The sequence below is a fragment of the Hippopotamus amphibius genome, chromosome 2 (genome assembly GCF_030028045.1).
Source record: "Hippopotamus amphibius kiboko isolate mHipAmp2 chromosome 2, mHipAmp2.hap2, whole genome shotgun sequence".
NCBI lineage: Eukaryota > Metazoa > Chordata > Mammalia > Artiodactyla > Hippopotamidae > Hippopotamus > Hippopotamus amphibius.
Genome location: NC_080187.1, coordinates 222,123,638 through 222,259,596, shown reverse-complemented (window position 1 = coordinate 222,259,596; position 135,959 = coordinate 222,123,638). Strand labels below are relative to the sequence as shown.

Below are 135,959 nucleotides of genomic sequence, written 5' to 3'. Positions count from 1 at the left end.
CTACAGCAAGTTATTTTGTAGATATTAGCGAACTGATTTTAAAGAGGAAGGACAAAAGAACTAGAGTTAACTGAAGAAGAACAAATTTGTAGGACTCACACTACCTTATTTTAAGGCTCTTACTATAAGTCTACCATAATCAAGACAGCATGGTATTGGCAAATAAATAGACATAGACCAATAGTATATAATAGGGAATCCAGAGGTAGATACACACACTTATAATTACCTTATATTTCACAGGAGTTCAAAGGCAATTTAATGCATAAAAAATAGTCTTTCCAACAAATGCTGCTAGTACAGGGGATGTTCATATGCAAAAAGGAGACCTAAACAGAGACCTTACATGTTACGTAAAAATTAACTCAAAAGAAACCATAGAACTAAATGTGAAATGTAAAACTATAAACCTTCTAAAAATAAACATAGGAGAAAATTGATGTGACCTTAGATATTGATGTGAATTTTTAGATACAACACCCAAAGCACAAAATCATGAAGAAAAAAATAAGTTGAGCTTTATTAAAATTAAAAGCTCTGCTCTGGCAAAAGACACTTGAGTTAATGAAAAGACAGAAAAGATTGGAAGAAAATATTTTCAAAACACATATCTGATAAAGGTCTACAATTCAAATTATAAAGAACTCTTAAAATTCAGCAAAAAGTAAACAAACAACCGATTTTAAATGGGCAAAAGATCTGAATAGACATCTCACTGCAGAAACATACGGATGACAAATGAACATATGTAAAAATGCCCTACATTATCTATCATTAGGGAGATGCAAATTAAACAAAAAGATACAACTACACACCTAACAAAATGGCTAAAATCCAAACAACAACTGGCAATGCCAATTATTTGTGAAAATGCAAGCAACAGAAACTGTCATTCATTGGTGGTTAGAATGAAAAATGGTACAGCAATGTTGGAAGACAGTGTGGTAGTTTTTTGCAAAGCTAAATGTTCTACATTTAGCCACTGTGCACCTAGTTATTTACCCAAATGAGCTGAAAACTTAGGTCCACACAAAAACTAGCACATGAATATTTATAACAGCATTATTCATAAGTGCCAAAAATGGGCAGTAAGTAAGATATTCTCCAATAGGTTAATGATTAAAAACACTGTGGTACATCCACATTTACAAAAAAAGACACAGATGAATCTTAAATGCATTTTGCTAAGTGAAAGAAGCCAGTCGAAAAGAATACATACAGTGTGTTCCCATTTATATGACATTCTGGAAAAGGCAAAACTAAAGATATAGTAAACACATGTGGTTGTCACTGGGAGGACAAGGGCTGAATAGATAAAGCACAGTGAATCTATCCTGTATCATACTGTAATGGCATATACATGACATTATGCATTTGTCAAAACCCATAGAACTTTACAGTACAAAGAGTAAACCTTAATATATATGAATTTTTAAAAACTATTTAATAGTTGGGGGATCACAGGGTGGAATATAAAATGTGTGAAAAAAAGAATCTACTATATTACAAATGTATGAAACAACCTCACTGATGGGATTGGAAGGAAAAGGTGCTAACTTAAATAACTAGGGGAGTTAGTGCCATCTGTAAGACTAAAGGCAAAGCAATTGTACATAGCCCTGTACTCACCTTGATAAAGTTGTTTCCCTTAGATGTATGGATTAACAACTCTGAAGCACTACGTGTGTAGTAGAATTAAACAATTAAGTAGATGGTTGGCAGATGGTGTAAGATTTCTTGCTGTTGGAGTAGAAAGTTACAGACGAACAAAAAGGTTAGAATAATCCATGTAATAATGGATTCAAGTTGGAAACATCACTATAAACTTATGTTCTATACATTGGTTGGCCAAAAAGTTCTTTTGGGTTTTAAACCTGAATGAACTTTTTGGACAGTCCGATTATATATGTATATACATATGTAGTTACACATATAAATATTTATAAATATACATATATACACAGTTACTGTGCACGTACATGTTTCCTTAACCTATCAGTTGAGAAAGCCTAGAAGCAATGATAATCTAGTAACAAAAGTCACACCTAGAACCAATATCTTGATTTCTAATACTCTTCTCCAATAAAACAAACCAGGGGTCCTTTCAAAAATGGCTGATTCTATAAAGGGGCAGGAAATAAAAAAGATGAACCTGGAGCATCTTAGAGGGCCAGAAAGTGAGGGAGTGCTAATCTCTCTCTCTCTCTCTCTCTCTCTCTCTCTCTCTCTCTCTCTCTCTCTCTCTCACACACACACACACACACATACACACACACACACACTCACATTGATGGAAGCATGTCAAAGTGACAGGAATCAACCAAAAAAGATTCCAGTAGTCAAAGCTGGGGCAACTTGAACAAATAAATACCATATTATTGAATTATAAACCAAACTGTACTATAATTATTCATGAATCCACACTAATATAAAAACGTGAATACATACATTGGGAGAATAGACAAATTTCTTATGCAGAATAATTAAAAATATACTTTGACTTCACTGAGATGCAATTTAACTCCTCACTCCTCAAGTGTGGTCTGTGCATAGTGACTTCCTTGCAAAGAAGCAATATGAAAATGGCAGGTGGGAGGAAAAATAACTTTACAATGGAGAAACCTGACAGACACTATGTCAGCTAGGTAATCAAAGCTAATATAAATTGTCTTGTCATATTGATAGAATGCACCCTTGATATGATAGGATGAGAATGCTATTTTATATCTATGGTCTTCCTCTCCAAAACCCATAACCCCAGCATAATCATGAGATAATAATTAGACAAATTGCACTTGAGACACACTTGACTAATTGTCCTCAAAAATGGAAAGACAACCAAAACAGGGAAAATGTGAGAAAATTTCATGGTCAAGAGGATCCTAAGTAGATGTGACATTAAAATGTAGCATCCCATATGGGATCATGACCTACAGTAGTAGGTCATTAGGCAAAAACCATGGAAATCTGAAAATAGTGTAGACTCAGTAACAATGTACCAACATTGATTAGTTGTGTGACAAATATACCATACTAATAGATGATGGTAATAATAGGTGAAATGGAGTATGGGATATTTGGTAACTTTCTGTGCTATTTTCACAACTTTTCAAAACAAGTCTAAAACTATTCTAAATTAAGTTTAATTTTAAGTAATTAAAAATCATTCAATGTAATTCATTGTTATAACACAACAGAGGGGAAAAATCATATGATCATCTCAAAAATAAAAAGCATTTGATAAAATACAAAACCTATTCCTCATAAATCTCATGGGAACTGAAAACCTAACAAAATTCTTTAATGAGATGAAGCATATTTACAAAATAAATCAATTGCAAAATCATTGATAATGGAGCTATTGAAAGCTTGAAATTGAAAATAAATTTTCTATCACCATTTCTATCCAACACTATACTGGATATTTTCAGTGCAGTAAGTCATGGAAAAGAAATAAAAGGTGTATAAGGATTAGAAATGGAAAGACATATGTAAATTTCATTATTTACAAGCAACAAAGTGTGTTTATACTTATATGTATGTATTAGTATATATCTCTATCTATATATCTATATCCCCAAATGATATGAAGTAAACAAAATTAGGAAGTTAATTTAACAAAATTGCTATATTAATAAGCAAATAAGTGCAATGAAATGTGTTTATTCAAAACAACAAACATAAAACATAAATATTTTTAAATATAACATTTTCAGGAACATCACAAATATCAATTACATAAGAAAAGACCAACATATATCATTGCAAAACATTATTGAAAGTAAAGTAATGCCTTGCAAGTGAAGAGATATAACATGTTCAGATTGGCAGATTTGATTATATGTAGATGTTAATTCTCCCCCAAATTCATTTTAAATATTCAATGCAATAATATTCCAAATTCAAATCCCATTAGGTGTTTTGTAAATGGTCAGTCTGATTTCAAGGATTATATATAATGCAAAAGAGCCAAGAAGAGCCAAGGTTGTGTTGACCAAAATGAACAAAATTTCATAAATTACATGACAAGATTTCAAAGCATCTCATAAGGTTACAGTAGGTAAGACTGTGTGTACTGACAAAAGATAGAAAAATAGCCTAATGGGAAAAAATAGAGATGTCACAAACAGATCAAGAGTTATATGGTTACTCGATTTATAATAAAGGTGCCATTGTTACATAATGAGGAAAGGATGAAAAAAATTGAGTCCATTTTCCAACCATGCAGAGAAATAATTTCTAGACGTGATGTAAACACATATGAAAAGCAAAACAATAAAGATTCTTGAACATAACATAGGAGAGTAGTATGATTTTGGTGAATGCAAAAAATTAAAGTTGAATAACAATGGCACTAACCATAAAGGAAAAATTGATAAGTTGATTTGCATCAATATGAAAAATTCTGTTTGTCAAACAAAACTTTTGCTTATCAAAATTTATATTCAATAAAAGACCATCATGCATAAGACATGGTAAACTTGTACATGTCAAAAAGTGAGAAGACATTTAAACAGGTCCATCACGAAAGAGGATATCAAAATGGCTAATAAGTGTGTGGAAAGGTACTCAAGGTCATTAGCCATAAGAGAAAGGAATATTCAAACAATAAACACTCACCAAGATGTATAAAAATTAAAAAATCTAGCTATATGTCTATTTAGAATACTCTTTGTGTATAAGACACAGGTACAATAAAACATTAGACAAGGTACAAGAAAAAATCACATATGTATGCCCTAAAAAAATACATGTAAATGCTTATAGTCACACCATTTCTAACAGCAACAACACTGAAAACAAAGTGCCCATCAAGAGTTGAAAGGATAAGTAAATCTCAGAATATGCGCACCGTGAAACAACAGATAGATCATGGGGAAATAAAAATGGAGAGGCTAACATAGTAGAGGAGGGAGAGCCTCAACAGAGGCTCTCTCACATGTAGAATGACCACATTTGTTGGAGCTGGACCAGTAAGCACAATGATGCTTTACCAAAATTTGGGCTGCATAGGGCTAGATAATACCTACACAGTGTGTAATAACAAGAGCTAAGCTAAAAAATTCTTTAGCACAGGAATAACTTATCCACAATTTTCAGAGATGGGTTGAAAAAAGAATCTGCAATAGCAATAGGTATGAAGTACAGGAAGAATGAGAATTACCAGAAATGAAAATTAATCTGGACCCTCCCCCTCTTCAGTGATTACAGAGAGCTATAACTCCAAATAGATCGGTGGACTAATGGAGACTAGCATCTAAGATGCTTAGGCTAGTTCTTTAAGGAAACATGGATATTTTTATGGCTAATTCTTCTCCGTAAGTGACTCATATTGATGATATGATTCTCATGAGAAAAATTTGTACCTGAGCTTTGCTTTGATAATTTAATCAAAGCAAAGTCTTGTCATTCACTGGTATTATTTCTATGGTGCATTATTTGGTTAGATTGAAATTAATATATAGAAAATTTATTTGTTATATTATTTTGAGTTTGCTAAGGTGTTGTGATATTTGTGGATCATAAACAAACTACTCACAATTGAAGGACCATTGCAACTGCAGCCAGAGGTCTGAGATTCAGCTACATGCTTTGCCCATGATAAGTGAGATAGAATAAAATTATAAGCAGCCTGATACTGATATTTAGCTTCTGATTGTCATGTGGCTTCATTAGATTTATTTTAATTGGAAAATCCATGCTATGAGTGATACCATTTTTTTCTGCTCTGTCTTCCTGGAAGATACAGCTAAGAGTTGATTAATAGTAAGATTTTATTTCTGCATAAAGTTTCCTGATAGGTTCTTGAGTCCAAGCTATCTTATTTGCTTCAATTTGACTGTTAGGTGAATCACTGGTCTATATACAAAGGAATGTGTCCCTCCCCCCTTCTTTTTAGTAATACCCTTCCTGTACAAATCACAGAGAAACACATGAGCAATACAAACATGAGATATATAGTTTTCTCCTTTGACCACTGCCCTGATCCTGTTCTTATAGACAAAGACACATGGGGAAGAAAATCCTTTAGCTCAATTCCCCTGTGGCATCATTAACTACCCAGTTGTCCTGTACCAAATCTCTCAGATCTCCAGTCCACTTGGGACCCAGAATTTAAGGATGGCATTAGTAAGAAATTATAGGACAAAGAAATTGTAGGTGTGGGTGGTGCCGTGGTTTGAGTGAATGAGGACATCTTGTCTTGAAGAGATGTGACTGCATAAAAATCGTGCTTAATAAAATTACTCTGGGGCCCAGAAGAGGTGGCAATCCTGGATTATGAAGTGGGAGTGAGGGTTCTTAGCTTCACTGTAGTAGAAACTCTAATCATGGGCTTCAGATAATAAAGCCTCTTGGGAAACTTGTTTCATCCACCTCTTTCTGTCTCCTTCAGATGAGCAACAGTTTCTTTTATATTACTCAGATTTAGGTAGTTTTTTTCTCATCTTTTTGAAATTATACCTAAACTCTCTCTTTTTTTACATTGTGTGTACATTACATAAATTAGGCTGCCTTTGATAACTGTGAAGTGTGAAATAGACTTCTAAACTAGTAAAGACTTCTAGCACATTTAGGTTTATTCTTTCTGACAATATAAATATCATTATGGGTTCTTTTCCTCCATATATATATATATATATATGTATATATGGTGGTATCTTCATCAGAAGAATTTCACTTTTCATTTGAGTGTGCTTTACTGGAAGTTGAAAAAGAATTGTGATTCAACAATACCACTTCTATGGTGCAGTATTTGCTTAGTTCTAAATGCCCAAGTAGACAAATTCAACCTGTTATATTATTTCAGATTTTTAATGTATTACACTTGTGGGTCTTTTTTGGACTATGATTATTCAAGGATCCTGGAAATTGTGAATCCTTGCCATCCACATATTTTTTTCCTTGTGGATGTAAAAATCAATAAAATTAGAAGTTCCTGGTATCCTATCTACTCTTTTAGGAATAGTACCCATGAAGAACAGTTTTCATTTCTGACTACTGTCCTACTACTGTCCTCTTAGACAAAGACTACCGAGAAAGATGACTGTCTGTCCTACTACACCAGGGACACATGAAAGCTACACAGACTAACTTCACTGAATCTACCCAAACCCCAATCTCCTTTGGCACAGGTTTTTAAGAATGCCAACCCTGGTTAGACTTTTCAGGATCAAATGAATGTATAAGTGCAGTGACATGGCCTGTGTCATTACGCAAATCCCCAGCATAGTTTCCATTCTTGGGAAGGGATGTAGGAGTGTTCTAGGCTGTGTAAAACAGAACTATGGAAGCAGATATGATTAAGAGAAAAGAGCAAGTAGTCATTGAAAATTTGTATACGACAACGTGTCATAGAATGAAAGCATCAGGTTGGACAGTGGTTGCTTAGTGACCTGGAAGAAAGGGAATAAAAACAGTCATGCTACTAAGTGGCAAAATGGGAACTGAAACTACATTCTCATAGAAAACCCTTTATTTTTCATTTCAACATGATACAGCCCTATCCTTTTGTATCTCCAGCAACTCAAATATCTGGCAGAATGAATTAAGTGCTGTTGGAAGGACTGGAAATGGTAAGAATCCACATGCCCTTTTCCCTAGTCCTCTGGAGAGATCCACAAAAATTTCCTGAAGTGTTCTGATCTGTGTTTTCAGTCTACAGCCCTATGCATGGGGATGCATACTGGCTGCTACACAAATTGTTGCCTCCAGTTGACTTTCTTTGACTAATGGAACAGGCCCAATGAAAGCAAAATGGTAAACCCTATATTAGGGAGTTCCAAGTCCTAAGGAATCCAACTGTACACTTCCTCCAACAACTCAGGCTATTCTATTCTTTGAACCTTGGAAACCTAACATGAGAGACTACTGACAACATTCCTTGAAACCTTTCTGCAGAAAGTAAACCGGGAGAAGCTAAATGCTGTACTCAGAAACTGAGTCCTTCATTGGTTTTCATCACAGTTCGCTGGGGCATTTTCTAAGTTTACATATATAAATCCATGTGAAGATCAGCATAGACGTTGAATCTCTCCGTTTTTACGGCACTTTTGTTGCCAGGAATTCAAATATACATAGGATAAAAAGTAGGTTGATGGCAAGAACAGGTAGTTTCTCAGACACTGGTGGCTACAATCCACCTTTGAGAAAATATGTAGAAAGAAAAACCAGAAAGAAACTTAAGACTGCAGTTTAGCTGCCTAGTTATAATTACTTACAAGGGGACACAATATTATCTGGGGACCCCAACAAATAAGTAGGCATAACCTGATGGAAAGTCAGCAATTCACTATTGAAAAGTCAAGACATTGGCAAAAGTAATGCTGGAAGAGACTGGGGAAGATGCAAGGGATACAACCTATCTCTGAAGCTTTACCATCTCCTCAAGAGGATCTTCCCCACCCCAGGAAATTAGTCAGAAAATAATTGGAAAATGGTGCAAATTAATGGACAAAATTGACATAATGAAAGAAACTTAGACCAGGAAATGAAATGAACTTATGTGTCTATTTTGTTTCCCCATCTTAAACTTTTCCAGTCCTTTTTTGTGGATACAGAAGCCATGAATTCTGCGGTTACTACTACTTTTCTTGTTTTCTCCTAACCCAGAAAAACATCTAAGATACGGGTGTTTCTGTGACCTTCTGTCTGGTCTTTCTCCTCTGAAGTTCCTATGCAAACAGCTATTTCCATAGAAGAATATGCCTTGTCTCCTGAGGTGCTTGATAATGTCAAAAAGGGACCTGCTGTGTAACCAAGGGATATGATATTCTATATTATGGATGGAGTGTTTTTGGAGTACCTGGGATGCAAAGCATCTAGGTTGGTAAATATGTGCTTTCAAAAACAAAAGGGGGCTATGAGAGAACAGCAGTCTCACCCAGTGCTGAAAAAGTACACCCAAATTACAGGAAATCTATATTTATGGGCAGAAAAAATCATAGCAGTTTAATAAAAGGGATGAATCTCATTGTTATAGTTTACAATAAAGAAAAAACCTGGCCATGTATAAAACATTCTTCATTTCTAGCTCAAATACAATGTATAGACCCGTAATTAGAAAAATATGAAAACGGGGCATAATAAAGTATATTTACCTTATAATTCTCCCATATTACCTGTAAGAAAGAAAGGACAATTTGACAAGGAGGTCAGTCTGTTTACAGATTTGTCCATGATATGAGAGCAATAAATGTCATAATTGTTCTGAAACCTGTAGTACATAGTCTTGCTACTATCTTAATTTCTGTGTCTGAGTCAGCTAATTATTTTTATGTAATAGCTTTCTTTTCTTTACCTTTAGCTAAGGTGTCAAGGTTCCTATTTGAGTTTACCTATGTAGGCTTTCAATATTTGTGGCAATTAATCCTCCAGGAATTCAGATATTTATTTACTGTATTCTCTAGGTATTTACAAGAAAACTTAAAGAATTGTCTCTGTCTTGAGGCTCCAAACAAATTCAAAACTGGTTGATTTATTGATAGCTGTTAATACCTTACATGCTAGTAAAGAAGATACTTTAGCTTTACTAAATTTCCTAGTCTCCCAATACATAATATCTTCCTGAATATGTCACAATATTATCAAATTAAAGTCAAATATTTGAGATGTGCTTTATTGGGCAACACACAGAAGCTGATTGCATTCTGAACTCAGCCCAACATACAAATGAAACAATGTCTCTCTCTCTCTCTCTCACACACACACACACACATACACACACCCATACACACACCCCTCCACTAATTTTGAAAGTTGGTTATGGATCCTTGTCTTTTATGAAAAGGCTAAGCCTCTCCTTGTATGTTACATGAAATATCAAAATTGTAGTGCAAATAAAATGTAGAAGACTTTCACATTCTTAGAATAGCTGTTGTTTCTCCATCTGTATTAGTTTTTAACTTTGATAAAACCTTCTACATTTTCTGTCATAAGGTTTAGGGTGCTTCTAATAGTGAGCTTATTCAAAAATTAGGCATATTGCTTACTTTTCTGTGTTACTGGATTTTGTTGTTTGGGGAATGCAAAGGTGTTTATGAGGTATAATAGGGTAAACTCTCCTGATTGAAAGACTCAGGCTTTAACCTTGGAACACTTAATTTACTTATAGATACCTCACGATGTTACAATTTTGTAAGTTTTTAAGATTCCTTTCTCAGCCTGCTGCCAGTCTCTCTCTGAATAAATCTTATGGTAATCCTAATACAATCTGGGCAAGTGTAGCCTCTTGAACCCAGCTACTATGTTGCCTTATTCTGACAAAACAGCTTGAATATGACTGTCTCACAGCCATTGATATAGATACTAGAACTTGGTCTGATTCACCTAATATCCCTATTCTCAAAGCTGAGTTAATATTGTTCACTCACCCACAGGGGACTGTAATAGTGTGTTATGCAGTAGTCAACCCTCATGAGGTTTTAAAGGCTTCTGTTCCTTCAAATGTAAAGTTAGTCCAAGTGGTAATGTCTCTTCTTTCATTTATAATTTTATTTGTGTTTCATTTTTCCTTAGGTAGTCTAACTAAAGATTTGTCAATGGTGTTTATTTTTTCAAAAAAAAAAACTTTAAAATATTTATATTGTTTTGTCTAGTCTCTATTTCATTTATTCTGCTTTGATCTTTATCATTTCCTCCCTTCAGCTAATTTGGAGCTTAGTTTGTTCTTTTTCTAGCTTTTTGAATTGTAAAGTTAGGTTATTTGAGATCTTCCTTTATTTCTTAATATAGGCATTTATTGCTATAAAATTCCCTCTTAGGACTTCTTTTGCTTCATCTCATAAGTTTAGGTATATTTTGTTTCCATTTTCGTCTCAAGATTTTTTAATTTTATTTTTTTCTTTTATGACTTTTTATTTCTTTTTGACTCATTAGTCATTCAGGAGTGTGTTGTTTAATTTCCACATATTTGTGAATTTTCCAAAATTCCTTCTGCTATTGATTTCTAGTTTCATACCACTGTGGTTGGAAAAGACACATGATAATCTCAATAATCTTGATTTTCTTAAAACATGCTTTGTATGTATATCCTGACGTATATCCTGGAGAATATTTCATGTGTGCTTAAAAGAATGTGTATTCTGAAACTGCTGGAGAGAATGTCCTGTATATATTTATTAGGTCCCTCTTGTTATAGTGTTAAGTCTGATGTTTTCTTATTGACTTTTTGTCTGGATCATCTATCTATTATTGAAAGTGGGTTATTAAAATCGGCTATTATTATTCCATTGTTGCTATTTCACCCTTCACTTCTGTTGAATCTCTTTAGTCAGCTAGGTGCTTTGATGTTGGCTATTGGGTGCATATATAGTTGTAATTGTTATATCTTCTTGTTGAACTGGCCCTTTTTTCATTGTGTGATGACTTATTTGACTCAGTTTTTTTTTTTTTGTCTTAAAGTCTATTTTGTCTGATATAAATATTGCCATTCCTGCTCTCTTTTGTTGTCATTTGCATGAAATGCCTTTTTCCTTCTCTTCACCTTCAGCCTATAAACATGCATAAATCTAAGACGAGTCTCTTGTAAACAGAATATGATTGGGCCTTGTTATTTTAAAGGACATTCAGTCACTCTATGTCTTTTGAATCGTGAGTTTAACTTATTTTCATTGAAAGTAATCATTTACAGGTAAGGGCTTACTATTGTCATTTTATTAATTGCTTTCAGTGTGATTTGTAGTTCCCTGTCCACCTGTCCTCTTGTGATTTAATAATTCTTTTTGCAGTTCTATTGGGTTTTTTTTTTCCAGATCTTTATTGGAGTATAATTGCTTTACACTGTTGTGCTAGTTTCTGCTGTACAACAAAATGAATTAGCTGTGTTTATATATATATCCCCATATACCCTCCCTCATGAACCTCCCTCCCACCCTCCCTATCCCACCCCTCTAGGTCATCACCAACACGATCAAATGTAAAATATATGGCTAGTGGGAAGCAACTGCATAACACAAGGAGATCAACTCGATGTTTATTTATTTTCTCTTCAACTTTGGTGGATCTACCATGGGTTATTTCTTTTGTGGTTACCATGAGACTTGTTTTGAACTACTTATAGTTATAATGGTCTAATGTAAACTGATAACAACTTAACTTCAAATGCATAAAAAGTTCTACACTTTTATTTGGCCCCAGTATGCACATTTTATATTATTGATGTCAGATTTTATTTCTGGTTTTAAATTGTGAATCTATTAAAATGTTCTTGTGGTTATAGTTATTCTTAATAGTTTTGTCTTTTAATTTTTATACTATGTAGCAGGGTTAAACTAATTTATGTGCCACCATACACTATTAACAGTATTCTGTGCTTGTCTATATATTTACAAGTGAGATTTGTACTTTCATATACATTTGTGTTTCTGTTTAACGTTTATCCATTTGAACTTCAAGAGCACCCTTAAACATTTCTTGTAAGGTAGGTCTAGTAGTGACAAACTCCCTCAAATTTTTTTACTTAACTTGGAAAATCTTAATCTCATCTCTATCTTTAAAGGGCAGTTTTACCAGTTTAATATTCTTGATTGGCAAGATTTTTCTTCTGTTTCAGTATTTTGAATATATCATTGCTTTCTCTCCTGGCCTACAAGATTCCTGCTGATAAATCCACTTATAGTTGTATGTGAATTCCCTTGTGTGTGATGAGTCACCTATCTCTTTGCCTTTGCCAATTTAATTATTATGTGCCTTGATGTAGACCTCTTTGGGTTCAACCTATCTCATTACTCTTGAGCTTCATGAATTCTATTTCTCTCTGCAAATTTGGGAATTTGTCAGTCTTTTTTTTTTTTTTTAATAGAATTTTTGTCTCTCTTTCTCTTTTCCTTCTGGAATTCCCATAATGCAAATATTGTTCCGTGTGATGGTGTTCCATACTCCTGTAGGCTTTCTTCTTTTTAAAATTCTTTTCTCTTTTTGTCACTCTGACTGAATAATTTTAAAAGACTTGTCTTCAAGTTCACTAATTCTTTCTTTTGTTTGATTGATTGCACTGCTGAAGCTCTCTATTGAAATTTTTAGTACAATGATTGTATTCTTTAGCTCTGGAATTTTTGTTTGACTTTTTATTTCTATTTCTTTGTTGAACTTCACTTTTTTATATATTATTTTTCTGATTTTATTCAGTTGCTTATGTGTGTTCTCCTTTAGGTCCCTGAGCTTCTTTAAAACAATTATTTTGAGTTCTTTATCAGGCTGTTGGTAGATCACCATTTCATTAGGGTTAGTTATTGTGGCTTTATTAGTTTCCTTTGGTAGTGTTATATGTCTCTGATTATTTGTGACCCTCATATCTTTGTGTTGGTGTCTCCCCGTTTGCAGCAATAGTCACTTCAACTCATCAGAGCTTGGCTTGGGAAGAAAAAGTCATTCACCAGTCAGCTCAGTCTGGGATTATGAGAAGGCCAGTTCTTGGCATCCGTAGACAGGGGGTGGATGCCAATACTCTGAGGTTGGGTGAGGACACTTGCTGGGCTCCATAGTAGGGGGAAGTGTGTGTTGAGCCTTATAGTTGGGCACCACTGCAGACTGGGATAGCCAGACATGTTTCCATAGGCTAAAACTGATGCTCAAACAGTGAAAGACACCTTTCTAAAGTATATCAACTCAACTTTTGGAATTCCTAAACATCTGGAATTTGATAGAGAAAGTAATTCTATATTTGTGGTAATTTAGGAGCTTTTTAACATCCTACAAATACTCAAATTTGCCTACTTTTTATTGTTTCCATTTCCTGGACAGGTAGAATGAATAAGCCATACCCTAAAATTTCTTTGGCCAATTTACATGAAACCACTCACTTAGGGTGGCCCAAAGCCTTACCATTGGTTTCATTAAAAGTAGGCTAACTCCTTCTAGTAAGCATGGTATTTCTCAAATTTCATTTAGAAAATATTTGAATTTAGAGTTTAAGCTTAACCCATTATCTGAGGCAATAAAAAGTAGTCATGATCAAATATAATACTTAAAGAGTTTGTGGGCTTCCCTGGACTTATTTTGCCTTCATGTGGACAGACACTGGAAAACTTCCCCTGAGGAGGTGTGTCATCAATATTGAACAGGAGACCTGGTATATATCAAATTGTTCCAATATCAGACTGATGGTCATCACACCTGACAGAATCCTACCAAGTTTGTTGATAATTCAAACTACCATCAAGGTGAAAAAGAAACCCAAGTAGATGAACACCTATAATTGAGTGGGTCACAATTCCCATTAAGAACCTTAAGGTTAAATCCTCTAGATAGTAATTTAAAATAATATGCAAGCTGAATAGAAAGTTTCTCTAGTGGACAGACAGCAGGAGAGATATATTGTTGTGTTACTTCTTAATTATCTTTACCGTTATTATTTTGATACCTATTCTATTTCATATCAGTTGAACATGAAGCTTATAGTATTAGTCCTTCTCCCTTTAAAAGTGATCATATTAACGTGAAGAAATTTTTAATCGATTACAAATGTTCTGAATATGGAGTGAGGACTCAAGAAAAACATATTTTGTCATAATACTTCAGATCCTTCTATTGGGTAGTTTAAATTTAGAAGAATGGAAAATGTCAAGTCCCACAGACTATCTATTGATCTATTTACCCAAAGAAACAATCTTAAAATCATCCTTTGTGTTACTGAATATACTAATGGGAAGAAATTTTTAACAAATCAAACTAAATACAAGTATATTCAAATTGAAAGCCCCTGAACAATAACACAAAACTCCAACTGCTCTCTACCTTATATAGCCATTGGAGTCCAGTTTAACAAAAGCGAAATGAACGTACAATGAGGAAGAAATGTTCCAGCCCAAATTATAAAGAGTAGTTCCTTTAAAAGTCCAAAAATATATAGTCTCATTAAAAATAAGCCTACTCTGTTTGGAACTTGGCAATCTCCAGTCCCCATATTTAAGATTTATAGGATCATTAAATTGACTATTGCTTTTAATACTACTACTTCTAATTTAAGTCAATTCAACACAATTCTACTCATAAGTAATAGGCTTTATCATTATGAAAAGTTTTTACCTGAAGATTAAAATGGTGTCATGATCAAACTAAAAGATATTACTAAATACTGTATTTATAGATAAATAGAAGCTGGGACCACAATTGCAAACTCTATTGGTACAGAAATATGGACTAACATACTTAATGCCTTGGAACAATTGCAGACAGATGTAATTCAGATACTAACAGGGTGAAATCAAAACCCAACACAGAATACAGCAATAGAGAAGAGTGAAAATGGAATTGAGAAATAGTTTGGAATTGGACACCTGGGAATGAAACTCTGCTGCAAAAAAATGTAGCTATTTTTTCACAAGCCTTCACTCATATAACTGAACAACAATTAGTTATTCAACAATTGCAGTATACACGTACTAGTACTGAAATACAAGATTGCACATACATAGGGCAACAGTTAGATTTGGGCATGTTATTATATATGGAGAGATTAAATAACATTGTAAAAAGATTAATCATAGATAGAAAAGCTGAAATTTGGCAACTGCAGATTGCAACTTCTGAAAGCAAAACTACTATAACTTCACTAATGGACATAAGTGTTCTCCTATACATATGTGAAACTAATATGCCTGTCCTTCAAGGAGATAGATCTGGTTTTGTTTTTGTTTTTGCTTGTTTTTGTTTTGTTTTTGTTTTTTGCATGCAAACATCATATTTGTTTTATTATATTTTTGACAAGTAAAGTTACATGGTATTAACTTCTAATAGCATCTAATAGTTCTGACTCTATATAGGGAGTATGAAGATATGTAAAACAAAACAAAAAAACCAAGCAGGAAATTAAATATAAAGGATGTTACATAGGGTAGTAAATATTTTATACCTGGGTTCAAAATTGGGTCAAATACCCTAAAATAGCTTAGCCCCCACATCCTAAAAAGATGTGTCAATAGTTTATATAGTATTTTGATTGACTTGGCCAATGAACAGTTAGATAAAATTTGACTCAATCATTTAAAGTGCTTTCTAAAAAAGTAAAGAATTAGAAGCTTGAGGATTTATTTTATTTTTGGAAGGTTGTTAACAGTAATTAAACCTGTATTTTAAAATAATTAGATTATTTATGTACGGATGTAATTCTTCACATTCCCCATGAAGGAGAATTGGGATTGACTGCAATAGCTAAACCAAAATACTTAACCCTCTAATTTTCATTTGTTCTATCTCCATCTTTTGATTCTACTTTGATTGTCCAGAGGAGATAGATTTGAATTGAGACAATGGAACCTTAAGAAAAACATGTGTCTAAACCAATCTATGTGCTTATAAGTGAAAAAAAAAAGTCCATCCATTAAGCTTTGTTTAATGATTTATAATTCCTAATAGTGTTGAACGTTTGGGTTCTATCCTTGGCTCTTTTTCTCTCTTTACGTATTATAGTAAGATATACTGCTAAATGTCACACCTTTGCATTTAAGTGGCAAGTGGCAGCCTTAATCATAAATTCATTCCAAATAAACCACTGGACTAGATAAGATTCACCCCAAAGCAGTTAGACTTATTTATTTAGTCAGCCTGAATATTGATATGAGATGTTCTTATTGATTGACTGGTCTACTTGATATAATCTAATGACAAAATCTTTACTTGTTATTTGAATTTTGCATGATTAACAGTTAAGAAAAATTTTCTTAACTGGCATATATACCAATGTTCAATACTCATCTAGGTCTCTATATATGACTATACTAATATTTATATAATATTGAATGAGATCCTAACAGTGTCATGCTGCTTCAGGGTCATTGAATAACTTTTAATAAATGAAAGATTCTGCCAAAATAGATTAAAATGTGAGGTTCAGTAATTTTCTATCCTTATTAAACCTAAAGTTGATTGTGTTAATGAGGAAACCCATATATAAATTTCAGTGCCTGAATATCATGTTGATGGAATATTTTCAGTAAAATGATGTATGTGCTATGAATGATGGAAGCTGCCTAGAAATGAATACTATTTCCAGTAGCCTGATACTTGATTTGTAAATTCCAAGTTTCCTGTGGCTTCATGTTTGTCATTTTAGGAGAGCTCATATGCAATAGAAAATGCCAAATGTTACTGGTCTAGCATCTTTTGATATATAGATAAAGGATGATAATTGGGATGCTCTTGTGTTTTCTTGACATGTTCTGAGTGATTCTCCAAAGAAACCTGTATTCTGTATGATTCTTGTGTAGGGTTTTCAATAGTCTACAACCTCTGTACTAGGTCATTTTCTGAGTATTGACCATACTGCTCCATTAAGGAAAAGCATTCAAGAGCCATGTTCCAAGAGACTTTAGTTCTATATTTTGATACCTGTCCTACTCCTGTACATTTAAGTGATGAGTACAGAGGAATAGAATGGTTTAGCCTGCAGCCTTGGAGAATTAATATGAGTCAGGTGGCTAACACTGAATATGCCAAAATGCCAGTCCAAATTGGTACCATAATTGGCTGGTGCATATATTCAGGTCCAAACATATGTATGTGTGTGGAGTGCCAGGGCTTGGGTCAATGATGAGAATTTATAGTCTTGAAGTGAGATGATGACCTGGAAATCATGATCAATAGAATTAAAAATGAAGATAAACCTATGTGACAATACAGGGAAATATATACGGAATCATTATTTCCTTTATAGGCATTTTATTTCAGGCTTGAAATAATGAAACCTGAAAAGAAACTTATGTAAACAAATCCTGTGTATCTGCTAAAAAGTAAAAAACAAACACTGGTCCTATAAACTTTGTTTCAGAGGTTTATAATTTTTAACAGTAAGGTAAATTCAGGGCTTAGTCTACTGCTTTTCTCTCAATGTGTCTTTGAGTAAGACATTCAACCAAGGGATGCAACACTGTATTGATGATAGGTATTTAGATTCCTTTGGTCATAGTTATCTTCCAAATAGAAAATTGACTGGAGAAGATGCACTCCTAAGCATAATATGTTTAAGCAGAATGTAAACTGAATAAGGATATGGAATTTCCTTTGATATAAGTTCATGTTTCATTTGAATATGAAATTAATAATTTTGAAGTTGAGAGATTTTTATTCACTAGTCCCCAGTACAGCAGATATGATGAGAACAACATTTTTATAATTTTATAGGATTCTAAAAGTAGCTTTGGGCTACTTTGAAGTAGTAAAGAATCTCCCATAACTGAAGGATAATGCCATTAAAGAGAAGATTTGAGATAGTAGTTGGACTGTTGTAGAACTAAAATTTTAAGCTTAAAATTTAGTATATACACTGAAACACACAAAATTACAGATCCTAAGAAGGAATGATTGTATATAATATAATAAAAGTATGCTATAAATGATGCCAGAAGATTCTCATTTACAATTTAATATGCTAGTGTCACCAAATGAGAAATATTTCTTTTCTCAATGAGTGACCAACTAACTTTAAGCAATTATAAAGGACAAATCCAATATTTTGGAGGACACTGTACTGAAATAGTATAAGACATTTTCAGAGCTGTCGTTGCCACATTATGGTGTGTTTTTTTATACCTAATTATATAAGAAGACACATTTACATTAATTATGACATTTATTTATTCTGTAGATGTCAAGTAGGTTAGATATTGAAGAAAATACACAATATAACAATGGCTTATTAACCATGTTCAAAAAAAGCTAAAATTCATTTTCAAGTATTCACTAAAAAGTCAAAATCGCAACTGCACTGGTATTTGATTTGTTATCCAAAGACCTATGTGACTTCAAGAACATACTTTAAAATTTCTTAGGCAATGAAAAAATAGAGAGATATTAATATAAATCAGTGATTTAAAAAATACACATCATCACTGAAATTATCGCATGCTTCCTAAACACTAAAGGTGGAAAAAAGGAGAGCAAAACTGTATAAAAAGTCTAAAATAAATTTAAGAAAAGGTAAACAAAACAATAGTCATCACTTTTGAAAGAACATATAATGATCACTAAAAAAATAACATATTAAAGATCATTTAAATGAATATATACAATTACAACAATCCTAAAACTGAGAAAATAAAAAAGGAAAGAACAAAAAATATTGATTTAGTGCAAATAACACAGAAAATATTTCTGCTCAATGTCCAAAAATATTACGGAATGAATATTCAACATGATGTATAAATTTTAAAATGTTTTGTGATAAGCGTCTTGAAGAAAGAGGAAAATAATACATGAAAATAAGCAGAAATGGATGAAAATTAAAAATCATATTAATTTGAGAGAAGATGACCTAAAAATCAAGCTAATTAGGATACTTCTGTGGCCCAGTGGGGGTGGCCATTCAGGGGCAGAAGACAGGGATCCTTCCGTCCCTTCTGGAGCCCTATGGTATGGATATGGAAGCACCCTAACACTCAAGGAAAGCCCTTCAGTCCCTACAATGTCTAGGGGCTTCCACGCAGCCAAGATGTGGTCCTGTATTTGGCTTTCTTTCCTGATCTCTAGTTAGATTGCCTGCACACCCGGAGGCCAAGTTGGGGGCCTTTCCTTAGACCTATCTCTTCAAATTTTGTCTTTTAGTTAGAAGTTCTGGCAAGGGTCTCGCCACAGCCTGAATGATTCAAAGTGAGAGGGTCTCATTAATCCTAGATGCAAGACCCAGAGGACTTTTGAATATGACCGAGGACCATAACAAAGTAGAAAAGGGGGGGGGTCCTTATGGGGACGTCAGTCCTCTTAAAGAGGGAAATTCGGCTGTGGTGTCACATCTACCGGCTCAGACCTTGGGCCCTGAAAATCATTTTGTTCTACCTTAATTCTAGTAAGATTGCACATGGAGGCAACATTTCCTTCCCTGGTGCACTGGGGAGCATCAATACAGATCTATGCACACCTCAAGGCAGAGGACCCTGATCTATGTAGGGGACGGTCCCTTGTGGTGTGTGCTTTGCCATCTCCTAAGAATCATTGGTTGGGAAGGATCATGCCCCAGGCCTGGAGATGGTGAGGTGCAGGCAAGAACCTGTCCTTGGGGACTTGGCAGGTAGACGCTACTGGCTATTTCGAGAGCTGAAGGGTGGGCCCCAAGCTTGAATGGGGTCTTGCCAGGTCACCGTCAGGGATCATGGCACCTCGTTGGAGCCATTTGATCTGGTTGGGCCCTTTGATGGGATCTGCCTGCCCACACAGACCCATTGCTTTTCTTGGAGGAGTCTTCCTCTCTGGGAACCATGGCCTTCCAAGAGAGCACCTTCCAGAGGAGAAACACCTTCTGAGTGTACATTCCTACATTAAGGCTGTGGAGAGTCCTTGGGGGCCCTGGTATCATGTCCATCGTGAGGCTCTGTTTACCGGAAGGGGAGGGGTGGCTCCATGGTGTAGGCTGAGGAGGGAGTAGTTGCATTGCTGTTGTTTGGGGGCCTTGGGCTGGCTATGGGAGGATATGCTGCACCAGGAGAACATGGCTCTTGTCTTCAGCCTGAAGGTTCCCATGCAGGGCTTTTCAAGGTTGACTGATGCTGAGTCCATGGGCCTGTCTCCAGATACCTGCTTCCTCTAGCATCCATTCTGTGTGACCTCATGGCCATGTTTTCTGTGTGTTGGTGGTCAAGTGGCCAAGCCCAGAGTGCCACCATCCACCCTACGTTTGCACAGACTAGGATTGAGCCCAGAGGAACAACTCTGTTCCTTGAGACACATCTGTAGACTTTTGCCAGCCAAGCAGCCCTGGTGACAGATCTTCTGCCAGATGGAGGATCAATGATGCTCTTCCTTCCCTGGAGAGTCCTCTAGGGATTCATCATTTCATTCTCCCTTGGCCCATTATTCATGTATGCATTCAGGCACTGATCCACTTGTCCACTCATTCCTTCTTGTTTAAGTATGTATGTATGGAGGGAGTGAGAACAGGAAGGAGGTAAAGAGGTAGGGAGCTAGAGAGGTAAGTAGGTAGGTAGTGTTGACTTAAAAAACATATATGTGCAATGTGAGAATTGCGAGTTAAGTTTTATTTGGGGAAAAATGATGACTGAAGCCCAGGAGACGGCACTTCAGATAGCTCTTAGAAAGTTCTTTGAGGAGGTGGGGAAAAGATCCAGGATATAGAGGAGTTTTGCAACCAAGGACAGGTACTCGGGAATGTCAAGAGATTATTTTTAGTTAAAGGAAACCAGATATCTCAAGTTAAGGAATTTAGTGTTATTCTATGCATGGGAAGATGCAAGAGTCTGAGCTCACTGAAATCCTTTCTTTGATATGTACCTGAGCTATCTGGGCCAGTATCCTGACACAAGAGTTTCCCCAGGGCTCACCACAAGGAGTAGGTGCAGTCTGATGGCCACTAGATGGCAAGCATACTTTTCAGACCTGATATACCTTGCCTCATGTTGGAGTGCTACAATAGTAGAGGACTGTGACATTTTTTGTTTATTGATATGGCAGGAAATATACCATTTCTCAGATATTCCATTCCATTTATAAATATTCCATTATCAGTAGGTAGGTAGGTGAGAAGGAAGGTAGGTAGATAGGTGTTAGGTATGCGTTTCAGCTAGGTGTTTCTGTCTCTGTGTGGAGGTGCATTTAGCCTCTCTTTCTGTTCCTGGATGTATTGCTGCAGGTATGTCTTGTAGCATTATTTGATGCACGAAGGTGTGGCACACGTGACCCCTAATGTCTCAAGGATGGACTAGGAGTTCTCAAAGCTGTCCTACTGGTCTTTAGCCAGACATCATCCACAGGGGAAGGAAGATCTGTGTTTGGCCTGCTGCTCCAGGGGCAATCAATGTCAGATTTTAACCAACAACTGGATTAGGCCAAAACACATCATTCTGGGCATCCTCATTTCCAGAAAGTATCTGAGGTAATAATACTCAGGTGCCAGATAACAGGTGAGTGGGGAGTGCCTTGGTTGGGTTGATGAAGAGAACTTCCATGATCCAGAAGGGAGAAGATGACCTAAAAATCATGCTCAATAGGGTTATGTTGAGGCTTAATGGAGGTATCCAGGGGCAGGATGGCATTGATTTTTCAGTCCATTCCAGAGCCCTGGGTGTGGGTGTGGAGGCACCCTATTCCTTGAGGAAAGCCCTTTAGACCCTACCATGTCTGGGGGGCTTCCATGTAGCCAAGATGTGGTGTCATCTTTGGCTTTCTAGCCTGATCTGTAGTTCCAGTGGCAATGCACTCTAAGGCCATAGGCAGAGCCTTTCCTTAGTTCTTTTCTCTTCAAACTTGTGTTTCAGTCAGAACTTCTGGCAACAGTCTCACCACAGCCTGAATGATTCGAGGTGAGTGGCTCTCTTTGCTGCAACACAAAGGCCCCAGAAAACTTTGGACGATGGAGTGGTGTGTCCCAAAGCACTCTCTATGGGGTAGTCTGTTTGGAAGCTCAGTCCTCACAAAGGAAGAATGTCTGCTGTGGCATCACGTCTGCAGGCTAGGATCTTGGGCCCTGAAAATTGTTTTGTTCAACCTGAATTCTAGTAACATTCAATGTGGAGGCAACATTTCCTTCCCTGGAAACTGGGGAACATTGACACATATCTCTGTGCACAAGGAGGCAGAGCATGACGATCTACTGATGGGATGGTCACTTGTGGTGTGTGCTTTTCCAAATCCCAAGAACCATCAGTAGGGAAGGATCATGCCCCAGGCCTAGAGATTGTGAGAGGTAGGCAAGAATCCTTCCTCTAGGACTTGGTAGGTGGATGTTACTGGCTATTTTCAGAGCTGAAAGGCAGGCTCTCCCTGAGCTTTAGTGGGGTTTGGTCAGTAACTGTCAGGGATCTTGGGGTCTTGGTGAGGCCAGTTGTTCCCGATGAACCCTTTGATGTGTTCTGCCCACCCACTCGGGCCCAACGTGTCTCCTGGGGAGTTCTTCCTCTCCAGGAGCATCTGACTTCTAAGGGAGCACCCTCCAGAGGAGAAACGTCTTCTGATTGTACATTCCTACAGTAAGGCTGTGGAGATCCCTTCAGTGCCCTGGTGTCATTTCCATCATGAGGCCCTGTTTACCCAAAGTGGAGGGGTAGCTCTGTGATGTGGGCCAAGGTGGGAGTAGTTGCATTTCTGTTGTTTGGGGGCATTAGGTGGGGAATGGGAAATTATGCTACACAAGGAGAAAGTGCCTCTTGTCCCTGGTCTGAAAGTTCCCATGCAGGGCTTTGCCAGTTTGGCTGGTGCTGAGCCCATGGGCCCATCTAGAGATACCTGCTTCCTCAAGTATCCATTTCTTGGGCCTCATGGCCTCATTTTCTGTGTGTTGGTGGGCAAGTGGCCAAGCCCAATGTCATATCAACCACTTCAGGCTTGCACAGACCAAGATTAGGCCCAGAGGAATGTCTCTGTTCCCCAAGACATATCCATAGACTTTGCCAACCAAGCAGTGCTGGCAACAGGCCTTCTACCAGGTGGTGGTCAATGATGTTTTCCTTCCCTTGGGAGTCCTCAAGAGATTCGTCATTTCCTCCTCCCTTGACACATTATTCATGTACACATTCAGGCAGTGAGCCACTCATCAATTCATTCCTTTTTGTTTGTAAGTATGTATGTATGGAGGCACTGAGAAAAGGAAGTAGTTAAAGAGGTTGGGACATAGAAAAGAACAGAGGTAGGTAGGTAGGGAGGGTGGAAGATAGGTAGTCAGGGGTTAGTTATGTCTTTCAGCTAGGTGTTTCTGTCTCTGTATGGAGATGCACATGGCCATTCATTCTGTTCCTGGATGTATCACTGCAGGTACATCTTGTAGCATTATTTGATGCCTGAAGGTGTGGCACATGTAACCCCCAGTGCCTCAGGGATGGACTAGGAATTCTCACAGCTACCCTGCTCATCTCTAGCCAGATATTAACCAAAGGGGAAGGAAGATCTGTGTCTGGCCTTCTCCCCCTGGGGCAACCAATGTCAGCCTTGGTCCAGCACCTGGATAGGACAGAAACTCAAGTCCTTTTGGGCAACCTTATTTTCAGAAAGCATCTGAGGTAAGCCTATTTAGGTGCCAGAGAATGGTTAAGTGGGGAGTTCCTTGGTTAGGTTAATGATGAGAATTCATATGGTTCTGAGTGATGAGAACTCATATGGTCCTGAAGAGAAATGGTGACCTAAAAATCATGCTCAATAGAATTACACTGAGGCCTAATGGAGGTATCCAGGGGCAGGATGCCATAGATTTTTCTGTCCATTCCTGAGTCATGGGTGTGGGTGTGGAGGCACCCTATCCCTCGAGGAAAGCCCTTGAGACTCTGCCAAGTCTAGGCAGCTTCCTTGTAGCCAAGACCTGGTCCAATCTTAGGCTTCCTATCCTGATCACTAGTTCCAGTGTCGATGAGCTCCAAAGCCATAGGCAAAGCCTTTACTTAGCTCTTTTCTCTTTGAATATTGTGTTGCAGTCTGAACTTCTGGCAGTGGTCTCGTCACAACTTGAATGAGTTGAGGTGAGTGGCTCTCTTTGGTACTACACACGGGGAATAGGAAAAGTAGGACTATGTGGTAGTCCCCCTCAAAGCAGTCAGTACAGGGTAGTTTTTTTGAGAACCTCAGTCCTCACAAAGGAGGAATGTCTGCTGTGGTGACACATCTATGAGCTAAGATTGAGGGCCCTGAAAATCCTTTCATTCCACCTGAATTCTAGTAAGATTCAACAAGGAGGTAACTTTTCCATCCCTGGTCCCCTGGAGAGCATTGACACAGATCTCTGGGCACTTCAAAGCAGAGCACAATGATTTACCAAGGCAATGGTCACTTGTGGTGTGTGCTTTTCTGACTCCCAAGAACCGTCAGTAGGGATGGATTATGCCCCAGGCCTGGGAATGATGAAACGCAGGCAAGAACCCATCCTCTGGGACTGGGCAGGTAGATGCTACTGGCTATTGTGAGAGCTAAAGTGTGGGCCCCAAGCTTAAATGGGGCTTGGCCAGGTGACTGACAGTGATCGTGGGGTCTCAGTGAGGCCAGTTGTGCCTGATGGGCCATTTGATGAGAACTGCCCACCCTCATGGGACTTCCCCTGGGGAGTTCTACCTCTCCGGGAGCCACTGACTTCTCAAAGACCCCCCTCCAAAGGAGAAATGCCCCTTAATGGACATTCCTACACTAAGGCTGTAGAAAACCCTTCAGTGCCCTGTTATCATCTCCATTGTGAGACTTTGTTTGCCTGAAGTGCAGGGGCAGTTCCATGATGTGGGCCAAGGAGGGAGTAGCTGCATTGCTGTTATTTGGGGGCCTTGGGCAGGCCAAGGGAGGGGACTCTGCACTAAGAGAAAATGCCCCTTGTCCCTATCCTCAAGGTTCCCATGCAGGTATTTTCCAAGTTGTCAGGTGTTGAGGCCATGGGCCCATGACCAGATTTCTGCTTCCTTGAGCAACCATTCTGTGGGAACTCATGGCCTTGTTTTCTGCATGTTGTTGGGCAAGTCGCCAAGCCCAGTGACCCATAAACCACCCCATGCTCGCAGACCAAGATCAACCCTGGAGGCATGACTCCAGTGACCGAGACACATGTAGAGTGTTGGAGGCCGAGCAACCCTGGTACCATGACTTGTGCTGGATGGAGTGTAAGTGATGCTCTTCCTTACCTCAGGAGTCAGCAAGGGATTGGTCATTTCATCCTCCCTTCAGAGATTATTCATGAATGCTTTCAGGCACTGATCCACTCGTCCACTCATTCCTTCTTCTTTGAAAGTATTTGTGTGGCTGGATGGAGGGAGAAAAAGAAGGAGGTAAAAGGCAGGGAGCTAGAGAGTTAGGGAGAAAGAGAGGCAGGAAGGAAGCTATGTAGGTAGGTGTTTGTATACACTTCAGCTATGTGTTTCTGTCTCTGCATGGAGCTTCACTTGGGCACTCTTTGTGTCCCTGCATGTACTGCTGCAGGTATGTCTTGTAGTATCATTTGGGGCATGAAGTTGTGGCATACGTGTACCCCATGCCTCAAGGATGAATTTGGAGTTCTCACAGCTCTCCTAGTCATCTCTACGCAGATATCATCTCAAGGAAAAAGGACACCTGTGTATGGAACTGTGCCACTGGGGCAATCAATGTCAGCCTTGGTCTGGGAAATGGATAAGACTGAAACTAATTTCCATTAGGGTAACCATGTTTCCAGACAGCAGCTAAGGTAATCCTACACAGGTGCCAGGGCACAGGTGAGTGGGGAGTGCCTCGATTGGGTCAATGATAACTCATATGGTCCTGAAGTGAGTTGATGACTTAAAAATCATGCTCAATAGGATTACACTGAGGCCTAATGGAGGTATCCAGGGGCAGGATGGCGTGGATTTTTTGGTCCATTTCAGAGCCCGCAGTGTGGGTGTGGAGGCACCCTATTCCTAGAGGAAAGCCCTTGAGACTCTAATATGTCTAGGCAACTTCCACATAGCCAAGACATGGTGTTTTCTTTGGCTTATTATCTTGATCCAAAGCTTCAGTGCCCACATGATTGGAGTCTATAGGCACAGCCTTTCCTTAGCTCTATTCTCTTCAAATCTTGTGTTTCAGTCAGAATTCCTGGCAAAGGTCTCGGCATACCCTGCATGATTCAAGGTGAATGGCTCTCTTTACTGCTAGTTACAGGTCCTGGAAAAGATTGGACAATGCGGTGGATGGTATCAAATTGCTAACTATGGGGTAGTCTGTTTGGCAAACTTAGTCATAACTAAGGACCAATGTCTGCTGTGTCACCACATCTACTGGTCGAATCTTGGGCCTGGAAATCATTACTTTGACCTGAAATCTACTAAGATTGGAAATGGAGGCATAATTTCCTTACTTTGAGCCCTGGGGAACATTGACACAGATCTTTGGACAATTGGAGGCAGAGCATAATGATCTACTGAGGGTATGCTCACTTGAGGTGTCTGCTTTAGTGACTCCCAAGAAGCATCAGTAGGGAGAATCTTGCCCCAGGACTGGAGATGGTGAGGGGTTGCAAGAACACATCCTCTGGGACAAGGCAGGTAAGACAGTACTGAGTATTAAAAGAGCACAAGGGTAGGTCCCGGGCTTCAATGGGGTATTTCGGGTCACTGTCAGGGATTGGGGGTCTCAGTGTGGCCAGTTGCTATTGATGGGCACATTCATAGGTTCTGCACCCACACATGGGCTCATTGCATCCTCTGGGGACACCATCCTCTGCGGAAGCCAAAGCCAACCAAAAGAGCACCCTCCAGATTCCTCAATCATCTATTGTGTGAGGCACGAAGGCCTCAGGGTCTGTGCATTGCTAGACAAGCAGCCAAGTCGAATGTGCCATCAGCCACCCCATGCTTGCCCAGGCCAGGATGGAACCCAGGGAATGTCTTGGATCCCCGAGTCATGTCCACAGTGTTTTGCCCACCAAGCAACACTTTTACCAGGCCAGTGCAAGTGGGAGAGTCCATGAAGCTTTTCCTTCCTTGGGGAGGCATTTAGGGATTGGTCATTTCATCTGCACTTGACTCATTATAAAGGTACACATTAAGGAACTAATTCAATCATCCACTCAACCCTTTTTCTTTGTAAGTATGGATGGATGGAGAGAGTGAGCAAAGGACAGGGGTCAAAAGGAAGGGAGCTAGAGAGGGTGGAAGGGAGGCAGGAAGGAAGCAATGTAGATAGGTGTTTGTATGTGTTTCAGCTATGTGTTTCTCTCGGTGTATGGAGGTGTATTTGGGCACTCTTTGTGTTCCTGGATGTATTGCTGCAGGTATTTCTTGTAGCATCATTCGATGCATGAAGGTGTGACACACGTGTGCCACAATGTGTCCAGCATGCACTTGGATTACCCACAGCTGTCCTACTCGCCTCTTGGCAGACATCGCTCCCAGGGGAATGAAGATCTGTGTTTGGCCCGTGTCCCCTGGGGCCATGGATATGCGCCTTGGCACAGCGCTTGGATTAGACAGAAAGTCACATCCCTTAGGGCATCCTTCTTTCCAGGAAGCTTTTGAGGTAAGCGTTCACAGGAGGCAGGGCACAGGTGAGTGGAGGAGTGCCTCAGTTGGGTTGATGATGAGAACTCACATGGTCCTGTAGAGAGTTGATGACCTAAATATCATGATCAATAGGATTAGGTTGAGATTTAATGGAGGTATCCAGGGGCAGGGTGGCATGGATTTTTCAGTCCATTTCAGAGCCCTGGGTGAGAGTGTGGATCTGGGTATGGGTGTGGAAGCACCATATCCATTGAGGAAATCCCTTGAGACTCCTCTGAGTCTAGGAGGCTTCCACATAGCCAAGACTTGTTGCTGCCTTCAGTTTTGTATTCTGCTCCCTAGTTCCAGGGCCCACATGTTCTGAGGCAATGGGGGGAGCCTTTCCTTAAGCCTTTCTTCATTGAATTTTGAGTTTCAGGCCAAAGCTCTGGAAATGGACTCACCACAGCCAGGATGTTTCAAGGTGAGTGGCTCTCTTTGCTGCTACCTATGGTCACCAGAAAACGTTGAATTATGGGCTGGCCCCCCTCATGTCAGCCAATAGAGGGTAGTCTTTTGTCAACCTCCTTCCTACCAAGTAGCAATGTCTACTGTGGTCCCAAATTTATGGGCCCATCTCTTGTGCACGCAAACGCCTTCCTTAGAACTGTATCCTAGTCAGATTGTTCATGGAGGCAGTGTTTTCTTCCTTGGACCCTTGCAGAACATCTGTAGAGATCCATGTGCAACTTGGGGCAGAGTATAATGATCTCCTGAGGGGATGGTCCCTTGTCGTGTGTGCTTTCTGGCCTCCCAAGAACTGTCAGTAGGGAAGGCTTATGCTCAGGCCTGGAGATGGTGAGAGGCAGCCATAAGCCCATCCTCAGGTGCTTGGCAGAGGGACACTGATGGTTATTTTGAGAGGTGAAGAACAGGCCCTGGTCTTCAATGGGGTTGTGCCAGCACCCTGTCAGGGATCATAGTGCCTCATTGGAGCCACTTGATCCTGATGGCCCTCTGAAGTGATCTGCCTGCCCACACAGGCCCATTGCTTCTCCTGGGGATGTCTTCCTCTCCGGGAGCCAATGCATTGTAAGACAGTCCACTCCAGAGGAGAAATGGCTTCTGAGTGTCCATACCTCCATGAAGGCTGTGGAGAGCACTTGGGTGCCCTGGTATCATGTCCATCATGAGGTCCTGTTTACCCTAAGGGGAGCGGTGGCTCCATGATGTGGGCCAAGGAGGGAGTAGCTACGTGACTGTTGTTTGGTGGCCTTGCGTGGGCCACAGGAGGGCTGGCTGCAGCAGAAGAAAATCGCCCTGTTTGGGAAACTCAGTTCTCCCCAAGGAGGAATGTCTGATGTGGCACCCCATGAACCAGCTCAGATAGTGGGCCCTAAAAATCATTCATTCAACCTGAATTCTAGTCACACTGAACATGGAGGCACCATTTCCGTACGTGGTGCCCTGGGGAACATTGACACAGATCTCTGTACACTTTGAGGCAGAGTGCAATGATCTACTGAGGGTCTGGTCACTTGTGGGGTCTGCTTTAGTGACTCCCAAGAAGCATTGGTGGGGAGGATCTGGCCACAGGCCTGGAGATGGTGAGAGGCATCAAGGACCCTTCAACAGGGACTTCGCAGGCAAATGATATTGGCTACTGTGAGAGCTAAAGGGAAGGTCCTGTGCTGGAATGGGGTTTCCGATGTCTCAGCCAAGGATTGTGGGGCCTCAGGGAGGCCATTTGTTTTTGATGGGCCCTTTCATGGGTTTCACAAACACACATGTGTCAGTGGCATTTCCTGGGGAAGCCTTCCTCTGAGGGAGCCACTGCATACCAAGAGTGCTCCCTACAGCTTCCCCAAACATCCACTGTGCGGGACATCAAGGCCTCATTGTCTGGCTTTTGCAGGGCAAGCAGACAATCTGAGGATGTCATCGGCCACCCCATGCTAGCCCAAACTGTGATGGGGACCAGAGGAATATCTCTGTTATCCCAGAAACTTCCCAAGCATTGTGCCCACCAAGGTGTCTGGTGCCTGGCCTAGTGCAATGAGGAGAAATCATGAGGCTCATCCTTCCCTGGTTAGCCCTCTAGGGATTGGTAATTTCATCTGCCCCGACACAGTTTTAAGGTACAAAATGAGGTACTGCTCCACTTGTCCACTCATCCCTTCAACTTTGTAAGTAAGGTTGGATGGAAGGAGTAAGCAAACATCGGGGGTGAAAAGGGAGGGAGCTAGAGAGTTAGGGTGGAAGGGGGCAACAAAGGAAGATATGTAGGTAGCTGTTTGAATGTGTTTCAGCTATGAGTCCCTGTAACTGCCTGGAGGTGCTTTTGGGGTTTCCTTGTGTTCCTGGAGGCATTGCTGCAGGTATTTATTGTAGCATCATTCGATGCATGAACGTGTGTCACATGTGTCTCCCAATGCGTTCAGCATGGAGTTGGAGTACTCAAAGCAGTCTTTCTCACTCCTTGGCAGACATTGCCCCCAGGGAAATGAAGATTTGTGCTTGACCTATGTTCCCTAGGGCAATCAATAAAAGCTTTGGCCCAGCAGCTGCATTAGACAGAATGTCACATGCCATCAGGCATCCTTCTTTCCAGGAAGCATCTGAGGTAAGCCTTCGCAGGTGGCAGGGCATGGGAGAGTGGGGAGTGCTTTGGTTGCATTGATATAGAGAACTAATATGGAATTGAGGAGAGTTGTTGACCTAAAAATTATGCTAAATAGGATTACACTGAGGCCTAATGGAGGGATCGAGGGGCAGGATGGTGAAGATTTTTGGCCCAATCCAGAGCCCTGGGTATGGGTGTGGGTGTGGGTGTTGGAGCAGCCTCTCCCTCGAGGAAATCCCTTGAGAATAATCCGAGTGTAGGAGGCTTCCACATACCCAAGACGTGTTGCCGCCTTTGGTTTTCTATCCTGCTCCCTAGTGCCAGGGCCCACATGTTCTGAGGCCATGGGTGGAGTCTTTCCTTAAGCCTTTCTGCTTGGAATTTTGTGTTTCAGGCCAAGCCTTGGAATGGACTCACCACAGTCAGAATGTTTCACAGTGAGTGGCTCTTTTGGTTGCTACCGATAGGCCCCAGAGAATGTTGAACTATGGGCTGGCCGCCCTCGCAGCAGCCAGTACAGGGTAGTCTTTTGGCAACCTCCTGCCTACCAAGGAGGAATGTCTGCTGCTGCCCCAAATTTATGAGCTCACATCTGGTGCACTCACATGCCTTCATTAGAGCTGTATTCTAGTCAGAGAGCACATCGAGGCAGTGTTTTCTTCCTTGGCCCCAGGCGGAACATCCCTAGAGACCTCTGTGCACCTAGAGGCAGAGTATGATCACCAACTGAGGGAATGGTCCCTTGTGGTGTGTGCTTTATGGCTTCCCAAAACCTGTCAGTAGGGAAGGCTCATGCCCCCTGCCTAGAGATGGTGAGAGGCAGGCAGGAGCCCATCCTCAGGTGCTTGGAGGCAGGATGCTGCTGGTTATTTCAAGGGCTGGAAGACATGCCCTGGTCTTCAATGGGGTTGTGCCAGGACTCTGTGAGGGAACGTGGTGCTTTGTTGGAGCCACTTGATCCGAATGGGGCCTCTGATGCAGTCTGCATGCACACACAGGACCATAGCTTCTCCTGGGTTGGTTGTCCTCTGCGGAAGCCACTGCTTTGTCAGAGAGCCCCCTCCAGAGGAGAAAAGGCTTCTGCATGTCCATTCCTCCATGAAGGCTTTGCAGAGCCCCTGGGCATCCCATTATCATGTCCATCGTGAGGCCCTGTTGACCTGAAGGGGAGGGGTGGTACTGCGATGTGGGCTGAGGAGGGTGTAGCTGCATGGCTGCTGTTTGGTGGCCTTGCACAGGCCACAGTAGGGAATGTTGCCACAGATGAAATTAGCCCTGTTTGGGAATCTCTGTGCTCCCCGAGGAGGAATGCTTGACGTGGCTCCCCATCCACCAGATTGGATGGCGGGTCTTGAAATTCAACTCGATTGACCTGATGTGTAGTAAGACTGACCATGGAGGCACCATTTCATTACGTGGTGCCCTGGGGAGCAACCACGCAGATAACTGTGCATGTCGAGGCAGAGCACGAGGATGTACTGAGCATATGGTCAGTTGTGGGGTGTGCTTGAGTGACTTCCAAGAAGCGTTGGTTGGGAGGGTGTGGGGCCAGGCCTGGAGGTGGTGAGAGGCAACAAGGACCCTCCATCAGGGACTTGGCAGCTAGATGCTCTTGGCTCTTGTGAGAGCTGAAGGGCAGGTCCCTTGCTGGAATGGTGTTTCCCAGGTCTCTGTGAGGGATCATGGGCCCTCAGATAGGCCAGTTGTGTCGGACAGGCCCTTTCATGGGTTCTGCATACAGATACAGGCCTGTGGCATCTCTTGGGGTGGCCTTCCTCTACGGGAGCCACTGCCTACCAAGAGAGCTCCCTACAGCTCCTGTGAATGTCCACTGTGTGGGACATAAAGGCCTCATTGTCTGGGTGTTGTGCACATGGACAAGCCGAGTGTCACATCGGCCAGCACACGCTTGCCCAGACCAGGGTGGGGCCCAGAGGAATGTCTCCATTCCCCCAGACACATCCCCAGTGTTGTCCCCGCCAAGCAGACCTGGTGCCAGGCCTTGTGCTGCCTGGAGGATCCATGAGGCTAGTCCTTCCCTGGGGAGACATATAGGTACTGGTTCTTTCATCTGCCCCTGACACAGTATTAAGGTACATAAGATGGCATTGATCCACCTGTCCACTCATGCCTTCATCTTTGTAAATATGGATGGATGGAGGGAGTGAGCCAAGGACGAGGGTCAAAAGGGAGGGAGCTAGAGCATTCTGGAGGAAGGGAGGCAGGAAGGAAGCTATGTAGGGAGCTGTTTGTATGCGTTTCAGCTAAGTGTTCCTGTCTCTGCGTGGAGGTACCTTTTGGCCCTATGTTCCTGGATGTATTGCTGCAGGTATTTCTTGTAGCATCATTCGATGCATGAGCATGTGGCACACACGTCCCCCAATGCATCTAGCATGGATTTGGAGTTCTCACAGCTGTCCTTCTCACCTCTTGGCAGACATCATCCACAGAGAAATGAAGATCTGTGTTTAGCCTATGTTCCCTAGGGCAATCACCATGAGCCTTGGCCCAGCACGTGGATTCGACACAATGGCACATCCCTTCAGGCATCCTTCTTTCCAGGAAGCATCTGAGGTAAGCCTTCACATGTGGCAGGGCGCAGGTGAGTGAGGAGGGCCTCAGTTGGGTCGATGATGAGAACTCATATGGTCCTGAAGAGAGCTGATGACCAAAAAATCATGCTCAATAGGATTATGCTGAGGCCTAATGGAGGGATGCAGGGGCAGGATGGCCTGGATTTTTGGTCCATTGCAGAGCCCTGGGTGTGGGTGTGGGTGTGGGTGTGGGTGTGGGTGTGGGTGTGGGTGTGGGTGTGGGTGTGTGTGTTGGAGCAGCCTCTCCATCGAGGAAATCCCTTGTGACTCCTCCGAGTGTAGGAGGCTTCCACGTATCCAAGACGTGTTGCCGCCTTTGGTTTTCTATCCTGCTCCCTAGTGCCAGGGCCCACATGTTCTGAGGCCATGGGTGGAGTCTTTCCTTAAGCTTTTCTTCTTTGAATTTTGTGTTTCAGGCCAAGCCTTGGAATGGACTCACCACAGCCAGAATGTTTTGCAGTGAGTGGCTCTTTTGGTTGCTACCGATAGGCCCCAGAGAATGTTGAACTATGGGCTGGCCGCCCTCGCAGCAGCCAGTACAGGGTAGTCTTTTGGCAACCTCCTGCCTACCAAGGAGGAATGTCTGCTGCTGCCCCAAATTTATGAGCTCACATCTGGTGCACTCACATGCCTTCATTAGAGCTGTATTCTAGTCAGAGAGCACGTAGAGGCAGTGTTTTCTTCCTTGGCCCCAGGCGGAACATCCCTAGAGACCTCTGTGCACCTAGAGGCAGAGTATGATCACCAACTGAGGGAATGGTCCCTTGTGGTGTGTGCTTTATGGCTTCCCAAAACCTGTCAGTAGGGAAGGCTCATGCCCCCTGCCTAGAGATGGTGAGAGGCAGGCAGGAGCCCATCCTCAGGTGCTTGGAGGCAGGATGCTGCTGGTTATTTCAAGGGCTGGAAGACATGCCCTGGTCTTCAATGGGGTTGTGCCAGGACTCTGTGAGGGAACGTTGTGCTTTGTTGGAGCCACATGTTCCGAATGGGGCCTCTGATGCAGTCTGCATGCACACACGGGACCATAGCATCTCCTGGGTTGGTTGTCCTCTGCGAAAGCCACTGCTTTGTCAGAGAGCCCCCTCCAGAGGAAAAAAGGCTTCTGGGTGTCCATTCCTCCATGAAGGCTTTGCAGAGCCCTTAGGCATCCCATTATCATGTCCATCGTGAGGCCCTGTTGACCTGAAGGGGAGGGGTGGTCCTGGGATGGGGGCTGAGGAGGGTGTAGCTGCATGGCTGTTGTTTGGTGGCCTAGCACGGGCCACAGTAGGGAATGCTGCCACAGAAGAAATTGGCCCTGTTTGGGAATCTCTGTGCTCCCCGAGGAGGAATGCTTGACGTGGCTCCCCATCCACTGGGTCTGTTGGCGGGTCTTGAAATTCAACTCGATTGACCTGATGTGTAGTAAGACTGACCATGGAGGCACCATTTCATTACGTGGTGCCCTGGGGAGCCACCACGCAGATCTCTGTGCATGTCGAGGCAGAGCACGAGGATGTACTGAGCATATGGTCAGTTGTGGGGTGTGCTTGAGTGACTTCCAAGAAGCGTTGGTTGGAGGGTGTGGGGCCAGACCTGGAGGTGGTGAGAGGCAACAAGGACCCTTCATCAGGGACTTGGCAGCTAGATGCTCTTGGCTCTTGTGAGAGCTGAAGGGCAGGTCCCTTGCTGGAATGGGGTTTGCCAGGTCTCTGTGAGGGATCATGGGCCCTCAGATAGGCCAGTTGTGTCGGACAGGCCCTTTCATGGGTTCTGCATACATATACAGGCCTGTGGCATCTCTTGCGGTGGCCTTCCTCTACGGGAGCCACTGCCTACCAAGAGAGCTCCCTACAGCTCCTGTGAATGTCCACTGTGTGGAACATAAAGGCCTCATTGTCTGGGCGTTGTGCACATGGACAAGCCGAGTGTCACATCGGCCAGCACACGCTTGCCCAGACCAGGGTGGGGCCCAGAGGAATTTCTCCATTCCCCCAGACACATCCCCAGTGTTGTCCCCGCCAAGCAGACCTGGTGCCATGCCTTGTGCTGCCTGGAGGATCCATGAGGCTAGTCCTTCCCTGGGGAGACATATAGGTACTGGTTCTTTCATCTGCCCCTGACACAGTATTAAGGTACATAAGATGGCATTGATCCACCTGTGCACTCATGCCTTCATCTTTGTAAATATGGATGGATGGAGGGAGGGAGCCAAGGACGAGGGTCAAAAGGGAGGGAGCTAGAGCATTCTGGAGGAAGGGAGGCAGGAAGGAAGCTATGTAGGGAGCTGTTTGTATGCGTTTCAGCTAAGTGTTCCTGTCTCTGTGTGGAGGTACCTTTTGGCCCTATGTTCCTGGATGTATTGCTGCAGGTATTTCTTGTAGCATCATTCGATGCATGAGCGTGTGGCACACATGTCCCCCAATGCATCTAGCATGGAGTTGGAGTTCTCACAGCTGTCCTTCTCACCTCTTGGCAGACATCGTCCCTAGAGAAATGAAGATCTGTGTTTAGCCTATGTTCCCTAGGGCAATCACCATGAGCCTTGGCCCAGCACGTGGATTCGACAGAATGGCACATCCCTTCAGGCATCCTTCTTTCCAGGAAGCATCTGAGGTAAGCCTTCACATGTGGCAGGGCGCAGGTGAGTGAGGAGGGCCTCAGTTGGGTCGATGATGAGAACTCATATGGTCCTGAAGAGAGCTGATGACCAAAAAATCATGCTCAATAGGATTACGCTGAGGCCTAATGGAGGGATGCAGAGGCAGGATGGCCTGGATTTTTGGTCCATTGCAGAGCCCTGGGTGTGGGTGTGGGTGTGGGTGTGGTTGTGGGTGTGGGTGTTGGAGCAGCCTCTCCCTCGAGGAAATCCCTTGTGACTCCTCCGAGTGTAGGAGGCTTCCACGTATCCAAGACATGTTGCCGCCTTTGGTTTTCTATCCTGCTCCCTAGTGCCAGGGCCCACATGTTCTGAGGCCATGGGTGGAGTCTTTCCTTAAGCTTTTCTTCTTTGAATTTTGTGTTTCAGGCCAAGCCTTGGAATGGACTCACCACAGCCAGAATGTTTTGCAGTGAGTGGCTCTTTTGGTTGCTACCGATAGGCCCCAGAGAATGTTGAACTATGGGCTGGCCGCCCTCGCAGCAGCCAGTACAGGGTAGTCTTTTGGCAACCTCCTGCCTACCAAGGAGGAATGTCTGCTGCTGCCCCAAATTTATGAGCTCACATCTGGTGCACTCACATGCCTTCATTAGAGCTGTATTCTAGTCAGAGAGCACGTAGAGGCAGTGTTTTCTTCCTTGGCCCCAGGCGGAACATCCCTAGAGACCTCTGTGCACCTAGAGGCAGAGTATGATCACCAACTGAGGGAATGGTCCCTTGTGGTGTGTGCTTTATGGCTTCCCAAAACCTGTCAGTAGGGAAGGCTCATGCCCCCTGCCTAGAGATGGTGAGAGGCAGGCAGGAGCCCATCCTCAGGTGCTTGGAGGCAGGATGCTGCTGGTTATTTCAAGGGCTGGAAGACATGCCCTGGTCTTCAATGGGGTTGTGCCAGGACTCTGTGAGGGAACGTTGTGCTTTGTTGGAGCCACATGTTCCCAATGGGGCCTCTGATGCAGTCTGCATGCACACACGGGACCATAGCATCTCCTGGGTTGGTTGTCCTCTGCGGAAGCCACTGCTTTGTCAGAGAGCCCCCTCCAGAGGAGAAAAGGCTTCTGGGTGTCCTTTCCTCCATGGAGGCTTTGCAGAGCCCTTAGGCATCCCATTATCATGTCCGTCGTGAGGCCCTGTTGACCTGAAGGGGAGGGGTGGTCCCGGGATGGGGGCTGAGGAGGGTGTAGCTGCATGGCTGTTGTTTGGTGGCCTTGCACGGGCCACAGTAGGGAATGCTGCCACAGAAGAAATTGGCCCTGTTTGGGAATCTCTGTGCTCCCCAAGGAGGAATGCTTGACGTGGCTCCCCATCCACCGGGTCTGATGGCGGGTCTTGAAATTCAACTCGATTGACCTGATGTGTAGTAAGACTGACCATGGAGGCACCATTTCATTACGTGGTGCCCTGGGGAGCCACCACGCAGATCTCTGTGCATGTCGAGGCAGAGCATGAGGATGTACTGAGCATATGGTCAGTTGTGGGGTGTGCTTGAGTGACTTCCAAGAAGCGTTGGTTGGAGGGTGTGGGGCCAGGCCTGGAGGTGGTGAGAGGCAACAAGGACTCTTCATCAGGGACTTGGCAGCTAGATGCTCTTGGCTCTTGTGAGAGCTGAAGGGCAGGTCCCTTGCTGGAATGGGGTTTGCCAGGTCTCTGTGAGGGATCATGGGCCCTCAGATAGGCCAGTTGTGTCGGACAGGCCCTTTCATGGGTTCTGCATACATATACAGGCCTGTGGCATCTCTTGCGGTGGCCTTCCTCTACGGGAGCCACTGCCTACCAAGAGAGCTCCCTACAGCTCCTGTGAATGTCCACTGTGTGGAACATAAAGGCCTCATTGTCTGGGCGTTGTGCACATGGACAAGCCGAGTGTCACATCGGCCAGCACACGCTTGCCCAGACCAGGGTGGGGCCCAGAGGAATTTCTCCATTCCCCCAGACACATCCCCAGTGTTGTCCCCGCCAAGCAGACCTGGTGCCATGCCTTGTGCTGCCTGGAGGATCCATGAGGCTAGTCCTTCCCTGGGGAGACATATAGGTACTGGTTCTTTCATCTGCCCCTGACACAGTATTAAGGTACATAAGATGGCATTGATCCACCTGTGCACTCATGCCTTCATCTTTGTAAATATGGATGGATGGAGGGAGGGAGCCAAGGACGAGGGTCAAAAGGGAGGGAGCTAGAGCATTCTGGAGGAAGGGAGGCAGGAAGGAAGCTATGTAGGGAGCTGTTTGTATGCGTTTCAGCTAAGTGTTCCTGTCTCTGTGTGGAGGTACCTTTGGGCCCTATGTTCCTGGATGTATTGCTGCAGGTATTTCTTGTAGCATCATTCGATGCATGAGCGTGTGGCACACATGTCCCCCAATGCATCTAGCATGGAGTTGGAGTTCTCACAGCTGTCCTTCTCACCTCTTGGCAGACATCGTCCCTAGAGAAATGAAGATCTGTGTTTAGCCTATGTTCCCTAGGGCAATCACCATGAGCCTTGGCCCAGCACGTGGATTCGACAGAATGGCACATCCCTTCAGGCATCCTTCTTTCCAGGAAGCATCTGAGGTAAGCCTTCACATGTGGCAGGGCGCAGGTGAGTGAGGAGGGCCTCAGTTGGGTCGATGATGAGAACTCATATGGTCCTGAAGAGAGCTGATGACCAAAAAATCATGCTCAATAGGATTACGCTGAGGCCTAATGGAGGGATGCAGAGGCAGGATGGCCTGGATTTTTGGTCCATTGCAGAGCCCTGGGTGTGGGTGTGGGTGTGGGTGTGGGTGTTGGAGCAGCCTCTCCCTCGAGGAAATCCCTTGTGACTCCTCCGAGTGTAGGAGGCTTCCATGTATCCAAGACATGTTGCCGCCTTTGGTTTTCTATCCTGCTCCCTAGTGCCAGGGCCCACATGTTCTGAGGCCATGGGTGGAGTCTTTCCTTAAGCTTTTCTTCTTTGAATTTTGTGTTTCAGGCCAAGCCTTGGAATGGACTCACCACAGCCAGAATGTTTTGCAGTGAGCGGCTCTTTTGGTTGCTACCGATAGGCCCCATAGAATGTTGAACTATGGGCTGGCCGCCCTCGCAGCAGCCAGTACAGGGTAGTCTTTTGGCAACCTCCTGCCTACCAAGGAGGAATGTCTGCTGCTGCCCCAAATTTATGAGCTCACATCTGGTGCACTCACATGCCTTCATTAGAGCTGTATTCTAGTCAGAGAGCACGTAGAGGCAGTGTTTTCTTCCTTGGCCCCAGGCGGAACATCCCTAGAGACCTCTGTGCACCTAGAGGCAGAGTATGATCACCAACTGAGGGAATGGTCCCTTGTGGTGTGTGCTTTATGGCTTCCCAAAACCTGTCAGTAGGGAAGGCTCATGCCCCCTGCCTAGAGATGGTGAGAGGCAGGCAGGAGCCCATCCTCAGGTGCTTGGAGGCAGGATGCTGCTGGTTATTTCAAGGGCTGGAAGACATGCCCTGGTCTTCAATGGGGTTGTGCCAGGACTCTGTGAGGGAACGTTGTGCTTTGTTGGAGCCACATGTTCCGAATGGGGCCTCTGATGCAGTCTGCATGCACACACGGGACCATAGCATCTCCTGGGTTGGTTGTCCTCTGCGGAAGCCACTGCTTTGTCAGAGAGCCCCCTCCAGAGGAGAAAAGGCTTCTGGGTGTCCTTTCCTCCATGGAGGCTTTGCAGAGCCCTTAGGCATCCCATTATCATGTCCGTCGTGAGGCCCTGTTGACCTGAAGGGGAGGGGTGGTCCCGGGATGGGGGCTGAGGAGGGTGTAGCTGCATGGCTGTTGTTTGGTGGCCTTGCACGGGCCACAGTAGGGAATGCTGCCACAGAAGAAATTGGCCCTGTTTGGGAATCTCTGTGCTCCCCAAGGAGGAATGCTTGACGTGGCTCCCCATCCACCGGGTCTGATGGCGGGTCTTGAAATTCAACTCGATTGACCTGATGTGTAGTAAGACTGACCATGGAGGCACCATTTCATTACGTGGTGCCCTGGGGAGCCACCACGCAGATCTCTGTGCATGTCGAGGCAGAGCATGAGGATGTACTGAGCATATGGTCAGTTGTGGGGTGTGCTTGAGTGACTTCCAAGAAGCGTTGGTTGGAGGGTGTGGGGCCAGGCCTGGAGGTGGTGAGAGGCAACAAGGACTCTTCATCAGGGACTTGGCAGCTAGATGCTCTTGGCTCTTGTTAGAGCTGAAGGGCAGGTCCCTTGCTGGAATGGGGTTTGCCAGGTCTCTGTGAGGGATCATGGGCCCTCAGATAGGCCAGTTGTGTCGGACAGGCCCTTTCATGGGTTCTGCATACATATACAGGCCTGTGGCATCTCTTGCGGTGGCCTTCCTCTACGGGAGCCACTGCCTACCAAGAGAGCTCCCTACAGCTCCTGTGAATGTCCACTGTGTGGAACATAAAGGCCTCATTGTCTGGGCGTTGTGCACATGGACAAGCCGAGTGTCACATCGGCCAGCACACGCTTGCCCAGACCAGGGTGGGGCCCAGAGGAATTTCTCCATTCCCCCAGACACATCCCCAGTGTTGTCCCCGCCAAGCAGACCTGGTGCCATGCCTTGTGCTGCCTGGAGGATCCATGAGGCTAGTCCTTCCCTGGGGAGACATATAGGTACTGGTTCTTTCATCTGCCCCTGACACAGTATTAAGGTACATAAGATGGCATTGATCCACCTGTGCACTCATGCCTTCATCTTTGTAAATATGGATGGATGGAGGGAGGGAGCCAAGGACGAGGGTCAAAAGGGAGGGAGCTAGAGCATTCTGGAGGAAGGGAGGCAGGAAGGAAGCTATGTAGGGAGCTGTTTGTATGCGTTTCAGCTAAGTGTTCCTGTCTCTGTGTGGAGGTACCTTTGGGCCCTATGTTCCTGGATGTATTGCTGCAGGTATTTCTTGTAGCATCATTCGATGCATGAGCGTGTGGCACACATGTCCCCCAATGCATCTAGCATGGAGTTGGAGTTCTCACAGCTGTCCTTCTCACCTCTTGGCAGACATCGTCCCTAGAGAAATGAAGATCTGTGTTTAGCCTATGTTCCCTAGGGCAATCACCATGAGCCTTGGCCCAGCACGTGGATTCGACAGAATGGCACATCCCTTCAGGCATCCTTCTTTCCAGGAAGCATCTGAGGTAAGCCTTCACATGTGGCAGGGCGCAGGTGAGTGAGGAGGGCCTCAGTTGGGTCGATGATGAGAACTCATATGGTCCTGAAGAGAGCTGATGACCAAAAAATCATGCTCAATAGGATTACGCTGAGGCCTAATGGAGGGATGCAGAGGCAGGATGGCCTGGATTTTTGGTCCATTGCAGAGCCCTGGGTGTGGGTGTGGGTGTGGGTGTGGGTGTGGGTGTGGGTGTTGGAGCAGCCTCTCCCTCGAGGAAATCCCTTGTGACTCCTCCGAGTGTAGGAGGCTTCCACGTATCCAAGACATGTTGCCGCCTTTGGTTTTCTATCCTGCTCCCTAGTGCCAGGGCCCACATGTTCTGAGGCCATGGGTGGAGTCTTTCCTTAAGCTTTTCTTCTTTGAATTTTGTGTTTCAGGCCAAGCCTTGGAATGGACTCACCACAGCCAGAATGTTTTGCAGTGAGTGGCTCTTTTGGTTGCTACCGATAGGCCCCAGAGAATGTTGAACTATGGGCTGGCCGCCCTCGCAGCAGCCAGTACAGGGTAGTCTTTTGGCAACCTCCTGCCTACCAAGGAGGAATGTCTGCTGCTGCCCCAAATTTATGAGCTCACATCTGGTGCACTCACATGCCTTCATTAGAGCTGTATTCTAGTCAGAGAGCACGTAGAGGCAGTGTTTTCTTCCTTGGCCCCAGGCGGAACATCCCTAGAGACCTCTGTGCACCTAGAGGCAGAGTATGATCACCAACTGAGGGAATGGTCCCTTGTGGTGTGTGCTTTATGGCTTCCCAAAACCTGTCAGTAGGGAAGGCTCATGCCCCCTGCCTAGAGATGGTGAGAGGCAGGCAGGAGCCCATCCTCAGGTGCTTGGAGGCAGGATGCTGCTGGTTATTTCAAGGGCTGGAAGACATGCCCTGGTCTTCAATGGGGTTGTGCCAGGACTCTGTGAGGGAACGTTGTGCTTTGTTGGAGCCACATGTTCCGAATGGGGCCTCTGATGCAGTCTGCATGCACACACGGGACCATAGCATCTCCTGGGTTGGTTGTCCTCTGCGGAAGCCACTGCTTTGTCAGAGAGCCCCCTCCAGAGGAGAAAAGGCTTCTGGGTGTCCTTTCCTCCATGGAGGCTTTGCAGAGCCCTTAGGCATCCCATTATCATGTCCGTCGTGAGGCCCTGTTGACCTGAAGGGGAGGGGTGGTCCCGGGATGGGGGCTGAGGAGGGTGTAGCTGCATGGCTGTTGTTTGGTGGCCTTGCACGGGCCACAGTAGGGAATGCTGCCACAGAAGAAATTGGCCCTGTTTGGGAATCTCTGTGCTCCCCAAGGAGGAATGCTTGACGTGGCTCCCCATCCACCGGGTCTGATGGCGGGTCTTGAAATTCAACTCGATTGACCTGATGTGTAGTAAGACTGACCATGGAGGCACCATTTCATTATGTGGTGCCCTGGGGAGCCACCACGCAGATCTCTGTGCATGTCGAGGCAGAGCATGAGGATGTACTGAGCATATGGTCAGTTGTGGGGTGTGCTTGAGTGACTTCCAAGAAGCGTTGGTTGGAGGGTGTGGGGCCAGGCCTGGAGGTGGTGAGAGGCAACAAGGACTCTTCATCAGGGACTTGGCAGCTAGATGCTCTTGGCTCTTGTTAGAGCTGAAGGGCAGGTCCCTTGCTGGAATGGGGTTTGCCAGGTCTCTGTGAGGGATCATGGGCCCTCAGATAGGCCAGTTGTGTCGGACAGGCCCTTTCATGGGTTCTGCATACATATACAGGCCTGTGGCATCTCTTGCGGTGGCCTTCCTCTACGGGAGCCACTGCCTACCAAGAGAGCTCCCTACAGCTCCTGTGAATGTCCACTGTGTGGAACATAAAGGCCTCATTGTCTGGGCGTTGTGCACATGGACAAGCCGAGTGTCACATCGGCCAGCACACGCTTGCCCAGACCAGGGTGGGGCCCAGAGGAATTTCTCCATTCCCCCAGACACATCCCCAGTGTTGTCCCCGCCAAGCAGACCTGGTGCCATGCCTTGTGCTGCCTGGAGGATCCATGAGGCTAGTCCTTCCCTGGGGAGACATATAGGTACTGGTTCTTTCATCTGCCCCTGACACAGTATTAAGGTACATAAGATGGCATTGATCCACCTGTGCACTCATGCCTTCATCTTTGTAAATATGGATGGATGGAGGGAGGGAGCCAAGGACGAGGGTCAAAAGGGAGGGAGCTAGAGCATTCTGGAGGAAGGGAGGCAGGAAGGAAGCTATGTAGGGAGCTGTTTGTATGCGTTTCAGCTAAGTGTTCCTGTCTCTGTGTGGAGGTACCTTTGGGCCCTATGTTCCTGGATGTATTGCTGCAGGTATTTCTTGTAGCATCATTCGATGCATGAGCGTGTGGCACACATGTCCCCCAATGCATCTAGCATGGAGTTGGAGTTCTCACAGCTGTCCTTCTCACCTCTTGGCAGACATCGTCCCTAGAGAAATGAAGATCTGTGTTTAGCCTATGTTCCCTAGGGCAATCACCATGAGCCTTGGCCCAGCACGTGGATTCGACAGAATGGCACATCCCTTCAGGCATCCTTCTTTCCAGGAAGCATCTGAGGTAAGCCTTCACATGTGGCAGGGCGCAGGTGAGTGAGGAGGGCCTCAGTTGGGTCGATGATGAGAACTCATATGGTCCTGAAGAGAGCTGATGACCAAAAAATCATGCTCAATAGGATTACGCTGAGGCCTAATGGAGGGATGCAGAGGCAGGATGGCCTGGATTTTTGGTCCATTGCAGAGCCCTGGGTGTGGGTGTGGGTGTGGGTGTGGGTGTTGGAGCAGCCTCTCCCTCGAGGAAATCCCTTGTGACTCCTCCGAGTGTAGGAGGCTTCCACGTATCCAAGACATGTTGCCGCCTTTGGTTTTCTATCCTGCTCCCTAGTGCCAGGGCCCACATGTTCTGAGGCCATGGGTGGAGTCTTTCCTTAAGCTTTTCTTCTTTGAATTTTGTGTTTCAGGCCAAGCCTTGGAATGGACTCACCACAGCCAGAATGTTTTGCAGTGAGTGGCTCTTTTGGTTGCTACCGATAGGCCCCAGAGAATGTTGAACTATGGGCTGGCCGCCCTCGCAGCAGCCAGTACAGGGTAGTCTTTTGGCAACCTCCTGCCTACCAAGGAGGAATGTCTGCTGCTGCCCCAAATTTATGAGCTCACATCTGGTGCACTCACATGCCTTCATTAGAGCTGTATTCTAGTCAGAGAGCACGTAGAGGCAGTGTTTTCTTCCTTGGCCCCAGGCGGAACATCCCTAGAGACCTCTGTGCACCTAGAGGCAGAGTATGATCACCAACTGAGGGAATGGTCCCTTGTGGTGTGTGCTTTATGGCTTCCCAAAACCTGTCAGTAGGGAAGGCTCATGCCCCCTGCCTAGAGATGGTGAGAGGCAGGCAGGAGCCCATCCTCAGGTGCTTGGAGGCAGGATGCTGCTGGTTATTTCAAGGGCTGGAAGACATGCCCTGGTCTTCAATGGGGTTGTGCCAGGACTCTGTGAGGGAACGTGGTGCTTTGTTGGAGCCACATGTTCCCAATGGGGCCTCTGATGCAGTCTGCATGCACACGCGGGACCATAGCTTCTCCTGGGTTGGTTGTCCTCTGCGGAAGCCACTGCTTTGTCAGAGAGCCCCCTCCAGAGGAAAAAAGGCTTCTGGGTGTCCATTCCTCCATGAAGGCTTTGCAGAGCCCTTAGGCATCCCATTATCATGTCCATCGTGAGGCCCTGTTGACCTGAAGGGGAGGGGTGGTCCCGGGATGGGGGCTGAGGAGGGTGTAGCTGCGTGGCTGTTGTTTGGTGGCCTTGCACGGGCCACAGTAGGGAATGCTGCCACAGAAGAAATTGGCCCTGTTTGGGAATCTCTGTGCTCCCCAAGGAGGAATGCTTGACGTGGCTCCCCATCCACCGGGTCTGATGGCGGGTCTTGAAATTCAACTCGATTGACCTGATGTGTAGTAAGACTGACCATGGAGGCACCATTTCATTACGTGGTGCCCTGGGGAGCCACCACGCAGATCTCTGTGCATGTCGAGGCAGAGCACGAGGATGTACTGAGCATATGGTCAGTTGTGGGGTGTGCTTGAGTGACTTCCAAGAAGCGTTGGTTGGAGGGTGTGGGGCCAGGCCTGGAGGTGGTGAGAGGCAACAAGGACCCTTCATCAGGGACTTGGCAGCTAGATGCTCTTGGCTCTTGTGAGAGCTGAAGGGCAGGTCCCTTGCTGGAATGGGGTTTGCCAGGTCTCTGTGAGGGATCATGGGCCCTCAGATAGGCCAGTTGTGTCGGACAGGCCCTTTCATGGGTTCTGCATACAGATACAGGCCTGTGGCATCTCTTGGGGTGGCCTTCCTCTACGGGAGCCACTGCCTACCAAGAGAGCTCCCTACAGCTCCTGTGAATGTCCACTGTGTGGGACATAAAGGCCTCATTGTCTGGGTGTTGTGCACATGGACAAGCCGAGTGTGACATCGGCCAGCACACGCTTGCCCAGACCAGGGTGGGGCCCAGAGGAATGTCTCCATTCCCCCAGACACATCCCCAGTGTTGTCCCCGCCAAGCAGACCTGGTGCCATGCCTTGTGCTGCCTGGAGGATCCATGAGGCTAGTCCTTCCCTGGGGAGACATATAGGTACTGGTTCTTTCGTCTGCCCCTGACACAGTATTAAGGTACATAAGATGGCATTGATCCACCTGTGCACTCATGCCTTCATCTTTGTAAATATGGATGGATGGAGGGAGTGAGCCAAGGACGAGGGTCAAAAGGGAGGGAGCTAGAGCATTCTGGAGGAAGGGAGGCAGGAAGGAAGCTATGTAGGGAGCTGTTTGTATGCGTTTCAGCTAAGTGTTCCTGTCTCTGTGTGGAGGTACCTTTGGGCCCTATGTTCCTGGATGTATTGCTGCAGGTATTTCTTGTAGCATCATTCGATGCATGAGCGTGTGGCACACATGTCCCCCAATGCATCTAGCATGGAGTTGGAGTTCTCACAGCTGTCCTTCTCACCTCTTGGCAGACATCGTCCCTAGAGAAATGAAGATCTGTGTTTAGCCTATGTTCCCTAGGGCAATCACCATGAGCCTTGGCCCAGCACGTGGATTCGACAGAATGGCACATCCCTTCAGGCATCCTTCTTTCCAGGAAGCATATGAGGTAAGCCTTCACACGTGGCAGGGCGCAGGTGAGTGAGGAGGGCCTCAGTTGGGTCGATGATGAGAACTCATATGGTCCTGAAGAGAGCTGATGACCAAAAAATCATGCTCAATAGGATTACGCTGAGGCCTAATGGAGGGATGCAGAGGCAGGATGGCCTGGATTTTTGGTCCATTGCAGAGCCCTGGGTGTGGGTGTGGGTGTGGGTGTGGGTGTGGGTGTGGGTGTTGGAGCAGCCTCTCCCTCGAGGAAATCCCTTGTGACTCCTCCGAGTGTAGGAGGCTTCCACGTATCCAAGACATGTTGCCGCCTTTGGTTTTCTATCCTGCTCCCTAGTGCCAGGGCCCACATGTTCTGAGGCCATGGGTGGAGTCTTTCCTTAAGCTTTTCTTCTTTGAATTTTGTGTTTCAGGCCAAGCCTTGGAATGGACTCACCACAGCCAGAATGTTTTGCAGTGAGTGGCTCTTTTGGTTGCTACCGATAGGCCCCAGAGAATGTTGAACTATGGGCTGGCCGCCCTCGCAGCAGCCAGTACAGGGTAGTCTTTTGGCAACCTCCTGCCTACCAAGGAGGAATGTCTGCTGCTGCCCCAAATTTATGAGCTCACATCTGGTGCACTCACATGCCTTCATTAGAGCTGTATTCTAGTCAGAGAGCACGTAGAGGCAGTGTTTTCTTCCTTGGCCCCAGGCGGAACATCCCTAGAGACCTCTGTGCACCTAGAGGCAGAGTATGATCACCAACTGAGGGAATGGTCCCTTGTGGTGTGTGCTTTATGGCTTCCCAAAACCTGTCAGTAGGGAAGGCTCATGCCCCCTGCCTAGAGATGGTGAGAGGCAGGCAGGAGCCCATCCTCAGGTGCTTGGAGGCAGGATGCTGCTGGTTATTTCAAGGGCTGGAAGACATGCCCTGGTCTTCAATGGGGTTGTGCCAGGACTCTGTGAGGGAACGTGGTGCTTTGTTGGAGCCACATGTTCCCAATGGGGCCTCTGATGCAGTCTGCATGCACACACGGGACCATAGCATCTCCTGGGTTGGTTGTCCTCTGCGGAAGCCACTGCTTTGTCAGAGAGCCCCCTCCAGAGGAGAAAAGGCTTCTGGGTGTCCTTTCCTCCATGGAGGCTTTGCAGAGCCCTTAGGCATCCCATTATCATGTCCATCGTGAGGCCCTGTTGACCTGAAGGGGAGGGGTGGTCCCGGGATGGGGGCTGAGGAGGGTGTAGCTGCATGGCTGTTGTTTGGTGGCCTTGCACGGGCCACAGTAGGGAATGCTGCCACAGAAGAAATTGGCCCTGTTTGGGAATCTCTGTGCTCCCCAAGGAGGAATGCTTGACGTGGCTCCCCATCCACCGGGTCTGATGGCGGGTCTTGAAATTCAACTCGATTGACCTGATGTGTAGTAAGACTAACCATGGAGGCACCATTTCATTACGTGGTGCCCTGGGGAGCCACCACGCAGATCTCTGTGCATGTCGAGGCAGAGCATGAGGATGTACTGAGCATATGGTCAGTTGTGGGGTGTGCTTGAGTGACTTCCAAGAAGCGTTGGTTGGAGGGTGTGGGGCCAGGCCTGGAGGTGGTGAGAGGCAACAAGGACTCTTCATCAGGGACTTGGCAGCTAGATGCTCTTGGCTCTTGTTAGAGCTGAAGGGCAGGTCCCTTGCTGGAATGGGGTTTGCCAGGTCTCTGTGAGGGATCATGGGCCCTCAGATAGGCCAGTTGTGTCGGACAGGCCCTTTCATGGGTTCTGCATACATATACAGGCCTGTGGCATCTCTTGCGGTGGCCTTCCTCTACGGGAGCCACTGCCTACCAAGAGAGCTCCCTACAGCTCCTGTGAATGTCCACTGTGTGGAACATAAAGGCCTCATTGTCTGGGCGTTGTGCACATGGACAAGCCGAGTGTCACATCGGCCAGCACACGCTTGCCCAGACCAGGGTGGGGCCCAGAGGAATTTCTCCATTCCCCCAGACACATCCCCAGTGTTGTCCCCGCCAAGCAGACCTGGTGCCATGCTTTGTGCTGCCTGGAGGATCCATGAGGCTAGTCCTTCCCTGGGGAGACATATAGGTACTGGTTCTTTCATCTGCCCCTGACACAGTATTAAGGTACATAAGATGGCATTGATCCACCTGTGCACTCATGCCTTCATCTTTGTAAATATGGATGGATGGAGGGAGTGAGCCAAGGACGAGGGTCGAAAGGGAGGGAGCTAGAGCATTCTGGAGGAAGGGAGGCAGGAAGGAAGCTATGTAGGGAGCTGTTTGTATGCGTTTCAGCTAAGTGTTCCTGTCTCTGTGTGGAGGTACCTTTGGGCCCTATGTTCCTGGATGTATTGCTGCAGGTATTTCTTGTAGCATCATTCGATGCATGAGCGTGTGGCACACACGTCCCCCAATGCATCTAGCATGGAGTTGGAGTTCTCACAGCTGTCCTTCTCACCTCTTGGCAGACATCGTCCCCAGAGAAATGAAGATCTGTGTTTAGCCTATGTTCCCTAGGGCAATCACCATGAGCCTTGGCCCAGCACCTGGATTCGACAGAATGGCACATCGTTCAGGCATCCTTCTTTCCAGGAAGAATCTGAGGTAAGCATTCACATGTGGCAGAGCGCAGGTGAGTGAGGAGGGCCTCAGTTGGGTCGATGATGAGAACTCATATGGTCCTGAAGAGAGCTGATGACCAAAAAATCATGCTCAATAGGATTACGCTGAGGCCTAACGGAGGGATGCAGAGGCAGGATGGCCTGGATTTTTGGTCCATTGCTGAGCCCTAGGTGTGGGTGTGGGTGTGGGTGTGGGTGTGGGTGTTGGAGCAGCCTCTCCCTCGAGGAAATCCCTTGTGACTCCTCCGAGTGTAGGAGGCTTCCACGTATCCAAGACATGTTGCCGCCTTTGGTTTTCTATCCTGCTCCCTAGTGGCAGGGCCCACATGTTCTGAGGCCATGGGTGGAGTCTTTCCTTAAGCTTTTCTTCTTTGAATTTTGTGTTTCAGGCCAAGCCTTGGAATGGACTCACCACAGCCAGAATGTTTTGCAGTGAGTGGCTCTTTTGGTTGCTACCGATAGGCCCCAGAGAATGTTGAACTATCGGCTGGCCCCCCTCGCAGGAGCCAGTACAGGGTAGTCTTTTGGCAACGTCCTGCCTACCAAGGAGGAATGTCTGCTGCTGCCCCAAATTTATGAGCTCACATCTGGTGCACTCACATGCCTTCATTAGAGCTGTATTCTAGTCAGAGAGCACGTAGAGGCAGTGTTTTCTTCCTTGGCCCCAGGCGGAACATCCCTAGAGACCTCTGTGCACCTAGAGGCAGAGTATGATCACCAACTGAGGGAATGGTCCCTTGTGGTGTGTGCTTTATGGCTTCCCAAAACCTGTCAGTAGGGAAGGCTCATGCCCCCTGCCTAGAGATGGTGAGAGGCAGGCAGGAGCCCATCCTCAGGTGCTTGGAGGCAGGATGCTGCTGGTTATTTCAAGGGCTGGAAGCCATGCCCTGGTCTTCAATGGGGTTGTGCCAGGACTCTGTGAGGGAACGTGGTGCTTTGTTGGAGCCACATGTTCCCAATGGGGCCTCTGATGCAGTCTGCATGCACACGCGGGACCTTAGCATCTCCTGGGTTGGTTGTCCTCTGCGGAAGCCACTGCTTTGTCAGAGAGCCCCCTCCAGAGGAAAAAAGGCTTCTGGGTGTCCATTCCTCCATGAAGGCTTTGCAGAGCCCTTAGGCATCCCATTATCATGTCCATCGTGAGGCCCTGTTGACCTGAAGGGGAGGGGTGGTCCCGGGATGGGGGCTGAGGAGGGTGTAGCTGCGTGGCTGTTGTTTGGTGGCCTTGCACGGGCCACAGTAGGGAATGCTGCCACAGAAGAAATTGGCCCTGTTTGGGAATCTCTGTGCTCCCCAAGGAGGAATGCTTGACGTGGCTCCCCATCCACCGGGTCTGATGGCGGGTCTTGAAATTCAACTCGATTGACCTGATGTGTAGTAAGACTGACCATGGAGGCACCATTTCATTACGTGGTGCCCTGGGGAGCCACCACGCAGATCTCTGTGCATGTCGAGGCAGAGCACGAGGATGTACTGAGCATATGGTCAGTTGTGGGGTGTGCTTGAGTGACTTCCAAGAAGCGTTGGTTGGAGGGTGTGGGGCCAGGCCTGGAGGTGGTGAGAGGCAACAAGGACCCTTCATCAGGGACTTGGCAGCTAGATGCTCTTGGCTCTTGTGAGAGCTGAAGGGCAGGTCCCTTGCTGGAATGGGGTTTGCCAGGTCTCTGTGAGGGATCATGGGCCCTCAGATAGGCCAGTTGTGTCGGACAGGCCCTTTCATGGGTTCTGCATACAGATACAGGCCTGTGGCATCTCTTGGGGTGGCCTTCCTCTACGGGAGCCACTGCCTACCAAGAGAGCTCCCTACAGCTCCTGTGAATGTCCACTGTGTGGGACATAAAGGCCTCATTGTCTGGGTGTTGTGCACATGGACAAGCCGAGTGTCACATCGGCCAGCACACGCTTGCCCAGACCAGGGTGGGGCCCAGAGGAATGTCTCCATTCCCCCAGACACATCCCCAGTGTTGTCCCCGCCAAGCAGACCTGGTGCCAGGCCTTGTGCTGCCTGGAGGATCCATGAGGCTAGTCCTTCCCTGGGGAGACATATAGGTACTGGTTCTTTCATCTGCCCCTGACACAGTATTAAGGTACATAAGATGGCATTGATCCACCTGTGCACTCATGCCTTCATCTTTGTAAATATGGATGGATGGAGGGAGTGAGCCAAGGACGAGGGTCAAAAGGGAGGGAGCTAGAGCATTCTGGAGGAAGGGAGGCAGGAAGGAAGCTCTGTAGGGAGCTGTTTGTATGCGTTTCAGCTATGTGTTCCTGTCTCTGCGTGGAGGTACTTTTGGGCCCTATGTTCCTGGATGTACTGCTGCAGGTATTTCTTGTAGCATCATTCGATGCATGAGCGTGTGGCACACACGTGCCCCAATGCATCTAGCATGGAGTTGGAATTCTCACAGCTGTCCTCACCTCTTGGCAGACTTCGTCCCCAGAGAAATGAAGATCTGTGTTTAGCCTATGTTCCCTAGGGCAATCACCATGAGCCTTGGTCCAGCACGTGGATTCGACAGAATGGCACATCCCTTCAGGCATCCTTCTTTGCAGGAAGCATCTGAGGTAAGCCTTCACATGTGACAGGGCGCAGGTGAGTGAGGAGGGCCTCAGTTGGGTCGATGATGAGAACTCATATGGTCCTGAAGAGAGCTGATGACCAAAAAATCATGCTCAATAGGATTACGCTGAGGCCTAACGGAGGGATGCAGAGGCAGGATGGCCTGGATTTTTGGTCCATTGCAGAGCCCTAGGTGTGGGTGTGGGTGTGGGTGTGGGTGTGGGTGTTGGAGCAGCCTCTCCCTCGAGGAAATCCCTTGTGACTCCTGCGAGTGTAGGAGGCTTCCACGTATCCAAGACATGTTGCCGCCTTTGGTTTTCTATCCTGCTCCCTAGTGCCAGGGCCCACATGTTCTGAGGCCATGGGTGGAGTCTTTCCTTAAGCTTTTCTTCTTTGAATTTTGTGTTTCAGGCCAAGCCTTGGAATGGACTCACCACAGCCAGAATGTTTTGCAGTGAGTGGCTCTTTTGGTTGCTACCGATAGGCCCCAGAGAATGTTGAACTATGGGCTGGCCGCCCTCGCAGCAGCCAGTACAGGGTAGTCTTTTGGCAACCTCCTGCCTACCAAGGAGGAATGTCTGCTGCTGCCCCAAATTTATGAGCTCACATCTGGTGCACTCACATGCCTTCATTAGAGCTGTATTCTAGTCAGAGAGCACGTAGAGGCCGTGTTTTCTTCCTTGGCCCCAGGCGGAACATCTCTAGAGACCTCTGTGCACCTAGAGGCAGAGTATGATCACCAACTGAGGGAATGGTCCCTTGTGGTGTGTGCTTTATGGCTTCCCAAAACCTGTCAGTAGGGAAGGCTCATGCCCCCTGCCTAGAGATGGTGAGAGGCAGGCAGGAGCCCATCCTCAGGTGCTTGGAGGCAGGATGCTGCTGGTTATTTCAAGGGCTGGAAGACATGCCCTGGTCTTCAATGGGGTTGTGCCAGGACTCTGTGAGGGAACGTGGTGCTTTGTTGGAGCCACATGTTCCGAATGGGGCCTCTGATGCAGTCTGCATGCACACACGGGACCATTGCATCTCCTGGGTTGGTTGTCCTCTGCGGAAGCCACTGCTTTGTCAGAGAGACCCCTCCAGAGGAGAAAAGGCTTCTGGTTGTCCATTCCTCCATGGAGGCTTTGCAGAGCCCTTAGGCATCCCATTATCATGTCCATCGTGAGGCCCTGTTGACCTGAAGGGGAGGGGTGGTCCCGGGATGGGGGCTGAGGAGGGTGTAGCTGCATGGCTGTTGTTTGGTGGCCTTGCACGGGCCACAGTAGGGAATGCTGCCACAGAAGAAATTGGCCCTGTTTGGGAATCTCTGTGCTCCCCAAGGAGGAATGCTTGACGTGGCTCCCCATCCACCGGGTCTGATGGCGGGTCTTGAAATTCAACTCGATTGACCTGATGTGTAGTAAGACTGACCATGGAGGCACCATTTCATTACGTGGTGCCCTGGGGAACCACCACGCAGATCTCTGTGCATGACGAGGCAGAGCACGAGGATGTACTGAGCATATGGTCAGTTGTGGGGTGTGCTTGAGTGACTTCCAAGAAGCGTTGGTTGGAGGGTGTGGGGCCAGGCCTGGAGGTGGTGAGAGGCAACAAGGACCCTTCATCAGGGACTTGGCAGCTAGATGCTCTTGGCTCTTGTGAGAGCTGAAGGGCAGGTCCCTTGCTGGAATGGGGTTTGCCAGGTCTCTGTGAGGGATCATGGGCCCTCAGATAGGCCAGTTGTGTCGGACAGGCCCTTTCATGGGTTCTGCATACAGATACAGGCCTGTGGCATCTCTTGGGGTGGCCTTCCTCTACGGGAGCCACTGCCTACCACAGAGAGCTCCCTACAGCTCCTGTGAATGTCCACTGTGTGGGACATAAAGGCCTCATTGTCTGGATGTTGTGCACATGGACAAGTCGAGTGTCACATCGGCCAGCACACGCTTGCCCAGACCAGGGTGGGGCCCAGAGGAATGTCTCCATTCCCCCAGACACATCCCCAGTGTTGTCCCCGCCAAGCAGACCTGGTGCCAGGCCTTGTGCTGCCTGGAGGATCCATGAAGATAGTCCTTCCCTGGGGAGACATATAGGTACTTGTTCTTTCATCTGCCCTGACACAGTATTAAGGTACATAAGATGGCATTGATCCACCTGTGCACTCATGCCTTCATCTTTGTAAATATGGATGGATGGAGGGAGTGAGCCAAGGACGAGGGTCAAAAGGGAGGGAGCTAGAGCATTCTGGAGGAAGGGAGGCAGGAAGGAAGCTATGTAGGGAGCTGTTTGTATGCGTTTCAGCTAAGTGTTCCTGTCTCTGTGTGGAGGTACCTTTGGGCCCTATGTTCCTGGATGTATTGCTGCAGGTATTTCTTGTAGCATCATTCGATGCATGAGCGTGTGGCACACACGTCCCCCAATGCATCTAGCATGGAGTTGGAATTCTCACAGCTGTCCTCACCTCTTGGCAGACTTCGTCCCCAGAGAAATGAAGATCTGTGTTTAGCCTATGTTCCCTAGGGCAATCACCATGAGCCTTGGTCCAGCACGTGGATTCGACAGAATGGCACATCCCTTCAGGCATCCTTCTTTGCAGGAAGCATCTGAGGTAAGCCTTCACATGTGACAGGGCGCAGGTGAGTGAGGAGGGCCTCAGTTGGGTCGATGATGAGAACTCATATGGTCCTGAAGAGAGCTGATGACCAAAAAATCATGCTCAATAGGATTACGCTGAGGCCTAACGGAGGGATGCAGAGGCAGGATGGCCTGGATTTTTGGTCCATTGCAGAGCCCTAGGTGTGGGTGTGGGTGTGGGTGTGGGTGTGGGTGTTGGAGCAGCCTCTCCCTCGAGGAAATCCCTTGTGACTCCTGCGAGTGTAGGAGGCTTCCACGTATCCAAGACATGTTGCCGCCTTTGGTTTTCTATGCTGCTCCCTAGTGCCAGGGCCCACATGTTCTGAGGCCATGGGTGGAGTCTTTCCTTAAGCTTTTCTTCTTTGAATTTTGTGTTTCAGGCCAAGCCTTGGAATGGACTCACCACAGCCAGAATGTTTTGCAGTGAGTGGCTCTTTTGGTTGCTACCGATAGGCCCCAGAGAATGTTGAACTATGGGCTGGCCGCCCTCGCAGCAGCCAGTACAGGGTAGTCTTTTGGCAACCTCCTGCCTACCAAGGAGGAATGTCTGCTGCTGCCCCAAATTTATGAGCTCACATCTGGTGCACTCACATGCCTTCATTAGAGCTGTATTCTACTCGGAGAGCACGTAGAGGCAGTGTTTTCTTCCTTGGCCCCAGGCGGAACATCCCTAGAGACCTCTGTGCACCTAGAGGCAGAGTATGATCACCAACTGAGGGAATGGTCCCTTGTGGTGTGTGCTTTATGGCTTCCCAAAACCTGTCAGTAGGGAAGGCTCATGCCCCCTGCCTAGAGATGGTGAGAGGCAGGCAGGAGCCCATCCTCAGGTGCTTGGAGGCAGGATGCTGCTGGTTATTTCAAGGGCTGGAAGACATGCCCTGGTCTTCAATGGGGTTGTGCCAGGACTCTGTGAGGGAACGTGGTGCTTTGTTGGAGCCACATGTTCCCAATGGGGCCTCTGATGCAGTCTGCATGCACACGCGGGACCTTAGCATCTCCTGGGTTGGTTGTCCTCTGCGGAAGCCACTGCTTTGTCAGAGAGCCCCCTCCAGAGGAAAAAAGGCTTCTGGGTGTCCATTCCTCCATGAAGGCTTTGCAGAGCCCTTAGGCATCCCATTATCATGTCCATCGTGAGGCCCTGTTGACCTGAAGGGGAGGGGTGGTCCCGGGATGGGGGCTGAGGAGGGTGTAGCTGCATGGCTGTTGTTTGGTGGCCTTGCACGGGCCACAGTAGGGAATGCTGCCACAGAAGAAATTGGCCCTGTTTGGGAATCTCTGTGCTCCCCAAGGAGGAATGCTTGACGTGGCTCCCCATCCACCGGGTCTGATGGCGGGTCTTGAAATTCAACTCGATTGACCTGATGTGTAGTAAGACTGACCATGGAGGCACCATTTCATTACGTGGTGCCCTGGGGAGCCACCACGCAGATCTCTGTGCATGTCGAGGCAGAGAACGAGGATGTACTGAGCATATGGTCAGTTGTGGGGTGTGCTTGAGTGACTTCCAAGAAGCGTTGGTTGGAGGGTGTGGGGCCAGGCCTGGAGGTGGTGAGAGGCAACAAGGACCCTTCATCAGGGACTTGGCAGCTAGATGCTCTTGGCTCTTGTGAGAGCTGAAGGGCAGGTCCCTTGCTGGAATGGGGTTTGCCAGGTCTCTGTGAGGGATCATGGGCCCTCAGATAGGCCAGTTGTGTCGGACAGGCCCTTTCATGGGTTCTGCATACAGATACAGGCCTGTGGCATCTCTTGGGGTGGCCTTCCTCTACGGGAGCCACTGCCTACCAAGAGAGCTCCCTACAGCTCCTGTGAATGTCCACTGTGTGGGACATAAAGGCCTCATTGTCTGGGTGTTGTGCACATGGACAAGCCGAGTGTCACATCGGCCAGCACACGCTTGCCCAGACCAGGGTGGGGCCCAGAGGAATGTCTCCATTCCCCCAGACACATCCCCAGTGTGGTCCCCGCCAAGCAGACCTGGTGCCAGGCCTTGTGCTGCCTGGAGGATCCATGAGGCTAGTCCTTCCCTGGGGAGACATATAGGTACTGGTTCTTTCATCTGCCCCTGACACAGTATTAAGGTACATAAGATGGCATTGATCCACCTGTGCACTCATGCCTTCATCTTTGTAAATATGGATGGATGGAGGGAGTGAGCCAAGGACGAGGGTCGAAAGGGAGGGAGCTAGAGCATTCTGGAGGAAGGGAGGCAGGAAGGAAGCTAGGTAGGGAGCTGTTTGTATGCGTTTCAGCTAAGTGTTCCTGTCTCTGCATGGATGTACCTTTGGGCCCTATGATCCTGGATGTATTGCTGCAGGTATTTCTTGTAGCATCATTCGATGCATGAGCGTGTGGCACACACGTCCCCCATTGCATCTAGCATGGAGTTGGAGTTCTCACAGCTGTCCTTCTCACCTCTTGGCAGACATCGTCCCCAGAGAAATGAAGATCTGTGTTTAGCCTATGTTCCCTAGGGCAATCACCATGAGCCTTGGTCCAGCACGTGGATTCGACAGAATGGCACATCCCTTCAGGCATCCTTCTTTGCAGGAAACATCTGAGGTAAGCCTTCACATGTGGCAGGGCGCAGGTGAGTGAGGAGGGCCTCAGTTGGGTCGATGATGAGAACTCATATGGTCCTGAAGAGAGCTGATGACCAAAAAATCATGCTCAATAGGATTACGCTGAGGCCTAACGGAGGGATGCAGAGGCAGGATGGCCTGGATATTTGGTCCATTGCAGAGCCCTAGGTGTGTGTGTGGGTGTGGGTGTGGGTGTGGGTGTGGTTGTGGGTGTGGGTGTTGGAGCAGCCTCTCCCTCGAGGAAATCCCTTGTGACTCCTGCGAGTGTAGGAGGCTTCCACGTATCCAAGACATGTTGCCGCCTTTGGTTTTCTATGCTGCTCCCTAGTGCCAGGGCCCACATGTTCTGAGGCCATGGGTGGAGTCTTTCCTTAAGCTTTTCTTCTTTGAATTTTGTGTTTCAGGCCAAGCCTTGGAATGGACTCACCACAGCCAGAATGTTTTGCAGTGAGTGGCTCTTTTGGTTGCTACCGATAGGCCCCAGAGAATGTTGAACTATGGGCTGGCCGCCCTCGCAGCAGCCAGTACAGGGTAGTCTTTTGGCAACCTCCTGCCTACCAAGGAGGAATGTCTGCTGCTGCCCCAAATTTATGAGCTCACATCTGGTGCACTCACATGCCTTCATTAGAGCTGTATTCTAGTCAGAGAGCACGTAGAGGCAGTGTTTTCTTCCTTGGCCCCAGGCGGAACATCCCTAGAGACCTCTGTGCACCTAGAGGCAGAGTATGATCACCAACTGAGAGAATGGTCCCTTGTGGTGTGTGCTTTATGGCTTCCCAAAACCTGTCAGTAGGGAAGGCTCATGCCCCCTGCCTAGAGATGGTGAGAGGCAGGCAGGAGCCCATCCTCAGGTGCTTGGAGGCAGGATGCTGCTGGTTATTTCAAGGGCTGGAAGACATGCCCTGGTCTTCAATGGGGTTGTGCCAGGACTCTGTGAGGGAACGTGGTGCTTTGTTGGAGCCACATGTTCCGAATGGGGCCTCTGATGCAGTCTGCATGCACACACGGGACCATAGCTTCTCCTGGGTTGGTTGTCCTCTGCGGAAGCCACTGCTTTGTCAGAGAGCCCCCTCCAGAGGAAAAAAGGCTTCTGGGTGTCCATTCCCCCATGAAGGCTTTGCAGAGCCCTTAGGCATCCCATTATCATGTCCATCGTGAGGCCCTGTTGACCTGAAGGGGAGGGGTGGTCCCGGGATGGGGGCTGAGGAGGGTGTAGCTGCATGGCTGTTGTTTGGTGGCCTTGCACGGGCCACAGTAGGGAATGCTGCCACAGAAGAAATTGGCCCTGTTTGGGAATCTCTGTGCTCCCCAAGGAGGAATGCTTGACGTGGCTCCCCATCCACCGGGTCTGATGGCAGGTCTTGAAATTCAACTCGATTGACCTGATGTGTAGTAAGACTGACCATGGAGGCACCATTTCATTATGTGGTGCCCTGGGGAGCCACCACGCAGATCTCTGTGCATGTCGAGGCAGAGAACGAGGATGTACTGAGCATATGGTCAGTTGTGGGGTGTGCTTGAGTGACTTCCAAGAAGCGTTGGTTGGAGGGTGTGGGGCCAGGCCTGGAGGTGGTGAGAGGCAACAAGGACCCTTCATCAGGGACTTGGCAGCTAGATGCTCTTGGCTCTTGTGAGAGCTGAAGGGCAGGTCCCTTGCTGGAATGGGGTTTGCCAGGTCTCTGTGAGGGATCATGGGCCCTCAGATAGGCCAGTTGTGTCGGACAGGCCCTTTCATGGGTTCTGCATACAGATACAGGCCTGTGGCATCTCTTGGGGTGGCCTTCCTCTACGGGAGCCACTGCCTACCAAGAGAGCTCCCTACAGCTCCTGTGAATGTCCACTGTGTGGGACATAAAGGCCTTATTGTCTGGGTGTTGTGCACATGGACAAGCCGAGTGTCACATCGGCCAGCACACGCTTGCCCAGACCAGGGTGGGGCCCAGAGGAATGTCTCCATTCCCCCAGACACATCCCCAGTGTTGTCCCCGCCAAGCAGACCTGGTGCCAGGCCTTGTGCTGCCTGGAGGATCCATGAGGCTAGTCCTTCCCTGGGGAGACATATAGGTACTGGTTCTTTCATCTGCCCCTGACACAGTATTAAGGTACATAAGATGGCATTGATCCACCTGTGCACTCATGCCTTCATCTTTGTAAATATGGATGGATGGAGGGAGTGAGCCAAGGACGAGGGTCAAAAGGGAGGGAGCTAGAGCATTCTGGAGGAAGGGAGGCAGGAAGGAAGCTATGTAGGGAGCTGTTTGTATGCGTTTCAGCTAAGTGTTCCTGTCTCTGTGTGGAGGTACCTTTGGGCCCTATGTTCCTGGATGTATTGCTGCAGGTATTTCTTGTAGCATCATTCGATGCATGAGCGTGTGGCACACACGTCCCCCAATGCATCTAGCATGGAGTTGGAATTTTCACAGCTGTCCTCACCTCTTGGCAGACTTCGTCCCCAGAGAAATGAAGATCTGTGTTTAGCCTATGTTCCCTAGGGCAATCACCATGAGCCTTGGCCCAGCACGTGGATTCGACAGAATGGCACATCCCTTCAGGCATCCTTCTTTGCAGGAAGCATCTGAGGTAAGCCTTCACATGTGGCAGGGCGCAGGTGAGTGAGGAGGGCCTCAGTTGGGTCGATGATGAGAACTCATATGGTCCTGAAGAGAGCTGATGACCAAAAAATCATGCTCAATAGGATTACGCTGAGGCCTAACAGAGGGATGCAGAGGCAGGATGGCCTGGATTTTTGGTGCATTGCAGAGCCCTAGGTGTGGGTGTGGGTGTGGTTGTGGGTGTGGGTGTTGGAGCAGCCTCTCCCTCGAGGAAATCCCTTGTGACTCCTGCGAGTGTAGGAGGCTTCCACGTATCCAAGACATGTTGCCGCCTTTGGTTTTCTATCCTGCTCCCTAGTGCCAGGGCCCACATGTTCTGAGGCCATGGGTGGAGTCTTTCCTTAAGCTTTTCTTCTTTGAATTTTGTGTTTCAGGCCAAGCCTTGGAATGGACTCACCACAGCCAGAATGTTTTGCAGTGAGTGGCTCTTTTGGTTGCTACCGATAGGCCCCAGAGAATGTTGAACTATGGGCTGGCCGCCCTCGCAGCAGCCAGTACAGGGTAGTCTTTTGGCAACCTCCTGCCTACCAAGGAGGAATGTCTGCTGCTGCCCCAAATTTATGAGCTCACATCTGGTGCACTCACATGCCTTCATTAGAGCTGTATTCTATTCAGAGAGCACGTAGAGGCAGTGTTTTCTTCCTTGGCCCCAGGCGGAACATCTCTAGAGACCTCTGTGCACCTAGAGGCAGAGTATGATCACCAACTGAGGGAATGGTCCCTTGTGGTGTGTGCTTTATGGCTTCCCAAAACCTGTCAGTAGGGAAGGCTCATGCCCCCTGCCTAGAGATGGTGAGAGGCAGGCAGGAGCCCATCCTCAGGTGCTTGGAGGCAGGATGCTGCTGGTTATTTCAAGGGCTGGAAGACATGCCCTGGTCTTCAATGGGGTTGTGCCAGGACTCTGTGAGGGAACGTGGTGCTTTGTTGGAGCCACATGTTCCCAATGGGGCCTCTGATGCAGTCTGCATGCACACGCGGGACCTTAGCATCTCCTGGGTTGGTTGTCCTCTGCGGAAGCCACTGCTTTGTCAGAGAGCCCCCTCCAGAGGAAAAAAGGCTTCTGGGTGTCCATTCCTCCATGAAGGCTTTGCAGAGCCCTTAGGCATCCCATTATCATGTCCATCGTGAGGCCCTGTTGACCTGAAGGGGAGGGGTGGTCCCGGGATGGGGGCTGAGGAGGGTGTAGCTGCATGGCTGTTGTTTGGTGGCCTTGCACGGGCCACAGTAGGGAATGCTGCCACAGAAGAAATTGGCCCTGTTTGGGAATCTCTGTGCTCCCCAAGGAGGAATGCTTGACGTGGCTCCCCATCCACCGGGTCTGATGGCGGGTCTTGAAATTCAACTCGATTGACCTGATGTGTAGTAAGACTAACCATGGAGGCACCATTTCATTACGTGGTGCCCTGGGGAGCCACCACGCAGATCTCTGTGCATGTCGAGGCAGAGCACGAGGATGTACTGAGCATATGGTCAGTTGTGGGGTGTGCTTGAGTGACTTCCAAGAAGCGTTGGTTGGAGGGTGTGGGGCCAGGCCTGGAGGTGGTGAGAGGCAACAAGGACCCTTCATCAGGGACTTGACAGCTAGATGCTCTTGGCTCTTGTGAGAGCTGAAGGGCAGGTCCCTTGCTGGAATGGGGTTTGCCAGGTCTCTGTGAGGGATCATGGGCCCTCAGATAGGCCAGTTGTGTCGGACAGGCCCTTTCATGGGTTCTGCATACAGATACAGGCCTGTGGCATCTCTTGGGGTGGCCTTCCTCTACGGGAGCCACTGCCTACCAAGAGAGCTCCCTACAGCTCCTGTGAATGTCCACTGTGTGGGACATAAAGGCCTCATTGTCTGGGTGTTGTGCACATGGACAAGCCGAGTGTCACATCGGCCAGCACACGCTTGCCCAGACCAGGGTGGGGCCCAGAGGAATGTCTCCATTCCCCCAGACACATCCCCAGTGTTGTCCCCGCCAAGCAGACCTGGTGCCAGGCCTTGTGCTGCCTGGAGGATCCATGAGGCTAGTCCTTCCCTGGGGAGACATATAGGTACTGGTTCTTTCATCTGCCCCTGACACAGTATTAAGGTACATAAGATGGCATTGATCCACCTGTCCACTCATGCCTTCATCTTTGTAAATATGGATGGATGGAGGGAGTGAGCCAAGGACGAGGGTCAAAAGGGAGGGAGCTAGAGCATTCTGGAGGAAGGGAGGCAGGAAGGAAGCTATGTAGGGAGCTGTTTGTATGCGTTTCAGCTATGTGTTCCTGTCTCTGCGTGGAGGTACTTTTGGGCCCTATGTTCCTGGATGTATTGCTGCAGGTATTTCTTGTAGCATCATTCGATGCATGAGCATGTGGCACACACGTCCCCCAATGCATATAGCATGGAGTTGGAGTTCTCACAGCTGTCCTTCTCACCTCTTGGCAGACATCGTCCCCAGAGAAATGAAGATCTGTGTTTAGCCTATGTTCCCTAGGGCAATCACCATGAGCCTTGGCCCAGCACGTGGATTCGACAGAATGGCACATCCCTTCAGGCATCCTTCTTTGCAGGAAGCATCTGAGGTAAGCCTTCACATGTGGCAGGGCGCAGGTGAGTGAGGAGGGCCTCAGTTGGGTCGATGATGAGAACTCATATGGTCCTGAAGAGAGCTGATGACCAAAAAATCATGCTCAATGGGATTACGCTGAGGCCTAACGGAGGGATGCAGAGGCAGGATGGCCTTTATTTTTGGTCCATTGCAGAGCCCTGGGTGTGGGTGTGGGTGTGGGTGTGGGTGTGGTTGTGGGTGTGGGTGTTGGAGCAGCCTCTCCCTCGAGGAAATCCCTTGTGACTCCTGCGAGTGTAGGAGGCTTCCACGTATCCAAGACATGTTGCCGCCTTTGGTTTTCTATGCTGCTCCCTAGTGCCAGGGCCCACATGTTCTGAGGCCATGGGTGGAGTCTTTCCTTAAGCTTTTCTTCTTTGAATTTTGTGTTTCAGGCCAAGCCTTGGAATGGACTCACCACAGCCAGAATGTTTTGCAGTGAGTGGCTCTTTTGGTTGCTACCGATAGGCCCCAGAGAATGTTGAACTATGGGCTGGCCGCCCTCGCAGCAGCCAGTACAGGGTAGTCTTTTGGCAACCTCCTGCCTACCAAGGAGGAATGTCTGCTGCTGCCCCAAATTTATGAGCTCACATCTGGTGCACTCACATGCCTTCATTAGAGCTGTATTCTACTCGGAGAGCACGTAGAGGCAGTGTTTTCTTCCTTGGCCCCAGGCGGAACATCCCTAGAGACCTCTGTGCACCTAGAGGCAGAGTATGATCACCAACTGAGGGAATGGTCCCTTGTGGTGTGTGCTTTATGGCTTCCCAAAACCTGTCAGTAGGGAAGGCTCATGCCCCCTGCCTAGAGATGGTGAGAGGCAGGCAGGAGCCCATCCTCAGGTGCTTGGAGGCAGGATGCTGCTGGTTATTTCAAGGGCTGGAAGACATGCCCTGGTCTTCAATGGGGTTGTGCCAGGACTCTGTGAGGGAACGTGGTGCTTTGTTGGAGCCACATGTTCCCAATGGGGCCTCTGATGCAGTCTGCATGCACACGCGGGACCTTAGCATCTCCTGGGTTGGTTGTCCTCTGCGGAAGCCACTGCTTTGTCAGAGAGCCCCCTCCAGAGGAAAAAAGGCTTCTGGGTGTCCATTCCTCCATGAAGGCTTTGCAGAGCCCTTAGGCATCCCATTATCATGTCCATCGTGAGGCCCTGTTGACCTGAAGGGGAGGGGTGGTCCCGGGATGGGGGCTGAGGAGGGTGTAGCTGCATGGCTGTTGTTTGGTGGCCTTGCACGGGCCACAGTAGGGAATGCTGCCACAGAAGAAATTGGCCCTGTTTGGGAATCTCTGTGCTCCCCAAGGAGGAATGCTTGACGTGGCTCCCCATCCACCGGGTCTGATGGCGGGTCTTGAAATTCAACTCGATTGACCTGATGTGTAGTAAGACTGACCATGGAGGCACCATTTCATTACGTGGTGCCCTGGGGAGCCACCACGCAGATCTCTGTGCATGTCGAGGCAGAGAACGAGGATGTACTGAGCATATGGTCAGTTGTGGGGTGTGCTTGAGTGACTTCCAAGAAGCGTTGGTTGGAGGGTGTGGGGCCAGGCCTGGAGGTGGTGAGAGGCAACAAGGACCCTTCATCAGGGACTTGGCAGCTAGATGCTCTTGGCTCTTGTGAGAGCTGAAGGGCAGGTCCCTTGCTGGAATGGGGTTTGCCAGGTCTCTGTGAGGGATCATGGGCCCTCAGATAGGCCAGTTGTGTCGGACAGGCCCTTTCATGGGTTCTGCATACAGATACAGGCCTGTGGCATCTCTTGGGGTGGCCTTCCTCTACGGGAGCCACTGCCTACCAAGAGAGCTCCCTACAGCTCCTGTGAATGTCCACTGTGTGGGACATAAAGGCCTCATTGTCTGGGTGTTGTGCACATGGACAAGCCGAGTGTCACATCGGCCAGCACACGCTTGCCCAGACCAGGGTGGGGCCCAGAGGAATGTCTCCATTCCCCCAGACACATCCCCAGTGTGGTCCCCGCCAAGCAGACCTGGTGCCAGGCCTTGTGCTGCCTGGAGGATCCATGAGGCTAGTCCTTCCCTGGGGAGACATATAGGTACTGGTTCTTTCATCTGCCCCTGACACAGTATTAAGGTACATAAGATGGCATTGATCCACCTGTGCACTCATGCCTTCATCTTTGTAAATATGGATGGATGGAGGGAGTGAGCCAAGGACGAGGGTCGAAAGGGAGGGAGCTAGAGCATTCTGGAGGAAGGGAGGCAGGAAGGAAGCTAGGTAGGGAGCTGTTTGTATGCGTTTCAGCTAAGTGTTCCTGTCTCTGCATGGATGTACCTTTGGGCCCTATGATCCTGGATGTATTGCTGCAGGTATTTCTTGTAGCATCATTCGATGCATGAGCGTGTGGCACACACGTCCCCCATTGCATCTAGCATGGAGTTGGAGTTCTCACAGCTGTCCTTCTCACCTCTTGGCAGACATCGTCCCCAGAGAAATGAAGATCTGTGTTTAGCCTATGTTCCCTAGGGCAATCACCATGAGCCTTGGTCCAGCACGTGGATTCGACAGAATGGCACATCCCTTCAGGCATCCTTCTTTGCAGGAAACATCTGAGGTAAGCCTTCACATGTGGCAGGGCGCAGGTGAGTGAGGAGGGCCTCAGTTGGGTCGATGATGAGAACTCATATGGTCCTGAAGAGAGCTGATGACCAAAAAATCATGCTCAATAGGATTACGCTGAGGCCTAACGGAGGGATGCAGAGGCAGGATGGCCTGGATTTTTGGTCCATTGCCGAGCGTTAAGTGTGAGTGTGTGTGTGGGTGTGGGTGTGGGTGTGGGTGTGGTTGTGGGTGTGGGTGTTGGAGCAGCCTCTCCCTCGAGGAAATCCCTTGTGACTCCTGCGAGTGTAGGAGGCTTCCACGTATCCAAGACATGTTGCCGCCTTTGGTTTTCTATCCTGCTCCCTAGTGCCAGGGCCCACATGTTCTGAGGCCATGGGTGGAGTCTTTCCTTAAGCTTTTCTTCTTTGAATTTTGTGTTTCAGGCCAAGCCTTGGAATGGACTCACCACAGCCAGAATGTTTTGCAGTGAGTGGCTCTTTTGGTTGCTACCGATAGGCCCCAGAGAATGTTGAACTATGGGCTGGCCGCCCTCGCAGCAGCCAGTACAGGGTAGTCTTTTGGCAACCTCCTGCCTACCAAGGAGGAATGTCTGCTGCTGCCCCAAATTTATGAGCTCACATCTGGTGCACTCACATGCCTTCATTAGAGCTGTATTCTAGTCAGAGAGCACGTAGAGGCAGTGTTTTCTTCCTTGGCCCCAGGCGGAACATCCCTAGAGACCTCTGTGCACCTAGAGGCAGAGTATGATCACCAACTGAGAGAATGGTCCCTTGTGGTGTGTGCTTTATGGCTTCCCAAAACCTGTCAGTAGGGAAGGCTCATGCCCCCTGCCTAGAGATGGTGAGAGGCAGGCAGGAGCCCATCCTCAGGTGCTTGGAGGCAGGATGCTGCTGGTTATTTCAAGGGCTGGAAGACATGCCCTGGTCTTCAATGGGGTTGTGCCAGGACTCTGTGAGGGAACGTGGTGCTTTGTTGGAGCCACATGTTCCGAATGGGGCCTCTGATGCAGTCTGCATGCACACACGGGACCATAGCTTCTCCTGGGTTGGTTGTCCTCTGCGGAAGCCACTGCTTTGTCAGAGAGCCCCCTCCAGAGGAAAAAAGGCTTCTGGGTGTCCATTCCCCCATGAAGGCTTTGCAGAGCCCTTAGGCATCCCATTATCATGTCCATCGTGAGGCCCTGTTGACCTGAAGGGGAGGGGTGGTCCCGGGATGGGGGCTGAGGAGGGTGTAGCTGCATGGCTGTTGTTTGGTGGCCTTGCACGGGCCACAGTAGGGAATGCTGCCACAGAAGAAATTGGCCCTGTTTGGGAATCTCTGTGCTCCCCAAGGAGGAATGCTTGACGTGGCTCCCCATCCACCGGGTCTGATGGCAGGTCTTGAAATTCAACTCGATTGACCTGATGTGTAGTAAGACTGACCATGGAGGCACCATTTCATTATGTGGTGCCCTGGGGAGCCACCACGCAGATCTCTGTGCATGTCGAGGCAGAGAACGAGGATGTACTGAGCATATGGTCAGTTGTGGGGTGTGCTTGAGTGACTTCCAAGAAGCGTTGGTTGGAGGGTGTGGGGCCAGGCCTGGAGGTGGTGAGAGGCAACAAGGACCCTTCATCAGGGACTTGGCAGCTAGATGCTCTTGGCTCTTGTGAGAGCTGAAGGGCAGGTCCCTTGCTGGAATGGGGTTTGCCAGGTCTCTGTGAGGGATCATGGGCCCTCAGATAGGCCAGTTGTGTCGGACAGGCCCTTTCATGGGTTCTGCATACAGATACAGGCCTGTGGCATCTCTTGGGGTGGCCTTCCTCTACGGGAGCCACTGCCTACCAAGAGAGCTCCCTACAGCTCCTGTGAATGTCCACTGTGTGGGACATAAAGGCCTTATTGTCTGGGTGTTGTGCACATGGACAAGCCGAGTGTCACATCGGCCAGCACACGCTTGCCCAGACCAGGGTGGGGCCCAGAGGAATGTCTCCATTCCCCCAGACACATCCCCAGTGTTGTCCCCGCCAAGCAGACCTGGTGCCAGGCCTTGTGCTGCCTGGAGGATCCATGAGGCTAGTCCTTCCCTGGGGAGACATATAGGTACTGGTTCTTTCATCTGCCCCTGACACAGTATTAAGGTACATAAGATGGCATTGATCCACCTGTGCACTCATGCCTTCATCTTTGTAAATATGGATGGATGGAGGGAGTGAGCCAAGGACGAGGGTCAAAAGGGAGGGAGCTAGAGCATTCTGGAGGAAGGGAGGCAGGAAGGAAGCTATGTAGGGAGCTGTTTGTATGCGTTTCAGCTAAGTGTTCCTGTCTCTGTGTGGAGGTACCTTTGGGCCCTATGTTCCTGGATGTATTGCTGCAGGTATTTCTTGTAGCATCATTCGATGCATGAGCGTGTGGCACACACGTCCCCCAATGCATCTAGCATGGAGTTGGAATTTTCACAGCTGTCCTCACCTCTTGGCAGACTTCGTCCCCAGAGAAATGAAGATCTGTGTTTAGCCTATGTTCCCTAGGGCAATCACCATGAGCCTTGGCCCAGCACGTGGATTCGACAGAATGGCACATCCCTTCAGGCATCCTTCTTTGCAGGAAGCATCTGAGGTAAGCCTTCACATGTGGCAGGGCGCAGGTGAGTGAGGAGGGCCTCAGTTGGGTCGATGATGAGAACTCATATGGTCCTGAAGAGAGCTGATGACCAAAAAATCATGCTCAATAGGATTACGCTGAGGCCTAACAGAGGGATGCAGAGGCAGGATGGCCTGGATTTTTGGTGCATTGCAGAGCCCTAGGTGTGGGTGTGGGTGTGGTTGTGGGTGTGGGTGTTGGAGCAGCCTCTCCCTCGAGGAAATCCCTTGTGACTCCTGCGAGTGTAGGAGGCTTCCACGTATCCAAGACATGTTGCCGCCTTTGGTTTTCTATCCTGCTCCCTAGTGCCAGGGCCCACATGTTCTGAGGCCATGGGTGGAGTCTTTCCTTAAGCTTTTCTTCTTTGAATTTTGTGTTTCAGGCCAAGCCTTGGAATGGACTCACCACAGCCAGAATGTTTTGCAGTGAGTGGCTCTTTTGGTTGCTACCGATAGGCCCCAGAGAATGTTGAACTATGGGCTGGCCGCCCTCGCAGCAGCCAGTACAGGGTAGTCTTTTGGCAACCTCCTGCCTACCAAGGAGGAATGTCTGCTGCTGCCCCAAATTTATGAGCTCACATCTGGTGCACTCACATGCCTTCATTAGAGCTGTATTCTATTCAGAGAGCACGTAGAGGCAGTGTTTTCTTCCTTGGCCCCAGGCGGAACATCTCTAGAGACCTCTGTGCACCTAGAGGCAGAGTATGATCACCAACTGAGGGAATGGTCCCTTGTGGTGTGTGCTTTATGGCTTCCCAAAACCTGTCAGTAGGGAAGGCTCATGCCCCCTGCCTAGAGATGGTGAGAGGCAGGCAGGAGCCCATCCTCAGGTGCTTGGAGGCAGGATGCTGCTGGTTATTTCAAGGGCTGGAAGACATGCCCTGGTCTTCAATGGGGTTGTGCCAGGACTCTGTGAGGGAACGTGGTGCTTTGTTGGAGCCACATGTTCCCAATGGGGCCTCTGATGCAGTCTGCATGCACACGCGGGACCTTAGCATCTCCTGGGTTGGTTGTCCTCTGCGGAAGCCACTGCTTTGTCAGAGAGCCCCCTCCAGAGGAAAAAAGGCTTCTGGGTGTCCATTCCTCCATGAAGGCTTTGCAGAGCCCTTAGGCATCCCATTATCATGTCCATCGTGAGGCCCTGTTGACCTGAAGGGGAGGGGTGGTCCCGGGATGGGGGCTGAGGAGGGTGTAGCTGCATGGCTGTTGTTTGGTGGCCTTGCACGGGCCACAGTAGGGAATGCTGCCACAGAAGAAATTGGCCCTGTTTGGGAATCTCTGTGCTCCCCAAGGAGGAATGCTTGACGTGGCTCCCCATCCACCGGGTCTGATGGCGGGTCTTGAAATTCAACTCGATTGACCTGATGTGTAGTAAGACTAACCATGGAGGCACCATTTCATTACGTGGTGCCCTGGGGAGCCACCACGCAGATCTCTGTGCATGTCGAGGCAGAGCACGAGGATGTACTGAGCATATGGTCAGTTGTGGGGTGTGCTTGAGTGACTTCCAAGAAGCGTTGGTTGGAGGGTGTGGGGCCAGGCCTGGAGGTGGTGAGAGGCAACAAGGACCCTTCATCAGGGACTTGACAGCTAGATGCTCTTGGCTCTTGTGAGAGCTGAAGGGCAGGTCCCTTGCTGGAATGGGGTTTGCCAGGTCTCTGTGAGGGATCATGGGCCCTCAGATAGGCCAGTTGTGTCGGACAGGCCCTTTCATGGGTTCTGCATACAGATACAGGCCTGTGGCATCTCTTGGGGTGGCCTTCCTCTACGGGAGCCACTGCCTACCAAGAGAGCTCCCTACAGCTCCTGTGAATGTCCACTGTGTGGGACATAAAGGCCTCATTGTCTGGGTGTTGTGCACATGGACAAGCCGAGTGTCACATCGGCCAGCACACGCTTGCCCAGACCAGGGTGGGGCCCAGAGGAATGTCTCCATTCCCCCAGACACATCCCCAGTGTTGTCCCCGCCAAGCAGACCTGGTGCCAGGCCTTGTGCTGCCTGGAGGATCCATGAGGCTAGTCCTTCCCTGGGGAGACATATAGGTACTGGTTCTTTCATCTGCCCCTGACACAGTATTAAGGTACATAAGATGGCATTGATCCACCTGTCCACTCATGCCTTCATCTTTGTAAATATGGATGGATGGAGGGAGTGAGCCAAGGACGAGGGTCAAAAGGGAGGGAGCTAGAGCATTCTGGAGGAAGGGAGGCAGGAAGGAAGCTATGTAGGGAGCTGTTTGTATGCGTTTCAGCTATGTGTTCCTGTCTCTGCGTGGAGGTACTTTTGGGCCCTATGTTCCTGGATGTATTGCTGCAGGTATTTCTTGTAGCATCATTCGATGCATGAGCATGTGGCACACACGTCCCCCAATGCATCTAGCATGGAGTTGGAGTTCTCACAGCTGTCCTTCTCACCTCTTGGCAGACATCGTCCCCAGAGAAATGAAGATCTGTGTTTAGCCTATGTTCCCTAGGGCAATCACCATGAGCCTTGGCCCAGCACGTGGATTCGACAGAATGGCACATCCCTTCAGGCATCCTTCTTTGCAGGAAGCATCTGAGGTAAGCCTTCACATGTGGCAGGGCGCAGGTGAGTGAGGAGGGCCTCAGTTGGGTCGATGATGAGAACTCATATGGTCCTGAAGAGAGCTGATGACCAAAAAATCATGCTCAATGGGATTACGCTGAGGCCTAACGGAGGGATGCAGAGGCAGGATGGCCTTTATTTTTGGTCCATTGCAGAGCCCTGGGTGTGGGTGTGGGTGTGGGTGTGGGTGTGGTTGTGGGTGTGGGTGTTGGAGCAGCCTCTCCCTCGAGGAAATCCCTTGTGACTCCTGCGAGTGTAGGAGGCTTCCACGTATCCAAGACATGTTGCCGCCTTTGGTTTTCTATGCTGCTCCCTAGTGCCAGGGCCCACATGTTCTGAGGCCATGGGTGGAGTCTTTCCTTAAGCTTTTCTTCTTTGAATTTTGTGTTTCAGGCCAAGCCTTGGAATGGACTCACCACAGCCAGAATGTTTTGCAGTGAGTGGCTCTTTTGGTTGCTACCGATAGGCCCCAGAGAATGTTGAACTATGGGCTGGCCGCCCTCGCAGCAGCCAGTACAGGGTAGTCTTTTGGCAACCTCCTGCCTACCAAGGAGGAATGTCTGCTGCTGCCCCAAATTTATGAGCTCACATCTGGTGCACTCACATGCCTTCATTAGAGCTGTATTCTACTCGGAGAGCACGTAGAGGCAGTGTTTTCTTCCTTGGCCCCAGGCGGAACATCCCTAGAGACCTCTGTGCACCTAGAGGCAGAGTATGATCACCAACTGAGGGAATGGTCCCTTGTGGTGTGTGCTTTATGGCTTCCCAAAACCTGTCAGTAGGGAAGGCTCATGCCCCCTGCCTAGAGATGGTGAGAGGCAGGCAGGAGCCCATCCTCAGGTGCTTGGAGGCAGGATGCTGCTGGTTATTTCAAGGGCTGGAAGACATGCCCTGGTCTTCAATGGGGTTGTGCCAGGACTCTGTGAGGGAACGTGGTGCTTTGTTGGAGCCACATGTTCCCAATGGGGCCTCTGATGCAGTCTGCATGCACACGCGGGACCTTAGCATCTCCTGGGTTGGTTGTCCTCTGCGGAAGCCACTGCTTTGTCAGAGAGCCCCCTCCAGAGGAAAAAAGGCTTCTGGGTGTCCATTCCTCCATGAAGGCTTTGCAGAGCCCTTAGGCATCCCATTATCATGTCCATCGTGAGGCCCTGTTGACCTGAAGGGGAGGGGTGGTCCCGGGATGGGGGCTGAGGAGGGTGTAGCTGCATGGCTGTTGTTTGGTGGCCTTGCACGGGCCACAGTAGGGAATGCTGCCACAGAAGAAATTGGCCCTGTTTGGGAATCTCTGTGCTCCCCAAGGAGGAATGCTTGACGTGGCTCCCCATCCACCGGGTCTGATGGCAGGTCTTGAAATTCAACTCGATTGACCTGATGTGTAGTAAGACTGACCATGGAGGCACCATTTCATTATGTGGTGCCCTGGGGAGCCACCACGCAGATCTCTGTGCATGTCGAGGCAGAGAACGAGGATGTACTGAGCATATGGTCAGTTGTGGGGTGTGCTTGAGTGACTTCCAAGAAGCGTTGGTTGGAGGGTGTGGGGCCAGGCCTGGAGGTGGTGAGAGGCAACAAGGACCCTTCATCAGGGACTTGGCAGCTAGATGCTCTTGGCTCTTGTGAGAGCTGAAGGGCAGGTCCCTTGCTGGAATGGGGTTTGCCAGGTCTCTGTGAGGGATCATGGGCCCTCAGATAGGCCAGTTGTGTCGGACAGGCCCTTTCATGGGTTCTGCATACAGATACAGGCCTGTGGCATCTCTTGGGGTGGCCTTCCTCTACGGGAGCCACTGCCTACCAAGAGAGCTCCCTACAGCTCCTGTGAATGTCCACTGTGTGGGACATAAAGGCCTTATTGTCTGGGTGTTGTGCACATGGACAAGCCGAGTGTCACATCGGCCAGCACACGCTTGCCCAGACCAGGGTGGGGCCCAGAGGAATGTCTCCATTCCCCCAGACACATCCCCAGTGTTGTCCCCGCCAAGCAGACCTGGTGCCAGGCCTTGTGCTGCCTGGAGGATCCATGAGGCTAGTCCTTCCCTGGGGAGACATATAGGTACTGGTTCTTTCATCTGCCCCTGACACAGTATTAAGGTACATAAGATGGCATTGATCCACCTGTGCACTCATGCCTTCATCTTTGTAAATATGGATGGATGGAGGGAGTGAGCCAAGGACGAGGGTCAAAAGGGAGGGAGCTAGAGCATTCTGGAGGAAGGGAGGCAGGAAGGAAGCTATGTAGGGAGCTGTTTGTATGCGTTTCAGCTAAGTGTTCCTGTCTCTGTGTGGAGGTACCTTTGGGCCCTATGTTCCTGGATGTATTGCTGCAGGTATTTCTTGTAGCATCATTCGATGCATGAGCGTGTGGCACACACGTCCCCCAATGCATCTAGCATGGAGTTGGAATTTTCACAGCTGTCCTCACCTCTTGGCAGACTTCGTCCCCAGAGAAATGAAGATCTGTGTTTAGCCTATGTTCCCTAGGGCAATCACCATGAGCCTTGGTCCAGCACGTGGATTCGACAGAATGGCACATCCCTTCAGGCATCCTTCTTTGCAGGAAGCATCTGAGGTAAGCCTTCACATGTGACAGGGCGCAGGTGAGTGAGGAGGGCCTCAGTTGGGTCGATGATGAGAACTCATATGGTCCTGAAGAGAGCTGATGACCAAAAAATCATGCTCAATAGGATTACGCTGAGGCCTAACAGAGGGATGCAGAGGCAGGATGGCCTTTATTTTTGGTCCATTGCAGAGCCCTAGGTGTGGGTGTGGGTGTGGGTGTGGGTGTGGTTGTGGGTGTGGGTGTTGGAGCAGCCTCTCCCTCGAGGAAATCCCTTGTGACTCCTGCGAGTGTAGGAGGCTTCCACGTATCCAAGACATGTTGCCGCCTTTGGTTTTCTATCCTGCTTCCTAGTGCCAGGGCCCACATGTTCTGAGGCCATGGGTGGAGTCTTTCCTTAAGCTTTTCTTCTTTGAATTTTGTGTTTCAGGCCAAGCCTTGGAATGGACTCACCACAGCCAGAATGTTTTGCAGTGAGTGGCTCTTTTGGTTGCTACCGATAGGCCCCAGAGAATGTTGAACTATGGGCTGGCCGCCCTCGCAGCAGCCAGTACAGGGTAGTCTTTTGGCAACCTCCTGCCTACCAAGGAGGAATGTCTGCTGCTGCCCCAAATTTATGAGCTCACATCTGGTGCACTCACATGCCTTCATTAGAGCTGTATTCTACTCGGAGAGCACGTAGAGGCAGTGTTTTCTTCCTTGGCCCCAGGCGGAACATCCCTAGAGACCTCTGTGCACCTAGAGGCAGAGTATGATCACCAACTGAGGGAATGGTCCCTTGTGGTGTGTGCTTTATGGCTTCCCAAAACCTGTCAGTAGGGAAGGCTCATGCCCCCTGCCTAGAGATGGTGAGAGGCAGGCAGGAGCCCATCCTCAGGTGCTTGGAGGCAGGATGCTGCTGGTTATTTCAAGGGCTGGAAGACATGCCCTGGTCTTCAATGGGGTTGTGCCAGGACTCTGTGAGGGAACGTGGTGCTTTGTTGGAGCCACATGTTCCCAATGGGGCCTCTGATGCAGTCTGCATGCACACGCGGGACCTTAGCATCTCCTGGGTTGGTTGTCCTCTGCGGAAGCCACTGCTTTGTCAGAGAGCCCCCTCCAGAGGAAAAAAGGCTTCTGGGTGTCCATTCCTCCATGAAGGCTTTGCAGAGCCCTTAGGCATCCCATTATCATGTCCATCGTGAGGCCCTGTTGACCTGAAGGGGAGGGGTGGTCCCGGGATGGGGGCTGAGGAGGGTGTAGCTGCATGGCTGTTGTTTGGTGGCCTTGCACGGGCCACAGTAGGGAATGCTGCCACAGAAGAAATTGGCCCTGTTTGGGAATCTCTGTGCTCCCCAAGGAGGAATGCTTGACGTGGCTCCCCATCCACCGGGTCTGATGGCGGGTCTTGAAATTCAACTCGATTGACCTGATGTGTAGTAAGACTGACCATGGAGGCACCATTTCATTACGTGGTGCCCTGGGGAGCCACCACGCAGATCTCTGTGCATGTCGAGGCAGAGAACGAGGATGTACTGAGCATATGGTCAGTTGTGGGGTGTGCTTGAGTGACTTCCAAGAAGCATTGGTTGGAGGGTGTGGGGCCAGGCCTGGAGGTGGTGAGAGGCAACAAGGACCCTTCATCAGGGACTTGGCAGCTAGATGCTCTTGGCTCTTGTGAGAGCTGAAGGGCAGGTCCCTTGCTGGAATGGGGTTTGCCAGGTCTCTGTGAGGGATCATGGGCCCTCAGATAGGCCAGTTGTGTCGGACAGGCCCTTTCATGGGTTCTGCATACAGATACAGGCCTGTGGCATCTCTTGGGGTGGCCTTCCTCTACGGGAGCCACTGCCTACCAAGAGAGCTCCCTACAGCTCCTGTGAATGTCCACTGTGTGGGACATAAAGGCCTCATTGTCTGGGTGTTGTGCACATGGACAAGCCGAGTGTCACATCGGCCAGCACACGCTTGCCCAGACCAGGGTGGGGCCCAGAGGAATGTCTCCATTCCCCCAGACACATCCCCAGTGTGGTCCCCGCCAAGCAGACCTGGTGCCAGGCCTTGTGCTGCCTGGAGGATCCATGAGGCTAGTCCTTCCCTGGGGAGACATATAGGTACTGGTTCTTTCATCTGCCCCTGACACAGTATTAAGGTACATAAGATGGCATTGATCCACCTGTGCACTCATGCCTTCATCTTTGTAAATATGGATGGATGGAGGGAGTGAGCCAAGGACGAGGGTCGAAAGGGAGGGAGCTAGAGCATTCTGGAGGAAGGGAGGCAGGAAGGAAGCTATGTAGGGAGCTGTTTGTATGCGTTTCAGCTAAGTGTTCCTGTCTCTGCATGGAGGTACCTTTGGGCCCTATGATCCTGGATGTATTGCTGCAGGTATTTCTTGTAGCATCATTCGATGCATGAGCGTGTGGCACACACGTCCCCCATTGCATCTAGCATGGAGTTGGAGTTCTCACAGCTGTCCTTCTCACCTCTTGGCAGACATCGTCCCCAGAGAAATGAAGATCTGTGTTTAGCCTATGTTCCCTAGGGCAATCACCATGAGCCTTGGTCCAGCACGTGGATTCGACAGAATGGCACATCCCTTCAGGCATCCTTCTTTGCAGGAAACATCTGAGGTAAGCCTTCACATGTGGCAGGGCGCAGGTGAGTGAGGAGGGCCTCAGTTGGGTCGATGATGAGAACTCATATGGTCCTGAAGAGAGCTGATGACCAAAAAATCATGCTCAATAGGATTACGCTGAGGCCTAACGGAGGGATGCAGAGGCAGGATGGCCTGGATATTTGGTCCATTGCAGAGCCCTAGGTGTGTGTGTGGGTGTGGGTGTGGGTGTGGGTGTGGTTGTGGGTGTGGGTGTTGGAGCAGCCTCTCCCTCGAGGAAATCCCTTGTGACTCCTGCGAGTGTAGGAGGCTTCCACGTATCCAAGACATGTTGCCGCCTTTGGTTTTCTATCCTGCTCCCTAGTGCCAGGGCCCACATGTTCTGAGGCCATGGGTGGAGTCTTTCCTTAAGCTTTTCTTCTTTGAATTTTGTGTTTCAGGCCAAGCCTTGGAATGGACTCACCACAGCCAGAATGTTTTGCAGTGAGTGGCTCTTTTGGTTGCTACCGATAGGCCCCAGAGAATGTTGAACTATGGGCTGGCCGCCCTCGCAGCAGCCAGTACAGGGTAGTCTTTTGGCAACCTCCTGCCTACCAAGGAGGAATGTCTGCTGCTGCCCCAAATTTATGAGCTCACATCTGGTGCACTCACATGCCTTCATTAGAGCTGTATTCTAGTCAGAGAGCACGTAGAGGCAGTGTTTTCTTCCTTGGCCCCAGGCGGAACATCCCTAGAGACCTCTGTGCACCTAGAGGCAGAGTATGATCACCAACTGAGGGAATGGTCTCTTGTGGTGTGTGCTTTATGGCTTCCCAAAACCTGTCAGTAGGGAAGGCTCATGCCCCCTGCCTAGAGATGGTGAGAGGCAGGCAGGAGCCCATCCTCAGGTGCTTGGAGGCAGGATGCTGCTGGTTATTTCAAGGGCTGGAAGACATGCCCTGGTCTTCAATGGGGTTGTGCCAGGACTCTGTGAGGGAACGTGGTGCTTTGTTGGAGCCACATGTTCCGAATGGGGCCTCTGATGCAGTCTGCATGCACACACGGGACCATAGCTTCTCCTGGGTTGGTTGTCCTCTGCGGAAGCCACTGCTTTGTCAGAGAGCCCCCTCCAGAGGAAAAAAGGCTTCTGGGTGTCCATTCCCCCATGAAGGCTTTGCAGAGCCCTTAGGCATCCCATTATCATGTCCATCGTGAGGCCCTGTTGACCTGAAGGGGAGGGGTGGTCCCGGGATGGGGGCTGAGGAGGGTGTAGCTGCATGGCTGTTGTTTGGTGGCCTTGCACGGGCCACAGTAGGGAATGCTGCCACAGAAGAAATTGGCCCTGTTTGGGAATCTCTGTGCTCCCCAAGGAGGAATGCTTGACGTGGCTCCCCATCCACCGGGTCTGATGGCAGGTCTTGAAATTCAACTCGATTGACCTGATGTGTAGTAAGACTGACCATGGAGGCACCATTTCATTATGTGGTGCCCTGGGGAGCCACCACGCAGATCTCTGTGCATGTCGAGGCAGAGAACGAGGATGTACTGAGCATATGGTCAGTTGTGGGGTGTGCTTGAGTGACTTCCAAGAAGCGTTGGTTGGAGGGTGTGGGGCCAGGCCTGGAGGTGGTGAGAGGCAACAAGGACCCTTCATCAGGGACTTGGCAGCTAGATGCTCTTGGCTCTTGTGAGAGCTGAAGGGCAGGTCCCTTGCTGGAATGGGGTTTGCCAGGTCTCTGTGAGGGATCATGGGCCCTCAGATAGGCCAGTTGTGTCGGACAGGCCCTTTCATGGGTTCTGCATACAGATACAGGCCTGTGGCATCTCTTGGGGTGGCCTTCCTCTACGGGAGCCACTGCCTACCAAGAGAGCTCCCTACAGCTCCTGTGAATGTCCACTGTGTGGGACATAAAGGCTTCATTGTCTGGGTGTTGTGCACATGGACAAGCCGAGTGTCACATCGGCCAGCACACGCTTGCCCAGACCAGGGTGGGGCCCAGAGGAATGTCTCCATTCCCCCAGACACATCCCCAGTGTTGTCCCCGCCAAGCAGACCTGGTGCCAGGCCTTGTGCTGCCTGGAGGATCCATGAGGCTAGTCCTTCCCTGGGGAGACATATAGGTACTGGTTCTTTCATCTGCCCCTGACACAGTATTAAGGTACATAAGATGGCATTGATCCACCTGTGCACTCATGCCTTCATCTTTGTAAATATGGATGGAGGGAGGGAGTGAGCCAAGGACGAGGGTCGAAAGGGAGGGAGCTAGAGCATTCTGGAGGAAGGGAGGCAGGAAGGAAGCTAGGTAGGGAGCTGTTTGTATGCGTTTCAGCTAAGTGTTCCTGTCTCTGCATGGAGGTACCTTTGGGCCCTATGATCCTGGATGTATTGCTGCAGGTATTTCTTGTAGCATCATTCGATGCATGAGCGTGTGGCACACACGTCCCCCATTGCATCTAGCATGGAGTTGGAGTTCTCACAGCTGTCCTTCTCACCTCTTGGCAGACATCGTCCCCAGAGAAATGAAGATCTGTGTTTAGCCTATGTTCCCTAGGGCAATCACCATGAGCCTTGGTCCAGCACGTGGATTCGACAGAATGGCACATCCCTTCAGGCATCCTTCTTTGCAGGAAACATCTGAGGTAAGCCTTCACATGTGGCAGGGCGCAGGTGAGTGAGGAGGGCCTCAGTTGGGTCGATGATGAGAACTCATATGGTCCTGAAGAGAGCTGATGACCAAAAAATCATGCTCAATAGGATTACGCTGAGGCCTAACGGAGGGATGCAGAGGCAGGATGGCCTGGATATTTGGTCCATTGCAGAGCCCTAGGTGTGGGTGTGGGTGTGGGTGTGGGTGTGGGTGTGGTTGTGGGTGTGGGTGTTGGAGCAGCCTCTCCCTCGAGGAAATCCCTTGTGACTCCTGCGAGTGTAGGAGGCTTCCACGTATCCAAGACATGTTGCCGCCTTTGGTTTTCTATCCTGCTCCCTAGTGCCAGGGCCCACATGTTCTGAGGCCATGGGTGGAGTCTTTCCTTAAGCTTTTCTTCTTTGAATTTTGTGTTTCAGGCCAAGCCTTGGAATGGACTCACCACAGCCAGAATGTTTTGCAGTGAGTGGCTCTTTTGGTTGCTACCGATAGGCCCCAGAGAATGTTGAACTATGGGCTGGCCGCCCTCGCAGCAGCCAGTACAGGGTAGTCTTTTGGCAACCTCCTGCCTACCAAGGAGGAATGTCTGCTGCTGCCCCAAATTTATGAGCTCACATCTGGTGCACTCACATGCCTTCATTAGAGCTGTATTCTAGTCAGAGAGCACGTAGAGGCAGTGTTTTCTTCCTTGGCCCCAGGCGGAACATCCCTAGAGACCTCTGTGCACCTAGAGGCAGAGTATGATCACCAACTGAGGGAATGGTCTCTTGTGGTGTGTGCTTTATGGCTTCCCAAAACCTGTCAGTAGGGAAGGCTCATGCCCCCTGCCTAGAGATGGTGAGAGGCAGGCAGGAGCCCATCCACAGGTGTTTGGAGGCAGGATGCTGCTGGTTATTTCAAGGGCTGGAAGACATGCCCTGGTCTTCAATGGGGTTGTGCCAGGACTCTGTGAGGGAACGTGGTGCTTTGTTGGAGCCACATGTTCCGAATGGGGCCTCTGATGCAGTCTGCATGCACACACGGGACCATAGCTTCTCCTGGGTTGGTTGTCCTCTGCGGAAGCCACTGCTTTGTCAGAGAGCCCCCTCCAGAGGAAAAAAGGCTTCTGGGTGTCCATTCCCCCATGAAGGCTTTGCAGAGCCCTTAGGCATCCCATTATCATGTCCATCGTGAGGCCCTGTTGACCTGAAGGGGAGGGGTGGTCCCGGGATGGGGGCTGAGGAGGGTGTAGCTGCATGGCTGTTGTTTGGTGGCCTTGCACGGGCCACAGTAGGGAATGCTGCCACAGAAGAAATTGGCCCTGTTTGGGAATCTCTGTGCTCCCCAAGGAGGAATGCTTGACGTGGCTCCCCATCCACCGGGTCTGATGGCAGGTCTTGAAATTCAACTCGATTGACCTGATGTGTAGTAAGACTGACCATGGAGGCACCATTTCATTATGTGGTGCCCTGGGGAGCCACCACGCAGATCTCTGTGCATGTCGAGGCAGAGAACGAGGATGTACTGAGCATATGGTCAGTTGTGGGGTGTGCTTGAGTGACTTCCAAGAAGCGTTGGTTGGAGGGTGTGGGGCCAGGCCTGGAGGTGGTGAGAGGCAACAAGGACCCTTCATCAGGGACTTGGCAGCTAGATGCTCTTGGCTCTTGTGAGAGCTGAAGGGCAGGTCCCTTGCTGGAATGGGGTTTGCCAGGTCTCTGTGAGGGATCATGGGCCCTCAGATAGGCCAGTTGTGTCGGACAGGCCCTTTCATGGGTTCTGCATACAGATACAGGCCTGTGGCATCTCTTGGGGTGGCCTTCCTCTACGGGAGCCACTGCCTACCAAGAGAGCTCCCTACAGCTCCTGTGAATGTCCACTGTGTGGGACATAAAGGCCTTATTGTCTGGGTGTTGTGCACATGGACAAGCCGAGTGTCACATCGGCCAGCACACGCTTGCCCAGACCAGGGTGGGGCCCAGAGGAATGTCTCCATTCCCCCAGACACATCCCCAGTGTTGTCCCCGCCAAGCAGACCTGGTGCCAGGCCTTGTGCTGCCTGGAGGATCCATGAGGCTAGTCCTTCCCTGGGGAGACATATAGGTACTGGTTCTTTCATCTGCCCCTGACACAGTATTAAGGTACATAAGATGGCATTGATCCACCTGTCCACTCATGCCTTCATCTTTGTAAATATGGATGGATGGAGGGAGTGAGCCAAGGACGAGGGTCAAAAGGGAGGGAGCTAGAGCATTCTGGAGGAAGGGAGGCAGGAAGGAAGCTATGTAGGGAGCTGTTTGTATGCGTTTCAGCTATGTGTTCCTGTCTCTGCGTGGAGGTACTTTTGGGCCCTATGTTCCTGGATGTATTGCTGCAGGTATTTCTTGTAGCATCATTCGATGCATGAGCATGTGGCACACACGTCCCCCAATGCATCTAGCATGGAGTTGGAGTTCTCACAGCTGTCCTTCTCACCTCTTGGCAGACATCGTCCCCAGAGAAATGAAGATCTGTGTTTAGCCTATGTTCCCTAGGGCAATCACCATGAGCCTTGGCCCAGCACGTGGATTCGACAGAATGGCACATCCCTTCAGGCATCCTTCTTTGCAGGAAGCATCTGAGGTAAGCCTTCACATGTGGCAGGGCGCAGGTGAGTGAGGAGGGCCTCAGTTGGGTCGATGATGAGAACTCATATGGTCCTGAAGAGAGCTGATGACCAAAAAATCATGCTCAATAGGATTACGCTGAGGCCTAACGGAGGGATGCAGAGGCAGGATGGCCTGGATTTTTGGTCCATTGCAGAGCCCTGGGTGTGGGTGTGGGTGTGGGTGTGGGTGTGGTTGTGGGTGTGGGTGTTGGAGCAGCCTCTCCCTCGAGGAAATCCCTTGTGACTCCTGCGAGTGTAGGAGGCTTCCACGTATCCAAGACATGTTGCCGCCTTTGGTTTTCTATGCTGCTCCCTAGTGCCAGGGCCCACATGTTCTGAGGCCATGGGTGGAGTCTTTCCTTAAGCTTTTCTTCTTTGAATTTTGTGTTTCAGGCCAAGCCTTGGAATGGACTCACCACAGCCAGAATGTTTTGCAGTGAGTGGCTCTTTTGGTTGCTACCGATAGGCCCCAGAGAATGTTGAACTATGGGCTGGCTGCCCTCGCAGCAGCCAGTACAGGGTAGTCTTTTGGCAATCTCCTGCCTACCAAGGAGGAATGTCTGCTGCTGCCCCAAATTTATGAGCTCACATCTGGTGCACTCACATGCCTTCATTAGAGCTGTATTCTACTCGGAGAGCACGTAGAGGCAGTGTTTTCTTCCTTGGCCCCAGGCGGAACATCTCTAGAGACCTCTGTGCACCTAGAGGCAGAGTATGATCACCAACTGAGGGAATGGTCCCTTGTGGTGTGTGCTTTATGGCTTCCCAAAACCTGTCAGTAGGGAAGGCTCATGCCCCCTGCCTAGAGATGGTGAGAGGCAGGCAGGAGCCCATCCTCAGGTGCTTGGAGGCAGGATGCTGCTGGTTATTTCAAGGGCTGGAAGACATGCCCTGGTCTTCAATGGGGTTGTGCCAGGACTCTGTGAGGGAACGTGGTGCTTTGTTGGAGCCACATGTTCCGAATGGGGCCTCTGATGCAGTCTGCATGCACACACGGGACCATAGCTTCTCCTGGGTTGGTTGTCCTCTGCGGAAGCCACTGCTTTGTCAGAGAGCCCCCTCCAGAGGAAAAAAGGCTTCTGGGTGTCCATTCCCCCATGAAGGCTTTGCAGAGCCCTTAGGCATCCCATTATCATGTCCATCGTGAGGCCCTGTTGACCTGAAGGGGAGGGGTGGTCCCGGGATGGGGGCTGAGGAGGGTGTAGCTGCATGGCTGTTGTTTGGTGGCCTTGCACGGGCCACAGTAGGGAATGCTGCCACAGAAGAAATTGGCCCTGTTTGGGAATCTCTGTGCTCCCCAAGGAGGAATGCTTGACGTGGCTCCCCATCCACCGGGTCTGATGGCAGGTCTTGAAATTCAACTCGATTGACCTGATGTGTAGTAAGACTGACCATGGAGGCACCATTTCATTATGTGGTGCCCTGGGGAGCCACCACGCAGATCTCTGTGCATGTCGAGGCAGAGCACGAGGATGTACTGAGCATATGGTCAGTTGTGGGGTGTGCTTGAGTGACTTCCAAGAAGCGTTGGTTGGAGGGTGTGGGGCCAGGCCTGGAGGTGGTGAGAGGCAACAAGGACCCTTCATCAGGGACTTGGCAGCTAGATGCTCTTGGCTCTTGTGAGAGCTGAAGGGCAGGTCCCTTGCTGGAATGGGGTTTGCCAGGTCTCTGTGAGGGATCATGGGCCCTCAGATAGGCCAGTTGTGTCGGACAGGCCCTTTCCTGGGTTCTGCATACAGATACAGGCCTGTGGCATCTCTTGGGGTGGCCTTCCTCTACGGGAGCCACTGCCTACCAAGAGAGCTCCCTACAGCTCCTGTGAATGTCCACTGTGTGGGACATAAAGGCCTCATTGTCTGGGTGTTGTGCACATGGACAAGCCGAGTGTCACATCGGCCAGCACACGCTTGCCCAGACCAGGGTGGGGCCCAGAGGAATGTCTCCATTCCCCCAGACACATCCCCAGTGTGGTCCCCGCCAAGCAGACCTGGTGCCAGGCCTTGTGCTGCCTGGAGGATCCATGAGGCTAGTCCTTCCCTGGGGAGACATATAGGTACTGGTTCTTTCATCTGCCCCTGACACAGTATTAAGGTACATAAGATGGCATTGATCCACCTGTCCACTCATGCCTTCATCTTTGTAAATATGGATGGATGGAGGGAGTGAGCCAAGGACGAGGGTCAAAAGGGAGGGAGCTAGAGCATTCTGGAGGAAGGGAGGCAGGAAGGAAGCTAGGTAGGGAGCTGTTTGTATGCGTTTCAGCTATGTGTTCCTGTCTCTGCGTGGAGGTACCTTTGGGCCCTATGTTCCTGGATGTATTGCTGCAGGTATTTCTTGTAGCATCATTCGATGCATGAGCATGTGGCAGACACGTCCCCCAATGCATCTAGCATGGAGTTGGAGTTCTCACAGCTGTCCTTCTCACCTCTTGGCAGACATCGTCCCCAGAGAAATGAAGATCTGTGTTTAGCCCATGTTCCCTAGGGCAATCACCATGAGCCTTGGCCCAGCACGTGGATTCGACAGAATGGCACATCCCTTCAGGCATCCTTCTTTGCAGGAAGCATCTGAGGTAAGCCTTCACATGTGGCAGGGCGCAGGTGAGTGAGGAGGGCCTCAGTTGGGTCGATGATGAGAACTCATATGGTCCTGAAGAGAGCTGATGACCAAAAAATCATGCTCAATAGGATTACGCTGAGGCCTAATGGAGGGATGCAGAGGCAGGATGGCCTGGATTTTTGGTCCATTGCAGAGCCCTGGGTGTGGGTGTGGGTGTGGGTGTGGGTGTGGTTGTGGGTGTGGGTGTTGGAGCAGCCTCTCCCTCGAGGAAATCCCTTGTGACTCCTCCGAGTGTAGGAGGCTTCCACGTATCCAAGACATGTTGCCGCCTTTGGTTTTCTATCCTGCTCCCTAGTGCCAGGGCCCACATGTTCTGAGGCCATGGGTGGAGTCTTTCCTTAAGCTTTTCTTCTTTGAATTTTGTGTTTCAGGCCAAGCCTTGGAATGGACTCACCACAGCCAGAATGTTTTGCAGTGAGTGGCTCTTTTGGTTGCTACCGATAGGCCCCAGAGAATGTTGAACTATGGGCTGGCCGCCCTCGCAGCAGCCAGTACAGGGTAGTCTTTTGGCAACCTCCTGCCTACCAAGGAGGAATGTCTGCTGCTGCCCCAAATTTATGAGCTCACATCTGGTGCACTCACATGCCTTCATTAGAGCTGTATTCTAGTCAGAGAGCACGTAGAGGCAGTGTTTTCTTCCTTGGCCCCAGGCGGAACATCTCTAGAGACCTCTGTGCACCTAGAGGTAGAGTATGATCACCAACTGAGGGAATGGTCCCTTGTGGTGTGTGCTTTATGGCTTCCCAAAACCTGTCAGTAGGGAAGGCTCATGCCCCCTGCCTAGAGATGGTGAGAGGCAGGCAGGAGCCCATCCTCAGGTGCTTGGAGGCAGGATGCTGCTGGTTATTTCAAGGGCTGGAAGACATGCCCTGGTCTTCAATGGGGTTGTGCCAGGACTCTGTGAGGGAATGTGGTGCTTTGATGGAGCCAATTGATCCGAATGGGGCCTCTGATGGAGTCTGCATGCACACACGGGACCATAGCTTCTGCTGGGTTGGTTGTCCTCTGCGGAAGCCACTGCTTTGTCAGAGAGCCCCCTCCAGAGGAAAAAAGGCTTCTGGGTGTCCATTCCTCCATGAAGGCTTTGCAGAGCCCTTAGGCATCCCATTATCATGTCCATCGTGAGGCCCTGTTGACCTGAAGGGGAGGGGTGGTACCGCGATGTGGGCTGAGGAGGGTGTAGCTGCATGGCTGTTGTTTGGTGGACTTGCACGGGCCACAGTAGGGAATGCTGCCACAGAAGAAATTGGCCCTGTTTGGGAATCTCTGTGCTCCCCAAGGAGGAATGCTTGACGTGGCTCCCCTTCCACCGGGTCTGATGGTGGGTTTTGAAATTCAACTCGATTGACCTGACGTGTAGAAAGACTGACCATTGAGGCACCATTTCATTACGTGGTGCCCTGGGGAGCCACCACGCAGATCTCTGTGCATGTCGAGGCAGAGCACGAGGATGTACTGAGCATATGGTCAGTTGTGGGATGTGCTTGAGTGACTTCCAAGAAGCGTTGGTTGGGAGGGTGTGGGGCCAGGCCTGGAGGTGGTGAGAGGCAACAAGGACCCTCCATCAGGGACTTGGCAGCTAGATGCTCTTGGCTCTTGTGAGAGCTGAAGGGCAGGTCCCTTGCTGGAATGGGGTTTGCCAGGTCTCTGTGAGGGATCATGGGCCCTCAGATAGGCCAGTTGTGTCGGACAGGCCCTTTCATGGGTTCTGCATACAGATACAGGCCTGTGGCATCTCTTGGGGTGGCCTTCCTCTACGGGAGCCACTGCCTACCAAGAGAGCTCCCTACAGCTCCTGTGAATGTCCACTGTGTGGGACATAAAGGCCTCATTGTCTGGGTGTTGTGCACATGGACAAGCCGAGTGTCACATCGGCCAGCACACGCTTGCCCAGACCAGGGTGGGGCCCAGAGGAATGTCTCCATTCCCCCAGACACATCCCCAGTGTTGTCCCCGCCAAGCAGACCTGGTGCCAGGCCTTGTGCTGCCTGGAGGATCCATGAGGCTAGTCCTTCCCTGGGGAGACATATAGGTACTGGTTCTTTCATCTGCCCCTGACACAGTATTAAGGTACATAAGATGGCATTGATCCACCTGTGCACTCATGCCTTCATCTTTGTAAATATGGATGGATGGAGGGAGTGAGCCAAGGACGAGGGTCAAAAGGGAGGGAGCTAGAGCATTCTGGAGGAAGGGAGGCAGGAAGGAAGCTAGGTAGGGAGCTGTTTGTATGCTTTTCAGCTATGTGTTCCTGTCTCTGCGTGGAGGTACTTTTGGGCCCTATGTTCCTGGATGTATTGCTGCAGGTATTTCTTGTAGCATCATTCGATGCATGAGCATGTGGCACACACGTCCCCCAATGCATCTAGCATGGAGTTGGAGTTCTCACAGCTGTCCTTCTCACCTCTTGGCAGACATCGTCCCCAGAGAAATGAAGATCTGTGTTTAGCCTATGTTCCCTAGGGCAATCACCATGAGCCTTGGCCCAGCACGTGGATTCGACAGAATGGCACATCCCTTCAGGCATCCTTCTTTCCAGGAAGCATCTGAGGTAAGCCTTCACATGTGGCAGGGCGCAGGTGAGTGAGGAGGGCCTCAGTTGGGTCGATGATGAGAACTCATATGGTCCTGAAGAGAGCTGATGACCAAAAAATCATGCTCAATAGGATTACGCTGAGGCCTAATGGAGGGATGCAGAGGCAGGATGGCCTGGATTTTTGGTCCATTGCAGAGCCCTGGGTGTGGGTGTGGGTGTGGGTGTGGGTGTGGTTGTGGGTGTGGGTGTTGGAGCAGCCTCTCCCTCGAGGAAATCCCTTGTGACTCCTCCGAGTGTAGGAGGCTTCCACGTATCCAAGACATGTTGCCGCCTTTGGTTTTCTATCCTGCTCCCTAGTGCCAGGGCCCACATGTTCTGAGGCCATGGGTGGAGTCTTTCCTTAAGCTTTTCTTCTTTGAATTTTGTGTTTCAGGCCAAGCCTTGGAATGGACTCACCACAGCCAGAATGTTTTGCAGTGAGTGGCTCTTTTGGTTGCTACCGATAGGCCCCAGAGAATGTTGAACTATGGGCTGGCCGCCCTCGCAGCAGCCAGTACAGGGTAGTCTTTTGGCAACCTCCTGCCTACCAAGGAGGAATGTCTGCTGCTGCCCCAAATTTATGAGCTCACATCTGGTGCACTCACATGCCTTCATTAGAGCTGTATTCTAGTCAGAGAGCACGTAGAGGCAGTGTTTTCTTCCTTGGCCCCAGGCGGAACATCTCTAAAGACCTCTGTGCACCTAGAGGCAGAGTATGATCACCAACTGAGGGAATGGTCCCTTGTGGTGTGTGCTTTATGGCTTCCCAAAACCTGTCAGTAGGGAAGGCTCATGCCCCCTGCCTAGAGATGGTGAGAGGCAGGCAGGAGCCCATCCTCAGGTGCTTGGAGGCAGGATGCTGCTGGTTATTTCAAGGGCTGGAAGACATGCCCTGGTCTTCAATGGGGTTGTGCCAGGACTCTGTGAGGGAACGTGGTGCTTTGTTGGAGCCACATGTTCCGAATGGGGCCTCTGATGGAGTCTGCATGCACACACGGGACCATAGCTTCTCCTGGGTTGGTTGTCCTCTGCGGAAGCCACTGCTTTTTCAGAGAGCCCCCTCCAGAGGAAAAAAGGCTTCTGGGTGTCCATTCCTCCATGAAGGCTTTGCAGAGCCCTTAGGCATCCCATTATCATGTCCATCGTGAGGCCCTGTTGACCTGAAGGGGAGGGGTGGTCCCGAGATGGCGGCTGAGGAGGGTGTAGCTGCATGGCTGTTGTTTGGTGGACTTGCACGGGCCAGAGTAGGGAATGCTGCCACAGAAGAAATTGGCCCTGTTTGGGAATCTCTGTGCTCCCCAAGGAGGAATGCTTGACGTGGCTCCCCATCCACCGGGTCTGTTGGCGGGTCTTGAAATTCAACTCGATTGACCTGATGTGTAGTAAGACTGACCATGGAGGCACCATTTCATTACGTGGTGCCCTGGGGAGCCACCACGCAGATCTCTGTGCATGTCGAGGCAGAGCACGAGGATGTACTGAGCATATGGTCAGTTGTGGGGTGTGCTTGAGTGACTTCCAAGAAGCATTGGTTGGAGGGTGTGGGGACAGGCCTGGAGGTGGTGAGAGGCAACAAGGACCCTTCATCAGGGACTTGGCAGCTAGATGCTCTTGGCTCTTGTGAGAGCTGAAGGGCAGGTCCCTTGCTGGAATGGGGTTTGCCAGGTCTCTGTGAGGGATCATGGGCCCTCAGATAGGCCAGTTGTGTCGGACAGGCCCTTTCCTGGGTTCTGCATACAGATACAGGCCTGTGGCATCTCTTGGGGTGGCCTTCCTCTACGGGAGCCACTGCCTACCAAGAGAGCTCCCTACAGCTCCTGTGAATGTCCACTGTGTGGGACATAAAGGCCTCATTGTCTGGGTGTTGTGCACATGGACAAGCCGAGTGTCACATCGGCCAGCACACGCTTGCCCAGACCAGGGTGGGGCCCAGAGGAATGTCTCCATTCCCCCAGACACATCCCCAGTGTTGTCCCCGCCAAGCAGACCTGGTGCCAGGCCTTGTGCTGCCTGGAGGATCCATGAGGCTAGTCCTTCCCTGGGGAGACATATAGGTACTGGTTCTTTCATCTGCCCCTGACACAGTATTAAGGTACATAAGATGGCATTGATCCACCTGTCCACTCATGCCTTCATCTTTGTAAATATGGATGGATGGAAGGAGTGAGCCAAGGACGAGGGTCGAAAGGGAGGGAGCTAGAGCATTCTGGAGGAAGGGAGGCAGGAAGGAAGCTAGGTAGGGAGCTGTTTGTATGCGTTTCAGCTAAGTGCTCCAGTCTCTGCGTGGAGGTACCTTTGGGCCCTATGTTCCTGGATGTATTGCTGCAGGTATTTCTTGTAGCATCATTCGATGCATGAGCGTGTGGCACACACGTCCCCCAATGCATCTAGCATGGAGTTGGAGTTCTCACAGCTGTCCTTCTCACCTCTTGGCAGACATCGTCCCCCGAGAAATGAAATTCTGTGTTTGGCCTATGTTCCCTAGGTCAATCACCATGAGCTTTGGCCCAGCACGCGGATTCGACAGAATGGCACATCCCTTCAGGCATCCTTCTTTGCAGGAAGCATCTGAGGTAAGCCTTCACATGTGGCAGGGCGCAGGTGAGTGAGGAGGGCCTCAGTTGGGTCGATGATGAGAACTCATATGGTCCTGAAGAGAGCTGATGACCAAAAAATCATGCTCAATAGGATTACGCTGAGGCCTAACGGAGGGATGCAGTGGCAGGATGGCCTGGATTTTTGGTCCATTGCAGAGCCCTAGGTGTGGGTGTGGGTGTGGGTGTGGGTGTGGGTGTTGGAGCAGCCTCTCCCTCGAGGAAATCCCTTGTGACTCCTCCGAGTGTAGGAGGCTTCCACGTATCCAAGACATGTTGCCGCCTTTGGTTTTCTATCCTGCTCCCTAGTGCCAGGGCCCACATGTTCTGAGGCCATGGGTGGAGTCTTTCCTTAAGCTTTTCTTCTTTGAATTTTGTGTTTCAGGCCAAGCCTTGGAATGGACTCACCACAGCCAGAGTGTTCCGCAGTGAGTGGCTCTTTTGGTTGCTACCGATAGGCCCCAGAGAATGTTGAACTATGGGCTGGCCGCCCTCGCAGCAGCCAGTACAGGGTAGTCTTTTGGCAACCTCCTGCCTACCAAGGAAGAATGTCTGCTGCTGCCCCAAATTTATGAGCTCACATCTGGTGCACTCACATGCCTTCATTAGAGCTGTATTCTAGTCAGAGAGCACGTAGAGGCAGTGTTTTCTTCCTTGGCCCCAGGCGGAACATCTCTAGAGAGCTCTGTGCACCTAGAGGCAGAGTATGATCACCAACTGAGGGAATGGTCCCTTGTGGTGTGTGCTTTATGGCTTCCCAAAACCTGTCAGTAGGGAAGGCTCATGCCCCCTGCCTAGAGATGGTGAGAGGCAGGCAGGAGCCCATCCTCAGGTGCTTGGAGGCAGGATGCTGCTGGTTATTTCAAGGGCTGGAAGACATGCCCTGGTCTTCAATGGGGTTGTGCCAGGACTCTGTGAGGGAACGTGGTGCTTTGTTGGAGCCACATGTTCCGAATGGGGCCTCTGATGGAGTCTGCATGCACACACGGGACCATAGCTTCTCCTGGGTTGGTTGTCCTCTGCGGAAGCCACTGCTTTTTCAGAGAGCCCCCTCCAGAGGAAAAAAGGCTTCTGGGTGTCCATTCCTCCATGAAGGCTTTGCAGAGCCCTTAGGCATCCCATTATCATGTCCATCGTGAGGCCCTGTTGACCTGAAGGGGAGGGGTGGTCCCGAGATGGCGGCTGAGGAGGGTGTAGCTGCATGGCTGTTGTTTGGTGGACTTGCACGGGCCAGAGTAGGGAATGCTGCCACAGAAGAAATTGGCCCTGTTTGGGAATCTCTGTGCTCCCCAAGGAGGAATGCTTGACGTGGCTCCCCATCCACCGGGTCTGTTGGCGGGTCTTGAAATTCAACTCGATTGACCTGATGTGTAGTAAGACTGACCATGGAGGCACCATTTCATTACGTGGTGCCCTGGGGAGCCACCACGCAGATCTCTGTGCATGTCGAGGCAGAGCACGAGGATGTACTGAGCATATGGTCAGTTGTGGGGTGTGCTTGAGTGACTTCCAAGAAGCATTGGTTGGAGGGTGTGGGGACAGGCCTGGAGGTGGTGAGAGGCAACAAGGACCCTTCATCAGGGACTTGGCAGCTAGATGCTCTTGGCTCTTGTGAGAGCTGAAGGGCAGGTCCCTTGCTGGAATGGGGTTTGCCAGGTCTCTGTGAGGGATCATGGGCCCTCAGATAGGCCAGTTGTGTCGGACAGGCCCTTTCCTGGGTTCTGCATACAGATACAGGCCTGTGGCATCTCTTGGGGTGGCCTTCCTCTACGGGAGCCACTGCCTACCAAGAGAGCTCCCTACAGCTCCTGTGAATGTCCACTGTGTGGGACATAAAGGCCTCATTGTCTGGGTGTTGTGCACATGGACAAGCCGAGTGTCACATCGGCCAGCACACGCTTGCCCAGACCAGGGTGGGGCCCAGAGGAATGTCTCCATTCCCCCAGACACATCCCCAGTGTTGTCCCCGCCAAGCAGACCTGGTGCCAGGCCTTGTGCTGCCTGGAGGATCCATGAGGCTAGTCCTTCCCTGGGGAGACATATAGGTACTGGTTCTTTCATCTGCCCCTGACACAGTATTAAGGTACATAAGATGGCATTGATCCACCTGTCCACTCATGCCTTCATCTTTGTAAATATGGATGGATGGAAGGAGTGAGCCAAGGACGAGGGTCGAAAGGGAGGGAGCTAGAGCATTCTGGAGGAAGGGAGGCAGGAAGGAAGCTAGGTAGGGAGCTGTTTGTATGCGTTTCAGCTAAGTGCTCCGGTCTCTGCGTGGAGGTACCTTTGGGCCCTATGTTCCTGGATGTATTGCTGCAGGTATTTCTTGTAGCATCATTCGATGCATGAGCGTGTGGCACACACGTCCCCCAATGCATCTAGCATGGAGTTGGAGTTCTCACAGCTGTCCTTCTCACCTCTTGGCAGACATCGTCCCCCGAGAAATGAAATTCTGTGTTTGGCCTATGTTCCCTAGGTCAATCACCATGAGCTTTGGCCCAGCACGCGGATTCGACAGAATGGCACATCCCTTCAGGCATCCTTCTTTGCAGGAAGCATCTGAGGTAAGCCTTCACATGTGGCAGGGCGCAGGTGAGTGAGGAGGGCCTCAGTTGGGTCGATGATGAGAACTCATATGGTCCTGAAGAGAGCTGATGACCAAAAAATCATGCTCAATAGGATTACGCTGAGGCCTAACGGAGGGATGCAGTGGCAGGATGGCCTGGATTTTTGGTCCATTGCAGAGCCCTAGGTGTGGGTGTGGGTGTGGGTGTGGGTGTGGGTGTTGGAGCAGCCTCTCCCTCGAGGAAATCCCTTGTGACTCCTCCGAGTGTAGGAGGCTTCCACGTATCCAAGACATGTTGCCGCCTTTGGTTTTCTATCCTGCTCCCTAGTGCCAGGGCCCACATGTTCTGAGGCCATGGGTGGAGTCTTTCCTTAAGCTTTTCTTCTTTGAATTTTGTGTTTCAGGCCAAGCCTTGGAATGGACTCACCACAGCCAGAGTGTTCCGCAGTGAGTGGCTCTTTTGGTTGCTACCGATAGGCCCCAGAGAATGTTGAACTATGGGCTGGCCGCCCTCGCAGCAGCCAGTACAGGGTAGTCTTTTGGCAACCTCCTGCCTACCAAGGAAGAATGTCTGCTGCTGCCCCAAATTTATGAGCTCACATCTGGTGCACTCACATGCCTTCATTAGAGCTGTATTCTAGTCAGAGAGCACGTAGAGGCAGTGTTTTCTTCCTTGGCCCCAGGCGGAACATCTCTGGAGAGCTCTGTGCACCTAGAGGCAGAGTATGATCACCAACTGAGGGAATGGTCCCTTGTGGTGTGTGCTTTATGGCTTCCCAAAACCTGTCAGTAGGGAAGGCTCATGCCCCCTGCCTAGAGATGGTGAGAGGCAGGCAGGAGCCCATCCTCAGGTGCTTGGAGGCAGGATGCTGCTGGTTATTTCAAGGGCTGGAAGACATGCCCTGGTCTTCAATGGGGTTGTGCCAGGACTCTGTGAGGGAACGTGGTGCTTTGTTGGAGCCACTTGATCCGAATGGGGCCTCTGATGGAGTCTGCATGCACACACAGGACCATAGCTTCTCCTGGGTTGGTTGTCCTTTGCAGAAGCCACTGCTTTCTCAGAGAGCCCCCTCCTGAGGAAAAAAGGCTTCTGGGTGTCCATTCCTCCATGAAGGCTTTGAAGAGCCCTTAGGCAACCCATTATCATGTCCATCGTGAGGCCCTGTTGACCTGAAGGGGAGGGGTGGTCCCGGGATGGGGGCTGAGGAGGGTGTAGCTGCATGGCTGTTGTTTGGAGGACTTGCACGGGCCAGAGTACGGAATGCTGCCACAGAAGAAAATGGCCCTGTTTGGGAATCTCTGTGCTCCCCAAGGAGGAATGCTTGACGTGGCTCCCCATCCACCGGGTCTGTTGGCGGGTCTTGAAATTCAACTCGATTGACCTGACGTGTAGTAAGACTGACCATGGAGGCACCATTTCATTACGTGGTGCCCTGGGGAGCCACCACGCAGATCTCTGTGCATGTCGAGGCAGAGCACGTGGATGGACTGAGCATATGGTCAGTTGTGGGGTGTGCTTGAGTGACTTCCAAGAAGCGTTGGTTGGGAGGGTGTGGGGCCAGGCCTGGAGGTGGTGAGAGGCAACAAGGACCCTCCATCAGGGACTTGGCAGCTAGATGCTCTTGGCTCTTGTGAGAGCTGAAGGGCAGGTCCCTTGCTGGAATGGGGTTTGCCAGGTCTCTGTGAGGGATCATGGGCCCTCAGATAGGCCAGTTGTGTCGGACAGGCCCTTTCATGGGTTCTGCATACAGATACAGGCCTGTGGCATCTCTTGGGGTGGCCTTCCTCTACGGGAGCCACTGCCTACCAAGAGAGCTCCCTACAGCTCCTGTGAATGTCCACTGTGTGGGACATAAAGGCCTCATTGTCTGGGTGTTGTGCACATGGACAAGCCGAGTGTCACATCGGCCAGCACACGCTTGCCCAGACCAGGGTGGGGCCCAGAGGAATGTCTCCATTCCCCCAGACACATCCCCAGTGTTGTCCCCGCCAAGCAGACCTGGTGCCAGGCCTTGTGCTGCCTGGAGGATCCATGAGGCTAGTCCTTCCCTGGGGAGACATATAGGTACTGGTTCTTTCATCTGCCCCTGACACAGTATTAAGGTACATAAGATGGCATTGATCCACCTGTCCACTCATGCCTTCATCTTTGTAAATATGGATGGATGGAGGGAGTGAGCCAAGGACGAGGGTCGAAAGGGAGGGAGCTAGAGCATTCTGGAGGAAGGGAGGCAGGAAGGAAGCTAGGTAGGGAGCTGTTTGTATGCGTTTCAGCTAAGTGTTCCTGTCTCTGCGTGGAGGTACTTTTGGGCCCTATGATCCTGGATGTATTGCTGCAGGTATTTCTTGTAGCATCATTCGATGCATGAGCGTGTGGCACACACGTCCCCCAATGCATCTAGCATGGAGTTGGAGTTCTCACAGCTGTCCTTCTCACCTCTTGGCAGACATCGTCCCCAGAGAAATGAAGATCTGTGTTTAGCCTATGTTCCCTAGGGCAATCACCATGAGCCTTGGCACAGCACGTGGATTCGACAGAATGGCACATCCCTTCAGGCATCCTTCTTTGCAGGAAGCATCTGAGGTAAGCCTTCACATGTGGCAGGGCGCAGGTGAATGAGGAGGGCCTCAGTTGGGTCGATGATGAGAACTCATATGGTCCTGAAGATAACTGATGACCAAAAAATCATGCTCAATAGGATTACGCTGAGGCCTAACGGAGGGATGCAGAGGCAGGATGGCCTGGATTTTTGGTCCATTGCAGAGCCCTAGGTGTGGGTGTGGGTGTGGGTGTGGGTGTGGGTGTTGGAGCAGCCTCTCCCTCGAGGAAATCCCTTGTGACTCCTGCGAGTGTAGGAGGCTTCCACGTATCCAAGACATGTTGCCGCCTTTGGTTTTCTATCCTGCTCCCTAGTGCCAGGGCCCACATGTTCTGAGGCCATGGGTGGAGTCTTTCCTTAAGCTTTTCTTCTTTGAATTTTGTGTTTCAGGCCAAGCCTTGGAATGGACTCACCACAGCCAGAATGTTTTGCAGTGAGTGGCTCTTTTGGTTGCTACCGATAGGCCCCAGAGAATGTTGAACTATGGGCTGGCCGCCCTCGCAGCAGCCAGTACAGGGTAGTCTTTTGGCAACCTCCTGCCTACCAAGGAGGAATGTCTGCTGCTGCCCCAAATTTATGAGCTCACATCTGGTGCACTCACATGCCTTCATTAGAGCTGTATTCTAGTCAGAGAGCACGTAGAGGCAGTGTTTTCTTCCTTGGCCCCAGGCGGAACATCTCTAGAGACCTCTGTGCACCTAGAGGTAGAGTATGATCACCAACTGAGGGAATGGTCCCTTGTGGTGTGTGCTTTATGGCTTCCCAAAACCTGTCAGTAGGGAAGGCTCATGCCCCCTGCCTAGAGATGGTGAGAGGCAGGCAGGAGCCCATCCTCAGGTGCTTGGAGGCAGGATGCTGCTGGTTATTTCAAGGGCTGGAAGACATGCCCTGGTCTTCAGTGGGGTTGTGCCAGGACTCTGTGAGGGAATGTGGTGCTTTGATGGAGCCACTTGATCCGAATGGGGCCTCTGATGGAGTCTGCATGCACACACGGGACCATAGCTTCTCCTGGGTTGGTTGTCCTCTGCGGAAGCCACTGCTTTGTCAGAGAGCCCCCTCCAGAGGAAAAAAGGCTTCTGGGTGTCCATTCCTCCATGAAGGCTTTGCAGAGCCCTTAGGCATCCCATTATCATGTCCATCGTGAGGCCCTGTTGACCTGAAGGGGAGGGGTGGTACCGCGATGTGGGCTGAGGAGGGTGTAGCTGCATGGCTGTTGTTTGGTGGACTTGCACGGGCCACAGTAGGGAATGCTGCCACAGAAGAAATTGGCCCTGTTTGGGAATCTCTGTGCTCCCCAAGGAGGAATGCTTGACGTGGCTCCCCTTCCACCGGGTCTGATTGTGGGTTTTGAAATTCAACTCGATTGACCTGACGTGTAGAAAGACTGACCATTGAGGCACCATTTCATTACGTGGTGCCCTGGGGAGCCACCACGCAGATCTCTGTGCATGTCGAGGCAGAGCACGAGGATGGACTGAGCATATGGTCAGTTGTGGGATGTGCTTGAGTGACTTCCAAGAAGCGTTGGTTGGGAGGGTGTGGGGCCAGGCCTGGAGGTGGTGAGAGGCAACAAGGACCCTCCATCAGGGACTTGGCAGCTAGATGCTCTTGGCTCTTGTGAGAGCTGAAGGGCAGGTCCCTTGCTGGAATGGGGTTTGCCAGGTCTCTGTGAGGGATCATGGGCCCTCAGATAGGCCAGTTGTGTCGGACAGGCCCTTTCCTGGGTTCTGCATACAGATACAGGCCTGTGGCATCTCTTGGGGTGGCCTTCCTCTACGGGAGCCACTGCCTACCAAGAGAGCTCCCTACAGCTCCTGTGAATGTCCACTGTGTGGGACATAAAGGCCTCATTGTCTGGGTGTTGTGCACATGGACAAGCCGAGTGTCACATCGGCCAGCACACGCTTGCCCAGACCAGGGTGGGGCCCAGAGGAATGTCTCCATTCCCCCAGACACATCCCCAGTGTTGTCCCCGCCAAGCAGACCTGGTGCCAGGCCTTGTGCTGCCTGGAGGATCCATGAGGCTAGTCCTTCCCTGGGGAGACATATAGGTACTGGTTCTTTCATCTGCCCCTGACACAGTATTAAGGTACATAAGATGGCATTGATCCACCTGTCCACTCATGCCTTCATCTTTCTAAATGTGGATGGATGGAGGGAGTGAGCCAAGGACGAGGGTCGAAAGGGAGGGAGCTAGAGCATTCTGGAGGAAGGGAGGCAGGAAGGAAGCTAGGTAGGGAGCTGTTTGTATGCGTTTCAGCTAAGTGTTCCTGTCTCTGCATGGAGGTACTTTTGGGCCCTATGATCCTGGATGTATTGCTGCAGGTATTTCTTGTAGCATCATTCGATGCATGAGCGTGTGGCACACACGTCCCCCAATGCATCTAGCATGGAGTTGGAGTTCTCACAGCTGTCCTTCTCACCTCTTGGCAGACATCGTCCCCAGAGAAATGAAGATCTGTGTTTAGCCTATGTTCCCTAGGGCAATCACCATGAGCCTTGGCCCAGCACGTGGATTCGACAGAATGGCACATCCCTTCAGGCATCCTTCTTTGCAGGAAGCATCTGAGGTAAGCCTTCACATGTGGCAGGGCGCAGGTGAATGAGGAGGGCCTCAGTTGGGTCGATGATGAGAACTCATATGGTCCTGAAGAGAGCTGATGACCAAAAAATCATGCTCAATAGGATTACGCTGAGGCCTAACGGAGGGATGCAGAGGCAGGATGGCCTGGATTTTTGGTCCATTGCAGAGCCCTAGGTGTGGGTGTGGGTGTGGGTGTGGGTGTGGGTGTTGGAGCAGCCTCTCCCTCGAGGAAATCCCTTGTGACTCCTGCGAGTGTAGGAGGCTTCCACGTATCCAAGACATGTTGCCGCCTTTGGTTTTCTATCCTGCTCCCTAGTGCCAGGGCCCACATGTTCTGAGGCCATGGGTGGAGTCTTTCCTTAAGCTTTCCTTCTTTGAATTTTGTGTTTCAGGCAAAGCCTTGGAATGGACTCACCACAGCCAGAATGTTTTGCAGTGAGTGGCTCTTTTGGTTGCTACCGATAGGCCCCAGAGAATGTTGAACTATGGGCTGGCCGCCCTCGCAGCAGCCAGTACAGGGTAGTCTTTTGGCAACCTCCTGCCTACCAAGGAGGAATGTCTGCTGCTGCCCCAAATTTATGAGCTCACATCTGGTGCACTCACATGCCTTCATTAGAGCTGTATTCTAGTCAGAGAGCACGTAGAGGCAGTGTTTTCTTCCTTGGCCCCAGGCGGAACATCTCTAAAGACCTCTGTGCACCTAGAGGCAGAGTATGATCACCAACTGAGGGAATGGTCCCTTGTGGTGTGTGCTTTATGGCTTCCCAAAACCTGTCAGTAGGGAAGGCTCATGCCCCCTGCCTAGAGATGGTGAGAGGCAGGCAGGAGCCCATCCTCAGGTGCTTGGAGGCAGGATGCTGCTGGTTATTTCAAGGGCTGGAAGACATGCCCTGGTCTTCAATGGGGTTGTGCCAGGACTCTGTGAGGGAACGTGGTGCTTTGTTGGAGCCACATGTTCCGAATGGGGCCTCTGATGGAGTCTGCATGCACACACGGGACCATAGCTTCTCCTGGGTTGGTTGTCCTCTGCGGAAGCCACTGCTTTTTCAGAGAGCCCCCTCCAGAGGAGAAAAGGCTTCTGGGTGTCCATTCCTCCATGAAGGCTTTGCAGAGCCCTTAGGCATCCCATTATCATGTCCATCGTGAGGCCCTGTTGACCTGAAGGGGAGGGGTGGTCCCGGGATGGGGGCTGAGGAGGGTGTAGCTGCATGGCTGTTGTTTGGTGGCCTTGCACGGGCCAGAGTAGGGAATGCTGCCACAGAAGAAATTGGCCCTGTTTGGGAATCTCTGTGCTCCCCAAGGAGGAATGCTTGACGTGGCTCCCCATCCACCGGGTCTGTTGGCGGGTCTTGAAATTCAACTCGATTGACCTGATGTGTAGTAAGACTGACCATGGAGGCACCATTTCATTACGTGGTGCCCTGGGGAGCCACCACGCAGATCTCTGTGCATGTCGAGGCAGAGCACGAGGATGTACTGAGCATATGGTCAGTTGTGGGGTGTGCTTGAGTGACTTCCAAGAAGCATTGGTTGGAGGGTGTGGGGACAGGCCTGGAGGTGGTGAGAGGCAACAAGGACCCTTCATCAGGGACTTGGCAGCTAGATGCTCTTGGCTCTTGTGAGAGCTGAAGGGCAGGTCCCTTGCTGGAATGGGGTTTGCCAGGTCTCTGTGAGGGATCATGGGCCCTCAGATAGGCCAGTTGTGTCGGACAGGCCCTTTCCTGGGTTCTGCATACAGATACAGGCCTGTGGCATCTCTTGGGGTGGCCTTCCTCTACGGGAGCCACTGCCTACCAAGAGAGCTCCCTACAGCTCCTGTGAATGTCCACTGTGTGGGACATAAAGGCCTCATTGTCTGGGTGTTGTGCACATGGACAAGCCGAGTGTCACATCGGCCAGCACACGCTTGCCCAGACCAGGGTGGGGCCCAGAGGAATGTCTCCATTCCCCCAGACACATCCCCAGTGTGGTCCCCGCCAAGCAGACCTGGTGCCAGGCCTTGTGCTGCCTGGAGGATCCATGAGGCTAGTCCTTCCCTGGGGAGACATATAGGTACTGGTTCTTTCATCTGCCCCTGACACAGTATTAAGGTACATAAGATGGCATTGATCCACCTGTCCACTCATGCCTTCATCTTTGTAAATATGGATGGATGGAAGGAGTGAGCCAAGGACGAGGGTCGAAAGGGAGGGAGCTAGAGCATTCTGGAGGAAGGGAGGCAGGAAGGAAGCTAGGTAGGGAGCTGTTTGTATGCGTTTCAGCTAAGTGCTCCAGTCTCTGCGTGGAGGTACCTTTGGGCCCTATGTTCCTGGATGTATTGCTGCAGGTATTTCTTGTAGCATCATTCGATGCATGAGCGTGTGGCACACACGTCCCCCAATGCATCTAGCATGGAGTTGGAGTTCTCACAGCTGTCCTTCTCACCTCTTGGCAGACATCGTCCCCCGAGAAATGAAATTCTGTGTTTGGCCTATGTTCCCTAGGTCAATCACCATGAGCTTTGGCCCAGCACGCGGATTCGACAGAATGGCACATCCCTTCAGGCATCCTTCTTTGCAGGAAGCATCTGAGGTAAGCCTTCACATGTGGCAGGGCGCAGGTGAGTGAGGAGGGCCTCAGTTGGGTCGATGATGAGAACTCATATGGTCCTGAAGAGAGCTGATGACCAAAAAATCATGCTCAATAGGATTACGCTGAGGCCTAACGGAGGGATGCAGTGGCAGGATGGCCTGGATTTTTGGTCCATTGCAGAGCCCTAGGTGTGGGTGTGGGTGTGGGTGTGGGTGTGGGTGTTGGAGCAGCCTCTCCCTCGAGGAAATCCCTTGTGACTCCTCCGAGTGTAGGAGGCTTCCACGTATCGAAGACATGTTGCCGCCTTTGGTTTTCTATCCTGCTCCCTAGTGCCAGGGCCCACATGTTCTGAGGCCATGGGTGGAGTCTTTCCTTAAGCTTTTCTTCTTTGAATTTTGTGTTTCAGGCCAAGCCTTGGAATGGACTCACCACAGCCAGAGTGTTCCGCAGTGAGTGGCTCTTTTGGTTGCTACCGATAGGCCCCAGAGAATGTTGAACTATGGGCTGGCCGCCCTCGCAGCAGCCAGTACAGGGTAGTCTTTTGGCAACCTCCTGCCTACCAAGGAAGAATGTCTGCTGCTGCCCCAAATTTATGAGCTCACATCTGGTGCACTCACATGCCTTCATTAGAGCTGTATTCTAGTCAGAGAGCACGTAGAGGCAGTGTTTTCTTCCTTGGCCCCAGGCGGAACATCTCTAGAGAGCTCTGTGCACCTAGAGGCAGAGTATGATCACCAACTGAGGGAATGGTCCCTTGTGGTGTGTGCTTTATGGCTTCCCAAAACCTGTCAGTAGGGAAGGCTCATGCCCCCTGCCTAGAGATGGTGAGAGGCAGGCAGGAGCCCATCCTCAGGTGCTTGGAGGCAGGATGCTGCTGGTTATTTCAAGGGCTGGAAGACATGCCCTGGTCTTCAATGGGGTTGTGCCAGGACTCTGTGAGGGAACGTGGTGCTTTGTTGGAGCCACTTGATCCGAATGGGGCCTCTGATGGAGTCTGCATGCACACACAGGACCATAGCTTCTCCTGGGTTGGTTGTCCTTTGCAGAAGCCACTGCTTTCTCAGAGAGCCCCCTCCTGAGGAAAAAAGGCTTCTGGGTGTCCATTCCTCCATGAAGGCTTTGAAGAGCCCTTAGGCAACCCATTATCATGTCCATCGTGAGGCCCTGTTGACCTGAAGGGGAGGGGTGGTCCCGGGATGGGGGCTGAGGAGGGTGTAGCTGCATGGCTGTTGTTTGGAGGACTTGCACGGGCCAGAGTACGGAATGCTGCCACAGAAGAAAATGGCCCTGTTTGGGAATCTCTGTGCTCCCCAAGGAGGAATGCTTGACGTGGCTCCCCATCCACCGGGTCTGTTGGCGGGTCTTGAAATTCAACTCGATTGACCTGACGTGTAGTAAGACTGACCATGGAGGCACCATTTCATTACGTGGTGCCCTGGGGAGCCACCACGCAGATCTCTGTGCATGTCGAGGCAGAGCACGAGGATGTACTGAGCATATGGTCAGTTGTGGGGTGTGCTTGAGTGACTTCCAAGAAGCGTTGGTTGGGAGGGTGTGGGGCCAGGCCTGGAGGTGGTGAGAGGCAACAAGGACCCTCCATCAGGGACTTGGCAGCTAGATGCTCTTGGCTCTTGTGAGAGCTGAAGGGCAGGTCCCTTGCTGGAATGGGGTTTGCCAGGTCTCTGTGAGGGATCATGGGCCCTCAGATAGGCCAGTTGTGTCGGACAGGCCCTTTCATGGGTTCTGCATACAGATACAGGCCTGTGGCATCTCTTGGGGTGGCCTTCCTCTACGGGAGCCACTGCCTACCAAGAGAGCTCCCTACAGCTCCTGTGAATGTCCACTGTGTGGGACATAAAGGCCTCATTGTCTGGGTGTTGTGCACATGGACAAGCCGAGTGTCACATCGGCCAGCACACGCTTGCCCAGACCAGGGTGGGGCCCAGAGGAATGTCTCCATTCCCCCAGACACATCCCCAGTGTTGTCCCCGCCAAGCAGACCTGGTGCCAGGCCTTGTGCTGCCTGGAGGATCCATGAGGCTAGTCCTTCCCTGGGGAGACATATAGGTACTGGTTCTTTCATCTGCCCCTGACACAGTATTAAGGTACATAAGATGGCATTGATCCACCTGTCCACTCATGCCTTCATCTTTGTAAATATGGATGGATGGAGGGAGTGAGCCAAGGACGAGGGTCGAAAGGGAGGGAGCTAGAGCATTCTGGAGGAAGGGAGGCAGGAAGGAAGCTAGGTAGGGAGCTGTTTGTATGCGTTTCAGCTAAGTGTTCCTGTCTCTGCGTGGAGGTACTTTTGGGCCCTATGATCCTGGATGTATTGCTGCAGGTATTTCTTGTAGCATCATTCGATGCATGAGCGTGTGGCACACACGTCCCCCAATGCATCTAGCATGGAGTTGGAGTTCTCACAGCTGTCCTTCTCACCTCTTGGCAGACATCGTCCCCAGAGAAATGAAGATCTGTGTTTAGCCTATGTTCCCTAGGGCAATCACCATGAGCCTTGGCACAGCACGTGGATTCGACAGAATGGCACATCCCTTCAGGCATCCTTCTTTGCAGGAAGCATCTGAGGTAAGCCTTCACATGTGGCAGGGCGCAGGTGAATGAGGAGGGCCTCAGTTGGGTCGATGATGAGAACTCATATGGTCCTGAAGATAACTGATGACCAAAAAATCATGCTCAATAGGATTACGCTGAGGCCTAACGGAGGGATGCAGAGGCAGGATGGCCTGGATTTTTGGTCCATTGCAGAGCCCTAGGTGTGGGTGTGGGTGTGGGTGTGGGTGTGGGTGTTGGAGCAGCCTCTCCCTCGAGGAAATCCCTTGTGACTCCTGCGAGTGTAGGAGGCTTCCACGTATCCAAGACATGTTGCCGCCTTTGGTTTTCTATCCTGCTCCCTAGTGCCAGGGCCCACATGTTCTGAGGCCATGGGTGGAGTCTTTCCTTAAGCTTTTCTTCTTTGAATTTTGTGTTTCAGGCCAAGCCTTGGAATGGACTCACCACAGCCAGAATGTTTTGCAGTGAGTGGCTCTTTTGGTTGCTACCGATAGGCCCCAGAGAATGTTGAACTATGGGCTGGCCGCCCTCGCAGCAGCCAGTACAGGGTAGTCTTTTGGCAACCTCCTGCCTACCAAGGAGGAATGTCTGCTGCTGCCCCAAATTTATGAGCTCACATCTGGTGCACTCACATGCCTTCATTAGAGCTGTATTCTAGTCAGAGAGCACGTAGAGGCAGTGTTTTCTTCCTTGGCCCCAGGCGGAACATCTCTAGAGACCTCTGTGCACCTAGAGGTAGAGTATGATCACCAACTGAGGGAATGGTCCCTTGTGGTGTGTGCTTTATGGCTTCCCAAAACCTGTCAGTAGGGAAGGCTCATGCCCCCTGCCTAGAGATGGTGAGAGGCAGGCAGGAGCCCATCCTCAGGTGCTTGGAGGCAGGATGCTGCTGGTTATTTCAAGGGCTGGAAGACATGCCCTGGTCTTCAGTGGGGTTGTGCCAGGACTCTGTGAGGGAATGTGGTGCTTTGATGGAGCCACTTGATCCGAATGGGGCCTCTGATGGAGTCTGCATGCACACACGGGACCATAGCTTCTCCTGGGTTGGTTGTCCTCTGCGGAAGCCACTGCTTTGTCAGAGAGCCCCCTCCAGAGGAAAAAAGGCTTCTGGGTGTCCATTCCTCCATGAAGGCTTTGCAGAGCCCTTAGGCATCCCATTATCATGTCCATCGTGAGGCCCTGTTGACCTGAAGGGGAGGGGTGGTACCGCGATGTGGGCTGAGGAGGGTGTAGCTGCATGGCTGTTGTTTGGTGGACTTGCACGGGCCACAGTAGGGAATGCTGCCACAGAAGAAATTGGCCCTGTTTGGGAATCTCTGTGCTCCCCAAGGAGGAATGCTTGACGTGGCTCCCCTTCCACCGGGTCTGATTGTGGGTTTTGAAATTCAACTCGATTGACCTGACGTGTAGAAAGACTGACCATTGAGGCACCATTTCATTACGTGGTGCCCTGGGGAGCCACCACGCAGATCTCTGTGCATGTCGAGGCAGAGCACGAGGATGGACTGAGCATATGGTCAGTTGTGGGATGTGCTTGAGTGACTTCCAAGAAGCGTTGGTTGGGAGGGTGTGGGGCCAGGCCTGGAGGTGGTGAGAGGCAACAAGGACCCTCCATCAGGGACTTGGCAGCTAGATGCTCTTGGCTCTTGTGAGAGCTGAAGGGCAGGTCCCTTGCTGGAATGGGGTTTGCCAGGTCTCTGTGAGGGATCATGGGCCCTCAGATAGGCCAGTTGTGTCGGACAGGCCCTTTCCTGGGTTCTGCATACAGATACAGGCCTGTGGCATCTCTTGGGGTGGCCTTCCTCTACGGGAGCCACTGCCTACCAAGAGAGCTCCCTACAGCTCCTGTGAATGTCCACTGTGTGGGACATAAAGGCCTCATTGTCTGGGTGTTGTGCACATGGACAAGCCGAGTGTCACATCGGCCAGCACACGCTTGCCCAGACCAGGGTGGGGCCCAGAGGAATGTCTCCATTCCCCCAGACACATCCCCAGTGTTGTCCCCGCCAAGCAGACCTGGTGCCAGGCCTTGTGCTGCCTGGAGGATCCATGAGGCTAGTCCTTCCCTGGGGAGACATATAGGTACTGGTTCTTTCATCTGCCCCTGACACAGTATTAAGGTACATAAGATGGCATTGATCCACCTGTCCACTCATGCCTTCATCTTTCTAAATGTGGATGGATGGAGGGAGTGAGCCAAGGACGAGGGTCGAAAGGGAGGGAGCTAGAGCATTCTGGAGGAAGGGAGGCAGGAAGGAAGCTAGGTAGGGAGCTGTTTGTATGCGTTTCAGCTAAGTGTTCCTGTCTCTGCATGGAGGTACTTTTGGGCCCTATGATCCTGGATGTATTGCTGCAGGTATTTCTTGTAGCATCATTCGATGCATGAGCGTGTGGCACACACGTCCCCCAATGCATCTAGCATGGAGTTGGAGTTCTCACAGCTGTCCTTCTCACCTCTTGGCAGACATCGTCCCCAGAGAAATGAAGATCTGTGTTTAGCCTATGTTCCCTAGGGCAATCACCATGAGCCTTGGCCCAGCACGTGGATTCGACAGAATGGCACATCCCTTCAGGCATCCTTCTTTGCAGGAAGCATCTGAGGTAAGCCTTCACATGTGGCAGGGCGCAGGTGAATGAGGAGGGCCTCAGTTGGGTCGATGATGAGAACTCATATGGTCCTGAAGAGAGCTGATGACCAAAAAATCATGCTCAATAGGATTACGCTGAGGCCTAACGGAGGGATGCAGAGGCAGGATGGCCTGGATTTTTGGTCCATTGCAGAGCCCTAGGTGTGGGTGTGGGTGTGGGTGTGGGTGTGGGTGTTGGAGCAGCCTCTCCCTCGAGGAAATCCCTTGTGACTCCTGCGAGTGTAGGAGGCTTCCACGTATCCAAGACATGTTGCCGCCTTTGGTTTTCTATCCTGCTCCCTAGTGCCAGGGCCCACATGTTCTGAGGCCATGGGTGGAGTCTTTCCTTAAGCTTTCCTTCTTTGAATTTTGTGTTTCAGGCAAAGCCTTGGAATGGACTCACCACAGCCAGAATGTTTTGCAGTGAGTGGCTCTTTTGGTTGCTACCGATAGGCCCCAGAGAATGTTGAACTATGGGCTGGCCGCCCTCGCAGCAGCCAGTACAGGGTAGTCTTTTGGCAACCTCCTGCCTACCAAGGAGGAATGTCTGCTGCTGCCCCAAATTTATGAGCTCACATCTGGTGCACTCACATGCCTTCATTAGAGCTGTATTCTAGTCAGAGAGCACGTAGAGGCAGTGTTTTCTTCCTTGGCCCCAGGCGGAACATCTCTAAAGACCTCTGTGCACCTAGAGGCAGAGTATGATCACCAACTGAGGGAATGGTCCCTTGTGGTGTGTGCTTTATGGCTTCCCAAAACCTGTCAGTAGGGAAGGCTCATGCCCCCTGCCTAGAGATGGTGAGAGGCAGGCAGGAGCCCATCCTCAGGTGCTTGGAGGCAGGATGCTGCTGGTTATTTCAAGGGCTGGAAGACATGCCCTGGTCTTCAATGGGGTTGTGCCAGGACTCTGTGAGGGAACGTGGTGCTTTGTTGGAGCCACATGTTCCGAATGGGGCCTCTGATGGAGTCTGCATGCACACACGGGACCATAGCTTCTCCTGGGTTGGTTGTCCTCTGCGGAAGCCACTGCTTTTTCAGAGAGCCCCCTCCAGAGGAGAAAAGGCTTCTGGGTGTCCATTCCTCCATGAAGGCTTTGCAGAGCCCTTAGGCATCCCATTATCATGTCCATCGTGAGGCCCTGTTGACCTGAAGGGGAGGGGTGGTCCCGGGATGGGGGCTGAGGAGGGTGTAGCTGCATGGCTGTTGTTTGGTGGCCTTGCACGGGCCAGAGTAGGGAATGCTGCCACAGAAGAAATTGGCCCTGTTTGGGAATCTCTGTGCTCCCCAAGGAGGAATGCTTGACGTGGCTCCCCATCCACCGGGTCTGTTGGCGGGTCTTGAAATTCAACTCGATTGACCTGATGTGTAGTAAGACTGACCATGGAGGCACCATTTCATTACGTGGTGCCCTGGGGAGCCACCACGCAGATCTCTGTGCATGTCGAGGCAGAGCACGAGGATGTACTGAGCATATGGTCAGTTGTGGGGTGTGCTTGAGTGACTTCCAAGAAGCATTGGTTGGAGGGTGTGGGGACAGGCCTGGAGGTGGTGAGAGGCAACAAGGACCCTTCATCAGGGACTTGGCAGCTAGATGCTCTTGGCTCTTGTGAGAGCTGAAGGGCAGGTCCCTTGCTGGAATGGGGTTTGCCAGGTCTCTGTGAGGGATCATGGGCCCTCAGATAGGCCAGTTGTGTCGGACAGGCCCTTTCCTGGGTTCTGCATACAGATACAGGCCTGTGGCATCTCTTGGGGTGGCCTTCCTCTACGGGAGCCACTGCCTACCAAGAGAGCTCCCTACAGCTCCTGTGAATGTCCACTGTGTGGGACATAAAGGCCTCATTGTCTGGGTGTTGTGCACATGGACAAGCCGAGTGTCACATCGGCCAGCACACGCTTGCCCAGACCAGGGTGGGGCCCAGAGGAATGTCTCCATTCCCCCAGACACATCCCCAGTGTGGTCCCCGCCAAGCAGACCTGGTGCCAGGCCTTGTGCTGCCTGGAGGATCCATGAGGCTAGTCCTTCCCTGGGGAGACATATAGGTACTGGTTCTTTCATCTGCCCCTGACACAGTATTAAGGTACATAAGATGGCATTGATCCACCTGTCCACTCATGCCTTCATCTTTGTAAATATGGATGGATGGAAGGAGTGAGCCAAGGACGAGGGTCGAAAGGGAGGGAGCTAGAGCATTCTGGAGGAAGGGAGGCAGGAAGGAAGCTAGGTAGGGAGCTGTTTGTATGCGTTTCAGCTAAGTGCTCCAGTCTCTGCGTGGAGGTACCTTTGGGCCCTATGTTCCTGGATGTATTGCTGCAGGTATTTCTTGTAGCATCATTCGATGCATGAGCGTGTGGCACACACGTCCCCCAATGCATCTAGCATGGAGTTGGAGTTCTCACAGCTGTCCTTCTCACCTCTTGGCAGACATCGTCCCCCGAGAAATGAAATTCTGTGTTTGGCCTATGTTCCCTAGGTCAATCACCATGAGCTTTGGCCCAGCACGCGGATTCGACAGAATGGCACATCCCTTCAGGCATCCTTCTTTGCAGGAAGCATCTGAGGTAAGCCTTCACATGTGGCAGGGCGCAGGTGAGTGAGGAGGGCCTCAGTTGGGTCGATGATGAGAACTCATATGGTCCTGAAGAGAGCTGATGACCAAAAAATCATGCTCAATAGGATTACGCTGAGGCCTAACGGAGGGATGCAGTGGCAGGATGGCCTGGATTTTTGGTCCATTGCAGAGCCCTAGGTGTGGGTGTGGGTGTGGGTGTGGGTGTGGGTGTTGGAGCAGCCTCTCCCTCGAGGAAATCCCTTGTGACTCCTCCGAGTGTAGGAGGCTTCCACGTATCGAAGACATGTTGCCGCCTTTGGTTTTCTATCCTGCTCCCTAGTGCCAGGGCCCACATGTTCTGAGGCCATGGGTGGAGTCTTTCCTTAAGCTTTTCTTCTTTGAATTTTGTGTTTCAGGCCAAGCCTTGGAATGGACTCACCACAGCCAGAGTGTTCCGCAGTGAGTGGCTCTTTTGGTTGCTACCGATAGGCCCCAGAGAATGTTGAACTATGGGCTGGCCGCCCTCGCAGCAGCCAGTACAGGGTAGTCTTTTGGCAACCTCCTGCCTACCAAGGAAGAATGTCTGCTGCTGCCCCAAATTTATGAGCTCACATCTGGTGCACTCACATGCCTTCATTAGAGCTGTATTCTAGTCAGAGAGCACGTAGAGGCAGTGTTTTCTTCCTTGGCCCCAGGCGGAACATCTCTAGAGAGCTCTGTGCACCTAGAGGCAGAGTATGATCACCAACTGAGGGAATGGTCCCTTGTGGTGTGTGCTTTATGGCTTCCCAAAACCTGTCAGTAGGGAAGGCTCATGCCCCCTGCCTAGAGATGGTGAGAGGCAGGCAGGAGCCCATCCTCAGGTGCTTGGAGGCAGGATGCTGCTGGTTATTTCAAGGGCTGGAAGACATGCCCTGGTCTTCAATGGGGTTGTGCCAGGACTCTGTGAGGGAACGTGGTGCTTTGTTGGAGCCACTTGATCCGAATGGGGCCTCTGATGGAGTCTGCATGCACACACAGGACCATAGCTTCTCCTGGGTTGGTTGTCCTTTGCAGAAGCCACTGCTTTCTCAGAGAGCCCCCTCCTGAGGAAAAAAGGCTTCTGGGTGTCCATTCCTCCATGAAGGCTTTGAAGAGCCCTTAGGCAACCCATTATCATGTCCATCGTGAGGCCCTGTTGACCTGAAGGGGAGGGGTGGTCCCGGGATGGGGGCTGAGGAGGGTGTAGCTGCATGGCTGTTGTTTGGAGGACTTGCACGGGCCAGAGTACGGAATGCTGCCACAGAAGAAAATGGCCCTGTTTGGGAATCTCTGTGCTCCCCAAGGAGGAATGCTTGACGTGGCTCCCCATCCACCGGGTCTGTTGGCGGGTCTTGAAATTCAACTCGATTGACCTGACGTGTAGTAAGACTGACCATGGAGGCACCATTTCATTACGTGGTGCCCTGGGGAGCCACCACGCAGATCTCTGTGCATGTCGAGGCAGAGCACGAGGATGTACTGAGCATATGGTCAGTTGTGGGGTGTGCTTGAGTGACTTCCAAGAAGCGTTGGTTGGGAGGGTGTGGGGCCAGGCCTGGAGGTGGTGAGAGGCAACAAGGACCCTCCATCAGGGACTTGGCAGCTAGATGCTCTTGGCTCTTGTGAGAGCTGAAGGGCAGGTCCCTTGCTGGAATGGGGTTTGCCAGGTCTCTGTGAGGGATCATGGGCCCTCAGATAGGCCAGTTGTGTCGGACAGGCCCTTTCATGGGTTCTGCATACAGATACAGGCCTGTGGCATCTCTTGGGGTGGCCTTCCTCTACGGGAGCCACTGCCTACCAAGAGAGCTCCCTACAGCTCCTGTGAATGTCCACTGTGTGGGACATAAAGGCCTCATTGTCTGGGTGTTGTGCACATGGACAAGCCGAGTGTCACATCGGCCAGCACACGCTTGCCCAGACCAGGGTGGGGCCCAGAGGAATGTCTCCATTCCCCCAGACACATCCCCAGTGTTGTCCCCGCCAAGCAGACCTGGTGCCAGGCCTTGTGCTGCCTGGAGGATCCATGAGGCTAGTCCTTCCCTGGGGAGACATATAGGTACTGGTTCTTTCATCTGCCCCTGACACAGTATTAAGGTACATAAGATGGCATTGATCCACCTGTCCACTCATGCCTTCATCTTTGTAAATATGGATGGATGGAGGGAGTGAGCCAAGGACGAGGGTCGAAAGGGAGGGAGCTAGAGCATTCTGGAGGAAGGGAGGCAGGAAGGAAGCTAGGTAGGGAGCTGTTTGTATGCGTTTCAGCTAAGTGTTCCTGTCTCTGCGTGGAGGTACTTTTGGGCCCTATGATCCTGGATGTATTGCTGCAGGTATTTCTTGTAGCATCATTCGATGCATGAGCGTGTGGCACACACGTCCCCCAATGCATCTAGCATGGAGTTGGAGTTCTCACAGCTGTCCTTCTCACCTCTTGGCAGACATCGTCCCCCGAGAAATGAAGATCTGTGTTTAGCCTATGTTCCCTAGGGCAATCACCATGAGCCTTGGCACAGCACGTGGATTCGACAGAATGGCACATCCCTTCAGGCATCCTTCTTTGCAGGAAGCATCTGAGGTAAGCCTTCACATGTGGCAGGGCGCAGGTGAATGAGGAGGGCCTCAGTTGGGTCGATGATGAGAACTCATATGGTCCTGAAGATAACTGATGACCAAAAAATCATGCTCAATAGGATTACGCTGAGGCCTAACGGAGGGATGCAGAGGCAGGATGGCCTGGATTTTTGGTCCATTGCAGAGCCCTAGGTGTGGGTGTGGGTGTGGGTGTGGGTGTGGGTGTTGGAGCAGCCTCTCCCTCGAGGAAATCCCTTGTGACTCCTGCGAGTGTAGGAGGCTTCCACGTATCCAAGACATGTTGCCGCCTTTGGTTTTCTATCCTGCTCCCTAGTGCCAGGGCCCACATGTTCTGAGGCCATGGGTGGAGTCTTTCCTTAAGCTTTTCTTCTTTGAATTTTGTGTTTCAGGCCAAGCCTTGGAATGGACTCACCACAGCCAGAATGTTTTGCAGTGAGTGGCTCTTTTGGTTGCTACCGATAGGCCCCAGAGAATGTTGAAGTATGGGCTGGCCGCCCTCGCAGCAGCCAGTACAGGGTAGTCTTTTGGCAACCTCCTGCCTACCAAGGAGGAATGTCTGCTGCTGCCCCAAATTTATGAGCTCACATCTGGTGCACTCACATGCCTTCATTAGAGCTGTATTCTAGTCAGAGAGCACGTAGAGGCAGTGTTTTCTTCCTTGGCCCCAGGCGGAACATCTCTAGAGACCTCTGTGCACCTAGAGGCAGAGTATGATCACCAACTGAGGGAATGGTCCCTTGTGGTGTGTGCTTTATGGCTTCCCAAAACCTGTCAGTAGGGAAGGCTCATGCCCCCTGCCTAGAGATGGTGAGAGGCAGGCAGGAGCCCATCCTCAGGTGCTTGGAGGCAGGATGCTGCTGGTTATTTCAAGGGCTGGAAGACATGCCCTGGTCTTCAATGGGGTTGTGCCAGGACTCTGTGAGGGAACGTGGTGCTTTGTTGGAGCCACTTGATCCGAATGGGGCCTCTGATGGAGTCTGCATGCACACACGGTACCATAGCTTCTCCTGGGTTGGTTGTCCTCTGCGGAAGCCACTGCTTTTTCAGAGAGCCCCCTCCAGAGGAAAAAAGGCTTCTGGGTGTCCATTCCTCCATGAAGGCTTTGCAGAGCCCTTAGGCATCCCATTATCATGTCCATCGTGAGGCCCTGTTGACCTGAAGGGGAGGGGTGGTCCCGGGATGGGGGCTGAGGAGGGTGTAGCTGCATGGCTGTTGTTTGGTGGCCTTGCACGGGCCACAGTAGGGAATGCTGCCACAGAAGAAATTGGCCCTGTTTGGGAATCTCTGTGCTCCCCAAGGAGGAATGCTTGACGTGGCTCCCCATCCACCGGGTCTGTTGGCGGGTCTTGAAATTCAACTCGATTGACCTGATGTGTAGTAAGACTGACCATGGAGGCACCATTTCATTACGTGGTGCCCTGGGGAGCCACCACGCAGATCTCTGTGCATGTCGAGGCAGAGCACGAGGATGTACTGAGCATATGGTCAGTTGTGGGGTGTGCTTGAGTGACTTCCAAGAAGCATTGGTTGGAGGGTGTGGAGCCAGGCCTGGAGGTGGTGAGAGGCAACAAGGACCCTTCATCAGGGACTTGGCAGCTAGATGCTCTTGGCTCTTGTGAGAGCTGAAGGGCAGGTCCCTTGCTGGAATGGGGTTTGCCAGGTCTCTGTGAGGGATCGTGGGCCCTCAGATAGGCCAGTTGTGTCGGACAGGCCCTTTCATGGGTTCTGCATACAGATACAGGCCTGTGGCATCTCTTGGGGTGGCCTTCCTCTACGGGAGCCACTGCCTACCAAGAGAGCTCCCTACAGCTCCTGTGAATGTCCACTGTGTGGGACATAAAGGCCTCATTGTCTGGGTGTTGTGCACATGGACAAGCCGAGTGTCACATCGGCCAGCACACGCTTGCCCAGACCAGGGTGGGGCCCAGAGGAATGTCTCCATTCCCCCAGACACATCCCCAGTGTTGTCCCCGCCAAGCAGACCTGGTGCCAGGCCTTGTGCTGCCTGGAGGATCCATGAGGCTAGTCCTTCCCTGGGGAGACATATAGGTACTGGTTCTTTCATCTGCCCCTGACACAGTATTAAGGTACATAAGATGGCATTGATCCACCTGTCCACTCATGCCTTCATCTTTGTAAATATGGATGGATGTTGGGAGTTAGCCAAGGACGAGGGTGAAAAGGGAGGGAGCTAGAGCATTCTGGAGGAAGGGAGGCAGGAAGGAAGCTAGGTAGGGAGCTGTTTGTATGCGTTTCAGCTAAGTGTTCCTGTCTCTGCGTGGAGGTACCTTTTGGCCCTATGATCCTGGATGTATTGCTGCAGGTATTTCTTGTAGCATCATTCGATGCATGAGCGTGTGGCACACACGTCCCCCAATGCATCTAGCATGGAGTTGGAGTTCTCACAGCTGTCCTTCTCACCTCTTGGCAGACATCGTCCCCAGAGAAATGAAGATCTGTGTTTAGCCTATGTTCCCTAGGGCAATCACCATGAGCCTTGGCCCAGCACGTGGATTCGACAGAATGGCACATCCCTTCAGGCATCCTTCTTTGCAGGAAGCATCTGAGGTAAGCCTTCACATGTGGCAGGGCGCAGGTGAGTGAGGAGGGCCTCAGTTGGGTCGATGATGAGAACTCATATGGTCCTGAAGAGAGCTGATGACCAAAAAATCATGCTCAATAGGATTACGCTGAGGCCTAACGGAGGGATGCAGAGGCAGGATGGCCTGGATTTTTGGTCCATTGCCGAGCGTTAAGTGTGAGTGTGGGTGTGGGTGTGGGTGTGAGTGTTGGAGCAGCCTCTCCCTCGAGGAAATCCCTTGTGACTCCTCCGAGTGTAGGAGGCTTCCACGTATCCAAGGCATGTTGCCGCCTTTGGTTTTCTATCCTGCTCCCTAGTGCCAGGGCCCACATGTTCTGAGGCCATGGGTGGAGTCTTTCCTTAAGCTTTTCTGCTTTGTATTTTGTGTTTCAGGCCAAGCCTTGGAATGAACTCACCAGAGAAGGAATGTTTTGCAGTGAGTGGCTCTTTTGGTTGCTACCGATAGGCCCCAGAGAATGTTGAACTATGGGCTGGCCGCCCTCGCAGCAGCCAGTACTGGGTAGTCTTTTGGCAACCTCCTGCCTACCAAGGAGGAATGTCTGCTGCTGCCCCAAATTTATGAGCTCACATCTTGTGCACTCACATGCCTTCATTAGAGCTGTATTCTAGTCAGAGAGCACGTAGAGACAGTGTTTTCTTCCTTGGCACCAGGCGGAACATCTCTAGAGACCTCTGTGCACCTAGAGGCAGAGTATGATCACCAACTGAGGGAATGGTCCCTTGTGGTGTGTGCTTTATGGCTTCCCAAAACCTGTCAGTAGGGAAGGCTCATGCCCCCTGCCTAGAGATGGTGAGAGGCAGGCAGGAGCCCATCATCAGGTGCTTGGAGGCAGGATGCTGCTGGTTATTTCAAGGGCTGGAAGACATGCCCTGGTCTTCAATGGGGTTGTGCCAGGACTCTGTGAGGGAACGTGGTGCTTTGTTGGAGCCACATGTTCCGAATGGGGCCTCTGATGCAGTCTGCATGCACACACAGGACCATAGCTTCTCCTGGGTTGGTTGTCCTCTGCGGAAGCCACTGCTTTGTCAGAGAGTCCCCTCCAGAGGAGAAAAGGCTTCCTGGTGTCCATTCCTCCATGAAGGCTTTGCAGAGCCGTTAGGCATCCCATTATCATGTCCATCATGAGGCCCTGTGGACCTGAAGGGGAGGGGTGGTCCCGAGATGGGGGCTGAGGAGGGTGTAGCTGCATGGCTGTTGTTTGGTGGACTTGCACGGGCCAGAGTAGGGAATGCTGCCACAGAAGAAATTGGCCCTGTTTGGGAATCTCTGTGCTCCCCAAGGAGGAATGCTTGACGTGGCTCCCCATCCACCGGGTCTGTTGGCGGGTCTTGAAATTCAACTCGATTGACCTGACGTGTAGTAAGACTGACCATGGAGGCACCATTTCATTACGTGGTGCCCTGGGGAGCCACCACGCAGATCACTGTGCATGTCGAGGCAGAGCACGAGGATGTACTGAGCATATGGTCAGTTGTGGGGTGTGCTTGAGTGACTTCCAAGAAGCATTGGTTGGGAGGGTGTGGGGCCAGGCCTGGAGGTGGTGAGAGGCAACAAGGACCCTCCATCAGGGACTTGGCAGCTAGATGCTCTTGGCTCTTGTGAGAGCTGAAGGGCAGGTCCCTTGCTGGAATGGGGTTTGCCAGGTCTCTGTGAGGGATCATGGGCCCTCAGATAGGCCAGTTGTGTCGGACAGGCCCTTTCATGGGTTCTGCATACAGATACAGGCCTGTGGCATCTCTTGGGGTGGCCTTCCTCTACGGGAGCCACTGCCTACCAAGAGAGCTCCCTACAGCTCCTGTGAATGTCCACTGTGTGGGACATAAAGGCCTCATTGTCTGGGTGTTGTGCACATGGATAAGCCGAGTGTCACATCGGCCAGCACACGCTTGCCCAGACCAGGGTGGGGCCCAGAGGAATGTCTCCATTCCCCCAGACACATCCCCAGTGTTGTCCCCGCCAAGCAGACCTGGTGCCAGGCCTTGTGCTGCCTGGAGGATCCATGAGGCTAGTCCTTCCCTGGGGAGACATATAGGTACTGGTTCTTTCATCTGCCCCTGACACAGTATTAAGGTACATAAGATGGCATTGATCCACCTGTCCACTCATGCCTTCATCTTTGTAAATATGGATGGATGTTGGGAGTTAGCCAAGGACGAGGGTGAAAAGGGAGGGAGCTAGAGCATTCTGGAGGAAGGGAGGCAGGAAGGAAGCTAGGTAGGGAGCTGTTTGTATGCGTTTCAGCTAAGTGTTCCTGTCTCTGCGTGGAGGTACCTTTTGGCCCTATGTTCCTGGATGTATTGCTGCAGGTATTTCTTGTAGCATCATTCGATGCATGAGCGTGTGGCACACACGTCCCCCAATGCATCTAGCATGGAGTTGGAGTTCTCACAGCTGTCCTTCTCACCTCTTGGCAGACATCGTCCCCAGAGAAATGAAGATCTGTGTTTAGCCTATGTTCCCTAGGGCAATCACCATGAGCCTTGGCCCAGCACGTGGATTCGACAGAATGGCACATCCCTTCAGGCATCCTTCTTTGCAGGAAGCATCTGAGGTAAGCCTTCACATGTGGCAGGGCGCAGGTGAGTGAGGAGGGCCTCAGTTGGGTCGATGATGAGAACTCATATGGTCCTGAAGAGAGCTGATGACCAAAAAATCATGCTCAATAGGATTACGCTGAGGCCTAACGGAGGGATGCAGAGGCAGGATGGCCTGGATTTTTGGTCCATTGCCGAGCCCTAAGTGTGAGTGAAGGTGTGGGTGTGGGTGTGGGTGTTGGAGCAGCCTCTCCCTCGAGGAAATCCCTTGTGAATCCTCCGAGTGTAGGAGGCTTCCACGTATCCAAGGCATGTTGCCGCCTTTGGTTTTCTATCCTGCTCCCTAGTGCCAGGGCCCACATGTTCTGAGGCCATGGGTGGAGTCTTTCCTTAAGCTTTTCTGCTTTGTATTTTGTGTTTCAGGCCAAGCCTTGGAATGAACTCACCAGAGAAGGAATGTTTTGCAGTGAGTGGCTCTTTTGGTTGCTACCGATAGGCCCCAGAGAATGTTGAACTATGGGCTGGCCGCCCTCGCAGCAGCCAGTACTGGGTAGTCTTTTGGCAACCTCCTGCCTACCAAGGAGGAATGTCTGCTGCTGCCCCAAATTTATGAGCTCACATCTGGTGCACTCACATGCCTTCATTAGAGCTGTATTCTAGTCAGAGAGCACGTAGAGACAGTGTTTTCTTCCTTGGCCCCAGGCGGAACATCTCTAGAGACCTCTGTGCACCTAGAGGCAGAGTATGATCACCAACTGAGGGAATGGTCCCTTGTGGTGTGTGCTTTATGGCTTCCCAAAACCTGTCAGTAGGGAAGGCTCATGCCCCCTGCCTAGAGATGGTGAGAGGCAGGCAGGAGCCCATCCTCAGGTGCTTGGAGGCAGGATGCTGCTGGTTATTTCAAGGGCTGGAAGACATGCCCTGGTCTTCAATGGGGTTGTGCCAGGACTCTGTGAGGGAACGTGGTGCTTTGTTGGAGCCACATGTTCCGAATGGTGCCTCTGATGCAGTCTGCATGCACACACAGGACCATAGCTTCTCCTGGGTTGGTTGTCCTCTGCGGAAGCCACTGCTTTGTCAGAGAGCCCCCTCCAGAGGAGAAAAGGCTTCCTGGTGTCCATTCCTCCATGAAGGCTTTGCAGAGCCGTTAGGCATCCCATTATCATGTCCATCATGAGGCCCTGTGGACCTGAAGGGGAGGGTTGGTCCCGAGATGGGGGCTGAGGAGGGTGTAGCTGCATGGCTGTTGTTTGGTGGACTTGCACGGGCCAGAGTAGGGAATGCTGCCACAGAAGAAATTGGCCCTGTTTGGGAATCTCTGTGCTCCCCAAGGAGGAATGCTTGATGTGGCTCCCCATCCACCGGGTCTGTTGGCGGGTCTTGAAATTCAACTCGATTGACCTGACGTGTAGTAAGACTGACCATGGAGGCACCATTTCATTACGTGGTGCCCTGGGGAGCCACCACGCAGATCACTGTGCATGTCGAGGCAGAGCACGAGGATGTACTGAGCATATGGTCAGTTGTGGGGTGTGCTTGAGTGACTTCCAAGAAGCGTTGGTTGGGAGGGTGTGGGGCCAGGCCTGGAGGTGGTGCGAGGCAACAAGGACCCTGCATCAGGGACTTGGCAGCTAGATGCTCTTGGCTCTTGTGAGAGCTGAAGGGCAGGTCCCTTGCTGGAATGGGGTTTGCCAGGTCTCTGTGAGGGATCATGGGCCCTCAGATAGGCCAGTTGTGTCGGACAGGCCCTTTCATGGGTTCTGCATACAGATACAGGCCTGTGGCATCTCTTGGGGTGAACTTCCTCTACGGGAGCCACTGCCTACCAAGAGAGCTCCCTACAGCTCCTGTGAATGTCCACTGTGTGGGACATAAAGGCCTCATTGTCTGGGTGTTGTGCACATGGATAAGCCGAGTGTCACATCGGCCAGCACACGCTTGCTCAGACCAGGGTGGGGACCAGAGGAATGTCTCCATTCCCCCAGACACATCCCCAGTGTTGTCCCCGCCAAGCAGACCTGGTGCCAGGCCTTGTGCTGCCTGGTGAATCCATGAGGCTAGTCCTTCCCTGGGGAGACATATAGGTACTGGTTCTTTCATCTGCCCCTGACACAGTATTAAGGTACATAAGATGGCATTGATCCATCTGTCCACTCATGCCTTCATCTTTGTAAATATGGATGGATGGAGGGAGTGAGCCAAGGACGAGGGTCGAAAGGGAGGGAGCTAGAGCATTCTGGAGGAAGGGAGGCAGGAAGGAAGCTAGGTAGGGAGCTGTTTGTATGCATTTCAGCTAAGTGTTCCTGTCTCTGCATGGAGGTACCTTTGGGCCCTATGTTCCTGGATGTATTGCTGCAGGTATTTTTTGTAGCATCATTCGATGCATGAGCGTGTGGCACACACGTCCCCCAATGCATCTAGCATGGAGTTGGAGTTCTCACAGCTGTCCTTCTCACCTCTTGGCAGACATCGTCCCCCGAGAAATGAAGATCTGTGTTTGGCCTATGTTCCCTAGGGCAATCACCATGAGCCTTGGCCCAGCACGTGGATTCGACAGAATGGCACATCCCTTCAGGCATCCTTCTTTCCAGGAAGCATCTGAGGTAAGCCTTCACATGTGGCAGGGCGCAGGTGAGTGAGGAGGGCCTCAGTTGGGTCGATGATGAGAACTCATATGGTCCTGAAGAGAGCTGATGACCAAAAAATCATGCTCAATAGGATTACACTGAGGCCTAACGGAGGGATCCAGGGGCAGGATGACCTGGATTTTTGGTCCATTGCAGAGCCCTAGGTGTGGGTGTGGGTGTGGGTGTGGGTGTTGGAGCAGCCTCTCCCTCGAGGAAATCCCTTGTGACTCCTGCGAGGGTAGGAGGCTTCCACGTATCCAAGACATGTTGCCGCCTTTGGTTTTCTATCCTGCTCCCTAGTGCCAGGGCCCACATGTTCTGAGGCCATGGGTGGAGTCTTTCCTTAAGCTTTTCTTCTTTGAATTTTGTGTTTCAGGCCAAGCCTTGGAATGGACTCACCACAGCCAGAATGTTTTGCAGTGAGTGGCTCTTTTGGTTGCTACCGATAGGCCCCAGAGAATGTTGAACTATGGGCTGGCCGCCCTCGCAGCAGCCAGTACTGGGTAGTCTTTTGGCAACCTCCTGCCTACCAAGGAGGAATGTCTGCTGCTGCCCCAAATTTATGAGCTCACATCTGGTGCACTCACATGCCTTCATTAGAGCTGTATTCTAGTCAGAGAGCACGTAGAGGCAGTGTTTTCTTCCTTGGTCCCAGGCGGAACATCTCTAGAGACCTCTGTGCACCTAGCGCCAGAGTATGATCACCAACTGAGGGAATGGTCCCTTGTGGTGTGTGCTTTATGGCTTCCCAAAACCTGTCAGTAGGGAAGGCTCATGCCCCCTGCCTAGAGATGGTGAGAGGCAGGCAGGAGCCCATCTTCAGGTGCTTGGAGGCAGGATGCTGCTGGTTATTTCAAGGGCTGGAAGACATGCCCTGGTCTTCAATGGGGTTGTGCCAGGACTCTGTGAGGGAACGTGGTGCTTTGTTGGAGCCACATGTTCCGAATGGGGCCTCTGATGGGGTCTGCATGCACACACAGGACCATAGCTTCTCCTGGGTTGGTTGTCCTCTGCGGAAGCCACTGCTTTGTCAGAGAGCCCCCTCCAGAGGAGAAAAGGCTTCCTGGTGTCCATTCCTCCATGAAGGCTTTGCAGAGCCCTTAGGCATCCCATTATCATGTCCATCATGAGGCCCTGTGGACCTGAAGGGGAGGGGTGGTCCCGAGATGGGGGCTGAGGAGGGTGTAGCTGCATGGCTGTTGTTTGGTAGACTTGCACGGGCCAGAGTAGGGAATGCTGCCACAGAAGAAATTGGCCCTGTTTGGGAATCTCTGTGCTCCCCAAGGAGGAATGCTTGACGTGGCTCCCCATCCACCGGGTCTGATGGCGGGTCTTGAAATTCAACTCGATTGACCTGACGTGTAGTAAGACTGACCATGGAGGCACCATTTCATTACGTGGTGCCCTGGGGAGCCACCACGCAGATCACTGTGCATGTCGAGGCAGAGCACGAGGATGTACTGAGCATATGGTCAGTTGTGGGGTGTGCTTGAGTGACTTCCAAGAAGCGTTGGTTGGGAGGGTGTGGGGCCAGGCCTGGAGGTGGTGAGAGGCAACAAGGACCCTCCATCAGGGACTTGGCAGCTAGATGCTCTTGGCTCTTGTGAGAGCTGAAGGGCAGGTCCCTTGCTGGAATGGGGTTTGCCAGGTCTCTGTGAGGGATCATGGGCCCTCAGATAGGCCAGTTGTGTCGGACAGGCCCTTTCATGGGTTCTGCATACAGATACAGGCCTGTGGCATCTCTTGGGGTGGCCTTCCTCTACGGGAGCCACTGCCTACCAAGAGAGCTCCCTACAGCTCCTGTGAATGTCCACTGTGTGGGACATAAAGGCCTCATTGTCTGGGTGTTGTGCACATGGACAAGCCGAGTGTCACATCGGCCAGCACACGCTTGCCCAGACCAGGGTGGGGCCCAGAGGAATGTCTCCATTCCCCCAGACACATCCCCAGTGTTGTCCCCGCCAAGCAGACCTGGTGCCAGGCCTTGTGCTGCCTGGAGGATCCATGAGGCTAGTCCTTCCCTGGGGAGACATATAGGTACTGGTTCTTTCATCTGCCCCTGACACAGTATTAAGGTACATAAGATGGCATTGATCCACCTGTCCACTCATGCCTTCATCTTTGTAAATATGGATGGATGTTGGGAGTTAGCCAAGGACGAGGGTGAAAAGGGAGGGAGCTAGAGCATTCTGGAGGAAGGGAGGCAGGAAGGAAGTTAGGTAGGGAGCTGTTTGTATGCGTTTCAGCTAAGTGTTCCTGTCTCTGCGTGGAGGTACCTTTTGGCCCTATGTTCCTGGATGTATTGCTGCAGGTATTTCTTGTAGCATCATTCGATGCATGAGCGTGTGGCACACACGTCCCCCAATGCATCTAGCATGGAGTTGGAGTTCTCACAGCTGTCCTTCTCACCTCTTGGCAGACATCGTCCCCAGAGAAATGAAGATCTGTGTTTAGCCTATGTTCCCTAGGGCAATCACCATGAGCCTTGGCCCAGCACGTGGATTCGACAGAATGGCACATCCCTTCAGGCATCCTTTTTTGCAGGAAGCATGTGAGGTAAGCCTTCACATGTGGCAGGGCGCAGGTGAGTGAGGAGGGCCTCAGTTGGGTCGATGATGAGAACTCATATGGTCCTGAAGAGAGCTGATGACCAAAAAATCATGCTCAATAGGATTACGCTGAGGCCTAACGGAGGGATGCAGAGGCAGGATGGCCTGGATTTTTGGTCCATTGCCGAGCCCTAAGTGTGAGTGAAGGTGTGGGTGTGGGTGTGGGTGTTGGAGCAGCCTCTCCCTCGAGGAAATCCCTTGTGACTCCTCCGAGTGTAGGAGGCTTCCACGTATCCAAGGCATGTTGCTGCCTTTGGTTTTCTATCCTGCTCCCTAGTGCCAGGGCCCACATGTTCTGAGGCCATGGGTGGAGTCTTTCCTTAAGCTTTTCTGCTTTGTATTTTGTGTTTCAGGCCAAGCCTTGGAATGAACTCACCAGAGAAGGAATGTTTTGCAGTGAGTGGCTCTTTTGGTTGCTACCGATAGGCCCCAGAGAATGTTGAACTATGGGCTGGCCGCCCTCACAGCAGCCAGTACTGGGTAGTCTTTTGGCAACCTCCTGCCTACCAAGGAGGAATGTCTGCTGCTGCCCCAAATTTATGAGCTCACATCTGGTGCACTCACATGCCTTCATTAGAGCTGTATTCTAGTCAGAGAGCACGTAGAGGCAGTGTTTTCTTCCTTGGTCCCAGGCGGAACATCTCTAGAGACCTCTGTGCACCTAGCGCCAGAGTATGATCACCAACTGAGGGAATGGTCCCTTGTGGTGTGTGCTTTATGGCTTCCCAAAACCTGTCAGTAGGGAAGGCTCATGCCCCCTGCCTAGAGATGGTGAGAGGCAGGCAGGAGCCCATCCTCAGGTGCTTGGAGGCAGGATGCTGCTGGTTATTTCAAGGGCTGGAAGACATGCCCTGGTCTTCAATGGGGTTGTGCCAGGACTCTGTGAGGGAACGTGGTGCTTTGTTGGAGCCACATGTTCCGAATGGGGCCTCTGATGCAGTCTGCATGCACACACAGGACCATAGCTTCTCCTGGGTTGGTTGTCCTCTGCGGAAGCCACTGCTTTGTCAGAGAGTCCCCTCCAGAGGAGAAAAGGCTTCCTGGTGTCCATTCCTCCATGAAGGCTTTGCAGAGCCCTTAGGCATCCCATTATCATGTCCATCATGAGGCCCTGTGGACCTGAAGGGGAGGGGTGGTCCCGAGATGGGGGCTGAGGAGGGTGTAGCTGCATGGCTGTTGTTTGGTGGACTTGCACGGGCCAGAGTAGGGAATGCTGCCACAGAAGAAATTGGCCCTGTTTGGGAATCTCTGTGCTCCCCAAGGAGGAATGCTTGACGTGGCTCCCCATCCACCGGGTCTGTTGGTGGGTCTTGAAATTCAACTCGATTGACCTGACGTGTAGTAAGACTGACCATGGAGGCACCATTTCATTACGTGGTGCCCTGGGGAGCCACCACGCAGATCACTGTGCATGTCGAGGCAGAGCACGAGGATGTACTGAGCATATGGTCAGTTGTGGGGTGTGCTTGAGTGACTTCCAAGAAGCATTGGTTGGGAGGGTGTGGGGCCAGGCCTGGAGGTGGTGAGAGGCAACAAGGACCCTCCATCAGGGACTTGGCAGCTAGATGCTCTTGGCTCTTGTGAGAGCTGAAGGGCAGGTCCCTTGCTGGAATGGGGTTTGCCAGGTCTCTGTGAGGGATCATGGGCCCTCAGATAGGCCAGTTGTGTCGGACAGGCCCTTTCATGGGTTCTGCATACAGATACAGGCCTGTGGCATCTCTTGGGGTGGCCTTCCTCTACGGGAGCCACTGCCTACCAAGAGAGCTCCCTACAGCTCCTGTGAATGTCCACTGTGTGGGACATAAAGGCCTCATTGTCTGGGTGTTGTGCACATGGATAAGCCGAGTGTCACATCGGCCAGCACACGCTTGCCCAGACCAGGGTGGGGCCCAGAGGAATGTCTCCATTCCCCCAGACACATCCCCAGTGTTGTCCCCGCCAAGCAGACCTGGTGCCAGGCCTTGTGCTGCCTGGAGGATCCATGAGGCTAGTCCTTCCCTGGGGAGACATATAGGTACTGGTTCTTTCATCTGCCCCTGACACAGTATTAAGGTACATAAGATGGCATTGATCCACCTGTCCACTCATGCCTTCATCTTTGTAAATATGGATGGATGTTGGGAGTTAGCCAAGGACGAGGGTGAAAAGGGAGGGAGCTAGAGCATTCTGGAGGAAGGGAGGCAGGAAGGAAGCTAGGTAGGGAGCTGTTTGTATGCGTTTCAGCTAAGTGTTCCTGTCTCTGCGTGGAGGTACCTTTTGGCCCTATGTTCCTGGATGTATTGCTGCAGGTATTTCTTGTAGCATCATTCGATGCATGAGCGTGTGGCACACACGTCCCCCAATGCATCTAGCATGGAGTTGGAGTTCTCACAGCTGTCCTTCTCACCTCTTGGCAGACATCGTCCCCAGAGAAATGAAGATCTGTGTTTAGCCTATGTTCCCTAGGGCAATCACCATGAGCCTTGGCCCAGCACGTGGATTCGACAGAATGGCACATCCCTTCAGGCATCCTTCTTTGCAGGAAGCATGTGAGGTAAGCCTTCACATGTGGCAGGGCGCAGGTGAGTGAGGAGGGCCTCAGTTGGGTCGATGATGAGAACTCATATGGTCCTGAAGAGAGCTGATGACCAAAAAATCATGCTCAATAGGATTACGCTGAGGCCTAACGGAGGGATGCAGAGGCAGGATGGCCTGGATTTTTGGTCCATTGCCGAGCCCTAAGTGTGAGTGAAGGTGTGGGTGTGGGTGTGGGTGTTGGAGCAGCCTCTCCCTCGAGGAAATCCCTTGTGAATCCTCCGAGTGTAGGAGGCTTCCACGTATCCAAGGCATGTTGCCGCCTTTGGTTTTCTATCCTGCTCCCTAGTGCCAGGGCCCACATGTTCTGAGGCCATGGGTGGAGTCTTTCCTTAAGCTTTTCTGCTTTGTATTTTGTGTTTCAGGCCAAGCCTTGGAATGAACTCACCAGAGAAGGAATGTTTTGCAGTGAGTGGCTCTTTTGGTTGCTACCGATAGGCCCCAGAGAATGTTGAACTATGGGCTGGCCGCCCTCGCAGCAGCCAGTACTGGGTAGTCTTTTGGCAACCTCCTGCCTACCAAGGAGGAATGTCTGCTGCTGCCCCAAATTTATGAGCTCACATCTGGTGCACTCACATGCCTTCATTAGAGCTGTATTCTAGTCAGAGAGCACGTAGAGACAGTGTTTTCTTCCTTGGCCCCAGGCGGAACATCTCTAGAGACCTCTGTGCACCTAGAGGCAGAGTATGATCACCAACTGAGGGAATGGTCCCTTGTGGTGTGTGCTTTATGGCTTCCCAAAACCTGTCAGTAGGGAAGGCTCATGCCGCCTGCCTAGAGATGGTGAGAGGCAGGCAGGAGCCCATCCTCAGGTGCTTGGAGGCAGGATGCTGCTGGTTATTTCAAGGGCTGGAAGACATGCCCTGGTCTTCAATGGGGTTGTGCCAGGACTCTGTGAGGGAACGTGGTGCTTTGTTGGAGCCACATGTTCCGAATGGTGCCTCTGATGAAGTCTGCATGCACACACAGGACCATAGCTTCTCCTGGGTTGGTTGTCCTCTGCGGAAGCCACTGCTTTGTCAGAGAGCCCCCTCCAGAGGAGAAAAGGCTTCCTGGTGTCCATTCCTCCATGAAGGCTTTGCAGAGCCGTTAGGCATCCCATTATCATGTCCATCATGAGGCCCTGTGGACCTGAAGGGGAGGGTTGGTCCCGAGATGGGGGCTGAGGAGGGTGTAGCTGCATGGCTGTTGTTTGGTGGACTTGCACGGGCCAGAGTAGGGAATGCTGCCACAGAAGAAATTGGCCCTGTTTGGGAATCTCTGTGCTCCCCAAGGAGGAATGCTTGACGTGGCTCCCCATCCACCGGGTCTGTTGGTGGGTCTTGAAATTCAACTCGATTGACCTGACGTGTAGTAAGACTGACCATGGAGGCACCATTTCATTACGTGGTGCCCTGGGGAGCCACCACGCAGATCACTGTGCATGTCGAGGCAGAGCACGAGGATGTACTGAGCATATGGTCAGTTGTGGGGTGTGCTTGAGTGACTTCCAAGAAGCATTGGTTGGGAGGGTGTGGGGCCAGGCCTGGAGGTGGTGAGAGGCAACAAGGACCCTCCATCAGGGACTTGGCAGCTAGATGCTCTTGGCTCTTGTGAGAGCTGAAGGGCAGGTCCCTTGCTGGAATGGGGTTTGCCAGGTCTCTGTGAGGGATCATGGGCCCTCAGATAGGCCAGTTGTGTCGGACAGGCCCTTTCATGGGTTCTGCATACAGATACAGGCCTGTGGCATCTCTTGGGGTGGCCTTCCTCTACGGGAGCCACTGCCTACCAAGAGAGCTCCCTACAGCTCCTGTGAATGTCCACTGTGTGGGACATAAAGGCCTCATTGTCTGGGTGTTGTGCACATGGATAAGCCGAGTGTCACATCGGCCAGCACACGCTTGCCCAGACCAGGGTGGGGCCCAGAGGAATGTCTCCATTCCCCCAGACACATCCCCAGTGTTGTCCCCGCCAAGCAGACCTGGTGCCAGGCCTTGTGCTGCCTGGAGGATCCATGAGGCTAGTCCTTCCCTGGGGAGACATATAGGTACTGGTTCTTTCATCTGCCCCTGACACAGTATTAAGGTACATAAGATGGCATTGATCCACCTGTCCACTCATGCCTTCATCTTTGTAAATATGGATGGATGTTGGGAGTTAGCCAAGGACGAGGGTGAAAAGGGAGGGAGCTAGAGCATTCTGGAGGAAGGGAGGCAGGAAGGAAGCTAGGTAGGGAGCTGTTTGTATGCGTTTCAGCTAAGTGTTCCTGTCTCTGCGTGGAGGTACCTTTGGGCCCTATGTTCCTGGATGTATTGCTGCAGGTATTTCTTGTAGCATCATTCGATGCATGAGCGTGTGGCACACACGTCCCCCAATGCATCTAGCATGGAGTTGGAGTTCTCACAGCTGTCCTTCTCACCTCTTGGCAGACATCGTCCCCAGAGAAATGAAGATCTGTGTTTAGCCTATGTTCCCTAGGGCAATCACCATGAGCCTTGGCCCAGCACGTGGATTCGACAGAATGGCACATCCCTTCAGGCATCCTTCTTTCCAGGAAGCATCTGAGGTAAGCCTTCACATGTGGCAGGGCGCAGGTGAGTGAGGAGGGCCTCAGTTGGGTCGATGATGAGAACTCATATGGTCCTGAAGAGAGCTGATGACCAAAAAATCATGCTCAATAGGATTACGCTGAGGCCTAACGGAGGGATGCAGAGGCAGGATGGCCTGGATTTTTGGTCCATTGCCGAGCCCTAAGTGTGAGTGAAGGTGTGGGTGTGGGTGTGGGTGTTTGAGCAGCCTCTCCCTCGAGGAAATCCCTTGTGAATCCTCCGAGTGTAGGAGGCTTCCACGTATCCAAGGCATGTTGCCGCCTTTGGTTTTCTATCCTGCTCCCTAGTGCCAGGGCCCACATGTTCTGAGGCCATGGGTGGAGTCTTTCCTTAAGCTTTTCTGCTTTGTATTTTGTGTTTCAGGCCAAGCCTTGGAATGAACTCACCAGAGAAGGAATGTTTTGCAGTGAGTGGCTCTTTTGGTTGCTACCGATAGGCCCCAGAGAATGTTGAACTATGGGCTGGCCGCCCTCGCAGCAGCCAGTACTGGGTAGTCTTTTGGCAACCTCCTGCCTACCAAGGAGGAATGTCTGCTGCTGCCCCAAATTTATGAGCTCACATCTGGTGCACTCACATGCCTTCATTAGAGCTGTATTCTAGTCAGAGAGCACGTAGAGACAGTGTTTTCTTCCTTGGCCCCAGGCGGAACATCTCTAGAGACCTCTGTGCACCTAGAGGCAGAGTATGATCACCAACTGAGGGAATGGTCCCTTGTGGTGTGTGCTTTATGGCTTCCCAAAACCTGTCAGTAGGGAAGGCTCATGCCGCCTGCCTAGAGATGGTGAGAGGCAGGCAGGAGCCCATCCTCAGGTGCTTGGAGGCAGGATGCTGCTGGTTATTTCAAGGGCTGGAAGACATGCCCTGGTCTTCAATGGGGTTGTGCCAGGACTCTGTGAGGGAACGTGGTGCTTTGTTGGAGCCACATGTTCCGAATGGTGCCTCTGATGAAGTCTGCATGCACACACAGGACCATAGCTTCTCCTGGGTTGGTTGTCCTCTGCGGAAGCCACTGCTTTGTCAGAGAGCCCCCTCCAGAGGAGAAAAGGCTTCCTGGTGTCCATTCCTCCATGAAGGCTTTGCAGAGCCGTTAGGCATCCCATTATCATGTCCATCATGAGGCCCTGTGGACCTGAAGGGGAGGGTTGGTCCCGAGATGGGGGCTGAGGAGGGTGTAGCTGCATGGCTGTTGTTTGGTGGACTTGCACGGGCCAGAGTAGGGAATGCTGCCACAGAAGAAATTGGCCCTGTTTGGGAATCTCTGTGCTCCCCAAGGAGGAATGCTTGATGTGGCTCCCCATCCACCGGGTCTGTTGGCGGGTCTTGAAATTCAACTCGATTGACCTGACGTGTAGTAAGACTGACCATGGAGGCACCATTTCATTACGTGGTGCCCTGGGGAGCCACCACGCAGATCACTGTGCATGTCGAGGCAGAGCACGAGGATGTACTGAGCATATGGTCAGTTGTGGGGTGTGCTTGAGTGACTTCCAAGAAGCGTTGGTTGGGAGGGTGTGGGGCCAGGCCTGGAGGTGGTGCGAGGCAACAAGGACCCTCCATCAGGGACTTGGCAGCTAGATGCTCTTGGCTCTTGTGAGAGCTGAAGGGCAGGTCCCTTGCTGGAATGGGGTTTGCCAGGTCTCTGTGAGGGATCATGGGCCCTCAGATAGGCCAGTTGTGTCGGACAGGCCCTTTCATGGGTTCTGCATACAGATACAGGCCTGTGGCATCTCTTGGGGTGGACTTCCTCTACGGGAGCCACTGCCTACCAAGAGAGCTCCCTACAGCTCCTGTGAATGTCCACTGTGTGGGACATAAAGGCCTCATTGTCTGGGTGTTGTGCACATGGATAAGCCGAGTGTCACATCGGCCAGCACACGCTTGCTCAGACCAGGGTGGGGACCAGAGGAATGTCTCCATTCCCCCAGACACATCCCCAGTGTTGTCCCCGCCAAGCAGACCTGGTGCCAGGCCTTGTGCTGCCTGGTGAATCCATGAGGCTAGTCCTTCCCTGGGGAGACATATAGGTACTGGTTCTTTCATCTGCCCCTGACACAGTATTAAGGTACATAAGATGGCATTGATCCATCTGTCCACTCATGCCTTCATCTTTGTAAATATGGATGGATGGAGGGAGTGAGCCAAGGACGAGGGTCGAAAGGGAGGGAGCTAGAGCATTCTGGAGGAAGGGAGGCAGGAAGGAAGCTAGGTAGGGAGCTGTTTGTATGCATTTCAGCTAAGTGTTCCTGTCTCTGCATGGAGGTACCTTTGGGCCCTATGTTCCTGGATGTATTGCTGCAGGTATTTTTTGTAGCATCATTCGATGCATGAGCGTGTGGCACACACGTCCCCCAATGCATCTAGCATGGAGTTGGAGTTCTCACAGCTGTCCTTCTCACCTCTTGGCAGACATCGTCCCCCGAGAAATGAAGATCTGTGTTTGGCCTATGTTCCCTAGGGCAATCACCATGAGCCTTGGCCCAGCACGTGGATTCGACAGAATGGCACATCCCTTCAGGCATCCTTCTTTGCAGGAAGCATCTGAGGTAAGCCTTCACATGTGGCAGGGCGCAGGTGAGTGAGGAGGGCCTCAGTTGGGTCGATGATGAGAACTCATATGGTCCTGAAGAGAGCTGATGACCAAAAAATCATGCTCAATAGGATTACACTGAGGCCTAACGGAGGGATCCAGGGGCAGGATGACCTGGATTTTTGGTCCATTGCAGAGCCCTAGGTGTGGGTGTGGGTGTGGGTGTGGGTGTTGGAGCAGCCTCTCCCTCGAGGAAATCCCTTGTGACTCCTGCGAGGGTAGGAGGCTTCCACGTATCCAAGACATGTTGCCGCCTTTGGTTTTCTATCCTGCTCCCTAGTGCCAGGGCCCACATGTTCTGAGGCCATGGGTGGAGTCTTTCCTTAAGCTTTTCTTCTTTGAATTTTGTGTTTCAGGCCAAGCCTTGGAATGGACTCACCACAGCCAGAATGTTTTGCAGTGAGTGGCTCTTTTGGTTGCTACCGATAGGCCCCAGAGAATGTTGAACTATGGGCTGGCCGCCCTCGCAGCAGCCAGTACAAGGTAGTCTTTTGGCAACCTCCTGCCTACCAAGGAGGAATGTCTGCTGCTGCCCCAAATTTATGAGCTCACATCTGGTGCACTCACATGCCTTCATTAGAGCTGTATTCTAGTCAGAGAGCACGTAGAGGCAGTGTTTTCTTCCTTGGTCCCAGGCGGAACATCTCTAGAGACCTCTGTGCACCTAGCGCCAGAGTATGATCACCAACTGAGGGAATGGTCCCTTGTGGTGTGTGCTTTATGGCTTCCCAAAACCTGTCAGTAGGGAAGGCTCATGCCCCCTGCCTAGAGATGGTGAGAGGCAGGCAGGAGCCCATCCTCAGGTGCTTGGAGGCAGGATGCTGCTGGTTATTTCAAGGGCTGGAAGACATGCCCTGGTCTTCAATGGGGTTGTGCCAGGACTCTGTGAGGGAACGTGGTGCTTTGTTGGAGCCACATGTTCCGAATGGGGCCTCTGATGGGGTCTGCATGCACACACAGGACCATAGCTTCTCCTGGGTTGGTTGTCCTCTGCGGAAGCCACTGCTTTGTCAGAGAGCCCCCTCCAGAGGAGAAAAGGCTTCCTGGTGTCCATTCCTCCATGAAGGCTTTGCAGAGCCCTTAGGCATCCCATTATCATGTCCATCATGAGGCCCTGTGGACCTGAAGGGGAGGGGTGGTCCCGAGATGGGGGCTGAGGAGGGTGTAGCTGCATGGCTGTTGTTTGGTAGACTTGCACGGGCCAGAGTAGGGAATGCTGCCACAGAAGAAATTGGCCCTGTTTGGGAATCTCTGTGCTCCCCAAGGAGGAATGCTTGACGTGGCTCCCCATCCACCGGGTCTGATGGCGGGTCTTGAAATTCAACTCGATTGACCTGACGTGTAGTAAGACTGACCATGGAGGCACCATTTCATTACGTGGTGCCCTGGGGAGCCACCACGCAGATCACTGTGCATGTCGAGGCAGAGCACGAGGATGTACTGAGCATATGGTCAGTTGTGGGGTGTGCTTGAGTGACTTCCAAGAAGCGTTGGTTGGGAGGGTGTGGGGCCAGGCCTGGAGGTGGTGAGAGGCAACAAGGACCCTCCATCAGGGACTTGGCAGCTAGATGCTCTTGGCTCTTGTGAGAGCTGAAGGGCAGGTCCCTTGCTGGAATGGGGTTTGCCAGGTCTCTGTGAGGGATCATGGGCCCTCAGATAGGCCAGTTGTGTCGGACAGGCCCTTTCATGGGTTCTGCATACAGATACAGGCCTGTGGCATCTCTTGGGGTGGCCTTCCTCTACGGGAGCCACTGCCTACCAAGAGAGCTCCCTACAGCTCCTGTGAATGTCCACTGTGTGGGACATAAAGGCCTCATTGTCTGGGTGTTGTGCACATGGACAAGCCGAGTGTCACATCGGCCAGCACACGCTTGCCCAGACCAGGGTGGGGCCCAGAGGAATGTCTCCATTCCCCCAGACACATCCCCAGTGTTGTCCCCGCCAAGCAGACCTGGTGCCAGGCCTTGTGCTGCCTGGAGGATCCATGAGGCTAGTCCTTCCCTGGGGAGACATATAGGTACTGGTTCTTTCATCTGCCCCTGACACAGTATTAAGGTACATAAGATGGCATTGATCCACCTGTCCACTCATGCCTTCATCTTTGTAAATATGGATGGATGTTGGGAGTTAGCCAAGGACGAGGGTGAAAAGGGAGGGAGCTAGAGCATTCTGGAGGAAGGGAGGCAGGAAGGAAGTTAGGTAGGGAGCTGTTTGTATGCGTTTCAGCTAAGTGTTCCTGTCTCTGCGTGGAGGTACCTTTTGGCCCTATGTTCCTGGATGTATTGCTGCAGGTATTTCTTGTAGCATCATTCGATGCATGAGCGTGTGGCACACACGTCCCCCAATGCATCTAGCATGGAGTTGGAGTTCTCACAGCTGTCCTTCTCACCTCTTGGCAGACATCGTCCCCAGAGAAATGAAGATCTGTGTTTAGCCTATGTTCCCTAGGGCAATCACCATGAGCCTTGGCCCAGCACGTGGATTCGACAGAATGGCACATCCCTTCAGGCATCCTTCTTTGCAGGAAGCATGTGAGGTAAGCCTTCACATGTGGCAGGGCGCAGGTGAGTGAGGAGGGCCTCAGTTGGGTCGATGATGAGAACTCATATGGTCCTGAAGAGAGCTGATGACCAAAAAATCATGCTCAATAGGATTACGCTGAGGCCTAACGGAGGGATGCAGAGGCAGGATGGCCTGGATTTTTGGTCCATTGCCGAGCCCTAAGTGTGAGTGAAGGTGTGGGTGTGGGTGTGGGTGTTGGAGCAGCCTCTCCCTCGAGGAAATCCCTTGTGACTCCTCCGAGTGTAGGAGGCTTCCACGTATCCAAGGCATGTTGCTGCCTTTGGTTTTCTATCCTGCTCCCTAGTGCCAGGGCCCACATGTTCTGAGGCCATGGGTGGAGTCTTTCCTTGAGCTTTTCTGCTTTGTATTTTGTGTTTCAGGCCAAGCCTTGGAATGAACTCACCAGAGAAGGAATGTTTTGCAGTGAGTGGCTCTTTTGGTTGCTACCGATAGGCCCCAGAGAATGTTGAACTATGGGCTGGCCGCCCTCGCAGCAGCCAGTACTGGGTAGTCTTTTGGCAACCTCCTGCCTACCAAGGAGGAATGTCTGCTGCTGCCCCAAATTTATGAGCTCACATCTGGTGCACTCACATGCCTTCATTAGAGCTGTATTCTAGTCAGAGAGCACGTAGAGACAGTGTTTTCTTCCTTGGCCCCAGGCGGAACATCTCTAGAGACTTCTGTGCACCTAGAGGCAGAGTATGATCACCAACTGAGGGAATGGTCCCTTGTGGTGTGTGCTTTATGGCTTCCCAAAACCTGTCAGTAGGGAAGGCTCATGCCCCCTGCCTAGAGATGGTGAGAGGCAGGCAGGAGCCCATCCTCAGGTGCTTGGAGGCAGGATGCTGCTGGTTATTTCAAGGGCTGGAAGACATGCCCTGGTCTTCAATGGGGTTGTGCCAGGACTCTGTGAGGGAACGTGGTGCTTTGTTGGAGCCACATGTTCCGAATGGTGCCTCTGATGCAGTCTGCATGCACACACAGGACCATAGCTTCTCCTGGGTTGGTTGTCCTCTGCGGAAGCCACTGCTTTGTCAGAGAGCCCCCTCCAGAGGAGAAAAGGCTTCCTGGTGTCCATTCCTCCATGAAGGCTTTGCAGAGCCGTTAGGCATCCCATTATCATGTCCATCATGAGGCCCTGTGGACCTGAAGGGGAGGGGTGGTCCCGAGATGGGGGCTGAGGAGGGTGTAGCTGCATGGCTGTTGTTTGGTGGACTTGCACGGGACAGAGTAGGGAATGCTGCCACAGAAGAAATTGGCCCTGTTTGGGAATCTCTGTGCTCCCCAAGGAGGAATGCTTGACGTGGCTCCCCATCCACCGGGTCTGTTGGCGGGTCTTGCAATTCAACTCGATTGACCTGACGTGTAGTAAGACTGACCATGGAGGCACCATTTCATTACGTGGTGCCCTGGGGAGCCACCACGCAGATCACTGTGCATGTCGAGGCAGAGCACGAGGATGTACTGAGCATATGGTCAGTTGTGGGGTGTGCTTGAGTGACTTCCAAGAAGCGTTGGTTGGGAGGGTGTGGGGCCAGGCCTGGAGGTGGTAGAGGCAACAAGGACCCTCCATCAGGGACTTGGCAGCTAGATGCTCTTGGCTCTTGTGAGAGCTGAAGGGCAGGTCCCTTGCTGGAATGGGGTTTGCCAGGTCTCTGTGAGGGATCATGGGCCCTCAGATAGGCCAGTTGTGTCGGACAGGCCCTTTCATGGGTTCTGCATACAGATACAGGCCTGTGGCATCTCTTGGGGTGGACTTCCTCTACGGGAGCCACTGCCTACCAAGAGAGCTCCCTACAGCTCCTGTGAATGTCCACTGTGTGGGACATAAAGGCCTCATTGTCTGGGTGTTGTGCACATGGACAAGCCGAGTGTCACATCGGCCAGCACACGCTTGCCCAGACCAGGGTGGGGCCCAGAGGAATGTCTCCATTCCCCCAGACACATCCCCAGTGTGGTCCCCGCCAAGCAGACCTGGTGCCAGGCCTTGTGCTGCCTGGAGGATCCATGAGGCTAGTCCTTCCCTGGGGACACATATAGGTACTGGTTCTTTCATCTGCCCCTGACACAGTATTAAGGTACATAAGATGGCATTGATCCACCTGTCCACTCATGCCTTCATCTTTGTAAATATGGATGGATGGAGGGAGTGAGCCAAGGACGAGGGTCGAAAGGGAGGGAGCTAGAGCATTCTGGAGGAAGGGAGGCAGGAAGGAAGCTAGGTAGGGAGCTGTTTGTATGCGTTTCAGCTAAGTGTTCCTGTCTCTGCGTGGAGGTACCTTTTGGCCCTATGTTCCTGGATGTATTGCTGCCGGTATTTCTTGTAGCATCATTCGATGCTTGAGCGTGTGGCACACACGTCCCCCAATGCATCTAGCATGGAGTTAGAGTTCTCACAGCTGTCCTTCTCACCTCTTGGCAGACATCGTCCCCAGAGAAATGAAGATCTGTGTTTAGCCTATGTTCCCTGGGGCAATCACCATGAGCCTTGGCCCAGCACGTGGATTCGACAGAATGGCACATCCCTTCAGGCATCCTTCTTTGCAGGAAGCATCTGAGGTAAGCCTTCACATGTGGCAGGGCGCAGGTGAGTGAGGAGGGCCTCAGTTGGGTCGATGATGAGAACTCATATGGTCCTGAAGAGAGCTGATGACCAAAAAATCATGCTCAATAGGATTACGCTGAGGCCTAACGGAGGGATGCAGAGGCAGGATGGCCTGGATTTTTGGTCCATTGCAGAGCCCTAGGTGTGGGTGTGGGTGTGGGTGTGGGTGTGGGTGTTGGAGCAGCCTCTCCCTCGAGGAAATCCCTTGTGACTCCTCCGAGTGTAGGAGGCTTCCACGTATCCAAGACATGTTGCCACCTTTGGTTTTCTATCCTGCTCCCTAGTGCCAGGGCCCACATGTTCTGAGGCCATTGGTGGAGTCTTTCCTTAAGCTTTTCTTCTTTGAATTTTGTGTTTCAGGCCAAGCCTTGGAATGGACTCACCACAGCCAGAATGTTTTGCAGTGAGTGGCTCTTTTGGTTGCTACCGATAGGCCCCAGAGAATGTTGAACTATGGGCTGGCCGCCCTCGCAGCAGCCAGTACAGGGTAGTCTTTTGGCAACCTCCTGCCTACCAAGGAGGAATGTCTTCTGCTGCCCCAAATTTATGAGCTCACATCTGGTGCACTCACATGCCTTCATTAGAGCTGTATTCTAGTCAGAGAGCACGTAGAGACAGTGTTTTCTTCCTTGGCCCCAGGCGGAACATCTCTAGAGACCTCTGTGCACGTAGCGCCAGAGTATGATCACCAACTGAGGGAATGGTCCCTTGTGGTGTGTGCTTTATGGCTTCCCAAAACCTGTCAGTAGGGAAGGCTCATGCCCCCTGCCTAGAGATGGTGAGAGGCAGGCAGGAGCCCATCCTCAGGTGCTTGGAGGCAGGATGCTGCTGGTTATTTCAAGGGCTGGAAGACATGCCCTGGTCTTCAATGGGGTTGTGCCAGGACTCTGTGAGGGAACGTGATGCTTTGTTGGAGCCACATGTTCCGAATGGGGCCTCTGATGCAGTCTGCTTGCACACACAGGACCATAGCTTCTCCTGGGATTGTTGTCCTCTGCGGAAGCCACTGCTTTGTCAGAGAGCCCCCTCCAGAGTTGAAAAGGCTTCCTGGTGTCCATTCCTCCATGAAGGCTTTGCAGAGCCCTTAGGCATCCCATTATCATGTCCATCATGAGGCCCTGTTGACCTGAAGGGGAGGGGTGGTCCCGGGATGGGGGCTTAGGAGGGTGTAGCTGCATGGCTGTTGTTTGGTGGACTTGCACGGGTCAGAGTAGGTAATGGTGCCACAGAAGTAATTGGCCCTGTTTGGGAATCTCTGTGCTCCCCAAGGAGGAATGCTTGACGTGGCTCCCCATCCACCGGGTCTGATGGCGGGTCTTGAAATTCAACTCGATTGACCTGACGTGTAGTAAGACTGACCATGGAGGCACCATTTCATTACGTGGTGCCCTGGGGAGCCACCACGCAGATCTCTGTGCATGTCGAGGCAGAGCACGAGGATGTACTGAGCATATGGTCAGTTGTGGGGTGTGCTTGAGTGACTTCCAAGAAGCGTTGGTTGGGAGGGTGTGGGGCCAGGCCTGGAGGTGGTGAGAGGCAACAAGGACCCTTCATCAGGGACTTGGCAGCTAGATGCTCTTGGCTCTTGTGAGAGCTGAAGGGCAGGTCCCTTGCTGGAATGGGGTTTGCCAGGTCTCTGTGAGGGATCATGGGCCCTCAGATAGGCCAGTTGTGTCGGACAGGCCCTTTCATGGGTTCTGCATACAGATACAGGCCTGTGGCATCTCTTGGGGTGGCCTTCCTCTACGGGAGCCACTGCCTACCAAGAGATCTCCCTACAGCTCCTGTGAATGTCCACTGTGTGGGACATAAAGGCCTCATTGTCTGGGTGTTGTGCACATGGACAAGCCGAGTGTCACATCGGCCAGCACACGCTTGCCCAGACCAGGGTGGGGCCCAGAGGAATGTCTCCATTCCCCCAGACACATCCCCAGTGTGGTCGCCGCCAAGCAGACCTGGTGCCAGGCCTTGTGCTGCCTGGAGGATCCATGAGGCTAGTCCTTCCCTGGGGAGACATATAGGTACTGGTTCTTTCATCTGCCCCTGACACAGTATTAAGGTACATAAGATGGCATTGATCCACCTGTCCACTCATGCCTTCATCTTTCTAAATGTGGATGGATGGAGGGAGTGAGCCAAGGACGAGGGTCGAAAGGGAGGGAGCTAGAGCATTCTGGAGGAAGGGAGGCAGGAAGGAAGCTATGTAGGGAGCTGTTTGTATGCGTTTCAGCTATGTGTTCCTGTCTCTGCGTGGAGGTACTTTTGGGCCCTATGTTCCTGGATGTATTGCTGCCGGTATTTCTTGTAGCATCATTCGATGCATGAGCATGTGGCACACACGTCCCCCAATGCATCTAGCATGGAGTTGGAGTTCTCACAGCTGTCCTTCTCACCTCTTGGCAGACATCGTCCCCAGAGAAATGAAGATCTGTGTTTAGCCTATGTTCCCTAGGGCAATCACCATGAGCCTTGGCCCAGCACGTGGATTCGACAGAATGGCACATCCCTTCAGGCATCCTTCTTTGCAGGAAGCATGTGAGGTAAGCCTTCACATGAGGCAGGGCGCAGGTGAGTGAGGAGGGCCTCAGTTGGGTCGATGATGAGAACTCATATGGTCCTGAAGAGAGCTGATGACCAAAAAATCATGCTCAATAGGATTACGCTGAGGCCTAACGGAGGGATGCAGAGGCAGGATGGCCTGGATTTTTGGTCCATTGCAGAGCCCTAGGTGTGGGTGTGGGTGTGGGTGTGGGTGTGGGTGTTGGAGCAGCCTCTCCCTCGAGGAAATCCCTTGTGACTCCTCCGAGTGTAGGAGGCTTCCACGTATCCAAGACATGTTGCTGCCTTTGGTTTTCAATCCTGCTCCCTAGTGCCAGGGCCCACATGTTCTGAGGCCATGGGTGGAGACTTTCCTTAAGCTTTTCTTCTTTGAATTTTGTGTTTCAGGCCAAGCCTTGGAATAGACTCACCACAGCCAGAATGTTTTGCAGTGAGTGGCTCTTTTGGTTGCTACCGATAGGCCCCAGAGAATGTTGAACTATGGGCTGGCCGCCCTCGTAGCAGCCAGTACAGGGTAGTCTTTTGGCAACCTCCTGCCTACCAAGGAGGAATGTCTGCTGCTGCCCCAAATTTATGAGCTCACATCTGGTGCACTCACATGCCTTCATTAGAGCTGTATTCTAGTCAGAGAGCACGTAGAGGCAGTGTTTTCTTCCTTGGCCCCAGGTGGAATATCTCTAGAGACCTCTGTGCACCTAGAGGCAGAGTATGATCACCAACTGAGGGAATGGTCCCTTGTGGTGTGTGCTTTATGGCTTCCCAAAACCTGTCAGTAGGGAAGGCTCATGCCCCCTGCCTAGAGATGGTGAGAGGCAGGCAGGAGCCCATCCTCAGGTGCTTGGAGGCAGGATGCTGCTGGTTATTTCAAGGGCTGGAAGACATGCCCTGGTCTTCAATGGGGTTGTGCCAGGACTCTGTGAGGGAACGTGATGCTTTGTTGGAGCCACATGTTCCGAATGGGGCCTCTGATGCAGTCTGCATGCACACACAGGACCATAGCTTCTCCTGGGATTGTTGTCCTCTGCGGAAGCCACTGCTTTGTTAGAGAGCCCCCTCCAGAGTTGAAAAGGCTTCCTGGTGTCCATTCCTCCATGAAGGCTTTGCAGAGCCCTTAGGCATCCCATTATCATGTCCATCATGAGGCCCTGTTGACCTGAAGGGGAGGGGTTGTCCCGAGATGGGGGCTGAGGAGGGTGTAGCTGCATGGCTGTTGTTTGGTGGACTTGCACGGGCCAGAGTAGGGAATGCTGCCACAGAAGAAATTGGCCCTGTTTGGGAATCTCTGTGCTCCCCAAGGAGGAATGCTTGACGTGGCTCCCCATCCACCGGGTCTGTTGGCGGGTCTTGAAATTCAACTCGATTGACCTGACATGTAGTAAGACTGACCAGGGAGGCACCATTTCATTACGTGGTGCCCTGGGGAGCCACCACGCAGATCTCTGTGCATGTCGAGGCAGAGCACGAGGATGTACTGAGCATATGGTCAGTTGTGGGGTGTGCTTGAGTGACTTCCAAGAAGCGTTGGTTGGGAGGGTGTGGGGCCAGGCCTGGAGGTGGTGAGAGGCAACAAGGACCCTCCATCAGGGACTTGGCAGCTAGATGCTCTTGGCTCTTGTGAGAGCTGAAGGGCAGGTCCCTTGCTGGAATGGGGTTTGCCAGGTCTCTGTGAGGGATCATGGGCCCTCAGATAGGCCAGTTGTGTCGGACAGGCCCTTTCATGGGTTCTGCATACAGATACAGGCCTGTGGCATCTCTTGGGGTGGCCTTCCTCTACGGGAGCCACTGCCTACCAAGAGAGCTCCCTACAGCTCCTGTGAATGTCCACTGTGTGGGACATAAAGGCCTCATTCTCTGGGTGTTGTGCACAGGGACAAGCCGAGTGTCACATCGGCCAGCACACGCTTGCCCAGACCA

The 135,959-nt window shown here is 50.9% G+C and overlaps 46 non-coding genes and 2 pseudogenes across 46 annotated transcripts; all 48 read left to right on the top strand.

Annotated features, from left to right (window-relative positions):
• Positions 1-6,180: 6,180 nt before the first annotated feature.
• Positions 6,181-6,256, top strand: LOC130847104 (small nucleolar RNA SNORD115; annotated as a pseudogene).
• Positions 6,257-17,517: 11,261 nt separating this feature from the next.
• Positions 17,518-17,602, top strand: LOC130847103 (small nucleolar RNA SNORD115). Its single transcript, XR_009051897.1, has one exon. It is a non-coding gene; the product is annotated as a small nucleolar RNA SNORD115 (small nucleolar RNA).
• A 1,603-nt stretch (positions 17,603-19,205) lies between these two features.
• Positions 19,206-19,282, top strand: LOC130847105 (small nucleolar RNA SNORD115; annotated as a pseudogene).
• A 2,585-nt stretch (positions 19,283-21,867) lies between these two features.
• On the top strand, positions 21,868-21,948 carry LOC130847098 (small nucleolar RNA SNORD115). Its single transcript, XR_009051892.1, has one exon. It is a non-coding gene; the product is annotated as a small nucleolar RNA SNORD115 (small nucleolar RNA).
• Positions 21,949-24,009: 2,061 nt separating this feature from the next.
• On the top strand, positions 24,010-24,091 carry LOC130847099 (small nucleolar RNA SNORD115). Its single transcript, XR_009051893.1, has one exon. It is a non-coding gene; the product is annotated as a small nucleolar RNA SNORD115 (small nucleolar RNA).
• A 2,027-nt stretch (positions 24,092-26,118) lies between these two features.
• Positions 26,119-26,196, top strand: LOC130847043 (small nucleolar RNA SNORD115). Its single transcript, XR_009051838.1, has one exon. It is a non-coding gene; the product is annotated as a small nucleolar RNA SNORD115 (small nucleolar RNA).
• A 1,734-nt stretch (positions 26,197-27,930) lies between these two features.
• Positions 27,931-28,011, top strand: LOC130847101 (small nucleolar RNA SNORD115). Its single transcript, XR_009051895.1, has one exon. It is a non-coding gene; the product is annotated as a small nucleolar RNA SNORD115 (small nucleolar RNA).
• Positions 28,012-30,511: 2,500 nt separating this feature from the next.
• LOC130847102 (small nucleolar RNA SNORD115) lies at positions 30,512-30,595 on the top strand. Its single transcript, XR_009051896.1, has one exon. It is a non-coding gene; the product is annotated as a small nucleolar RNA SNORD115 (small nucleolar RNA).
• A 2,494-nt stretch (positions 30,596-33,089) lies between these two features.
• On the top strand, positions 33,090-33,170 carry LOC130846864 (small nucleolar RNA SNORD115). The gene has a single exon (XR_009051659.1). It is a non-coding gene; the product is annotated as a small nucleolar RNA SNORD115 (small nucleolar RNA).
• A 2,534-nt stretch (positions 33,171-35,704) lies between these two features.
• Positions 35,705-35,785, top strand: LOC130847609 (small nucleolar RNA SNORD115). The gene has a single exon (XR_009052357.1). It is a non-coding gene; the product is annotated as a small nucleolar RNA SNORD115 (small nucleolar RNA).
• Positions 35,786-38,295: 2,510 nt separating this feature from the next.
• Positions 38,296-38,376, top strand: LOC130847608 (small nucleolar RNA SNORD115). Its single transcript, XR_009052356.1, has one exon. It is a non-coding gene; the product is annotated as a small nucleolar RNA SNORD115 (small nucleolar RNA).
• A 2,498-nt stretch (positions 38,377-40,874) lies between these two features.
• On the top strand, positions 40,875-40,955 carry LOC130847605 (small nucleolar RNA SNORD115). The gene has a single exon (XR_009052354.1). It is a non-coding gene; the product is annotated as a small nucleolar RNA SNORD115 (small nucleolar RNA).
• A 2,510-nt stretch (positions 40,956-43,465) lies between these two features.
• Positions 43,466-43,546, top strand: LOC130847604 (small nucleolar RNA SNORD115). The gene has a single exon (XR_009052353.1). It is a non-coding gene; the product is annotated as a small nucleolar RNA SNORD115 (small nucleolar RNA).
• Positions 43,547-46,044: 2,498 nt separating this feature from the next.
• LOC130847603 (small nucleolar RNA SNORD115) lies at positions 46,045-46,125 on the top strand. The gene has a single exon (XR_009052352.1). It is a non-coding gene; the product is annotated as a small nucleolar RNA SNORD115 (small nucleolar RNA).
• A 2,509-nt stretch (positions 46,126-48,634) lies between these two features.
• On the top strand, positions 48,635-48,715 carry LOC130847602 (small nucleolar RNA SNORD115). Its single transcript, XR_009052351.1, has one exon. It is a non-coding gene; the product is annotated as a small nucleolar RNA SNORD115 (small nucleolar RNA).
• A 2,501-nt stretch (positions 48,716-51,216) lies between these two features.
• On the top strand, positions 51,217-51,297 carry LOC130847601 (small nucleolar RNA SNORD115). Its single transcript, XR_009052350.1, has one exon. It is a non-coding gene; the product is annotated as a small nucleolar RNA SNORD115 (small nucleolar RNA).
• A 2,501-nt stretch (positions 51,298-53,798) lies between these two features.
• LOC130847600 (small nucleolar RNA SNORD115) lies at positions 53,799-53,879 on the top strand. The gene has a single exon (XR_009052349.1). It is a non-coding gene; the product is annotated as a small nucleolar RNA SNORD115 (small nucleolar RNA).
• Positions 53,880-56,383: 2,504 nt separating this feature from the next.
• On the top strand, positions 56,384-56,464 carry LOC130847599 (small nucleolar RNA SNORD115). Its single transcript, XR_009052348.1, has one exon. It is a non-coding gene; the product is annotated as a small nucleolar RNA SNORD115 (small nucleolar RNA).
• Positions 56,465-58,983: 2,519 nt separating this feature from the next.
• Positions 58,984-59,064, top strand: LOC130847598 (small nucleolar RNA SNORD115). Its single transcript, XR_009052347.1, has one exon. It is a non-coding gene; the product is annotated as a small nucleolar RNA SNORD115 (small nucleolar RNA).
• Positions 59,065-61,568: 2,504 nt separating this feature from the next.
• Positions 61,569-61,649, top strand: LOC130846898 (small nucleolar RNA SNORD115). Its single transcript, XR_009051693.1, has one exon. It is a non-coding gene; the product is annotated as a small nucleolar RNA SNORD115 (small nucleolar RNA).
• Positions 61,650-64,165: 2,516 nt separating this feature from the next.
• Positions 64,166-64,246, top strand: LOC130847597 (small nucleolar RNA SNORD115). The gene has a single exon (XR_009052346.1). It is a non-coding gene; the product is annotated as a small nucleolar RNA SNORD115 (small nucleolar RNA).
• A 2,525-nt stretch (positions 64,247-66,771) lies between these two features.
• On the top strand, positions 66,772-66,852 carry LOC130847596 (small nucleolar RNA SNORD115). Its single transcript, XR_009052345.1, has one exon. It is a non-coding gene; the product is annotated as a small nucleolar RNA SNORD115 (small nucleolar RNA).
• Positions 66,853-69,356: 2,504 nt separating this feature from the next.
• On the top strand, positions 69,357-69,437 carry LOC130846897 (small nucleolar RNA SNORD115). Its single transcript, XR_009051692.1, has one exon. It is a non-coding gene; the product is annotated as a small nucleolar RNA SNORD115 (small nucleolar RNA).
• Positions 69,438-71,950: 2,513 nt separating this feature from the next.
• Positions 71,951-72,031, top strand: LOC130847594 (small nucleolar RNA SNORD115). Its single transcript, XR_009052344.1, has one exon. It is a non-coding gene; the product is annotated as a small nucleolar RNA SNORD115 (small nucleolar RNA).
• A 2,516-nt stretch (positions 72,032-74,547) lies between these two features.
• Positions 74,548-74,628, top strand: LOC130847593 (small nucleolar RNA SNORD115). Its single transcript, XR_009052343.1, has one exon. It is a non-coding gene; the product is annotated as a small nucleolar RNA SNORD115 (small nucleolar RNA).
• A 2,522-nt stretch (positions 74,629-77,150) lies between these two features.
• On the top strand, positions 77,151-77,231 carry LOC130847592 (small nucleolar RNA SNORD115). Its single transcript, XR_009052342.1, has one exon. It is a non-coding gene; the product is annotated as a small nucleolar RNA SNORD115 (small nucleolar RNA).
• A 2,522-nt stretch (positions 77,232-79,753) lies between these two features.
• LOC130847591 (small nucleolar RNA SNORD115) lies at positions 79,754-79,834 on the top strand. Its single transcript, XR_009052341.1, has one exon. It is a non-coding gene; the product is annotated as a small nucleolar RNA SNORD115 (small nucleolar RNA).
• A 2,516-nt stretch (positions 79,835-82,350) lies between these two features.
• Positions 82,351-82,431, top strand: LOC130847589 (small nucleolar RNA SNORD115). Its single transcript, XR_009052340.1, has one exon. It is a non-coding gene; the product is annotated as a small nucleolar RNA SNORD115 (small nucleolar RNA).
• Positions 82,432-84,948: 2,517 nt separating this feature from the next.
• Positions 84,949-85,029, top strand: LOC130847588 (small nucleolar RNA SNORD115). The gene has a single exon (XR_009052339.1). It is a non-coding gene; the product is annotated as a small nucleolar RNA SNORD115 (small nucleolar RNA).
• Positions 85,030-87,545: 2,516 nt separating this feature from the next.
• Positions 87,546-87,626, top strand: LOC130847587 (small nucleolar RNA SNORD115). The gene has a single exon (XR_009052338.1). It is a non-coding gene; the product is annotated as a small nucleolar RNA SNORD115 (small nucleolar RNA).
• Positions 87,627-90,130: 2,504 nt separating this feature from the next.
• LOC130847586 (small nucleolar RNA SNORD115) lies at positions 90,131-90,211 on the top strand. The gene has a single exon (XR_009052337.1). It is a non-coding gene; the product is annotated as a small nucleolar RNA SNORD115 (small nucleolar RNA).
• Positions 90,212-92,716: 2,505 nt separating this feature from the next.
• On the top strand, positions 92,717-92,797 carry LOC130846936 (small nucleolar RNA SNORD115). The gene has a single exon (XR_009051731.1). It is a non-coding gene; the product is annotated as a small nucleolar RNA SNORD115 (small nucleolar RNA).
• Positions 92,798-95,302: 2,505 nt separating this feature from the next.
• On the top strand, positions 95,303-95,383 carry LOC130847585 (small nucleolar RNA SNORD115). Its single transcript, XR_009052336.1, has one exon. It is a non-coding gene; the product is annotated as a small nucleolar RNA SNORD115 (small nucleolar RNA).
• A 2,504-nt stretch (positions 95,384-97,887) lies between these two features.
• On the top strand, positions 97,888-97,968 carry LOC130847584 (small nucleolar RNA SNORD115). The gene has a single exon (XR_009052335.1). It is a non-coding gene; the product is annotated as a small nucleolar RNA SNORD115 (small nucleolar RNA).
• Positions 97,969-100,473: 2,505 nt separating this feature from the next.
• Positions 100,474-100,554, top strand: LOC130846935 (small nucleolar RNA SNORD115). The gene has a single exon (XR_009051730.1). It is a non-coding gene; the product is annotated as a small nucleolar RNA SNORD115 (small nucleolar RNA).
• A 2,505-nt stretch (positions 100,555-103,059) lies between these two features.
• Positions 103,060-103,140, top strand: LOC130847582 (small nucleolar RNA SNORD115). Its single transcript, XR_009052334.1, has one exon. It is a non-coding gene; the product is annotated as a small nucleolar RNA SNORD115 (small nucleolar RNA).
• A 2,504-nt stretch (positions 103,141-105,644) lies between these two features.
• On the top strand, positions 105,645-105,725 carry LOC130847581 (small nucleolar RNA SNORD115). The gene has a single exon (XR_009052333.1). It is a non-coding gene; the product is annotated as a small nucleolar RNA SNORD115 (small nucleolar RNA).
• A 2,505-nt stretch (positions 105,726-108,230) lies between these two features.
• On the top strand, positions 108,231-108,311 carry LOC130846933 (small nucleolar RNA SNORD115). Its single transcript, XR_009051728.1, has one exon. It is a non-coding gene; the product is annotated as a small nucleolar RNA SNORD115 (small nucleolar RNA).
• Positions 108,312-110,815: 2,504 nt separating this feature from the next.
• On the top strand, positions 110,816-110,896 carry LOC130847580 (small nucleolar RNA SNORD115). Its single transcript, XR_009052332.1, has one exon. It is a non-coding gene; the product is annotated as a small nucleolar RNA SNORD115 (small nucleolar RNA).
• Positions 110,897-113,401: 2,505 nt separating this feature from the next.
• On the top strand, positions 113,402-113,482 carry LOC130847579 (small nucleolar RNA SNORD115). Its single transcript, XR_009052331.1, has one exon. It is a non-coding gene; the product is annotated as a small nucleolar RNA SNORD115 (small nucleolar RNA).
• Positions 113,483-115,987: 2,505 nt separating this feature from the next.
• LOC130847729 (small nucleolar RNA SNORD115) lies at positions 115,988-116,068 on the top strand. The gene has a single exon (XR_009052472.1). It is a non-coding gene; the product is annotated as a small nucleolar RNA SNORD115 (small nucleolar RNA).
• Positions 116,069-118,567: 2,499 nt separating this feature from the next.
• On the top strand, positions 118,568-118,648 carry LOC130847578 (small nucleolar RNA SNORD115). Its single transcript, XR_009052330.1, has one exon. It is a non-coding gene; the product is annotated as a small nucleolar RNA SNORD115 (small nucleolar RNA).
• Positions 118,649-121,153: 2,505 nt separating this feature from the next.
• LOC130847577 (small nucleolar RNA SNORD115) lies at positions 121,154-121,234 on the top strand. The gene has a single exon (XR_009052329.1). It is a non-coding gene; the product is annotated as a small nucleolar RNA SNORD115 (small nucleolar RNA).
• Positions 121,235-123,739: 2,505 nt separating this feature from the next.
• LOC130847576 (small nucleolar RNA SNORD115) lies at positions 123,740-123,820 on the top strand. The gene has a single exon (XR_009052328.1). It is a non-coding gene; the product is annotated as a small nucleolar RNA SNORD115 (small nucleolar RNA).
• A 2,505-nt stretch (positions 123,821-126,325) lies between these two features.
• Positions 126,326-126,406, top strand: LOC130847728 (small nucleolar RNA SNORD115). Its single transcript, XR_009052471.1, has one exon. It is a non-coding gene; the product is annotated as a small nucleolar RNA SNORD115 (small nucleolar RNA).
• Positions 126,407-128,905: 2,499 nt separating this feature from the next.
• Positions 128,906-128,986, top strand: LOC130847575 (small nucleolar RNA SNORD115). Its single transcript, XR_009052327.1, has one exon. It is a non-coding gene; the product is annotated as a small nucleolar RNA SNORD115 (small nucleolar RNA).
• A 2,504-nt stretch (positions 128,987-131,490) lies between these two features.
• On the top strand, positions 131,491-131,571 carry LOC130847574 (small nucleolar RNA SNORD115). Its single transcript, XR_009052326.1, has one exon. It is a non-coding gene; the product is annotated as a small nucleolar RNA SNORD115 (small nucleolar RNA).
• Positions 131,572-134,076: 2,505 nt separating this feature from the next.
• Positions 134,077-134,157, top strand: LOC130847573 (small nucleolar RNA SNORD115). The gene has a single exon (XR_009052325.1). It is a non-coding gene; the product is annotated as a small nucleolar RNA SNORD115 (small nucleolar RNA).
• The last annotated feature ends 1,802 nt before the right edge of the window (positions 134,158-135,959 follow it).